General features: G+C 37.1%; 8 protein-coding genes across 29 annotated transcripts; 4 read left to right on the plus strand and 4 right to left on the minus strand.

Annotated features, from left to right (window-relative positions):
* Window positions 1-8,696: 8,696 nt before the first annotated feature.
* cmklr2 (chemerin chemokine-like receptor 2) lies at window positions 8,697-12,259 on the minus strand. 6 transcript variants are annotated; one of them, XM_027164798.2, is made up of 4 exons: window positions 12,089-12,259; window positions 11,135-11,226; window positions 10,832-10,926; window positions 8,697-10,624 (listed from the first exon to the last, which is right to left on the minus strand). In XM_027164798.2, exon 4 carries the CDS (start codon window positions 10,597-10,599, stop codon window positions 9,532-9,534), a length of 1,068 nt encoding a protein of 355 aa, XP_027020599.1. In that variant the 5' UTR covers window positions 10,600-10,624; window positions 10,832-10,926; window positions 11,135-11,226; window positions 12,089-12,259; the 3' UTR covers window positions 8,697-9,531. The 6 variants fall into 6 exon arrangements, with proteins under 6 accessions (XP_027020599.1, XP_027020597.1, XP_027020598.1 ...); XM_027164796.2 differs by having other exon boundaries at window positions 10,832-10,965; XM_027164797.2 differs by lacking the exon at window positions 11,135-11,226.
* A 5,070-nt stretch (window positions 12,260-17,329) lies between these two features.
* On the plus strand, window positions 17,330-41,132 carry LOC113654550 (disintegrin and metalloproteinase domain-containing protein 23). 5 transcript variants are annotated; one of them, XM_027164772.2, is made up of 26 exons: window positions 17,330-17,595; window positions 18,274-18,479; window positions 18,845-18,921; window positions 23,820-23,883; window positions 25,758-25,840; window positions 25,963-26,020; window positions 26,335-26,407; window positions 27,036-27,091; window positions 27,817-27,882; window positions 29,081-29,149; window positions 29,918-30,084; window positions 31,004-31,088; window positions 31,275-31,365; window positions 31,488-31,539; window positions 31,962-32,061; window positions 33,125-33,196; window positions 33,390-33,476; window positions 33,671-33,751; window positions 34,020-34,070; window positions 34,200-34,263; window positions 34,591-34,696; window positions 35,360-35,479; window positions 35,566-35,734; window positions 36,225-36,336; window positions 36,642-36,732; window positions 39,167-41,132. In XM_027164772.2, the coding sequence occupies exons 1-26, from the start codon at window positions 17,517-17,519 to the stop codon at window positions 39,210-39,212; spliced, it is 2,325 nt and encodes a 774-aa protein (XP_027020573.1). In that variant the 5' UTR covers window positions 17,330-17,516; the 3' UTR covers window positions 39,213-41,132. The 5 variants fall into 5 exon arrangements, with proteins under 5 accessions (XP_027020573.1, XP_027020572.1, XP_047671190.1 ...); XM_027164771.2 differs by lacking the exon at window positions 36,642-36,732 and adding an exon at window positions 38,030-38,120; XM_047815234.1 differs by lacking the exon at window positions 39,167-41,132 and adding an exon at window positions 38,030-38,098.
* A 340-nt stretch (window positions 41,133-41,472) lies between these two features.
* LOC113654240 (protein FAM237A-like) lies at window positions 41,473-45,186 on the plus strand. The gene is made up of 2 exons (XM_027164260.2): window positions 41,473-44,217; window positions 44,957-45,186. Exons 1-2 carry the CDS (start codon window positions 43,818-43,820, stop codon window positions 45,061-45,063), a joined length of 507 nt encoding a protein of 168 aa, XP_027020061.1. The 5' UTR covers window positions 41,473-43,817; the 3' UTR covers window positions 45,064-45,186.
* A 2,949-nt stretch (window positions 45,187-48,135) lies between these two features.
* On the plus strand, window positions 48,136-55,617 carry casp10 (caspase 10, apoptosis-related cysteine peptidase). 4 transcript variants are annotated; one of them, XM_027164236.2, is made up of 12 exons: window positions 48,136-48,320; window positions 50,076-50,356; window positions 50,540-50,645; window positions 50,975-51,110; window positions 52,165-52,247; window positions 52,376-52,403; window positions 52,483-52,544; window positions 52,639-52,666; window positions 52,795-52,904; window positions 53,004-53,115; window positions 53,601-54,114; window positions 54,659-55,617. In XM_027164236.2, the coding sequence occupies exons 2-12, from the start codon at window positions 50,097-50,099 to the stop codon at window positions 54,810-54,812; spliced, it is 1,593 nt and encodes a 530-aa protein (XP_027020037.1). In that variant the 5' UTR covers window positions 48,136-48,320; window positions 50,076-50,096; the 3' UTR covers window positions 54,813-55,617. The 4 variants fall into 4 exon arrangements, with proteins under 4 accessions (XP_027020037.1, XP_027020035.1, XP_027020034.1 ...); XM_027164234.2 differs by lacking the exon at window positions 48,136-48,320 and adding an exon at window positions 48,384-48,856 and having other exon boundaries at window positions 50,079-50,356; window positions 54,659-55,613; XM_027164233.2 differs by lacking the exon at window positions 48,136-48,320 and adding an exon at window positions 48,385-48,856 and having other exon boundaries at window positions 54,659-55,613.
* Window positions 55,618-55,658: 41 nt separating this feature from the next.
* On the minus strand, window positions 55,659-62,585 carry LOC113654223. 2 transcript variants are annotated; one of them, XM_027164241.2, is made up of 9 exons: window positions 62,090-62,585; window positions 58,209-58,302; window positions 57,597-57,658; window positions 57,344-57,441; window positions 57,010-57,062; window positions 56,831-56,909; window positions 56,530-56,633; window positions 56,242-56,331; window positions 55,659-56,106 (listed from the first exon to the last, which is right to left on the minus strand). In XM_027164241.2, the coding sequence occupies exons 1-9, from the start codon at window positions 62,095-62,097 to the stop codon at window positions 56,071-56,073; spliced, it is 624 nt and encodes a 207-aa protein (XP_027020042.2). In that variant the 5' UTR covers window positions 62,098-62,585; the 3' UTR covers window positions 55,659-56,070. The 2 variants fall into 2 exon arrangements, with proteins under 2 accessions (XP_027020042.2, XP_027020043.2); XM_027164242.2 differs by lacking the exon at window positions 62,090-62,585 and adding an exon at window positions 58,959-59,105.
* On the plus strand, window positions 59,225-73,697 carry prkra (protein kinase, interferon-inducible double stranded RNA dependent activator). Of its 4 annotated transcripts, none has more exons than XM_027164239.2 (8): window positions 59,225-59,375; window positions 60,501-60,673; window positions 61,205-61,286; window positions 62,309-62,387; window positions 63,098-63,215; window positions 65,967-66,061; window positions 66,162-66,324; window positions 73,272-73,697. In XM_027164239.2, exons 1-8 carry the CDS (start codon window positions 59,362-59,364, stop codon window positions 73,325-73,327), a joined length of 780 nt encoding a protein of 259 aa, XP_027020040.1. In that variant the 5' UTR covers window positions 59,225-59,361; the 3' UTR covers window positions 73,328-73,697. The 4 variants fall into 4 exon arrangements, with proteins under 4 accessions (XP_027020040.1, XP_027020041.1, XP_027020038.1 ...); XM_027164240.2 differs by having other exon boundaries at window positions 73,303-73,697; XM_027164237.2 differs by lacking the exon at window positions 73,272-73,697 and adding an exon at window positions 66,936-68,847.
* On the minus strand, window positions 68,845-110,621 carry osbpl6 (oxysterol binding protein-like 6). 5 transcript variants are annotated; one of them, XM_047814576.1, is made up of 23 exons: window positions 110,334-110,621; window positions 97,488-97,739; window positions 88,909-89,031; window positions 87,443-87,496; window positions 87,242-87,355; window positions 86,938-87,108; window positions 85,943-86,081; window positions 85,341-85,444; window positions 83,812-83,904; window positions 81,664-81,832; window positions 81,309-81,439; window positions 80,733-80,840; window positions 80,407-80,538; window positions 79,544-79,631; window positions 78,173-78,426; window positions 76,944-77,081; window positions 76,121-76,184; window positions 75,576-75,654; window positions 75,262-75,406; window positions 74,994-75,138; window positions 74,772-74,898; window positions 73,184-73,306; window positions 68,845-71,623 (listed from the first exon to the last, which is right to left on the minus strand). In XM_047814576.1, the coding sequence occupies exons 2-23, from the start codon at window positions 97,626-97,628 to the stop codon at window positions 71,515-71,517; spliced, it is 2,751 nt and encodes a 916-aa protein (XP_047670532.1). In that variant the 5' UTR covers window positions 97,629-97,739; window positions 110,334-110,621; the 3' UTR covers window positions 68,845-71,514. The 5 variants fall into 5 exon arrangements, with proteins under 5 accessions (XP_047670532.1, XP_047670533.1, XP_047670531.1 ...); XM_047814577.1 differs by having other exon boundaries at window positions 85,943-86,078; window positions 97,488-97,742; XM_047814575.1 differs by having other exon boundaries at window positions 97,488-97,742.
* A 1,632-nt stretch (window positions 110,622-112,253) lies between these two features.
* On the minus strand, window positions 112,254-120,181 carry rbm45 (RNA binding motif protein 45). 2 transcript variants are annotated; one of them, XM_027164699.2, is made up of 10 exons: window positions 119,672-120,180; window positions 119,345-119,467; window positions 118,535-118,661; window positions 118,298-118,417; window positions 116,243-116,419; window positions 115,381-115,510; window positions 115,156-115,252; window positions 114,452-114,615; window positions 113,356-113,570; window positions 112,254-112,554 (listed from the first exon to the last, which is right to left on the minus strand). In XM_027164699.2, exons 1-9 carry the CDS (start codon window positions 119,939-119,941, stop codon window positions 113,378-113,380), a joined length of 1,401 nt encoding a protein of 466 aa, XP_027020500.1. In that variant the 5' UTR covers window positions 119,942-120,180; the 3' UTR covers window positions 112,254-112,554; window positions 113,356-113,377. The 2 variants fall into 2 exon arrangements, 1 of the variants encoding a protein (XP_027020500.1); XR_007140899.1 differs by lacking the exon at window positions 112,254-112,554 and adding an exon at window positions 114,052-114,230 and having other exon boundaries at window positions 113,434-113,570; window positions 119,672-120,181.
* Window positions 120,182-123,063: the final 2,882 nt, after the last annotated feature.

Below are 123,063 nucleotides of genomic sequence, written 5' to 3' on the forward strand. Positions count from 1 at the left end.
CAACAACACCATAAACTTACTGACACACCACCATACTGCATTATTGTCCTTCATTGTGTCTCCCTTTTGATTCAAAATAAAATTGAGAAAAGGCTGTGCAAATGTACAGCCATACAAAACTCATAGGAGGAGATCATAAACCGATGCATTAAAAACAAATGATTTCATCAAATTATTGACTAAATATCTTAGCTAAATATTTTTAATTTATTCTATCACAGGCTGTTTTTCTGTGGTTTCACCTCTTATGAGTTTTAGAAATAAAGAAAATAGAAATAAAGGTAGGATTCTTTTTTGTAGGATTATTAATCCTAAATCAGAATTCTACATGTTGTTTGATTAACATGCTCAGATTAGGCAAGGCAAGGCAAGGCAAGGCGAGTTTATTTGTATAGCACATTTCATACACAGAGGTCATTCAAAGTGCTTTAGTGCATAGAAATTAGAAAACAGTTTATAAAAGAGAAAAAGAAATATATATGAAAAATAAGAAACACGATAAAATCATAACAAAAACAAATAACAATTAAAGAAAATAAATGTGATTTTAATAAAAACAGTTTAAAATGTGTTAAAAAGAATAAAACAGGAGTAAAAGTGATTTGGATAAAAAGTGCAGTCAGTGTGAAGCAGCACAGCGCTCATTCAGTAAATGCAGAGTTAAACAGATGTGTTTTTAATCTTGATTTAAAAGTGTCTACTGTTGAAGCACATCTGATCTCTTCTGGAAGCTGATTCCAGCTATAGGTGGCATAATAATTAAATGCTGATGCACCTTGTTTTGAGTGAACCCTTGGTATCTCTAACTGACCTGATCCTAATGATCTGAGTAGCCTGCTTGGTTTATATTCAATTAGCATATCTGTAATGTATTTCTGTCCTAAGCCATGAAGTGATTTATAAACCAGTAACAATACTTTAAAATCTATTCTAAATGTAACTGGAAGCCAGTGTAAGGACCTGAGGACTGGAGTGATGTGCTCAGATTTTTTGGTTCTGGTCAGAATTCTGGCAGCAGCGTTCTGTATGAGCTGCAGCTGTCTAATGGTCTTTTTGGGGATCTCAGTAAGGAGTCCATTGCAATAATCCACCCTGCTGGTGATGAAAGCATGAACAAGTCCTGTCTTGAGACAAAATATCTAATTCTGGCTATATTTCTGAGATGGTAGTAAGCTGATTTGCTTATCGCTTTCACATGACTACTGAAATTAATTTCAGACTCTAAAATGACACCAAGATTTCTGACTTTATTTTGTGTCTTTAGACCCCTAGAGTCAAGGTGTGTGTTAACCTTGAGAGTTTCATCTTTATTTCCGAATACAATGACTTCGGTTTTGTCTTTGTTTAACTGGAGGAAGTTTTGACGCATCCAACTGTTAATTTCATCAGTGCACTTACATAGAGAGTCAATGGGGCTGTAGTCATTAGGGGACAGGGCTAAGTATATCTGGGTGTCATCTGCATAGCTGTGGTAAGCAATTTGGTTCTTTTTCATTATTTGACCAATTGGGAGCATATACAATTTAAAGAGAAGAGGTGCAAGAATTGAGCCCTGTGGGACTCCACATGTCATGGATGTCCACTCAGATTTATGGTTACCTATGTTCACATAGTAACCTCTCCCTTTTAGGTATGATTTAAACCATTTGAGGACCATCCCAGAAAGCCCTACCCAGTTTTCCAGTCTATGTAAAAGTATGGTGTGATCTACCGTGTCAAAGGCAGCACTAAGATCTAGTAGCACCAGCACTGATATTTTACCCGAATCAGAGTTTAAACGAATATCATTTATTATCTTTATGATCACTGTCTCTGTGCTATGATGCTGGTGGAAACCAGATTGAAAATTGTCCAGGTAGCCATTTGTATTTAAGAATTTTTTCAGCTGATTGAAAACAACCTTTTCAATGATCTTGCCTATAAAAGGAAGATTTGAGATTGGTCTGTAGTTGCTAAGTATGGTTTTGTCTAGGTTACTCTTTTTTAGGAGAGGCTTAACAACTGCCGTTTTTAGGGACTCTGGAAAAGTGCCTGTGAGCAGAGAGGTATTTACTATTTTTAAGAGGTCAGTTTCTAAGCAGTTAAGTACCTTTTTGAGAAAGGATGTGGGGAGGGTGTCAAGGCTGCAAGTTGATGCTTTAAGATGTTGTACTGTTTCTTCCAGGGTTTTTATATCAATTATGTCAAATTCTGAGAAAATTACAAATTTTTGAGGTTGTTGTAGTGAGGTCTGACGGACCACATTACAATATGATGCCGTATTGATTGCCATTCTGATATTACTGATTTTCTCTGAGAAAAAGGTTGCAAACTCATTGCATTTGTTGTCAGAGAGCATTTCACTAGGAACTTGATTTGGGGGGTTTGTTAGTGTCTCTACAGTAGCAAAAAGAGTGCGAGTGTTGTTTATGTTGTTGTTTATAATGTTTGAGAAGAAGCTCTGTCTAGCTGTGCCTACATTGAAAGCACTGTCCTTATAGATGCTATAATGTACTTCAAGTTTTGTTTTCCGCCACATACGTTCAGCTTTTCTGCATGTCCTTTTCATGCTCTGTACCGCTGTTGTGTTTCCCCAAGGTGCTTTACGTCTGCCAGTGATCATCCTGACCTTTACTGGAGCTATACCATCAATAACATCTTTAACTTTTAAGTTAAAATTTTCAAGGAGAACATCAACAGAGTCTGCTTATGTGTTTGGCAACATTGATATAGCATTCATAAATACCTCACTGGTGTCTTCATTTATGAACCTTTTTTCGACATAGACAGATCTAGCATCAGTGGCAGGACAGATCAATAAATCAAAGTAAACACAGAAATGGTCAGATAGCGCTTCATCCTTGATAACAGTGGATGGAATGTTTAGACCTTGCTAATGAGCAGATCAAGAGTGTGTCCCCTATTGTGTGTAGGACCTTGCACGTGCTGGGTCAGATCAAAAGTGTTGAAAACATTTAACAGTTCAATTGCAGTATTGTTTTCTGCATTGTCTATATGAATGTTGAAATCTCCAGCAATAACAAAATAATCAAATTCAGAGGAGATTGATGATAAAAGTTCTGTGAATTCATCAACAAAAGTTGGGGTGTATTTGGGAGGCCTATAAATAATTGTAAACAGAATGCGTGGTGTACCTTTTAGAACAATAAACAGATATTCAAAAGACTGGTAATCACCAAGTAACACTTGCTTGCATTGAAAGGCATCTTTGAATAAAGCAGCTATTCCTCCACCTGTTCTAACAGCTCTACAGACACTTATAAAAGTAAAGTTGGTTGGGGCTGATTCATTGAGGACTGTAGCGCTGCAGCTGTCATCTAACCAGGTTTCATTTAGAAACACGAAGTCCAGGTTGTTAGTGGTGATAAGATCGTTAACTAAAAATGATTTGTTCTTTAATGAACGGATGTTCAAAAGTGCTAATTTAACAGTAACTGGTTTTGGCCCTGTATCCATCTCAGAATGACGTCTTAAAGGCAGTAGATTAGATAGAGTGGTCGTGCGGCTGGAGAGGGCCTTCGTCTTTCTATCACATATCAGGACAGAGATAGGGAAAGCTAAAGGGACATTCGGCTCCCGCTTGTTCTGAAAACATTTCTGATTGTTACTGCTGCCATAGCGGGGACACAACACATATCAGTTACCAGTGCTGTTTGCAGATGAGGGCTGGTGTGATCCCTGATGTTGAGGCAGAGGTCGGAGTGCCCTCTCAGATGGAGGGGGAGGGCAGGCTGGGCCCGGAGGCTTTGGTGGTTGTGGAGCCCGCCGTTTCTTATTTGGTATTTGGGGACTCGCAGCAATAGAGTGGGAAAGCTTAGTTCCTGCAGATACCAGTTTCTCCATTTTCTCTGAAAAGCACAGAAGTGGTGATGTTGAAGAGAGGGAGACAGAGTGTGATGACATCAGCTGTGATTCTGGTGTTCCTGGAGGCTCGGGTGTGTTATCTTGTTTTCCCTGGTTGTTATCCACAGAAACGTCCTTGGGTGTTGATCCACCATCCAGCTGTAGTGAGTTCTGTGGGCAGGGCTCAGCCTGAGCCGTGTCTGTGAACAGTAGTTGTTGTGGCTGCGGAGTTTTATCCTTGTCAACTGAATGTCCATCCAAGTGTTGGTGTGAAATCCTGAGTGGACTGGCACACTCAGCTGATGAATGATGAAGGAAGAAAAAAATATTGTCTTTAAGCAACCTAGCACCTAGTTTGTTTGGGTGGATACCATCTCTGTTAAAAAGTTGCCTTTGACTCCAGAAGATATCAAAATTGTCAATATAATTCAGTCCTCTCATGGTGCAGGTTTTTTGCAGCCATGAAATGAAACTTAGTAGCCGAGAAAACATATTTGTTCCTCTGGCTGGGAGAGGTCCACTGATGAATGATTGAACTTTCAGTCTTGCAAGTGTTTCAAAAAGTTCATTGAAATCCCTCTTGAGGAGCTCAGACTGCTCTTTCCAATTATCATTCTTTCCCACATGTATGACAATCCGACTGAGAGACTCATGTTTCATCAGAATGTTGTAAAGTTCCTTGTTAACATCAGAAACCATTGCCCGAAGGAAAACAGTATGTACGGGTAGCCTTGCTTCCAATGTTTCAGAAAATAGAGTCACCCACTATCAGCGTGCTTGGCTTGGCTGCTGTCTGAGTGGAGCGCCGCTGCCTGTATGATATTGAGCGTCTGTTAGCTCCGTTAGCTACTGGCTGATGTGATCTGCGTCCATTTACATTTAGGGATTCTTCGCCCAAACTCACTAGTGCTTCATATCTATTTTCACGCCTCACAGGGGGTGGTGTAATACCAATATTAGCTACTCGAGCTGGACCCATATCTGGGGTAGATGATGCTAATGCAGCACCTTTGGGTCTCGGACCCTGTTTATGCCATCGGTTTGTGTCCTCAATTACTTTAAATTTCTCTGAGCTCACTATGACCTGTTTAGAAGCATTAGCTTCACAGGACTCACCAGCTTTATTTTGAGAGGGACCACGATGAAGCTCTGCTGTATGTTCTGGCAGGGTCGGCAGCACCACAAGTAACTTTGTTTCGAGAACTGCAATCTTTTGTAGAAGTCTGTGGAAGTTTGAGCAGCAGGTGGATTGAGATCCAAAAGAAGGCATTTTCTCTTCTGTTTGAGTGTGGGCAGCTGTGTTGTCCTGATTTAGGATTGTAAACTGCCGGTAATAGCAGACTGGTAGACCGCTATGACAAATTCCCCAAGTTGTTGAATATTCCAAATGTCAATATAGTTTCAGGAATTTGTAGTTTTAGTGTGAGTGCCCAATTGTTTAGTTAGAGCACTGTGCTGAACTGCTGGTAGTTAAATCAAAAGATAAAAGCGAAAAAGCAAAAGCGCAAAGCACAGAGCGCAAGTAAAAGCGTCCGAACAATGATTAATGTAATCATCCTTGCTTTACAGCATTTCTTATATGGCATGCTGTAAAGCAAAGATGATTACATTAATCTGAGCATGTTAATCATACAACATGTATAATTCTGATTTAGGATTAATATTCCTACAAGACTTTGCTCTCTTTGAGAGTAAAATGCTGTTGCAACCAACTCCCAGATGAATGCTGTTCTCAATCCAAGGGATTGAGTAGTCTGTTAACACTGAATATTCAAATAACAAGAGGTGCACTTCTGGACCTGGACATATTCAATCAAGAAAACAAAGTGTGGAATGTTTGATACTTCATGCACTTAATGGTCCCTACTTTGTTTAAGCTATCTGCATTGCATAACATTTGCCATTGACTAGAAAACGGCTTATATTTCCTATTAGAAAAAGCACATTAGTATTCCACTTGACAAAATATTACCCTTCTAAAAGTTATACAATCGACAGTACAGTACATAGTTTGAACTAGTGGTGTTTAGTTTGGAAGCATCGGATCACTCCAAGTAATCGTGATTCAGGGAATATATTTTTCTTAAGTTTACAGAATTGTGATTACAAACTTTACTGTGTGCATCAGCATGACTGTTATTGGGTACCATGTAAAATAGACACAACAAGAGACACAACAACACACAAACTTTCTACACCATTAGCTAACAATCTAAAAGTAGAGAGAGCAAAATCTTCTCTTTGGTCACTTGTGGTTTATGTTTGATTGCTTGTTTGTTTTATTTTGGGTTTTGAGTTTCTCAATTTGTAATCTGTCTTCTTTATTCATTTTTAAAATCCAGTCTAGGTGCTAAATAACTTCACAACTGTCAATGATACAAATTCCACGAGAATGATTAATCCATTGACTACCATCTACAGTATAATTCATTACCACATCTAGCTTTGGTACAAACCTATGCCTATTAACAAAAAAGTTTTTGATAGAGGTGTGTGTCTGTTTTTTATAAATTTTGTTTCTAATTGTTTCTTATTTTCTGTGCTGAATATGTCACTTCCAATATGCTCCCATGTTAACCAGCATGGTCTTTCTTTGTCCTGTGAGAAAAGCTGCCCTACCTACGTGACAGCAGAATCTGTCCGTGCAGCATTTTTATTGTGTCCAGCAGGATCCCAGTCCCAACACTCATCTCTACTCTGACTCTCATCTGCTTCATTTATTGTCTCACACTCTTCCACACTACTGACTGCCTGTCACTGTGAAATCAGACTAATTTCTTGGCTGAAATTAGGCCATGGTGGTGTGTTTATGACCTATGAAACAAATTTATCATCAAGTCCAGGAATTGACTAAGAATCATTATGTCTGTTTAATTTTAAGTGTTTAATTTACATATTCAAAACTGTAGAGTACTTGAGTAATAATTGTAGTTTTTGTTTTAGTAAAAGTTGATACAGTTGTTTTCAGATAAACAGGATGTTTTGGACAAAGGTTCTAAACAATATAAACCATGTGTTGTTTTTTCTGCTACCCATCAGCCACAGCTAACCAGCTTGCGCTGTTAGCCTGTAGATATTTCCTGTTTTATGCACAGTTGTTTTGTTCTTGGGAAATGTCTGTCCTTGGGTTGTTTTTTAATTATTATGGGTGTTTCCTGGATCACCATCAATCCTCTTCTACCTTACAACAAAAACAATAATATTTTTACAAGTAATATGTTTAGGGATTTAACTTTAGTTATCAGTCCTGGGCAGGAAGAACACTCTGGGTGGTGGTTTTCCTGTTTAAGTACTGTACAGCATGATATCCAAGAACATTATATAACCTGTATTTTACGATTTGAGATAATTTCATTTTAGATAAATGCATTAGTCTGTTTGAATATGCAGGCTAGGATGTACCTTTGAAGAATGACAAATGATATGGCTTGTGGTAAGTGGTGTCTTAGTGGTTAAGGTGTTAGAGTCTAATGATTGGAAGGTTGTCAGTTCAAATCCAAGGACCCCCAAGTGGCCACTGTTGGGCTTTTGAGCATGGCCTTAAATCCTCAACTGCACTGTTGTACTGTATAAATGCGTTAAATACACCTTTCTCTGGATAAGGGTGTCTGCCAAATACTGTAAATGTCACATACCACTATAAAATTCTTATGCTCCCAGATGGGAAAAATGGGATTTCTGTTACTTCAATAGTGGCGTGGTTGTTGGGGACATATGGGCTATATTGAGTATTTTAGAGTATTGCTGATCTACTGAGATTGTCACACAGAAAGAGGCAGAAGTCTCTAAAATAAAACAGTGTTAAAAACATCTAAGAGGATCTGCTGGCTGAAACAGCTTGTTGATAAAAGAGATTAAAGGATAATGAGAAGACTGGTTTAAGCTGACAGGAAGTAAATCAAATAAGAACACTGTATAATTATGGTGAGCTGAAAAACATCTCAATCACAGCACACAAAACCTCAGAGTGAATTAATTTCAACAGCAGAAGACCACACCAGTTCCAGTCCTCTCAGAAAAGAACAAGAATATGTGCCTATCATACCATATCATACTGGAATGTTTAACCACCTGGTATTTTTTTCCAGTCTTGCCCAACTGTCAACACTTAATCAGCTTGTGTCCATGATTGCTGGTCTTGGCTGACAGAAGTGGAACCTGATATGCTCAAGGCTTGATGTTTTTGCATTTTGAGATGCTTTTCTGCTCAACATGGTTGTGATTAAATGAGTTACTATAAACTTTGTGGCAGCGCAAACAAATCTGGCCATTTTTCTCTGACCTTGATTAACAAACCGTTTCCACTCAGAGAACTGTTGCACAATCAGTGTTGGTTTTCGTTTGTTTTTCACATCATTCAATATAAACTCTGCAAACCAGCCCATATGGCAGCAACATGCCATGCCATAGTCACATTTCTTCCTGATTCTGAAGTAAAGTGTATATCTTTGATTGTGTATCTTTCTTATATACAAATAGAATAAACTGGATTAAGCTGACAGAATAGAGAAAGAGTCTTTGCATTGGCAGTTTAATTTCAGCTTACATGTCCTTTGAATTTGGTCTTGTAAAAACAACTGAACATTACCTTAAACCTTCTTTACAAAGACACGCTATTCTTTTTGGCTTTTGTAGCACATGGAATTTTCTGTGACTTATCTGTCTGGCAGTTGGCAACTGATTCCATAAAGGAGGAGCAAATAACAATTATCAAAAACATACATCATTCAGAAGATCAAGATAAGGCAATCTGGCGAGCAGCGCTGTTACATGTATTCCGCAGCCCCATGTGGAACACACTGATATGAGCTTTCAAATACAACAAACAAATACACATGCTTCAGTCATTTGAATATTTTTAGTAGTAAATTTATTAAGACAAAGCGAATCAGCAGCTACAAAGCAAAATTTGCTCTTTGAGTGTAAAATTATTTTATACAAAATATTTAAATTCTGTCTTTTATTCATACATTTCTTTATAAACATCTAAAATAAACAGTCCAAATGTGCTAAAATAGGCTAAAATATGCTGTAAATATTGTTTCAAATTAAATACAAAAACATGAGAATTTTTTGTTTGTTTGTCATGAGCCACATCTAACCTGACAGGCAAAAAGAACAGAAATCATGCTGGAGAGTTACCTCAGATATTTTGAAGTCAATAATTAATTAAATCTTTATTTAAAAATAACCAATGGTAAATGAAAGATTAACCATGTGGTCAATTCTGTCAAGTAAACAAATATTATTCAAATATAGAAATACATATAGTTTCGTTCCTGAATTGTGTCTTGTTTGTGTAATGAGGGTCATCACCAGGCTATAATGGAAAAAATGTTTGGTTTCTACTTTCACCAAGTCTGGGAGAGGTGGTTGGGACACAAGTTGCTCATGTTTTCCACTCTGAGAAGTTGATAGTCATTATACACGGGCAGCCAAACAAGACCAGTTCCAAAAAAAGCAAATTATAAAAACGCCCTGGTTTGCTTCTTGGATGAATAAAAGAGTTCTGTTTAAAATCCTTGTGCAATATTCTTCTGCAAACATATCACATATAAATTATGTATTAACATATTATTATTTTTCTGTATGATCAGATATATTAAGCATGTACATATGTAAAATACAACTCTTCACAAATCACATATGTAGAAGAAGTTTGTTTACTGATGTTTTAGATCTTGTCCTTCAAACAGTAGTGTAGGCAGAGGGTTCTTCAGGTGAGCAGCTGGGTGGAAGTGAAACAGTCTCAGTGGCAGATAGGTTGTTGCTTAGCTCTCTCAGTGACTTCTTAGTAATGCTTATGAAGGCACCCTTGATAATTGACCGCACATTCTTACTCAACAGACCATAGAGTATGGGGTTGATGCAGCTGTTGAAGAAAGCCAGACTGGTGGCCAGAGGGAAGCCCACATTCAGGACATGACCCAGAAAGATTGAGTGGTGCATCGTGAGCTCCATAAGGCTAAAGGTGTGGAATGGCGCCCAGCACAAGAAGAAGGCCACGACAACTGCTGAGATCATTTTAGAGAAGCTGGAGAAGCGTACATTGCCAAACTGCCTCATCTTACCAGTCAATAATATTGCAGTCACACTGATGGTGAGGAACGGCAGGAGGAAGCCAACTGTGGCACGGAGAGTCACCATAGAAATGTGTCTCACCTTACTAACATGTGCATCCTCATTATGGAAGTTGTTGAAACACACAACCTTTTCGCTATACTGTAGTGTTTCTCTAAATATTAGTGCTGGACTGCTTAGGAGGCTGGACATCACCCAGGTCAATGCACAGATAATCCAGGCCCTTCGCACGGTACGGAACCTTTGGTACCAAGTAAGGTGCACGAGAGAAATGTAACGGTCCAGACTGAGCACAGTGAGGAACAGCACACTAGCATACATGTTTACTGTGCACACAAAAGAGTTCAGCTTGCACATTGTCCAGCCAAAGATCCAATTAAAATCACGCAGCACATAATCAATGGAAAATGGTAGGAAAAGGACAAACACAAAATCTGCAATAGCAAGGTTCTGCAGCCACACACTATTAGTTGTCCGTTTGATTTTGAAAGCAGTGACCCAGATCACAATGCCATTCCCAATTATACCAATCACAAATGCTAAAATGTAGATCACCACGGAAATAATATGCAGAGTTTCCTTCTGGACATAAGGTTCTCCTTTCTCCTCAAAGTCCCCATACTCAAGATATTCATAAGAGACATTGCCATAATCAATTTCCTCCAGGTCCATCATTGTAGAAAAGATTATATGACAATTGCTGTGGAGGGAACAAAATAAAATATATTCACTGCAATGTGGCTATAATTTAAAAAAAAATATAGACAAGAACAACCGTGTAACTCTAAAATGCATTAAGGTCAGGTAATTGCTCTCATAAGTGAAAATTGATACAGCTGTTACTGTCACTAAATTGTTATTCAGTTATCCATTAAAACTTCACAGAGATCTCAGAACTGATTCTTACCGTGTGCAGTGGCTGAACAGTTCTGCACTAATGCACAGTTCTGATCCACTCCTGGGCTTTAGCAGTGCAGATTTTCCCTCTCTTCTGTGTTACCGCTTCATTCCACAAAAACAATATCATCCACAGAGTCAACACTGTGAGAGGAAAAACAGAGAGAGAGAGAGAGAGAGAGAGAGAGAGAGAGAGAGAGAGAGAGAGAGAGAGAGAGAGAGAGAGAGAGAGAGAGAGACCTACAGACAGACTTTAAGAGCAAGCATGCGGAGGATAAAATTGAGGAATTAACAGAGTTGTCCTCTCACATACCTTGTATATCACAGCAAAGTACACAAACAATGACCCATTGCTAATCATCCCCACATCCTGACATCCTGTCTCCTCCTATTGTGCCACTCCTCCTATGAGTTTCACAAATGTTTGTCAGTCAGCTAACCCTGCTCTCCACAGTCCCGAAAAATCTCAGCCACAGGTCACCCACACAGTCAATAGTGTCTCCCCTCCCAGCTCATGACTAACCCTTATTCAAACCTCATGCATCATTCAATTTAAACACTTTCATGCATGTGTGTTTTTTGTGAATGTGGTCTTACTGTAGACTCAATAGTACTAAATAGTGTTACGTGTGTAGTGTATTTGTGTTGCTGGATGGGGAAGTAGCCTTCTGACTTGCTGCATGACTTTTTGAAAGTTGGGTAACACAACAGTTTGGTAATCATGTGAATTTTATCCTATCTAATTAGAGCATAGACAAAAACACACTTAAGCAAAAACACACTTACGAGACTGTTAAGAAATACAGAAAATATTAATTAAGCTCATTTTTAGTTTTGTTTTGTTGGTTGTTTTGCCATTTTATTTATAAACCTATGCAAATGTGTAGTATATAATATTAATACAGTATAGTTATATTTATTAATATTTATTATTATTATGATTAGTAATATTTGAGTGATTATTAATGTATTATTCATATGCGCATATTCTAATTTTTGAAAGAAAATACTATAAAATCTTGCACCGATCTAATTCACACAAGAAAAAGAGAGGAAAAAGCCACGCAAACAAATCAAAAATGTATAACTTGTATATATTATGCTAGAAGTAGCAGAGATTTCATTACAACAGTATGTGAATGGTGAGGTCTGCGCACGAGCCCGTTATAAACATGGGGATTAAATGGCGCATAGAAATGAACACAGAAAAATGAAAAAACTCTCGTATTATTATACTAATATTATTATACAGACACAGAACACTTACCGTTCAACTCGTCCAGCACCACGTCATATACTGTAGGCTGCGACCAGGCTGGTGTTGGAAATCTCGCCCTTCCTCATTTTCTGTAGCCTTTGCGTTAGAACAGGATGCGCTCCAAGATCTAGCAGTGCAGAAAGACTGTGTGTGTGTGTGTGTGTGTGTGTGTGTGTGTGTGTGTGTGTGTGTGTGTGTGTGTGTGTGTGTGTGTGTGTGTGTGTGTGTGTGTGTGTGTGTGTGTGTGTGTGTGTGTGTGTGTGTGTGTGTGTGTGTGAGAGAGAGAGAGAGAGAGAGAGAGAGAGAGAGAGAGAGAGTCTCAGTGAGCATATCCTGTCCAACAACCAATGCGACACGTCACACACTGCGGCTGCAGAATGAAGACAGGAATGCAAAAACGTCTCTGCAGGAGGGAGGACATTAAAAAAAGACAAATCTCAGAAACTATAGAACAGTCTATTAAAATACATCATCAGAGCTGTTTTGGATGTTTAAGACGGATTTGCACAATATTAAGAAGGTTTTATGGCTGCTCGGTGTAGACAGCTTGGCACAGTGTGGTACAGAGCGACTGAACCTGGAATTCATTAAAATTCAAGCTTGATAGTATAACAAGCTTCAGGATTCTAAGGAGTGGATCATTCTGAGGGTTTGGAAAGCATAGTTTTTGGGAAAACAGGTCAATTTATATTTTACTTTCATCAGAGTTTCTTCTGCATAACAGTAGGAATTAAAACTGTTTATTCATTTAACTGACCAATGTGAAGAATATGTACTGTATGAACGACCAGGAGCTGCACTGCAAAGTCAAGATAAATACATCAAATATCCTGGTTTATACATTTGGTTAATCATTCCCAGTGGGCATGTAAAGAATCTTTGAGATGCATCTGGCTTGATCACAAAGTAAGCTTACTTTTCTCTTTGATGCTTCCCAAAACAGCATTTATGTTGATGCCACCTTGTGTAACACTGGCACAGCAACAACATGGTATCCTGAAGTAAATAGCCAGCCACAAAGAAACTGCTGATATATGTCTTTAACTGAGTCCTGGTCTGCAATTTATCTAAGACCTATCTGTGTGTGTGTGTGTGTGTGTGTGTGTGTGTGTGTGTGTGTGTGTGTGTGTGTGTGTGTGTGTGTGTGTGTGTGTGTGTGCGCGCGCGCGCGCGAGGGGTGGATCAGTGTTAAAAGATATTACCCCAGCCTGGATATAATCCAGTCTACACACTCATTACAGAGTCTAACTTCAGCTTATGCCTTAGTGAGAGGTAGATAAAAAAAAATAAGAATGTAATCTATTTATGTTTAAGCAAATTATGCTGTGCAAATTAATATTCTGTGACAGATTTAATTGAGTTGCAGGCTATATTATTTAGGAAAAATGTTAAACTAGAACTAGAAATGTTCAACTAAATGTTAAACTAAACTAGAACTTTAGAAGACAGACAAAATGCAAAAAAAAGTTATTTTTCATCCCACAATGCTGCATGTCCCAGCTTTGTTCATTGGCATTTAAGGAAACACCTAATTATTTAGTTGTTTTAAACACACAACACAACACAAAATCATTCACATTGTCCCCAAAGTGCCTATGCATGTATCCAAACACGTGTGTTTTTTCCATGAGAGAGAGAAAGACCTTAAGAGATCATTTTCACACAACAGAATGCATAAAGCTGATATCACAGAAAAAAATTACTTCTAGACTCTCATGGTCCTGTAACAAAATGTTTTTATACCTACATTTACTGTATCTTTTCCCTGTACTTTACATTTTCAATAGCATGGTCTTATCTTTGTGTAGTTAACTGTGCTCCTGAGGGGCATGGCAGAAATGCTTGGCATGCTATGTCATTTGAAGATTATTAGTTTGTATCCTATAAATGAGACAGCCATCTACTGTATAACATGTGTTTCCTCTGAGTGTGATGGAGCAAAAATGGTGACACAAAGTAAGCAGCAACTAAAAAAAACATAGTTGTCTTAGTTAGCTAGTGGGCAGAAACTGGCAGGAACAAATTGAGGAACAAAGGTAAAGAATGTTTAAAAATGTAAATTGGTTAAAATCATTAAACTGGTGCAAAGAAAGACATCACCTACATGATGATGAGGAAAAACTATTTTTTGTAAATTTTACTAGCTAGTGGAAGCATAAAGAGGTGAAATATTAAAAGTTAAAAACCCTTGTCGGATTTGACACTTCCTGCTTAATTAAAAACATATATACAAAGTGAAACCATCCCAACAATGGACTATTTTCTTTGATGCGGTCAGGGAAATGCTCCCGCTCCTTGAAAGCAAACACAGAGAGAATGAGGAGAAGCTTATTTCTGCAGGCCATTCGGAGTTTTAACCAGGAAACACCCAGGATCTAGTACTGGACCTCTCTCTCTATCTTCAGTTTTTTCTTTATTTCTGGACTGCCACTTTAACTTGAAAGTGGACTTGCACAGCACAGTGTCACTTTATACACACCATACTGTATGTGTATGTGACAAATAAAATTTGATTTGAATTGATTTGATTTAATTTGAAACCTAGCATTCATGACCAGTCAGTTAGGCTCTTGAACATACAGTAAGCTAGAGAAGGTGAAGTGGATGACTTAAGTGGATGAACACATACACTTAAGTCATGAGCTGGCTGAAAGTTTGTTTTAACATGCTAGTAGGTAAAATGTCATGAAAGCAGATAGCTACAGTATGTATGTGTTTCTATGATGCCATATGTGGTATTTCTAAAATAAAATGCTAAATATACCCAACTGGTGTGAACTTTCACTAATTTCTATGAATGTTGCAAGCATTTTTCAAATAAGAGGTGGAAAATCTTAAATGAAATATGAGAAGAGAAAAGGGGACCTAATTGTCACTCTCAGTCTCACCAAGTCAGGTCTCCTGACAAGCTACAATTCAGTAATTCTTCACATCACACCATAAACTGACAAAAGGCATGAGTAGTGACCATATGATACGTTACAGAGAATAAGCAGTGAGATAACACTCAGTTAAAATTGAAACAGTCCTCTTAATGCCTGTTGTGTTAAACTGTAGCTCAAACACGTAACACTGTTAAATTCCACCTGCTACAGTATATAAGTGATAAATTGTAAAGGATAATTGTAATGAATACAAACAGTAACCACAGATCTGTCTGCCACTTAAAACCACTATGCTGTTCACTATAAATGTAAATTGTAAGTACCATACTTGAATAATTTTGCAAGTACACATTGCAAGTACATATTGTACTTAAACAGACAATTGACAAGAGTCTAGCAGACACTAAAAGAAAAAAAAAACAACAGATGTTACACAGCTGCAAGCCCAAAATGTCCAAGAAATACATTAGTCACATTCTTTCTTGCCAAATCATTCCAGGAGACTAAAGCATGTAATTTACACCTCTAAAATAATTTAGATCTGAAAATAAGTAAAGCCCAGAAAACAAATAACACTGTCCTAATAGCAGTGATTGACTTGTACTCTTTTACTTGTTTACTCAAGTCTATTAGGATTACACTGTCATACAGCTGTAGCACCTGCACCAACATCATGGTTAAAACGGAAAAAATATTTTATATATATGGTGAGCCATCATTTTTTAGGGTTTTCATATTGAAAAGGCAAAAATGAAAAGCCATGGTGCAGATTTTTTGTGTAGTTTTCATATTGTTGACAAAATACCTAAAACATGTTATCAGTGTTTATGCTAAAAAGAGCAGCACTGACATAAATAACCTAGCAGGACTAAGTCGCTGTCTACATCTAAAAAGACATCAATAAACATTTCTGACATTTTTACAGTTTACATGCTGTTAAAAAGGCATATTTTTCTGCACCTGAACAGTACTTGAAATAAGGAAAAGAGAAATGTAGGGCCGTACCCCGACCAGGATAAAGCAGTTACGTAAAGTAAACGAACGGACAAATGAATGTCTGGTATTCGTTGGAAAAAATGTCAGAACGCTAGATATCATCCAGATGATATATTTAAAGCTGCAACACAGACTTTATTTAACACCATGTTCCCATGTCCACTCAAGGGATATCATGGGCCTTCCTACACTTTTTGGTATTACCTGGTACTTATTATATCCAAGAGACAGCTTACTGGTGATGTTTCTTACCTGCTGGAAAAGAATATCAGCCATTTTTTTTTTCCTAAGGAATTTTTCAAATGTTCTTCTGTTTCGCTGGCAGAGGAATCTACTTCTTTCTGCTTACATGGCTGAAAAAAAGTATTGATTATTCATTGGAAACCCCAACATTTAGAATGTGTATGCGTATGTGGACTCTCGTTTTAATGTGTGTTATCTAAATGGAACTTTTAATGGCTGGCAAATGTGGTGCTAATTCTAGGACAGAGGAGTGATAGAGAGCTGCATTTGATAAAGAAACATATTCATTTCTGCCTAATAATGAGCAATTTAAATTTGAATAGGATAAAATGTTCACTGAATTAATTTTCTCTTAACTAGGTCTTTTTTCCATCTCCTTTCATCCCTCATCCTCTCTATATGTGGTAGCCTAGTCGTTTATGTGTTGGGCTATCAATCGGGAACATTCTGAGTTCAATTCCTATGTCCACCAAGCTGCCACTGCTGGGCCCCTGAGCAAGGCCCTTCACCCTCAATTGCTCAGCTGTATAAAAATGAGATACAATGTAAGTCGCTCTGGATAAGGGAATTTGCAAAATGCTGTAAATGTATATGCCCTGCTTTCCTCTGTACTAGTCTACTGTGGGCTGAGTGGGAATTCTGATTGTGGGGATTTGATTCAAATTGTTTGAGCATATTTCTATTTGTGTTACTCTTTACACAACCCAACACAATTAAAACTGTTCACCAAAATATTATCTATGATGAATGTAGTACTAGTTTGACCGACACCATTTGTTATTGTCACTGATGACACGTTGTGTTATAATGCACTGCTCAAAGGTTTCATTGTTAAGCTTTTAATCTAATATACAGATTATACAACCATATCATACATGGTTTGTGTTACAACATTTATCCATCAAAAGTAGGGATGTGAAGGGCTGTCGCAGCACTGATTTTCAAAAATGAATCTCACTCCAGTGGACATTTTTTTAATATGTTTTCATGAAATTGTACTTCTTAAAAAAATTGTAATAATGAAAAAAAAGTTAAAAAAAAAAACAAACAAAAAAAAAAGTTACGTACTGCAGCTTTAAACCAAAATCTCTAGTCAAACGATCAGTAGACTACAAATGAGAATCTCTTTGCGCAAGTGTGGCGCAGTCAGTGCCTTCATGAGCTGACGATGCTCACAGAGCAGCAGTACTTGCGTGCAGCTGGCCACCGCCTCGGAGGGATGATGTAGACCTGGGCACAATAATGACATTATGATGTCTACTCGCCGCATGCACGCGCTAACATAACACTATTCATACCGACAACTATGAATCATGCATCTGACGCTTCTCTTCATTTTTCTCGTGCGCATCCTCGTTTCCGGGTTGCAGACGTCTGTAACAATTCCGAGAGGTAAATACCATAAACTTAACTACCTTAAGTGATTGCTGTCAATCAACTCATGATGTTACGGATGGTTAAACTGTGTGCGCGCGCTCGCGCCCGGCCGTCCGTGTGTGTGTGTGTGTGTGTGTGTGTGTGTGTGTGTGTGTGTGTGTGTGTGTGTGTGTGTGTGTGTGTGTGTGTGTGTGTAGTGTAATTAGTTTTATTTGGGTTAGAGCAAGGACGTCCTGTGTGTGGACATCGAGGACAATACAGGAGCAAAGTGTCCTAAGTACAGAAAAGAGGGAGACTTGATGCTCATCCACAATGCGTTATTCTAGTGTATGCATGCACAGGCTGTGTTCTGTAAGAATATGCATCTTCTGAATAAATAGTTCCAAAATTTTAAGGTTCAGATAATTGGCATTACATTTGTAAAACCTATAACATTAATATAATAGTTTATATCGAAAAAAATTATAGATTCTTCTTATTCTTATTATTCTTGAACCTGCTCCCATCTACCTTGTGGTCAATTAATCTATACAACAAAGTATGATGTTTATCATATGATGATTTTGCTAAATTGGTGAACTTGTGAAATTATTTTTGGTTGTTGTATTGCTGTAGACAATATTCCTGCTGTAGTACTTTAACAGCTACTGTAACCAACAGGATTAATAGTGTGATATTTGCTGTGTGTGTCAGAGGAGAATGAGTCTATTGGGGATGCTGTTTCCGTGCGGGTGGAGCAGGATGCCACTGCACCACCTCCCAAACACAATGGGAGCACTCAGGAGGCCGAAAACACCATCACATACCCTTCTCGTCTCATTTACTACATGAACGAGGAAGCTGAGAGCACTTACCATAACCTGAAAACTCAGGCTAAGATCCCAGACAAGAAGGGTCAGGTGAGAGTGTGTATTGTTGTCTCAATTAAAATAATTGATGCAAATTTAATGATAGTGCATTTTGGTTTCAGTGTAATAACCTTACAGAGGATGTCAAGGTAAGAGATATTTGGTTAGTGATATTGAACTTAGAAGACTGCAGTATTTTTCCCTCTTGGGGGATCTGCCTTTTGTTTGTCTGGCAGCAGATAATCTTCTTGGCAAGCTTCTGAATGCACAGCTCAGTTTACTGCAACACTGTAATGCTAAAAGCATATCTGCATTATGTTTATGTGACCCAAGAGTGTGTGTTTCACTACCTGTTTTAATTTTATCAGATGCTGTGATTAACTAAAACACTTACATTTTCCTTTTGTTTTCTTTAGCCTGTCCATTTGTCTCAAGCCAGTTTTCAGCTTGAGGCTTTTGGATCCAGGTTTATACTAGACCTCATATTAAACAAGTGAGTATTAGCTTGTATAGATCTATTTTCTTAACTTCACATTAAATGCTTGTTTCTAGGTACAGCGATGTTATGGTGTATTTCACAGCATAGCACATAGGTCTTGTTATATGTGTTGTTTTATTTGCTACACACATATACACATACATGATATGCTCTATAAGGTTTCACATTATCACAGCCTGGTCAATACCAGGCTGTTGAAGTGTTGTGGCTGCATGGCTAATAGACATCGTTGTAGTACAGATGTGCTACACAGTGCACAGATGTTTTGTTGTGAGCCTTAATTTCCAGACAGGTTTTCTGTGGATTGTTCACAATAAATATATTATATTATTTTTGTAATTAGAAATGTATAGTTTATTAAAAAGAGGCTGAATTTAGAAATATAACTGCAATGTTTTCTTTGGTCCACATTGTGAAGCTCTACCTACTAGGTAATATGCTTCTTGCAACAGAATCTTATGAAAAGAGATCCCCTAGACTTCATTATGTTTATACAGGCAAAAAAAATGACTGATTAACACTTTAAGTGCTAGGATGACATTCAATGCTGAGATGACAAAGTCACTGTTGCACAAAATATTGTAATATTGTAGTTTGTTAAATGTTAAATGTTGCTGTGGGTGCAGAAAAAACCCTCCAATGGCAGTTTCAGAATTGAATTGAATTCAGACTCCTTTTCCTAACTATGAATTGTATACGATTCTCCATGCCTCTATTATTGTCAGAGCAGCATTGTGCCAGAGAGAGTTGCTATCTGCTGGTGCGGGGACTGCTGGCTCATGTCCTGAGTAACTTTGATTACTGCAATTGAATAGAGAATGAATCGTGTCCCTGTCAGTGCAATGACTTAATTGATATGCTTATGCTTAAGAGATGCTCTATGTAAATGACTGAGTGCATGTTGACTCTCTGGATTTGTTTCTTATACGCATATAAAAGACGTTAATTTCTCTTTTACTGCATTTTAAGGAAAGTCGTTAAGTGAATAAATGATGCAGTGATTCAGGCATATACAGTACAGTAGCATTAATTGTAAGTATTTGGTTTAATGTTAAGTATAATATTGCAGAAAATGCACATATCAGCTATTTCCCACTTTTAGAGTCATATCCATATTTAAGTCTGTGAGTGGGTGTGTTTAGTATGTGACATCAAATAGCTTGTGAGTGGATATGTGTGTATGGTTTCTGAATACTCTGCAGCTGGAATTGTGTCTGTGCAGCAGCAATGATGTGATCTAAATATAGAAATCACTCTGCATGCAGCCAGTGACTCCGGCTCTTATAGTGCTGCTCTGGCCTCCTCCCCTCACTGCACCTGTGCTGCACAATTCTGCTTAGTCCTCCACATTGTGCCGCAGCCAAGAGCTAGTATTACTTTGCTCTCAACGGCTTCTGGCTTCTCCTCTGCGGAGGAAAAGAGGGACTAACAGTACAGATTTGTTATTCTGAGGACATGTAACTGGGTCTTTGTTGCTTCCTGTCCAGACAATGGAGAGATTAATATAGGTTTAGAGGTGTGTTTGAGTGTAGAAGTTGAAGTAGAAGAGTTCTTACTGGCAACTGATCCACATTAAATCTGTTTTTTCCACCCATGTGTTGTCATGATTTAACTTTTTAACATGTACACACACAATAATTGTCCACATACCATCCAATTTTACACAATTTAAGAAAACACAGACGAATGGCAACATCCCAGTCTGTCTTGTGTTCTTGTTCTTTTTCACTCGCATACACATGCACACACACAGCCTGCCACTTAACCAACCCCCCACACCAGCTGCCAACGTTAAAATATCATTAATCTGATCTAAGTTGTCTAACACATTTTACCTTGGGTACTCTTTATTTAAAGGTCTCTCTCTCTCTCTCTCTCTCTCTCTCTCTCTCTCTCTCTCTCTCTCTCTCTCTCTCTCACACACACACACACATACACACACACTCACAGAGAAGTACATAAACACATTTTTTGTGATGAAAGTGTTTATGTTCTGGAAACATTTACACAAGGCTGCAGAAACTGTATCTGGGCAAGAAAGCGCAAGTGAGAAGAAAGAGCTATTTTGTGTGTGCGTGTGTGTGTATGTGTGTGTATGTATGCTTGCTGAGTCAGACACAGATGCCTGAGGGGAAGTGTTAGAGGACATAAGAGCTGAAGGTGAATCCAGCACACAGCAGGCTCTGTTAATTCTCTGCTGACACTGATGATAACTTCTAATAAGTTCCAGTTTAATTTATGAGTTCCTATCAATCCTAGTCTAATCAGTGTTTAAGTGCTGTTACTGTAAACTTGCACTTCTCCAAGAGATGTTCTGAATCAATTATTTTAACATCATTTTGATGTGTGTGATATGGCGAATTTGAGAATATTAGTATGTCATCTATGTAGGCTATGATGAATTTTCCGAGCATGTTTCTTAGTACATCAATAATGAATGCCTTTAAGACAGACCTTTCATATGGCATCATCGAGTTTTCTTAGTGACCAGAGGTCATAATGAAAGCCTTTTTCCTTCCATCACCTTCTCTGATTCGATCTAGGCTCTAAGCACTTTAAAAATGGAAAAGATTTTGTCTGTTGAGGTTGAGGGATCCTGAAGCAGAGTGTATCTGTGTTTTATTCAGGTGTTACATACATACAGAGCTGCTCTATTGGAGAGATGAAGGCTCTGATGCAGCAAAGTCAGAGATATTATACCATTGGAATTTTTTCCTGAGGAAGTTAATAGGTAGACATGTAAACAGAGTGGAGTAGTAATGAGGAGGCCGAGGAGTCTGTAGTATTCAAGGGTTTGGATGATACAGCCAGATTAAAGCAAGCACATAGGTATATTTTGGGATTCTAAGCAAAGTAAAGTCAGATTTCAGTAAAATATTTTCCCAGTGAGTGGTGAGATGAGTGGACTACTTTGTTTTTGCCAAACATAATTGCTTAAAAAGCGAAGTACAATCAACAGTATGGTTAAAATCTTGGAAACATCAGTAGTTGCTGGATGAGAGGCCCATCATGGTGACTCGGGTGTTGTACAGGTGGAATTTTGCTGTTGCTGTTTGCAGAATATATGGTCTTTAAAGGGTATGATAGAATTTACTAAAGCCTGCCATGCTTTCTTCAGGCAATGTGTTCTTTTGTAATGTGGATAGACAGATGCAAGTATGTGTTCTGGTTTCATTAAAACTGTTGTTGCAGACAAACCAAGGGGCTAAAGGCTGGAAAATAGTCAGGCAAACAGCATAAACAATACAAGAATAAATCAGTAAATGAGAAGCAGTCTATGGTCAAAACCCTCATCAAGACAGGCAAGCAAATGCTGGGTCATTGAGTCAGTTTGAGCAAGGTTTGGAGTTAGCAATCAGGGACTGTGAATGATTCAGTACAATTAAACTCAAATGTATTTGTATAGTGATTTTAACAATGGACACAGACTATAGGAGTTTAACTGATTTTTATGTGATGAGGTCATGGCCTAAGGATATATGGAAATGGTCTACAACTTCAGACAGGGCATGACAAACACACCCGATGCCTGGTAATCAATGCTTTTAGTTGAACATGAATTTTACATTTAGCTGTATTAGCGGCAAAAGCTTCTGGGTGCTAGATTATCAGGACACATTTACATTTACAGCATTTGGCAGACGCCCTTATCCAGAGTGACGTACAGAAGTACGTTCACTCTGGATCACCAGGTTACATACTTAAGATACCATGAGTCTAAAACATTGTTCATGGTTTTTTTTCTTTAAACATATGCAACAAATAAGGAAGGAAGTGCTAGTTGAAGTGTTTCATGAATAAGTACAGTAGGTCTTCAACCGTCATTTGAAAATAGCCAGTGACTCAGCTGTCTGGACCCCTAGGGGAAGTTCAGTCCTTGGTGACAGAACAGAAAAGAGTCTTGTTGTATACTTGCCTCTTACCCAGAGAGATGGTGGAACCAGTCGAGCAGTGCTGGTAGATCTGAGGGTGCGGGGTGCAGTGCGAGGAGTGATGAGGGCTTTGAGGTAAGAGGGAGCTGGTCCGTTTTTGGCTTTGTAGGCAAGCATCAGTGCTTTGAATCTGATGTGTACAGCTACCAGGACACCCCTGGATACCCCTGCTGTATGCATTTCTGCACAATCAGGTGATACAGACCTCGATATAATAACCATCTGTTTTTAGTCACTTTTACAAATTCAGCAAGTAAGGTCATATTTTTGCATTAATGCATGCAGTTTTGTATCCCATTTTCTACCAATTCAACATTTAAGGTACTTACCTAATTAATAGTTATCATATTCTATTTACTGTTTTTTTTTTACTGTTGCTTTGACATCATTAGGTAGCCAAACACTCTACACCACCATGATTGGTTATTATTTTTTACATTTACAACATTTTATCAGTTCAAGGATTGTGGCAGTACAGCACAGTTTGGTACAAGCCAATATGTACAGTAGATGTATTAAATGTAGATATGTCTAAAGATTGTTGAAATGTCAAACTTACAGTAACTATAGTTTCAGTACAACTGGCTTTGGATTAAAAAGACGGCAGACATTTAGGATGTGTGGGAAATTTTGTGTTAGATAACAAATCAGTAAATCAGTACCTTTACTGTAAATGATACATTTAACCCTCTCCATAAAATATGCATGTTTAATGTTCAGCATTTGTCTATGTGTCATAGTGATACACTGTTATTGCTGCTACGTGCTGATTCTCAAAATCCCACTGATTGTATGTTTCCAAAAACTAGAAGTGATCCGTTCATGGATAAACGGGATCATGACAATGGTTTAGTAAAAAAGAAATTATTTCCTGTCTAAGATTCTACAGTGTTTCTTGCTCAGCAGAGGAAACACACAGTTGCAGGAAGTCTTAATGCTTGTTTTCTGTCTGTATTACAGTGGCCTACTATCCTCTGATTATGTGGAGATTCACTATGAGGAAGGAAAACCCATCATGTCTAAGGTAGTGATTTATTCTCACCGCCAACTGATTTCACTCCAGTGACCTTTATCTTACCAGCTTTTTTTTGGTTTGCAGCTTTTTGTGCATAAACAAACAGTTTGCTTTTTAAAGTTGTAATATATGAGCTGTTATTAAGCCTGGTTTTGAAATCAGGAGGTCTGAATGAGTGAGTGGCCGAGTGAGTGGGCAAGTGGGTGAGAGGGTGAGTGAGTGAGTGAGTGGGACAGACAGACAGACGGACGGACAGACGGACAGATAGATAGATAGATAGATAGATAGATAGATAGATAGATAGATAGATAGATAGATAGATAGATAGATAGATAGATAGATAGATAGATAGATAGATAGATAGATAGATAGATAGATAAGAAGGAAGGATGGAAATATATTAAATAGGGACTGAGGGTACAAAAATTTGCAGCCTTATATTTTAGGGACCATTAGTACAGACATTACCTGGAATAGTGGCATAATTGCAAAAATTTGTTTGTTTAGAATGATGGAAGTGCTCAGTGTTTTGCTCCTATGTCCAGTCAATTTAGACAAAACTTCTTATTCCCTTTACAAAGCCTACTAGTGTTCACAAGTGGCTTATCAAGAGAAAATTGCATGTCACTGTACAGTTGTACACTTTAGTAGAACACTTTAGTTGTAGAAATAACTGGACTACTGAACAGCTGTATTACTAATGTGACTAATGTGTTTTCTATCTTGTACACTTTTAGGAATGTTCATTTATTCTGTGATATGAGCTGATCATATCTATGATGACAAAACATTGGGCACGTGTGCTAATTTATATGTAATAAATGTTGGTTTGCATTTAGTACTCATTTGTTAAAGTCCTGGCAACACTGTTCTTGCATTGCATATGTCCTAGTCTGTGGTAATGTAAGGTAATTAAATGGTTCTCTCTGACCACAAAAATAGCAAAGTACATTTATAGAAAATGACAGAGGCTAAACAAGAGAAACTGCATTAAAAAATGAGCTGATAGTAATGAGAGTAAAAGTGCTGAATGATGTGAGAACTAAATGACTAGCCACTGATTCAGTAGTGCTGCAGCTCAGATCATGTGATTATCAGACATAAATTTGCAGGAATAATGCAGTGTGGGAAATCGGGCAGTGTGGGAGAGGAGAGAGAGTGAGACAAAGAATAGCACTGAGGATGAGAGAGAATGTGACTGTAATGTCAAATAAACTCACACAGGAAACACAACCTTTTCCTAATAATCAGTGTAAGATGACAGCATGATTCATTACCTGACTATGAGCTACAGCTCAGTATGTAATAAGCAAATCTGAGATGTATTGCTGAGGAAACACTTCACACACACTTCAATAAATTGTTTTGTGGAATATAATAGAAGGTAGTTGGAACCTGTGGCTTTTATTCACATAATCTACTCTTCTGGGACTTTATACATCCCAATATATTCTACTTATTGTGATAAAACTTATAGTTCTGGGACTTTATTACACTCAGAGTTTTATGAGTATTTTAACCATTGATATTGTTTTGACTGTGAATTTCCCATTTTATCTTCATTTCACTTGTCCTTGGTTCTACTTTGTTACTATGGCCTCTCTGCTCATAAATCTGCCTTACAGAACAATGGTCCATAGAGGAATAATGCAGTTCCTCTTTCTACTGGGTACTTTCTAATCACTGTTCTGTTTCTTGCTATTTTTACCCTGCTCTGTCTGATTCAATGAAACACTAACAGATGATCATATGAACTACAGCTTTATTAGAGCGGTTAGATGTATAGTTTATGTGTAAGACTTATGTTAAGATCTATGTTAGATCGTGATGGGAGATTTTAAAGGGCCTGCATTAAGAGGGTCTGATTGTGTGTGTGTTTTCAGGGTGGGGAGCACTGTTATTATCATGGCCAGGTGAGAGGGAATGAGGCGTCCCATGTAGCCCTGTCAACCTGTGATGGCTTGCAGTGAGTATAAAAACAACAGTTTGTTAGAGTCACACTTCAGAAAAAACACTGCTTAAACACTTCATTAAAGGTGCTTCTGCTAACTCAGTGCTATTTTCCTTCTCTCTTTCTGTGGCTGCCAGTGGCATGTTTGATGATGGGGTTTATGCATATTTTATTGAGCCTTTGAAACACTCGATTGTAAGTACTTTCTACAACCACAGACATTCCATGTAAGCATCTATTACTGCTGCTGTTTCCATTGCTGTCTTTGTTATTTAATAATCTGGCTATATGTTTAATTCCTCTTTCACCACAGCATTTTTTTTATAAATTAAAGACCAGTACTCATAAGTATCAATAAGTATATGCATTTCTTTGTTACCAGTATGAATAAGGTTTTTTAAAATCCATTTATTATTAGTCTACAGGTTATGAAAGTATTACTTCTACATGAAAGAGTTGTAGTATTTTAATGTGCATCATATATTCAAATTGCAATGTTTCTGCCATAGGATGGAGCAGCTAGACCCCATAAACTGCACAGGGCACCAAGCTTTCTAAGCTCTCAACACCTCAAGGATGCAGGTATACAATGAATCATATTTGGCCTACTTTTATACTCCTATTGTCTTTTTTTAGTTACATTGCATTGCAACCACAAGCAAAAAATAAATTTTGTAAGAAAGTCGCTGTTCATCACAGAGAAACACACGGTAGTATGCAAAATAAAGTAGTCATGTTTCAAAGATTAGATAAAATTAGACAATAACAGCATGTCTATGTTGTTGAACTACACATACAAATGTATAACATTTATCAGTAGAAAGAAAATCTTTCTTTTGGTGTTGTTAAGCATCCACAAGAGTTTACTAACAGCGTATTTAGTAATGCTGCACAGTCCTGTATGTGCTGAAATAGACTGGCCCTTTGTTCCAAAATAAGCTCTGGATCCAGCGCAGGATGAAGCTGTACAGTAACTGAAGAAAAATGAATAAATTTTATATGTGTGTACAACCTAAATTGGGTAGCATTTGTTGACTTATGTTACCTAGTTACTTACACAGCACCTCACCAATGAGTCACTGAATTTATGGAAAACAGATCAGATTAAAAAAAAAGATTAAAATTTAGATGTCAACAACAGAGCATGTAGTTAGTGTGCTTGGAGACAGTACAAAATAAAACACGTTTGTGATCATTTCTGTGTGTGTAGATGAGGAGGACCAGCTGGATGACATGGCTTGGCTGCGACGCAGGAAAAAGCGTGCTGTAAGTCTGGGTGGGGCCTCCAGCTCTAACTTTGAGCTCAGATACGCACAACAGAACTCAAATAGCATGTGTCGCATTCCCAAAAGAAGACTGACTTAAGAGCAAAACCTGTCACCTGATACTGCTCTCATGTCTCCATAAGGCTTCAGTATGGGTTGTGGATTAATGCTCAAGAACTGTTTTCAGCAGTTCTATTATCTATTTGAAATCTCAGGGCAAGTAAAAATCTCAGTCTGAAATAATATAAATTATTTCAATATACAGAAAAGTCTGAATACAAAGAGAATCACGATTGTAAAACCCTAAATCTGCAACCCTAGAAAATTATAGAATTGTTTAGAAAGCAGAGACTACAGCTGCTAGCTTTGTTTTCTCTTACTTAATTCTTACTTCTTTCTTGTTTCTACTTTTATAAGTGGGACAATCAACATCAGTCTTGCCTAATGATTAATACCTGGAAAAATACTTTATATAATATAAACACCACCCAGATGACATAGAAGATCTGGTAAAAAAAAATATCTGCAGACACTGAAATTCATCATGTATTCATATTGGATACTACATACTGTTACACAAAAGCAAAAACAGCTAAATGAGAGCAAACCCCCCTGATGACTGAAATACTTTTTAATTGCTTTAGCAGAGTTTTTGTTATTTTCCACTTTCATAGTGTTGAAATGTGGCTCCACTCTGATTATTTGAATTATATCCTGCTTTTTCAGATGCCAAGGAATGTGTTTGAGGAGATGAAGTATATCGAGCTCATGATTGTCAGCGACCACAATATGGTGTGTTTGTTTTCTTTGGCGAATGGGTGTTTCTGTGCGTTTATTTGTGTAGTCTAATAAAGTTGGATGTGTAAATAGTCACACTTTGCAATTTATTCTCTAAGAAACATGTCTCATGTCTATTACAACCACAGACTGAAATTCCTTCCGTGTGAGAGACGTTTCTAGGTTTCTAGGGCATGTGGTAGCTTAGTGGTTAAGGTGTTAGGCCACCAATCAGAAGGTTGTGAGTTTGAACCCTGGTCCACCAAGCTGCCACTGTTGGGCCCCTGAGCAAGGCCCTTAACCCTCAGTTGTATAAAAATGAGATAATGTAAGTCACTATGTATAAGGGTGTCTGCCAGATGCTGGAAATGTAATGTAAATGTAGCTATGGATCTGTGGGTTTATAGTGTAATGCACCGTGAACGCCGGCCACTGGAGGGCGCTTTACCACTTAGATATCTCTAAATTTTAGAAAAATTCAGCATTGCATCTCTTTTAAATTTACATGACAACAGAATTTTTCAGACACACTAAAGGTTCTTTGGTTTGTGTAACTGAAGGAACCTTTAAAGATTTATACATAACTGTACCAGAGTGATTTCTATTCACCAATTAAACCTAAAGAATTCTTGAGGTAATCTTTTTTCCTAAAAGTGTAAAGTTTTTATATCATGAAGTGCATTATATCCCACTGGTAGAAGTCCAAGAAATGAGCAGTGTGCTTTTCTTACAGGCAAACTCTAGTTCTAATAGAAGCCTTAAGAGTTCTTCTAGATAATGAAAACTGAATTGTCCCTCTGTAACAGCGGTGTCCAATCTTATCAGGAAAAGGCCGTTGGTTGGTTGGTTGGAATGAAAACCTGTACCCACACCAGCCCTTTGTGGATAAGATCTAGAAGGACTCTATAGAACCATACAACTCGATTTTTCCTTTTAAAAACACAGCTAAAGATAACTTAAATAGCCCTTTTCGATTTAAAGCTCTTTCTTTTTTTAAGATTATCAAATTGCCATGTTTTTACTTTTGTACTTCATAAAAAATTTTATTTCTTTTTTTATTATTCCTCTAATTGCTCTTCCCAGTTATCGTGACTTTAAACTTATTTAAAGCACTAAATTACCATGGCACTAAAGAGTTTTCTGCTGTTGTTGATATAATTGTTGGGCAGATTTCTAAACTTTTTCTCTTTTTTAACTGATTTGATTGGTGCAGCTTAAAAGACATAAGACCAAGCAGCAAACACGCAACTTTGCGAAGTCTGTGGTCAATCTGGTGGATGCTGTAAGTCACTAGTACTGTTTTTAAAATACACTGTTAAGTTTTTATTATGCAGCATGCTTAAAATAACATTATAATTAAAATAACTATTCACACACAATATATAAAATAAGATAACATGCACTTTATTAAGAACACAACCCTAATGCTACGTAGCACCTCCCTTTGGTTTCAACACACCCTCCATTCCTCCTGGCATGGATTCCACAAGAGGTTAAAAAAATTGCTTTGGGATTCTGGTTTATTCTGACATGATTGTTTACACAATTCCTGCAGAGCTTTCATTAGCATGTTGTGCTAGCTTTCCTGCTTAGCACAGTTGACCAATCTCAGTTGATCTCTCTCATCAAAAAGGCATATCTGTCTATAGAACTGCCACTCTATTTAGATGCAGATAAACTCTAGAGACAAATGTGTCAAAATCCCTGTTGATCAGCAGTTACAGAAATACGCAAACCAACATTGATACCAAGTCAAAATAACTGAAATTACATTTTTCCCCATTCTGGTGGTTGAGGTGTAGATTACCCAGAGCCCCTGTCCATATTCGCATGATTTTATGCATTGCACGGATTAGATAATTGCATGAATGAGTAGCTGTACAGGTGTTCCTAATAAACTGACTGTATATGTGTATGTACTGTGTGCACTGTGTACTCCGATCACATGATTCTTACTGTTTTGTTGCCTGCTCTGTCTTCTCACTCCCCTTCTTTATTTCTGTTCACCCTGTTTTCCTTTTCAATTACTGACTTTCTGTCTGTTCTATAGGTCTTTATTGAACAACTGAACACACGTGTGGTTCTGGTTGCGTTGGAAATGTGGACAGATAAGGACCATATGCCAATCAGTGTGTTGCCACTGGACATGCTGCGAGACTTCTCCAAATACCGACAGCATTCCATAAGACAGCATGCAGATGCAGTGCACCTGTTCTCGTGAGTCTGTCCTTTCTCTACTTTTCTACATGTCTTTATTAACAAGGACTAGTCGCACAGTATAATTTTAAAATGATTACTATTACTGTTATTTTCCAGACTAAGATGAAAACAGCACTGTGCTACCTTGATATTAAATATTGCTAAGTATGCTATTACATTCTGTCATTCAGCAAAAGAGTTTAGGAGGATGTGTGCATTCATACCTTCTTTGATCTCTGCTCAATAATGGACTCACAAGTCCAAACATCTCAGCCATGATTCTGTACTGTTCACCATCAATTCTGACCACACTAATGTTAAAGGGCTGATTTCAGAACATGAGCTTAATGAACACATGCTTACTGAACTACTACTGTTTAGAAGCCTTAAAAACAATTAATAATTTGAATTCAACCTCGTTATAATTGCTAGTACACCTTTTCTAGAACATCATTAAATGGCAAAAATTCCAAAAGGCTTCTCAGTAAGTTTACATAGCTTCTTGTACAGTAGCAGCATGTTGATGTCTGTGTGGAGGAACAGTTCCCAGTCATTCATTGTATTCTCTGTAAAAAGTATATCCAGATAAAACCACAAAACTCACCTATGACCCTTCTCACTCAGCCCACCTCAAATTTTATACTCCTACTTTCTGCCTGACGATAACGATTCTGATTTTGATCAATATAAAACACATGAGCAACTCTTAACCCAGGTTGTACATTTTGGCTCCATCATACTGGTCATATTGGAGATTTTGTATTATAAGATAAATATCATATTTGTCAGAATAATGTTGTAATGATTTGCATTGAAGGGGAGCAGTGGAACCAGTCATGCAAGGTCCCATAGTATAACAGAGCCATATATTTTCTTTCTATGTTGTCATTATCATATATTGTCATAGACTTTAATCTTTTTTTTAATATGTCTACAGAAATGTGACATTTCACTACCGTCAAAGCAGCGCTGCATTCTTCGGAGGCATGTGTTCACTCAGCCGTGGAGTTGGAGTGAATGAGGTGAGAAAATGAAACAGATTTTAAGTTATAGAATAATTCAAATCTACAGTTTTGTCCTGTTCTATATATGATTGCCAGTATAATGCAGCAATTCAGTGCAGTACACATAATTGTATATGCAGCAGGTGTGGTTATAATATATGTAATGTAATGAATTGTTGTTGTATGTTTATGTAAAATGTGTAGTATGGATCTGCATGGACTGTAGCTGTCTCACTGTCCCAGAGTCTTGCTCAGAACCTAGGCATTCAGTGGGATCCTGTAAACAGCAAGAATAGTATGTACACTCACAGAGATTTTTAAGTTATAAAACCTTAACTTTGTAGATTATTTTTTACCTTGTCATGTTTCATATTAAGGTTCTTCCACTGTGTGTATTGCATGTGTTTTCTGTCTCAGAGGAGTGTGGCTGTGTTGATTCATGGGTGGGTTGCATCATGGAGGACACAGGGTGAGAGTTTTAATCTAACTGCTACACACACACCCACAAACACACGCACTTTTTCACACCTGGGGATATAATGACAGAGTATGGTGTCAGAGGGGGTTCATAATCACCTTGTTGTTATTTGTTATTTAGATACATCGTAATTATTTAGCTATGCCACAACGTGTTTATCCCTTTTCCCCAATGCATAATTGCCTGTGGGTATTCTGTGATGACAGGGTTTGATTGTTTAACCAGGTGGTTCAGAGACCATCAGCATGTTTGGCATGATAAATCTCACTGTGCTAACAATTTTAACAGCCCTTCTAATGATCTGGTACACTCTAACTGAAATCTGTCAGACTACTGATTTCACATTTCGATAATTTTGGTTTTTATTTCCTTTTTGGTGCTGGCTTTCGATCACCCGCTCTCCTCTGCTGTAGAGTGCAGCACCCACGAAGGTTTTCTAAGTGTAGTATTTCAGACTATAAAGAGTTCCTTCTGAAAGGTGGAGGATCATGCCTCTTCAACCGGCCCAACAGGGTAAGAGTCGTTCACACAGCCAGCTGTATTCATTGGATTTTCATTCCATCTGTAAGGTTTCACGTTACATTAATATGGCAGTGAATCACATGCCTCAATGACACTAGCCCATTTTGGGAGCATGTGACTCATTTGAATGTATGTTCAGCTGTTCAGAGTTGAAATCAAAACAGAGGATCAAAAAGGCTAGCTGTATTGCATACCTGTACTTCACTGCATGTAGCTTAGATGACACCACATTTTAATCTGTGTGGGGTGTCATCATTGCCATCTCATCGCTTTAGGATTATTCCTAGTTCATTTCTGAATTCAGTTTAACCGCTGGATTTGCATGTTCTTTGTGTGGGTTTTCTATGGATTCTCCTGTTTCCTCCCAGATAGGTGGATTGATGACTTTAAAATGCACCCAAGTCTGAATAGACTGGTGATTGACTGTGATGTCATTCAGGAAGAATTCCCAGTGATCTTGGGATAGGATCCATCACAACCTTGACCAGGAAAAAAGTAGATAAAAAATGAAATCATTCACTTCTCATTTGCATCAAGTTGAGATATTTTCAACTTTTTCCTCTCTCACTGCATGCTTGCTTCCTAATTTCTCTGAGCATGACAGGAAACAATTTGGAAGCGAGACAAAGACATCACTGAGCAGCAAAACATCTGCATCATCAAATATATCTGTATTTTTAGTGATCAGGGGAAGAGGAAAACATCAGAGGAAGATGCCCAGGCTGAGTGTTCACAATTATATTTGGAAACCTTCTACATATAAAATCTAATTATGCTGCATGACTTTTGCTGATATCAAGCTGGCTTGCAAATAGCACATTTATTGTACAGTATCTTTTACTACTTCTAAAAAAGCACATGTGCTCATATCATACCATAAATAAATCACTGGACATTAAACACAGATGTGTCCCAAATCACCCCTAAACCATACCTCAAGCAGCTACAAACATATTTGAAAAGAAAAAATGTATGGATTAGAAAATGTTTTAAATAATTAAAAGATACGAGCTTGTGAAATTGTAAATGTACAAATGTGTTTTTTCCTGTGCAGCTCTTCGAGCCGACAGAATGTGGGAATGGCTATGTGGAGGTGGGAGAGGAGTGTGACTGCGGTGTGAGAGCTGTGAGTCATTGCTTTGCTATTGGGGGGATTTGCTTTATTTTTTTAGGTAAAAGTGATTGTTATATTGTTATCCAGGTGTGAAGCTGTTTATTTACCGCCTGTGTGGGAGATGCCGTGATAAAATAAAGCGCTTCTTTTTTGAACGGTCTTGATGATGGTCTTGTTCCTCTTTTCTTTTTTGTGTGTCTTGTAGGATTGCTATAAAGAATGCTGCAAGAAGTGTTCTTTGTCAAATGGAGCACACTGTAGTGATGGGCCTTGCTGCAACAGTACCTGTCTGGTGAGTGGGTTTAAAACCAGACCTGTGTAATCATATCGTTGATATTTTATTGTTTATGGAAGATTAATTGTCTGTTTCATCTGTGCCTTTGTCTGGGTGTTGAAAAGAAAATATCTGATAAGTAGGATGCTTTTAAGGTGACGATCTAATATATCTTTTTCTCTTTCTGAATTTTCTTTCCCTCCCTCTTACAGTTTTACCCAAGAGGCTTCAGCTGCCGCTATGCAGTGAATGACTGTGATATTTCAGAGACCTGCTCGGGAGACTCTGGACAGGTTAGAGACAGGATCTCACATCCACCGCTGGCTCCAGTGGTTCTAGTAGTTGCTCCAATGAACATTAACATCCACAAAATTAAATAATAAATTATTCATTTTTGTAAGCAGATGTTATAATATTAACATTTTTAATTAAGAAGTCACGAAATACACTATTCTTCCACCTCCATCAATATGGCTTGATCAAATTTCGTGCAGCTGTATTTTTTATCCTTTAAGTCAGCAAAGCACATTTACTGAGGCTGATGCGTCTTTCTGTCTGCAGTGCCCTCCTAACCTTCACAAACAGGATGGCTCATTTTGTCATCTTGACCAGGTACAGCCAGCTATAGCACATAAGCATGTAAAAATATTAGTTATTAAATGTAATTACTAAATATTTATCAATTTTTTTATGAATTAATGAAGAATATTTTTATTGGCTTTATATTAAATCCACACATAGGGACGCTGCTATAGTGGAGAGTGTAAGACCAGAGAAAACCAATGCAAATACGTATGGGGTCCAAGTGAGTGATGTGTTTAACATAATTCATAAATTTTGAAGTTTGTTTATATTTTATTGCAGTGTCTTGCATAATACAGAAAATGTGCCGCCATTGTCTTGAAACACAAGACAGAGGAAAAAATCTTTACCTACAGGAAAAATACACATAAAACAATACAATATCATTTTCCAAACGTTCTGTCTTCTTCCATATAATACTCTCTCCTTCTCCTTCTCTCTCTCTCTCTCTCTCTCTCTCTCTCTCTCTCTCTCTCTCTCTCTCGATCTCTCTCTCTCTCTACCTATCTATCTCTATCTCACTCTCTGTCTGATTTCTATATCTGGGCAGAGTCTGGAGGGTCGGAGAAGTTCTGCTATGAGAAGTTGAACACAGAAGGATCTGAAAAAGGGAACTGTGGGGAAGATGGAGAGAAATGGATCCAGTGTGGAAAGCAGTGAGTGACTTTTAAAGTTCAGCCATTTACACTTACATCATCAAATATGTCTTAATGGAAATGGATGCACAATCTGCCCAGTCTTGGGAAGCCTAATGATTAATGGTTGTATTTGTAATTTATTTTTGTATTGTACGTCATCACATTCACTGTGGGTGTTCTCTTTTAAGACATATGCAGACTTTCTGATGTGTTTTTGATTCTTAATCATGACCTCTTTATTTAATACAGCATATTTATGAGATTAATGTGTAACTAATGTGGCCTAATATAATATTTCATGTTTTTTACGTACATTTTAGTGTGACAAACATCAAACTTTCAGACAGTGGCACTAGAGTTCATTCTGCTCCTCACTCGCCAATCATGCACAAGAAGAAAAAGGCTTATACCCAGACAGAATTATGCATAACTGAGGCACACTTTGTATTTTTACACCTTGTGCAACTGTATGAGTAGGGATTAAGTGTGTTGTTATGTCTAGGGTCTGAATATCACATTGTTTCACTATGTGTGCTTTACTGTGTTTACTCATCTCTGAATATGCCCTTTTAGGACTGCAAATCTATCCTCTTATGATAGAGATGTTATGTGTAAAGGTACTGCATGTCTGTTTTTGTTTTGTCTGTATCATCTAGCCATTGTATATGACTCTGCTTACAGCGATGTGTTCTGTGGGTATCTGCTGTGTACTAATGTTGGGCCAGTGCCCCGCATTGGAAGAATAAGGGGAGAGATCACACCCACTTCCTTTAACCACCAGGGCCGATTGATTGAATGCAGGTGAGAGGATCATGCATCCAGGCTTGACCCTCAGCCTTACTGCATGAACTGGATGTTTAAATTTGCTCCATGGTTTTGCATTTCAGTGGTGGTCACGTGTTCTTGGATGACGAAACTGATCTGGGTTATGTGGAGGATGGGATGCCATGTGGGCCGTCCATGATGTGCCTTGACCGTAAGTGTCTGCCCATCCAATACTTCAATATGAGTGCCTGTCCTACCGGGCCCAACGGACACATCTGCTCAAACCATGGGGTAAGAGTCTTAGGCATCCTTTTTTTGTATAGATTGTATGCACTTAGTTAATACAATTAATACATTTTAAATTTCTAAACATTTCTTTTCCAAAAATAAGTTAAATGTTACAGAAGAACATTTGCATGTCAGTAAAGAAATCAGCATAACATATAACAGACCACTTGTCATATGCATAAAAAAAACAATAATGAAGGATTTTGCATGAATAACTGGAAGCAAGTGTGAGAAATGTGTTCAAATTGTACCCGAGACTACTGTTTTTTAAAAACATTTTTTTTCAGGTAATTATTTTTGAAGACGTCTTTGCTTTACATTTTACCTGTAAAATGTATTACATTTTATAATGTAATATATATAATGTATATACTGTACATATATATGACCTAAAATGACATGCATACTGTATATATCAAAAATATCAAGATCAGTAAATATAATTTAAACTTCATTAAAATATTACCTCTGCTTGTTGCTATATGGCTGAGAGGTTTGCAATAACGAGGCGACGTGTACGTGTGATGTGACGTGGGCGGGGACTGACTGCAGCATCCCCGACCCCCCCAAAAAGCCTGCTTCCGGTGAAGACGATGAACCACGGGGTTTGTAATTTTGTCGTTATTTCTCAGTTATTCACACGCACACACACACACACACACACACACACACACACACACACACACACACACACACACACACACACACAGTGCGTCAAACATTAAAAATCCACATTTGTTTTCTTTTATTTGTATTGTTTTATGTTTTTTTATTATTATTAAGTTTTATTTGTAAATCTAGTTGATGGCCCATAAATATAGAGCATTCTTTAAGCACTCCTCACAGATGAAGCTGTTGTGAAAGCACATCAGCATGGTTAGTAATAATGCTCCCTCTTTCTCGTGCACAGCAAATGTGGCCACTAACAGGCTGATAGGGGCTCTAGCAGGGACTGTTCTGGCCTTGGGGGTTCTGTTTGGAGGAACTGGGTGGGGACTTGAGTAAGCATTTTTTTCCCGTGGTGCTGCTGCCCTGTGTGTGACAGTGCAGTGACCCGCCTATGCTGGTGTGTGACTGTGTTCGTGTGTATTGTGTATTGCGTGTAGTGGCTGTATTATGTAGCTTGAACCATGGTGATGTGATTGAGTGTTTTGAGTTAGTCTATGTGGTACTTGTGATTGAATGTAAGAACCTCCTTCTACCTCTACTGTCCCATTTTTGTCTTTTGACTGTTACTGTAAAGTATTATACATTATTCTGCAATTGTTTGAGAGCATAGCTACTAGCAATCATATCAATTAAATTGAATCTCCATGTTTTTCTGCTTTTAACAGGCATTTTGTGTTCAGACACATGAAGAGCTACTCCATGTAGAATAGATAGTATAATCTATACATCTATAGTGTCATCATTAACCAGTAATAGGATTTGCATTACTGTACAATGTGTGTCTAAGTCTAAGTCTAAATGAAAAAAATTCAACTGTCTCACTTTTAAACCACAAGCTGCTGTACAGTAAGTCCTGCTATGGGTATAGTTTGGTTTTCTGCGTTCGCATCAGAGGTTAACTATTGAGTGGCTTGGCTCCATTCCTTCCTTCAAGAAATGGTGGGACCTGAACAAATCTTTTCATTTGTATTTTATTGACTTAATTTGAATGACAATTAAAACAAAGCATCTTGAGACAAGATCCCTGAAGCAGACAGGGTTCAGGATGCCTTTCTCAAGTGCCAAAATCCTAACAAGCTGGAATGTGCAAAGAAAAGAATTTCACTGCGATGTACAGTATATATGACAAAAGACCATTTTTCTTCTTAAATTCAACCAGCAGGAACTAGCATTATTTATGAACACATACACACATCTTTATATGCAATGTTTAAATGATGAGATATAAGTAATAAATTTTAGTGGCATGCTACTGTACATAGTAAAATAAACTTTATTTCCCTGCTTAAACTTGCTATCATGTCTGAACATGATATTAATATTACAAACAGCTAACAAATGAAGTTAATTTTGGTAATGGTTATAATCTTATTATAACCATTACCAAAATAAACCTTTTCTATATCACTGTAATTACAATTTAAATCTAATTACAACCCACTGCTGATTAGCCAGGCAGAAACAGATTTTTGTTACAAAGAAGCTAACATGCTTAAGAAAACAAGCATGATTATGTGTTGAAATTTTAAACTTTTTATACCAATGTTAATAAACTACAGTTGAAATAAATAGTTTGGGTTTTAGTCAAATTAAAAATATATATTTTCCCACGCTGCCCCTCCGCAACAGGACCTAGTGCCACCAACCTGATCATTGGCTCCATCGCTGGAGCCATCCTGGTGGCAGCCATAGTGCTGGGAGGGACAGGCTGGGGCTTTAAGTAAGGACTGGCCTGCTTGTGTTTATCTTGCAGATTAAGCATCAGTTTGTCTTACACACTCCCGAAGTTGGGCTTCTGCTATAGACAACAAAACAGTCTGAAATAAATAAAAAAAATTGTCTCAGCCATTTCCTGTTATTTATAATGATTAGGTATTAGGAGAAGTAAGCTTCAAACTGTGGCAGAATCTCAAACAAACTGGAAATGTGTGTTTAAAAGCTTGCCTTGCATGCTAAATATACATGCAAGCATCTCTCTCTGGGTACTGATGTTAAAATACAGGCTTGAAGTATATAAAACATAACTCTAGTTTGAGTTAACATTAACTTAGTGGCATCTGAAGTTTTAGTAACCCTATGATATTTCAGGCGTATTTTGTTATTATAAATGAGCTGTCCATTTATGTCCATAACATTTGCCACTGACCTCCTCCAAAGATGGGCATGAGGTTCACTGAGCATTTCATTGTGCACTTTAGCCAGAGACCTATTAATGATCTGTGCCTATAAAGTACTGCTGCAAGGACCTGGCATGGTATGGCTGAGGTCAGAAAAGCGGGCAAATTGTGTCACTTCTTATTCTTTCTCCTTATGAAGAAACAAAGGAAATGAATAACTGTGCCTTCATCTCGGGGTTGAAATCATGATATTGTTCTAGACATGATTTTGATTCATGGTCTCTTTCAGCTTGCATGTGAATGCCTTTGTCACCAAATCTTTGTCACCAAATCTCCCTTCTCAACAATTTTTTTAGGATATCATGAAAACATTTTATTCCTTTGTGTGAAAATATTTCAATGTAAGCATTGACTGGTACAAATGTAAATTTTATCACTGTGCATGCTTCAACAACTTCAAATGCATGATTTCGTCCACCTCCATAAACCAAGTGTAGAATGTACAAATTGTATGTGGTTGTCTGCTTGAATAGTGGATCATATATTGAACAGTGGTTTTGTCATGTTGAACACTATTCAGTCTATTAGAATCAATGTATATCTAACTCATGCTTTTTTGTCTGTTTTTCTCTGCCATCTCAATTGCAAGAAATGTCAAAAAGCGAAGGTACGACCCAAATGCATCAGCCATCTAGTTGAGAAAATGGACGGTGAGCCTCCAAAGCTTCTTAAGTAATCTTCAGCTGGACTACAATTTTTGCTGCTCTTTTTGGCATTAGTTATAAAGTATAAAATAAACTATGATATACAGTAGATAACAAACCACATATTAGTTATGTAGAACTGCAGCTTCTCAGCTCTGCCCTGTTTCAAATCCCAAGCTCACTAAGATGGTTTTATTCCCAGGCTTCATATTTCATACTGATCAATCCGACTCTTTACATCTCACCACATTACAGAGCACCTGCTACTCTGACACCCTAGCCAAAGGGCTGCATGGCTAGCTATGCTTACCGTTACCTTCCTCTGAAAGGGAAAGGAGAAAATGACCTTTCACACTTATAGGAGAACAATTATGACATTATTCTGCTCACTGACCTGCAGTTTCTCTGGGACAGACTGTAAATCGCCACAGACTGCGACATCCTCAGTGGTTTATTGCATCAAGTTGAACCCAGTTGAATTTAGGCCTTAACATATTACACATATCATATAGAGACATGGAGTAGACTGGACTCTACTGCTACACCGGCAGAGAATGAGTTACGGTGCTGATCTGTAAGATCATTTTATGCTGAGTGTTTCAGCATTATGTTTTTGATGCTTTTGATAGAGGATGTTATATCGTAGGCATAGTTTAAAACCGCCATAAAACAGTTTTGCTCATTATTCACGTTAATCACAAATATTGTAACTGTAGTATTAAATCTCATCAGATTAAGATATGTTGTATACAAATATCTACCAGATGAGGTATTGCTGAAGGTATCGAGCTGGACAAGCCAATATGATACCCCTTGACAGTGACCAAGCCAAAGAAATATTTGCAGGCATTTGGGTGTCTAATGGAGAACACCTTAACCCCTTGCAATATGTAGTGTTAGACAAGGAGGAGGCTTATTGGCTTAGAAGCCAATCGAAATAAAGTAAAAGAAATTACTAACAGTTTGCCATATGAGAATCTAGGGAGATTAACAGTCAATAACAGTAAGTCAAAAAGCGAATACCATACTATGTAGGCTTGAAGATGTTTCATCACTCATCCATTTCTGAACCGATTTGGTTAGTCTAAACTGCTAAATGGACAAAACTTGGAAAATGACATTGCAAGACCTGCCATTTTGATTTACTGCATCTAAACACTTTACGATTTGCTTCCCTGGAACACAGAAAATCTTCATATAAATTATACAAACATGTACATGTTTCACTTTTACCTTAGATAAAGTCTTGTATCAATTATGCAGCACTTCATTCAGCTCTCTCTGCTAAGCCTGTATAGGGTGTAATCGCTTTGCTGCATGCATTCACAATAGTTTACTAATTACTATATAAAACAGTCCCCAAACCACAAAGAAACTTATGCTACAGAAGGATGTGCGCATGTCAGCTACAGAACATCTACCTTTTATTTACTATGCAAAAAAAAATCTTGCACAAACTCAAAGAGTTATTGGATGTGATGATAAACTCAATGCCATTATATACAAAAACAAGATTGCCAGTAAGGCCATCTTTCTTTCTTTTTTTTTTCTTTCTTTTTTTTTAAATATTAGCCAGACTATTAAATGCATTGTTGTGCTTCATATAAAAGAATGTTTGACAGAAGTCATGTGGGAATTGAATACATGTATTTTAATTTAACAGGAAAGAATGTATAGTATTGTGTCGGGTTTGGAATAAATCCGGTAATTATTTCCTTGTCTGATATTTCAGGTGAGGTTTTAAGATCTCACTTTTTAAAAATGTAATGCTTTATTTTTCATTAATTACTGACTAGACTTCTGTTGTGAGCAGAGGGCAAACACACTTACCACCTTTACTCACAGTATATGTACAGAAGTTCAATACAATAAAAAATATGATCAATAAACTTCAAAAGTTTTCGATTTCAAGGCATATCTGTTCCTACTTCTTTTCTTGGCACATTATTTTCCTTCGTATTGGTAGTTTTACTTTTTACTAGTGAACATTAGTGTAAATGCAGACAGACATTAAGGTTGGTCTACAATCAAGTGCCATCTTATAAAAAAACTGCAGTGAAAATAGGATTTCAACTGACATTAATTTAAGAAGCCCTGGATGTCTTTAGCACTGGAGTTTGAGTCCATGATCTATGACCTGTCTTATAGCAACTATTAAAGATTTTTAAATGACAGAAAAAGGTTAATACAGGAGATCAACATACAATTTTAAAGATCTGGATCTTTTTCTTTCTTTTCCAGAAAGAACTGAATAAAACATCCAAATAAATATGAGTTAATAGATCATTACACAAAGAATAAGTCCTGTATTCAAATACAAAAGGTGCTTTAACGATGTTTCACGACAGTACTAGAAATCTATGAGATGAGATTTGTGAAAGAGGTCGCATTACAAAGAGGCTTGATACAAAGTGCCACCATGTAACCACCCATGTGGCTATGTCTTTGCTCCCTGTCCTATATTATAATGTATTTTCCAAGTCACACAAATAAGAAAATATTATAGTAGACAATGTACTCAATCTACTGTAGTTCCACACATTTTATGTGTGTCGTAATTTTCTTTCCAGTAATATGGGATGTGGTAGCCAATTTTTAAGATGTTAATCCTAGTGGTTAAGATGTTAAGCCTTGTGGATGTTAAGCCTAGTGGTTAAGATGTTGGACTAATGATTGGAAGGTCGTGAGTTCGAATCTCAGGTCCACCAAACTGCCACTGCTGGGCCCTTGAGCAAGGCCCTTATCGCTCAGTTGTATAAATTTAAATAAAATATAAGTCACTCTGGATAAGAGAGGCTGTAAATGTAATAACAGTGACCTTATCATTTGCTGTAAAATTGAATGAATGAAAATTCAGTGTTTTAGCCCATTCAGACATTTATGACAGGATAAAGGGGGCTGTACACGCGTGGCAATACGACTTCTAATGCACCGTTTAGAGGCTTTCTAGTCCGATGCTCGCGTCCTCGTCCTTATTCGGTAATTACGCATCCATCACTCATTCATGTGGCATTTTGCTAAAAGCATTAGTGCGACATACACGTGTGCGGTTTAAGGCAGAAGAGCGCAAAAGCCAGAGGGGGGCTTTCACTACCTTCTGCTCTTAATTGCGCACTTACTGCCTCACTCTGCGGGACACAAGCGGGGAATCTATCTCATTCACACATTCAACGTGTGAACTTTGCATCGTAAAAGAAGTAACTCCTGGTAAACAGCTACGGCAAAATTCATGCCCTTACGTATCAAAGAGAAGCTTCATTTCCTATGTTGTGTTCTATAGCTTACGTACGCGTACACGCCACACCCGCACACTACAGGACACGGGCCTGGTTCTAGGGTATATAAATAAATATATAGTGTAGTGTATATGTAGTGTACGGGTATATATACATATATTTACTGTAGTGTATATGTAGTGTACGGGTGTGTGTGTATATATATTTATCAGGGATTTTCGATTAGCTTGACATGGATGCCAGTTCGGCTTGCAGTATGGAGGAGGACACAACAACATTATATATTATTGTGTGTGTGTGTGTGTGTGTGTGTGTGTGTGTGTGTGTGTGTGTGTGTGTGTGTGTGTGTGTGTGTGTGTGTGTGTTTGTGTAGTTATAGGGCATATCATATATAACCATCGCGGGTGTGGCATGTACGAGTAAATAGAACCTATAGAACCACGCAGAAGGACAACATTTCAAATATATATAAGGAGAGAGAGAGAGACAGAGAATATCATACATCTGATTAACTTGCAGCCTGCAATAAATATTTTTTTTCGCACAGTTTAGAAACTTACAATTACTGGAATTTTACACTGTATAACTCAAAATATTCACACACTGCGGTGACTCAATAAGTAATTTCATAAATATTTTTTTCATTCTGTTAGATAATTTATTTTAAGGCTTAAATGCTAAAGCAATATCTAAAGTTGATAGCACTATGACTTTGGTGCTCGTCTCCATCAGCCTGAGCACAACATCCCTGTTAAGCACTGAGGGCTTTTAATACTGTGACCACCCCCTTAATGAAACTGAGGTTGTAACAGATGTGCACAAACAAATCCTGTCAGTATACAGTGACAACTCAAAGGTAAGCGATTCTTCTTTTTTGTCTCTATACATAATTCCAGCAGTAATTTATAGATGTAATATATTGTAAATGTGAATATTTTAATGTGAAAACCTCGATATTAACATTATTGTATATATTAACATTATTTATAAAGTGCATACATTTTTTTTACTGTGTATTTTACAGTATTCACATACGAACTAATGGAGTTTTACTTAATAGCTAAATTCTTTAATTTCGAAAACATTTTTAAGGCTCAGTTTGTATCCGGTGGCTTTTTGCGCAAACGAACCCCTTAAATAATAATAATAAAAAAAAAGCTTATAATTATAATGCTCAGAGCTCAAAGTTTCCAGAGAATATTTCTAATGCTTTGTTTGTTTGTTTGTTTTTTTAAATATATTTTTCTATATTTTTAAAATATTTTTCCCGATAATTGTTGACCAAATTTCAGGTCTAATAGTTGACACTTGGAGTTGTTAGTAAACTTTCAGGACTAATAGCTGACCCTGACACTGGCTAATGTACAAATTACTTTCTCAGATAATGGATGACGTAGTGCTGCGCGCTCGTCTGGTCCTGATGCTGCTCATGTTGGTGCACGCGCAGGATCAAAGCTTGGGTCACGTGGATCCGTTAACGCTCAGCCGCGCTGACCCGCGCTGTTGGGAAAGCGCTTCTGTGGTGCTGCTGGAGATGCGCACGCCGAGAATCGCGCACACGGTGCCTGACTTCTGGGATCTCATGGTGTTTCTGAAAGCCTCGGACAACCGGAAACACGGCGCCCTGTTTTGGGACCTGGCACAAGTCTTCTGGGACCTTTACGTGGACTGCATCAGGTCCCGAAACCATGGGCTTGGGAGGCGACACAGCATTCGGACAAAAAGGCGTCTCATGGTCGCGCGCTCTCTCTCTGCGGACAGTAAGTACTACTAGAACATCCTGAACTACACTTGAGTTATGAAACGTGACTAATTAGGCATAATTGATATATTGTGACACAGTATAGACGAACAGAGTAATGTTATATGAATCTTAAGTCAATTTTAATACAACTAACCTCTGGTTGCTTTAATGCCTGATTATAGGAAAAGTTATAGTTTGTTGTTTTTTTTTCCCACTAAGATTTGGCAGAATACCTATTCCTTTATTTTTGATTGCGAGAAACAATATTTAGTGATTAATTTTACTGTTTTAAAAAATATTTTTTGCATATTTGTTCCTTTTGCCAAATTTACATTTCCCCCTGGACCTTAGCAAACATTTTGGCTATAGTTTTTTTTTTTAAGGGCAATTGTTCCTCTATGTAAACTTTATTTTAAAAGTATTCATTATTGGGCCTCCTTTTACCAAATGGCAATTCAGATTTTGAGCTTCCAAGTGAATACACCTGATTACACCCGTCTAATATGAGTAGATGCAAATGTAAATGTAGCTAACATGAGTGCCTAAAATGGAACAACTATGTACAAAATACAAAAGAAAGAAAGATGGATAAATAAATAAACAAACAAACAAACAAACAAACAAACATAATCACAAAATTACATCCTTTGTATCATTTTCAAAAACAAGGAAAAGGCTGAGATTAATTCTGTTAAAGTTTACTAATATCTTGTTTTTTTTTTCTGACAAAAACTGGTTTTGTCTGTTCCTTCTAGAGTCCTTTGTGCAAGAGTCACAGAACCATTTTTCGAAGTTAAAGGAGTTTACTCAAGATTGGTTTCAAATACAGGTGCAGCAGGATGGATCTCACAGCTTGCAGTGATGCTTATCCCAAAACCAATGCTTCAAATGCTTCAAATTTTACAATTTTAATCATTAAGGAAAAAATGAAATTAAATATTTTTACCAATGGCAACTTTTTTCTGTTTAATAAAATAATTTGCACCACTTATTTAGCCTGAAGAAGTTTTTTTCTCCCATTTTGTTTTAATGTTGATTACGCAAGTGTTTTAATTCAGACTAATCCCATCGAACATTGGTCATTATTTGGCCAGCTGCACGCAATGTGTGCATGGGCTGTCTCATGCAAAACACAAATTGTGGGTTGTCTGCGGGAAGCCCATGCACTAGCATGCCCATGAACGTGCATGAATCCCACATAGAGTCATTGTGGATTAGCTGTCATTAGACCAAACACTTTTATTCCCCACTAGCAGCTTGTTCCCATAAATTTTGGTTTAGACCAAACACTTTTATTCCCCACTAGCAGCTTGTTCCCATAAATTTTGGTTTGGCAGGATGACATAGCCTCAAACAGTATTAGCTTGAGGGTCACTTCACTTACTCTTCACTTTGTGCTATGGGCTACTATCTAGTGATGTGCAGTTCTTCTTTTCACCAGTAGTGCAATAATAACTACAGGTACATGGAAGCAAAGCTAACTTTTGGCACATCTGTGGAACATCTGGAAAGGTGAGCAGATCAATCTAAATTTCAGCTTCTATCTTTCTATTTGAAAAGACAAACTTGGTCAAAGAGGATATTTCAACAAAATGTAAAATTTATGGACAGAATGAACTTTTTGTGAAATATACAATAAAATCAACCGCTGATTGAATGCCCTTATAGACAGGTCACCAAAGTTATCCCTTCATAACTGTTTTATTGTATTGTTATTTTGTTTTTTTTTTGTTTTTGTATTTAGTATCTTATGCCCACAAAACAAAGAAGATGCCTCATCGGATATTCTCATAGGTTTATCTGTAATACTGTTACCCACAATACTCTATTACTCTATTAAACTTTTTTTGCAGCAAATGCCCATGATTGTCAGGAGTTTTAGAACAGGTAAAACATCACTGAAAGAAGTGAAAGGTCTGACTCTATCCCTTCACTTTCAGGTTTTTTTGTTTTTTGTTTTTTTGACTGATAAGCTAAAATTGATGTTAAAAGTAGTTTAAACAGTTAATACTTGGATCATTTGTTGTATATCTAGAATGTTTATTCATATAAACTTTACTGAGATTAGAAAGTTTGCTTAATGTAGGTTCTTTACCAACAGCAACTGAACATGGAACATGGATAATAGAAATGCAACAATTACTGTGGGACATTTTTATTTTATCTTTTAACATTAATGTGCTCAACATTTACTAAGGAGATAATTTATCACCTCAAGTTACAAAACATTTTGCTTGCTCATGGATGAAGCATCCATTAATTTTATTCACATATCCTACATATTCTACATATTCTACAGATTAGAAGGGAACATAGCAAATAGCCAAAACTGAGACAATAGCCCTCTGTGACAAAGCACAGTGCATAAGAAAATGATGAAAAAGCCTGCTGTTTTAATTGCCACAAATCATTCACCAATTCTGCCCATGCTACAAGGCATTGGTCTATATGAGGCCCCATAAGATATAGTGGCAAGTCTGATGACTGCGTTATAGTCATCAGATGGAACCCTATCATGACTACCTTATACAATCTGAGCCCTTAGTTTTATAGTAGCACTTTTTAAATGAACCAGGTTTTTAAATGGGTTTAAAAAGATTTTTGCCTTAAATGTAGACAAACCAATGTTAGATTTAAGCCATAGCTTTTATGTTGGCTTTAGACAGTCGTGTGAAAATTTTTAATATTTGTTTACAAATCTGTAATCTTTTTTTTTTTAAATTTGTCTTAAAACTTTAGCATCCACTTGCACAGTAGTGAGGGTCACAGCATTATGGCAATCACCTAGCACCACCTGAGCATCCAAGTTGGACAGTATATATCAACCACCAGGAATATCCTAGAAAAGACTTGGAATTTCATAGCAACCACAATTGTCCCACACACAAATCCCAGTTTAGAGCCCAACAGAAAGTAAAAACATACGGTGAGCACAGGAATAATTACAACTAAAGTTAGCAGGATATCTACACAAGGCGGTGTATAAGAAAAGCTCAGAGGATCACTAATGACACCAGCCACCCATCCCACAGACTGCTCTCTCTGCTCCCCTCAGGAAGACGTCTCCGCAGCATCCGATCCCGCACCAGTCGACTGAGGGATAGCTTTTTCCCTCAGGCTATCAGACTAATTAACAGCCATAATTAACACAGCCTACAGCATACTTCCACAACATGGTATGCTACACACTGCACTCTGACTTCAACAGTTCAACAGTGGACTATACACACACACTGCATTTAATTTAATATAATAATCTCTATCTATCTATCTATCTATCTATCTATCTATCTATCTATCTATATATATATATATATATATATATATATATATATATATATATATAATGTGAAGTGCATTGTAAATATGTCTTGTAGTACACTGTGTGTACTGACTATGTATGAGCACATTGCATCTTTTCCACATTTGCACATTTCACCTGGTAATGAGCATTTTGTACATTTTTCACTTGTATGTAAATTATTCTTAATTTCTGTTTCTTAACTACTGTATGTAAATGGTTCTGCAATTTCTCAAGAATTTTACTCACCATGGCACATGTGCTGTGGTGATGTGACAATAAAGGTGACTTGACTTTACTTGACTTGATAAGATGATAGTAGTGATGGTGGATATGAACAGAAAATGAGATCGGATGTATAGCTATAGTTATTTCCAACATACAAATAGCATGACAAGAATAGTAAAACAAGGATGACAGGGAAACAAAGTTTCATCCGGGAGAGAGAATCTGAACGGGGCCCAGAGGAATGAAAAAAAAAAGAGGGATACAAAAGGTTGTCAAATCGTCAAACAGAATTTTAATCTTTTAATCTTGTGTGTCTGGACATTCAAAAACAACTTAAAAAAACCATTTAAAATTTTTTTTAAACAATTAAAAAAAATGGAATCGTACATCTTCTTAAATCAAGGGAACTATTATAAAATTGAACTATCACTCAACACAACTCATAAACACATTAAACACATAGCCCCGCCTCTTTTGCTCGTTTTCATGCATTCAAAATTTATCATGTGTTGTCTTTGACGCCGAAGCTTACTTTTGATTGCCACAAGGATCCACCAATAGGAGGACAGAAAGACATACCCGGAAACAAAGTAAGCACACAAAGCCTTAAACAACTACATATACACAGCTTGCTACTTGCTTATAGTGTTAAAAAAAAACAACAACTTTGAAATAAAATTTGAATAAATAAAAACAAAAATACATGTGACAGGGGTGGCTGGATAAACCTAGCAGATAAACAAAGTGCTATGGTCTTTCTTCTAATACTCAGACTAAACAAAACCAATGTGGATAAAAAATGTGAATCTTTTATAAATTACATGGACATCTATAACTAGCCTCAATAGTGCGTTAAACCGATTAGCGTGTAACAAAGTGTGACAAACCGTGTAGCACGTAAACACCGCCCTGTAGAGACACTGCCCCTCCTTTAGTGTAACACTTTCGCTTTGGCTTTAGACACAAACTACACTCATTTTTAACCGTTTTTGACCCTGCACTTTTCTGCTCCTGAATCCCACAAATCGACCCGAAGCGGTTAAAAACTTCTGTTTTCTGGCGAAAACATAAAAAAAACGTCTTCCTGGTTGATCTAACAGGCCAATAATCTTCCCTCATGGAAGAGGTAAGAGTAGGATCAATACTTACTTGAGTTTTAAGACAAGAACCAAAAGAAGTAGAAAAGGAAAAACTAATACGGGTGTCTTTCATACGCACTGATTTTCCTAGTAATATTTTTATTTTTATTATTGAGTTTTTCTTATACTACCATATTAGGACATGGGCTGATTTTCGGGCACCAATCAGTGAAATAAATCTCATTATGTTTTACGCAGTTTTATTCTGCCTTTGTAGATAAAAGTTATGAAGTGTTAGACTTTAAGTCAGTCACCCAGAACCATATTACTGGAGAAATGTGGATTCTAACTTGTTAAGGCAGTAGTTTACAGCAGTAACAACTATACCATGGTTTAGAAAGTCTAATATTGTCTAATTTTATTACCAAGTGTTTAAATGTAATATGAACAGATTAAGAATAAAAAACTTGTTAATGTGAAGTTATATCATTTAATTCGTACAACAGCAGTGTTACACAGTATTAAAACACATTAACGTTTTTCTTAAGTGACGAAAACAAAATCAATCAAGTAAATATTGTTGCATACTAAGTAAAATGCCTAGGTGAGGTTTTACATTTCCTTTTATTATGGAGTTAAAAACACAGTTACAGGTAAATAAAAGGCATCATTAATTAAGTTCCTAAACATGTCCACTGTCCTCTTACTGTATTTTAAGACTGACTGAATTTATAGGAACCATCTATCTTTGTCATAATTAAACGGTTAACTTCTTCAAATGTTTAGAAATAAATCAGTATGCTTATTTTGTACAGTAATACACAGTAATATAGCCTTACAAATAATAAAACACTCGCCAAAGTCATGCTTCTTCCATCAAGATTTTTGTCTTAGCTTTAAGACCGATACTGATCATTCCTTTAGATATCAAGTGAATCACATTGTTTCTTTCATGGAAGAACATTACAATGGTGCACTAACTTACATATCTACATTCACTTGAAATTTTGTTCAAATGGAAATAAAAGTTGAGTAATAATTTTCGTACTAATAATAATCTTATATAATATCTTCTGGGAGATGCCTTTGTCATTTCATAGAAACCACTTGCTTGTTGAATAAAAGTAACTTTAAGTCAGAATTTGCCAGGGGTATGAATAATGTACATGTAATAATGTTTACGCCTCAGTCACATTCACTTTTCTTTTTTCCAGTGAAGTGTCTTGTCATGTACTGTGTTATGTCAAGTCTTCTTGTTTTTCTTAGCAGGTGCTAGAATTCCAGAAAATGCTGGTCCGTGTTCAGGAATCCTTGAGCAAAAATGAGGTGCTGGAGCTTGTGTTCCTCTGCTCTGAAATGCTCAAGAAAGATCTCAGCAGTGTGGTCACTGCCAGAGATCTGTTTCTGCTGCTGCAGGATCATAACCTGCTATATCCTGAAGATTCATCTCTACTTGTTGAGCTGCTAAAGATAATCAAACATGAAAAACTTATCCGAGAGCTGGGATTAAATTCAAAACTCTCATGCAGCCGGGTTTCCCCATACAGGTTAGTGCAGTGGTTTGGTATTTTCTTGTCAAATAATGTCCACAATGGTTTGTATCTCTCACTGGTTAATGAATAGAAGCAACCTAATAGAGATTTTTTTTTAACTAATCATCTTTTTTTGAGGTTTCCTTCCTGAAAACAAAATGCTGATTTCTGAAATTATGATTTCTCTTAAAAATTTAGGCAGATGTTGTATAAATTGTCAGACAACATCTCAGATGATGATCTAAAGACCGTTAAATTTATGCTATACCAGAGTTTACCCCGCAAGAAACTACAGCAAGATCTGGTAAGAGTGTACCAATGTAAATTCTAATCCATACAGTGGTGTGAATCCCACTTCCTGATATTTTTTTGCATGTTTGTCACATTTTGGATTTTGTTTTCCCTTCATTTAAAAACTGCATGTTTTGTTTACTTGTGTTATCTTCGACTAATATTTAAATTTGAAACATTATGGTGTGACAAACATGCAAAAAAATACAAAATCAGGAAGGGTCAAACACTTTTTCACACCACTGTATATTTATTATACTTTAATTATAGTGTTTATTAAACAAAAATATTGTTACAGTGCTGATCTCAATACTGTGCAATGAAGTAAAAAATTATTTACAGACACTGCTGCAGTTGTTTCTGGAGATGGAGAAGAATGGCTGCCTTAGTGCTGATAACACCAACACAATAGAAAGCATTATTGGAGATTTATTTCCTTTTTTAAAGAAAATAATCAGATCGTATCAAATGGAGGATGGTGAGTAACATAATAGCATAATTACATAAACTAATTAATATCACAATAGTTTTTAGCATTGATTTTTGCATAATTCTCAGTCACCCAACAAGAGTGAAGGTTTTCGTGATCAAATTGTACAAAATCTTTAGAATAAAAGAGAAAAATAGGTTTCTTTTATAAAGAACAAAAACACAATTAGATCTACTTCTTGAATGTTCTTGTGCATAGCTGAGAAATGACACATACAGTATGCCTACATACTCGCACACAACACAAATAGGCATTTAGCATGGAATTAATAACTCGTGATAATGTAATTAAATAACTTTGCACTTGCACTTAAACTCATGTTGTAACAGTGTGCTTGTTGAGTATGGAATTAATTAATACCAATCATTTTTGAGCCATTCATAACCAATCACAAATGGGAAATCGGGAATAGCAGCAGGACTGGGTTTCAGCAAGGATACTCAATCTTACACACAGTAAATAGAATGAAAGTTAGTACCTCTTTTCTGTCACATAGAAAGTCTATGAAAAGTCCTTGTCTCAGCTTTCACAACATTTATCAATAACCACATTGTAGGTTTCAGCTCTATAATTAAACGACAGCCTCTTCTAACCTTAAGTGTATTTATCTAAGTCTGATTGGAAAATCATGCTCAAACTTCACTACTGTGCTAAGCAGAACTGCTACACAACAGTGTACACATTTCACTACCATACACTGCACTACCTAAAAACATGTGGTCTTTACATGTTATTTGTTTTGTTAAGACTTTTCAGTATATTATACTGCTTCTAGGTTGGAGCCTATTCTGATCAGGTAACTGTTTTTTTATAGGACAAGCAAATAATTATTGATTTAAAAAAAAGGATAGCTACTGTATATATTAAAGCTATATGTGAATTGAATTAGAAAACGTTTTTGCTCCAGTGGTCTTGTGTGTAGTGTGTACATGCCTGCTTGCATGTAGGCTACATGTAAATAATCTAAATAATACTGTTTTTGAATATTTTTCTTTTCATCTACCTGAAAAGTTTAACCCTTATTTTGTTGTTATTAATTTAGTAGGTTCTAGTGTTCCTGAAGAAGTGAAATGCAGGGGCAAGTCTGATTCCCAGGACACTTCAGTAAACAATAATATAGTTCAGGTATTATTTTAGCGTCATTATTTTCACATCTTTTTACATTTTGACTATATGACCCCTATTCTTGAGAAGTATCTCTTTATGTGTTCCTAATTTTATTTTGTTTTATTTACATTGTTCAATGCCGTTAGCCTGAGGACAGGGCCACATACGGTAAAGGTACAATTTCACATTAAGCTCAATGCTATCATAATAATTTTGCTGAGTTTTTCTGATATTAATGAGATTCTTGGTGTAGATTTTGTGTCTTCTGAAGATCTGTTGCCCCCCTCATATTTTAGCCAGCCACAGTCCACTGAGGTTAGTTTACACACCAGGAGAGATTCAGGAGAGAAAATTTATAATAAACCTTCTATAGATTAATAACAAGGTTCATATTTTGTTTACTTCACAGACAGGCTCAGTGCAGACTTCTGTCTCAGGTAAAGAGTGAAAGCCTAAAACACTGCAAAATGCCACACAGCATATACAGCATGCAAATTTTGTATATTTTGTATTATTTGGTAAGCACACTTGGCTATCTGTTTGTACTCTGTCATATGACCTCCAGGAGATGTTGTACAGGCACAGTTTGCTTCCTTGAATATTACTGAAACTCCAAACCTCGCCCAAGGTGGCAGGATCCTGAGCTATCCTGAACCTAACCAAAATAACCCATTGGTAACTTTCTCTCCTTTAGTAATTTTATAGTTTTGCAGTTTGTGTGATGTGTGTGTCTCGGTCTGGGATGACAGCTTGCTGTACTTTGTTCTTGATAAGGTGGAGCAATATGACATGAGTGGAGATTGCAGAGGCTTCGCCTTGATCATCAACAACCATGACTTCTCAAATTCGAGTTTAAAGAACAGAGATGGGACAGACGTAGATAAGAGTAAGCACACAATTATAATAAACTGAAGATCTAAGATTAAGATTTTCTTCCAATTAGCAGAACTCCAATTACCAAAAAATTAGTACAAGAAAATCTAAAGCTTAAAATTATTATATTATATATAATATGTCTAGAAATAGGCTTAATAATCTTAAATTTGGTGGAGTGTAAACTTTTTTAAAAGTATTCTAAAATATTCAGTAGATTTTAACTTTTTTTTTTGCAGTGCATCATTTTTCTTTATCTGATGCCATGTTTTGTTTTACATTTATTTACATTATTTGGCAGACAATCTTATCCACAGAAACTTACATTTTTAAGTAATTTTATAAGGTTAGTGCCTTAACCACTAATCTACCACATCCCCACTATCATATTCACAAAGATCTTCTTGAACTGAAAGAACAACTAAGCAGTATAATGCTTTAAAGCTTACTTCAACATGTATTCTCTGTGTGTGATTGTTTGTGTTTGTGTTTTTACAGGGATTTTAGTTTCTGTGTTAGAATGGCTGGGGTTTAAAATTGTGATAAAGCAGGACTGTAGTAAGGAGAGCATGCTGATTGCTCTGGATGACCTGAGCACCCAAGATCACACTCAGGCGGACTGTGTGGTATGCTGTGTGCTGACTCATGGCTATGAGGGTGGTCTGTATGGGGTGGATGGCGAGAGAGTCTTGATAAAGGACCTGATGAAGAGGCTGGATGGCAGTTGTTGCCCCTCCCTCTTACAAAAACCCAAGCTCTTCTTTATCCAGGCCTGTCAGGGTGATAGAGAACAGAACATAGCCTACCTTCAATCGGATGGTTCTAACAACACAACAGACACAGAGATGGGTTTCTTCTGTGATGCTGAAGTGCCCAGACCAACCATACCGGTAGGGGCTGACTACCTAGTGGCCTTGGCGACAGTGCCAGGCTACGTCTCATTCAGGGAGAGAACCAGAGGAACCTGGTTTATACAGTCACTGTGTGAGAAACTTAAACAGTTTGTGCCAAGGTAAGCATACACATTCTACATCATGTTGTACTCTGTAGTTGATCACTTTTGGGATATATGTTCTTTAACCAAAGACGTTAAAGACTGACCAAACATGAATAAAATTCTGCAAGAATGTCTAGCGCGTCATTTCACTATAGAACATTATAGAGGACGACATTTAGCAAAGGTGGTGTGACAAACCAACTGTGTTAAATATTTTTTCAATATTTTCAATAATCAATAATTAGGAAAACATTCAATCTGTAATATTGCAATTCTAGATTTGGTTTCATTAAAAAAAAACATGAAATTTGAAATATATCTTGCTCTGTCATGCAGCTTAATAAGACTATAAGAAATAATATTATGACTTGCCAGTGATACTTGTATAACTACATTATCTACCTGTGATGTCATTTTTATTACTCAACAAAATAGAATTTTTTCGTTATCTACAGATATTACACAGTCATTAGAAGATGATGAAAATAATAAAGAGCAATAACTCATACGTTACTTTGTTATATATTTATAACTGTTGATTTTTATTTTCTATATGTAGTGGTATCGATCTGCTATCCATCCTTACTGAAGTAAACAAAGAAGTGAGCAAGAAAGCTGACAAAGGTGGATTGAGGAAGCAGATGCCACAGCCAGAATTCACCCTGACTAAGAGAGTAGTGTTCCCTATACCAAAAACCCCTCCGCCCATTTAATTATCATTAAGCTGAAATTTCATCTGGATTGCCGTGTGTATATTGCTGTAAATGGTAATACATTAATTGTAATGTCATACTGAAACCTTTAGGAACTGTCTTTTTTAGAAACTATTAAAGTTATCTAGTATGTATTTTTATATATAGATATTTTAAGACAGGATGAATGAGCACACCTTTGACCTATTCTTAAAGAAATAAAAGCAGCAGACATGTGCCATACTTGAACTTTTAATTTACTTTCTTTTACATTACATTTGATATCATTACACTAAAATGTGAAAAAGTTACCAAATATTAGGGGATTAACGATATTACAAATTTGAAGAGTTGATTCTTTATTATGTTTGCTATTTCTATGGAGAACGATATAAAATATTTTACAAATATATATTTTTATATTGGATACTTACAGTATATTTCTGCCATGATCAGTAATGTCAGTAAACATCATAGTTAAAAACTGTCATACTTTTAACCTACTGTATGTGCCTATGTTAGCCAGTATCCATAGGTTTAGGCTTCTTATATTAGTTCTCATTTGAATGCAGGCAGAGCTGATAAAGTTTCATTGTAAAGAAAGATGTTGGGATACTTGTGAATATTTCAACTGCTTTAAGATACCTATTGTAAAGTATAAATGTAAATGTCTGCTTGTTTTTATAATTATTATTTTCTACTTTTTCCCCGTTCTTTTCTGTTATATTAGATTTGTTGTTTAAAAATGAATTAAACACACTCCAGTTCTAAGGCTGAGCTCAAGTTACTGTATATTGTGGAGTTTTGCATGTGCTTCCCATGTCAGGATAAAATGTTTACTGAAGATGAATGAATAAATGATAATTATGGAAAACTGTAATCTGCTATTTTTACTGTACACAGCATGGTATCTATTAAAACAGTAAAAGTGTTTCAAAATTCTCAAATAATGTGTCGCATGCATTTGAACTAAGTTTGGCATTAAGCATTGGGTTCTGGTTTTATCCATTTTCTGCTGGTGTACCAACTGGTATACCAACCTGTCATTTTCCTCCATTACTGTGTAGGATTGTTAAAGGAAAAAACTAGATTGCTTTCAGACATTTTTTAATTTTGTATTTAATTTGTTGTATTGATTTTTCTATATAAACGATGCAGTGTATCATACTGCACAAGTTTTCGAATGAAACTGTGTATAATTTTTCGGGTCACTTGATCTGTTAGTCTGCCTCTGGTCATACCGTAGATGTATCTGGGTGGTGGAGTGCTGTGGCTGCTGTTAAAAACCTTTTCCATGCTCTGAGAGACGACACATCTATTAGTAAACACAATCATCAAAGATTATAATAAAAGTTAAAAAAATAAATAATAATTAAATAATATGCTAAATAATATTAAATATAATATGCATAGGCTTTCAGGTCTAAGTTTAAAATTTTGCACGACGAACCATAATATTAAGCTCCTCCTGACTCTGATGCAGAGTTGCTCTCAGCATGTTGATAGTCACGTCTTTCTCATTTACCTGACTTTTCAAACCCTGCACAAAACATTTACAGCATTTGGCAGGCGCCCTTATCAAGAGCGATATACAAAAGTGCTTTGAGGTCTCTATCAATGAATAAAAGACTATACAGTCCCAAAAGTGTATCTTAATTTACTGGTATACAGCAGTATGTATATATTTGAAACAAATCATATTATAGCCAGTTGCACTACATCTGAATATTCTACTTACCTCAACCTCAGCTTTAAAATTGGCATGAAGTTCAGCGATCTCTGACTGAAAAGCCTTTCTTTGGATCTCTCTCTCTGCCTCACTCTGATTGAGCTGCTCCTTCACTAAAAAAGAATCACACTCTAGTGATTATAGCTCAGACCCTTCACAGACATGTGGCAACTTACTTCAGCCATTTTGATATTTCATATAAGACCAAAGTTATACTGCAAATTCAGTGCACTCACTAGCAGATTGCTAGATCATCACACTGCCATATGGTAAGGAACCAGGTTGAGTGTTCTTTTAGAAATAAACTCACACCACAAGAGTTGTTTCTTCAGGCATCTTTCCTGCTCTTCTTTACTCTTCGAACAGTTGTTATCATCAGACACACTGTCCTAGTACACATATATACACACATATATACATGAGATCACCCTCCACAATATTTCTAAAGTGGCTTTAGCTCAGAATGACCTAGAAATGTGATACTACTACCTTGTAAGGCCTGAAGGAGCATTTGAGGAAATCATAGTCTTTTTTGAGCAGAGCTATAATGAAAGAAGTAAGGAAAGGTATTTATATATAAGTGCAAAGAGATAATCAGATTACAGCCTTTAAGATTCTGGTTTAGGGCCAGAGCATAGAAAAGTTGAGATACTGTAATATGAGATAAAAAAAAAAGTGAGATATTGTAAGATACTGTAGCAGATACTTTCTCCTGTTGGTAAAGTGCCTGAGGATGAGACTGGCCTGCCATTAGTCTACTCTTATATAAAGCTCACACCATTATAAGCTGACCATACTTAAGTTTAGTCATTTGTGGCCATACCATATCTATCATCAGCACTTTTTTTTTCATTCTCTAGAGTCCTAGTGTGAGCTTCCACCAGTTTACTCGTCTCAGACCTGTGGATCTGCATCAGTTGCCTGAGAGAGAGAGAGAGAGAGAGAGAGAGAGAGAGAGAGAGAGAGAGAGAGAGAGAGAGAGAGAGAGAGAGAGACTCTTACTGTAATTTCAGATTAATACAGAAGAATCAAAATGAGTTGACAAGAAAAAAAAATTGGGTAAAAATGAATCCTACTCCATCTCGAGCTGATGACGTTTTCTGCATTTTTCATCCTTGTGCTCTGCTTCATTCAACAACTACAGAGAGACAGACAGGAATTGAACTTTTTACCCGTGTATTCATTTATTTGTTTATTATAAAAATTGGTGGGTTTTTTTTTTTTTAATTTTAAGTGCTAGTTTCAGTATTTTATGAAGTGGTAGATTTTAGGTGTTGCTTGAAGCCAGCCAGTGGTTCAGCTGTTTGGACATTTGGGGAAGGTCCACCACCTAGGTGCCAGAACAGAGAAGTGATGCATGCCATCCTTGTACCCTGAGAGACAGCGGGACCAGTCGAGCAATGCTTAAGGATCTGAGAAAGCCTGGTGCAGTGTTGGGCTTGAAAATGGGCATTGATTCAATTAACATTGTTACATTCTGTTCATTTTTTGGCTTGATGTAGTAATAATGTGACATGTAATATCCATGTCAATTAAACTCTGCTGAATAAAGTGAGAGATCTAGTATCTAGTAAAGAAAGGTAGTGTTGAGATGGTCATCAGTTAAAGAAAAAAACAAGTCTCATGAGAACAGTGGCTACATAATGGACAAAGCAGAGAGATGGTAAAGGAAAAAGAGTGCAACTGACCACATGGTAGCTTTGTAGGTGTGATCTGCGTTCATCCTGGAGAAGTGCAGTCAACTTGCCCACTTGTTCCTGCATATCATCTATCACCTCCTGCCTGTGATGCACAAACTAAGCATCACTTTGTTGTGGTAATGCACCTTGTATCAGTAATATTAACTATTGCTAATTCTTACAGAACTGTCAGTCATCACATCATCATGTGTGACACTACTGCTGCTGCATATTGTACAAAAAGCACTTCCCACACTTTATGTACATAACTGAACAGCCTTTTATTTTGTAGTCATATTTAATACTCATACTGTCTATATTGTATCACATCTGCATTGTCTTGTATAGTATAGTGTTATTTATGTATGTACTTTTGAGAGTCACAAACAGCTGGAACCAAATTCCTTGTGTGTGTAAACATTTGGTCAATAAACCTGATTTTGATTCTGATACTGATTCTGATAACATAACAGGAGTTAAGTGTGAAAACCTGAATGATTTTACTTTACTGCTCTATTGAGATCGTACAATGTCAAGGGTGATAATCTTCCTTTATGTCACAATAATAACAGAAAATATTTTGCAGTGTATTCAATAATAATATAATATAATATAATATAATATAATATAATATAATATAATATAATATAATATAATAGTATTCTTATAAGAGCTGTATTGAGTAATCAACTAATAAGAAAGTAAAATGACAGCAAATAAATGTATATATAATGATTATAGACTTGCAAAAAGACCTACTGTAAAATTACTGTAAAATGTAAAAAAGCTGTCTGAAAGTGACTATGGCCTAATTAGTAGTCATGAAAAGACAATTATATGCTGAATTTTAAAGTCCTTAAAAACTCAGAATAATTTAAAATGGTGCTCTTCTGCTACTTTTGGGTTGGTCGCTTATCCAAACTACATGTACATGATGTAACATAAACAATGCGTCATTCAAGGGCGGAACGTATACAGAAGAGTGATAGGTTTAAACGTCTGTCAATTTAAATAGTCATGTTCTGATTGGTTAAATCTTCTGGACACGCCCCCAACCTCAATGTGACGGTTTTTTTGTGGGTTCTGCGAAATGCAGGCTTGAACAATACGTTGGTAAATAATATGTCAAAATAGTTCCCTGTCTGTGATTATCGCCTTAATTATGACTGAAACTGAGTAAGTTTTACATTTTTTATGGCAATTCCTAATGACTTCTACGCATTTTAATTACTGTTAGTGCTTGTGCAGTCTTACAGATGTGTTTGCTAACTAGCTAAATATTATGCTAGGTTTTTAAACTTGCTAGCTAACTGAGGCTAACTTTAATTAGTTACTAATTTGGCCTGGATTGAGAAGAATAAATAAGCATACTATATGTAGACGTTTAATTTTGCTAGCAGGTTGAACAGAGACAGTTTCATCCGGCTGTTAGTAAAAATGATATTAGATTATAAATAAATGATAGCATCATTAACTAAAACATGTAGCAGTGAATACAGAATGTTCGACTGTTCTTGAAGTTTGTGGGGTCGGTGTGTTAGTGTAAATGGTAGTTATTTACATTTTGAAATGGATTCTTGAAGATCGCATTACAAGTTATTGTGCTGGAGCTGAGAGATCTCAGCTTGTGTGCTTGTGTCTAGTCTAACCAAGTCAGGTCAAGTCAATAAGCTTTTATGGTCATTTCAATCATATGTATCTGTTGCAGTACACAGTGAAATGAGACAACGTTTCTCCAGGATCGTGAAGCTACATAAAACACAGACAGAGATAAAGACTTAGTAAGTTAGTCCTAGATGCATAAAATGCATCTGTGCAACCTAGTGCAAATAGTGCAGGACAAGACAGAAAGACAGTGCAGACAAAAAAAATACAATAAATAGAAACAATACAGAACAGTGTAAATACTGTATGTTCAAACAATATTGCGTGTGCAGAAATACTGGAATGAACGCAGAGATATTGTAAAGGATTGTGCAAAACGGCAAACGACTGAAATGTGAGACAGCATGTTGTGCAAAGAGCAAAAAGTGTGGGAAAACAGCATGTAAACAGATTGATGGATATATATTGGAAGTGTGTGTATTTGGTGTAGGTCTGTGCAGTCCATACAGTTGTTTGTACAGTTGATGTGTGTGTTTGTGCTCAGTACAGTTCAGTTATTATGGAGTCTGATGGCTTGTGGAATGAAACTGTTGAAACCCGTGTACTGATTAACACTAATCATTGTTCTTTGTTTAATGTTCTACAGTTTGTCTTATTTGACTAACCAGGTACATTTACACGTCTTTTAAATTTCAGACTGGTTCTGGCAAGCCAACATGTCACCTGTGATAAAACACCAGTTCAGCTGCTTTATGAGTATGGCACAAAAACTGGCAGTGAGCCTTTTTACATGATGGAGAGAGCAGACGGAGAAGCTCACCAACCGCTCTTCATCTTTAGTGTTACCATTGGGGACGTCATCTGTTCAGGTTAGACCTGCACTGGACCTCACACAGCTGTGCGGGTTAGACTCATGATAAACCTCACACACCAGAACAGGCCAGACTCGAGATAAACCTTGTGTAAACAGTACGGGTCAAGATCTACCTCATATACACCAGTGTACTGGTGTAAATGAGGTATGACTAGTCTTACCTGTTCTGATACATGAGGTTTATCTAGAGTCTGACCCACGAGGTTCATCACGTCAGACCCACGTTAAAAGTCATACACTTGTACACACTAAACCTCTTTGACTTGTACAAGTCAGACTATAACGTATACAGCTGTACAGATTAGAAAATGACTCTTATGCCTGTATTGGTCAGAGGTATGCAGGACAAGATTGTTTAACTTTTTAAACAATAAAAATAACTTTAGTATTAGCTACAGTTAAACAGCTTTTAGGTTATTTAACCACTAAACAAAATTAAAAAAGGTATAACAGAAAATCCACTACACAACATTAAGCCACATTTTATTACACATTCACTCAATCGCTTTCAATTTATTCTTTGTAGGCCAGGGGCTTTCTAAAAAAGCTGCCAAACAGGAGGCTGCGATGGCGGCTATGAAAACACTGGAGTTAGACGTTGAAAATAGGTGAGTACATAGCAGATTCTAGTTATGATCTTTGACAGTATTTTTTGTATTCTGAGTTTTATTTGTACTTGTATTGGTGAGATGTTGTCAAACCCAGTCTGGCCTAATATGACTATTAAAAAGAACACATTCAGTCCAAGTTTTAATATGCTTTTTAAATTATGATTTATTACAGAACAGGCACAGGTGATGACAGTTTGCATATTAGGTTGATTATGAGATTTAACATTGTGTCTGTGATATCCAAAATGAAATGGGTGTAATGCAGTTAGTAAGCTGTTAACAAACATCATCTCAAAATACACTATGTGTTATTGATCATTTTATTCTCTGGTCAACAGCCACTCTGCATTAATCTTCAGTTTAGATTTATGTTTGCTACACAACACAACACTACACTACAATAAGCTACACAACGCTACGCCAAAATACACTACAATACACTAAGCTACACTACACAACACTACACTAAGCTACACTACACTACACTAAGCTACACTACACAACACAGATATGTAACCTAGTAACAATGACCATTGTGAGAGAATGAATGTTACTAATATTACACTGCAACATGAATAAAACAAATAAAGAATTGCTAAAAAAAAAACAAAAAAAAACAACAGGAAATAAAGAATATACAATTGATTTTCTGTTAATAAAAATCATAAAACATGTAATATAAACAGTTAATCAAACATATAAAGATATAAAATGGCAGCGTTATGAACTAAATGGTGTCTGTGATTTTTTCATTGTTAAATTCAGATTCACAAACTAGAAATAAACAAATGATTACTTACATTGTCATATAGTCACAGCTGGTGATAGAATAAACAAAGTTTTTTTTATTTTACTTGCTGTAATTGAAGGTGTTTACTGTTTATTGTCTTGACTACCAGCTCTGGCAACCGTCTCTGTGGAGTCGGCAACACGGTGCAAAAAAGCAGGGAGATTTGAAAAAATGTGGCATAGTGAAACACAACCATGGTTTCATCAGATATTTCTCTTTTCTTCCAAAGCCCTAAAGGTCAAAGGATTGAAAATAATGACTGTGGTGCTGAAGCAAACGACCAGCCTAATCCAGTAGGAATACTGCAGGTAATCACTAACCAGGCTTTACACCACCACTGTTTCTTTTAGTGAAACACTCAATGCTTCTAATAACTGCAGAAAATTTATTATTTTATTATTTCCTTGTTTTTTTTAATGAGCAATTTTGATTAACTTTTTCTATGCCTTTTGTTTTATTTGGGTTATTGTATCAATCAGTCAATCAAAATTTATTTGTATAGCACTTTAAACATCATAATGGACCAAAGTGCTTTACATGGTAAAAATCATTATATAAGATACATAATAAGTATAATCATAAAACATCAAATTAACAATAAAATCAAGGTACAAAAATAACCATACCCAGTATCACGGGAAAACATACCAATCATACAGCAAAAGACTTCGAAAAAAGGAAAGTCTTTAATTGTTCTTCAAAACTACCAAAAGCGGGAGCCAATTTCAAAGACAGTGGTACCCCGTTCCATAACACAGGAGCTGCCACTCCTCCTCAACTGTGTTCGCGGAACAGTCAACATTTACTCATCAGATCTCAAAGAGCGAGAAGTTTTGTATGGGCTCAACATAGCTTTGATGTAGTCAGGAGCCTGTCGATGTAAGGCCTTATACACAGTGATCAGGACCTTATATTCTATCCTATATAACACCAGAAGCCGATGTAAAGAAATTAACACAGGTGTTATGTGATTGTAAGTTATGCATTCATTCTCATACAGATTGTGTCTGTTATGCAGGAGCTGGCGATGCAGAGGTCATGGCGTCTGCCAGAATACATTGTATGTTCAGAAGCAGGTCCAGATCATAAAAAAGAGTTTACAGTTATTTGCCGTTTGGAGACGCTCTCAGAAAAAGGTTTGTTGTTTTCATTGTGAACTTAAATCTTCTCTGTCCAGTGTCTGTCCAGTTTGAATGGATTGTGCAGTGAAAATTGCAGCAATTAGCTAATGACTGTGCCAACATGGTTATACAATTTTAAATACAATTGAAGTATTAAAATTACAGTGTGGGTATGTTATTGCATATAAGTGTAACATGAACTAGAATGTACATTTCCTGAAGAAAATGTGAATGTTGCTTGCACGTGGCAAATCTCGGCACTCATGGAGACAAGCATGTGATGTCATCTGAATACTCTTGAAGAAGTTCCCCTCATTGGACTGAGTGTTTTGATATGCCACATGTCCATGTAGTGCAAATTCATGATTTTCACGTGACATCACGTGACATGACCAAAATACACGTGAGGCAGTTCCCCTCATTGTGCTGAGTGTTTTGATATGTCACATGTCCATGTTGTGCAATTTTTGATTTTCACGTGACATCACGTAACTTCACATGACGTGACCAGAATACACGTGAGGCAGTTCCCCTCATTGTCTCATTGTGCTGAGTGTTTTAATATATGACATGTCCATGTCCAACTTTTTGACTTAGCTTATTTTGGGGGCGGGGCTACACGTGATGTCACGTGGTGTCTGGTGCCATCACCAGAATACCCGGTGGGGTGCCAATACCTTTGGAGAAAACTGGCTACTGAGGGTTTGGATATTTCATGTCAATACTGCTGTCATTATGGGATTCTACTTATTATTATACTGCATAGAACAGTGCATGCAATTCTTACTGTTGAATGAACAATAGATAGATGGATTGATGGATGGATGGATGGATGGATGGATGGATGGATGGATGGATGGATAGGATAGGATAGGATAGGATAGAATGGAATAGAATAGAAGAATAATAAGTAGGGCTGGGCGATATGGCCGAAAACTGTATCACGATATCAGTGTTTCATATTGGTCGATATAGATAATTATTGATATTTTTCATGACCCCTTTAAAATAAGGACCAGGAGAAAAATATATTACATTTAAACATTTTTATTTTAAACTTAACCTTCCTTTGATCATAATCCCCACAACCATGGAAAACTCAAATAATTAAAATGTATACATAAGTCTAAAGTCACAATGAACTCTTAACAATTATCTCAACATTTAAGGTGCAAAATGAAAGAAAATGTAAGAAATGCTTAATAAAGTGTAATAAAATAGTGCAAAGTGTTAAATATAAACATAGAGAAACCTGTTCACTAGCTGTTCACCTTCTGGTGAATAAAGTGTTTTAAAATATGTGCAGTGTTTTGTAAACATAAATAAAATTGAGGTAGACTGAGATTAGGGCCGTAGCTATCGAATATTTTAGTAATCGAGTATTCTACCGAAAATTTCATCACTTAATCGAGTAATCAGATAAAATGTATTTTTGCTTAATTAAAGAGCAATATTAAATATACAAGAGAAAATAAGATTGGTCTCATAAAATGAACAACTAATTGGTTTCCTTTTTTAGGAAAATGAACTTGCAATGCATACAACCATATTTGATATCACAAATAAACATTTAGATATTACCCATTGTTTCTCTGTCTGTATTTGTACTGTGAACAATGACAAATTTGACTGAGAAGAATTAAGTACATTTAACTGAACCCTTTCCTGAGATGCAAAAACAAAAAAAATAATTATTTTTTAAAGTATCAAAACTAAGGCATACATTAATAATAATAATAATAATAATAATAATAATATAAAAAAAGTAATAATAATACAAAAATACTGCCTTTAAGTCATGCAACTTAACTTCAGAACTAAAAGATTCTAAATCTACAGCTCAGGCATAACATAAGCCTTTACTGTCTTCTTGGAATGATTTGTGGTATTTAAGAGGCAAAAACATGGACAGGAACTTGGACCTAGAGACCATAAGTAAGACCTTTGAGGTAAGCGTGTTGTCACACACACAGACAGATACACACACACGCGCACACACAATAATTGCACAAGAACGTGACATGAGCTTTAAATTGAATTAAAAGAGGCTTCAAAGCAGAGGAATTTGCCTCAAAATTTTTGTAATCGAGTTACTCGAGGAATCGTTTCCGCCCTAACTGACACACATCTGTAATAAAAAAACAAACCTGAAACACTACAGTCACATTATTTGAAATATAAAACCTGCAGAAATATGAAAAAGTAGCTGACTTTTCCTCTTTTATTTACAATTTCCTCGCTCGCTCTGGCACTCAATTTTTGCTTATCAGTCGCCGGATACTGAAGAGGAATCCAGCAGACCAGCACGAGACAAAAATATGGCGTAACCAAACCTGATACTGTTACATGATTGGCTGTTAGCGTGTTGCTCCCTACGTTGCTAGGTTACCAGAGAGTGATTGCCTTTGTTAATGCAACCAAACTTGCTTCGCAATTTCTGTTTTCACCCAACGAAGAATAAAAAATATCAACCGTTTTATCGAGCACATTTTTTATCGCTATCGTTCATGTGTCTATCGTGATACATATCGTTATCGTTTTATGGCCCAGCCCTAATAATAAGTATGCAAGATAACAAAAATGTTGCTCTGCCAGAGGCAAGCACCATTAATAATAATATGCAAGTGTCAAAAAAATGTCCAAATATATCCTGTTTTATAGCTATGAACATTAACAACACTTTAAAGCTGATAATGGGGGAAAAATATGCTATAATTTCCAAGCACATTCCTCTGACTGTACTGATCTTCTAAACTGTCCAACCAGGTACAGGCAGCTCTAAAAAGAATGCCAAAAGAGTAGCAGCAGAAAAGATGTTGGAAAAACTACAAAGTCGCTCAGGGTCTACTGAGATTACATGGGTAAAATTTAGTATTCAATTTTTAATGAATTTATATTTTTTAACTCAGTACATTACTGAACTATGAAGATCTGTCTCCTGTTGTGTCAAATCTTTTGCAGAATCCAAAGCCACATGTATATTTGGAGAGTTTGAGGAACTCAGATCTAGAGAAGATTTCGTTACTGAAGAGAAATCCGCTCAGTATTCCTAACACGGATTATGTACAAATGATGCTGGAGTTATCTCAGGAGCAGGGCTTTGAGGTCACATATTTTGACATAGGTAAGATTAGTTTTTTTACATACTTTCCTTCTCTATGACCCCCATCCCCCTAACAATCTGGGATATGCAAAGGAAAGAAATTGACTGTGCTGTAATGTATATGTGACAAATAAAAGCTTCTTATATTAATGACTGTAATTAGAGAATCACAGATTTGTAGATAGTCACTGATAAAAATTCGTCATAGAGACAAATTTTGCAGAAAATAAGAGCTGATTTGACAAATTGGAGGTAAATCCTAAATGTTAACTAGAACTTCAACACAGTTTATCAGAATTTTCATATGGATTAATTCACTGGCACTTGCATGGCAAAATGCTCACATAATGTTGAAGGAGTGTAAAGTCATTAAAAAAAGAACAACACGTAGTTATTGCTGTGTGGTGAAGCTGTACAAAAACATTTATTTAACATTTATAGAAGAAGCCTGAAGTATTAATCTTCAGTTCATGTGCAGCTATTACCACTGAAATGTAACTTGTAAATTACTTATTAGAATTTAAAAATGGAAAAAAGTGTCTGGTCAGGGAACAAAGATAAAAAGATAGGAACAAGATGTGTAGATATATATTTGTTGAGTTCTGATTTACACGCGTGTGTGTGTTTTGCAGGTGAACTTACAGTAAATGGGCAGTACCAGTGTTTGGCCGAGCTGTCCACTGTGCCAGTTACTGTATGTCATGGTACAGGAATCTCCTGCAGTAATGCACACAATGATGCAGCTCATAATGCCCTGCAGTACATTAAGATTATGGCCAGCAGCAAATAATCACCAGCTAAGCTTTAAGCGAAGCATCGTTTTGCAACAAATTTGATTCAAGTCTATATGTATGCTCTGACCTACTGTGAGAAATCAATTAATTAATTAATTTATATATTTATTTTCTTTCTGAATGGCGTGTGATGTCTAGGCATCATGGAATGCTGTCCAGGAGTGGAGTGTGTGTTTGTGAAGGAGCGAGAGAGAGTTCTGAGTGTTGTATGTAATTTTCCCTCACCAAAGCCTAAAGCCTGACATTTTCTTGAACACTTGCTCACATTTTAGAACCATAACACTACATGAACATCAGCTGGTTTCTTTACAGGCTTTCACAGTCTATAGAACGTAAACCAGGCTTTATCTGATATAACGAGCTCGGGGGCAAACATCAGGAAATGTGGATAAAGAAAAGAACTATTTTATAAAGTGCGCTGATCCTGAAGGGTTTATATTTTTACGTGAAAATAAAACATGTAGAATATTGTACAAGAATATATATATATTTAAATCTTTGTTTTATTTGTATTTACTTGTAAATCCTTCGCTCATTTTTATTACACAATTCAGAATTAAACCTATTTATACTTCTTGTTGGCTGTCACACATCAAATAAACCAGTTCCCCTTAATATTGAAATGTAATGATATTTATGTTGACACATTTAATATAAAGCACTCTAGGAGTTGTGTGAAAGTTTGAACTGAAAGCTCCCTGCTGAACTACTGTCTTCACTGACGGTGTAAGGGTGTGTTACAATTTATGTGTTTAATTTAATTTTGCATTAAATAAAAAGCAAGTTACATTTAAATTCTAGTCTAAACAGGTGTGTGGCGGTTGGAATACAGCTTGTAAAAAGAAAGAGGAGTCTTGGAGAAGTGGGTAATTTAATGAATGAAAGTAAATATATGCTTTTAAAAGAAATACTGTCTCTCTCAGTAAAGGTTATTCTTCTTCTTCTTATGTTTATTTATTTGTTTGTTTTTGTTAAGCTGAAAGAGCCAGTGGTACAGAGCAGAAAGACTTCAATTGACCAGGTCTTGCTGCTCTTGTGTGTGTGTGAAATATTTATTTACACTGTGAAGACAGATCCATGCTTTCTTTCAAACTTGCCTTCCGAGTCCTCATTCTCGTCATAACAGGCAGGGTGTTAAAATGTTCCTATTTAAAAACAAAGAGAAATGACACAATTCTTAATTTTAAGATATCTATTTCTAAAGTAATACCAGTAGAATAGTACAAAGCATAGACAATGATAAACCACTCGGATTTTGTTTGTTGTGAAACTGAAAACTGGAAATACTAGAGATTTTTTTTTGTTAATATTTTGTTTCGCTTGATTGGCTGAGCAATTGTTCAACTAAGTGTCATATCACACCGCGTATATAGTTTATCTTGTCAATACTGGATACAATGTGTAGTTGGTTGGTTCACACTGGTTTCACAGCCCATCAGCTGTATCTTACTGACTCAGCAGAGTCTATAGATAGGGATGAACGGTCTAGAAATTTTTTGCTTAGTACGCAAATTAAGCAAACATTCCCTGAGGGCTTTTTTGAGTGTATGACAGTAAGATGGGCCTAAATATAAAATGCTGTTCTATAGTACCCTCTATACTGTTCCTTTCTGCCTAGCTTAATTGCTTCTAGGCATTGCAGTTTGACATCAGGAAAAGACAACATTATTCGAATGTTTTTCATACAATGTACATGATAATATTGTGTGTTTGTGTGTGTGTTATAAAGAATAAAACTGAGCCACAGTGATTTCCAGCAGTTTGGTATATTGGAACAAGCACTAGGTAGCAGCGGTGTACAGTGATCATGGAAAGAGAAATATGCATTTATACAATTGCACTTTGTCAGATGAGACCCGTTGTAAAATGAATTTATTCAGCTAGAACACGCCACTTACAGCAGTGTGTAGTCTGCCAGACTGGATATAATGAAAATCAATAAATAAATCTGTAAAACAAACTGCTACTGAAATAAAACAGCTTCATAAGGCATCAGCGACATCCATTGGCAGGCTATGTCATGTATACATGCAGGTAGAAAACAATGATAAAGGGTGAATGAGAGAGTCTCTTTCTGTGCTGTTGCTGTATTTTATTTTTCATGTTTATGTACATTTGACTAGAATATCAAACTGAAATCTTTGTACCTGGGATTATTTGTTACTAGAATTGATGTTTTAGTTATTTAAAAAAATGATCAGACTTCTGGTTGAATATCCAGTCCCTCATGCTGGTGACTGTGAATAGGAAAAAATAACGTTGAACTGCACTGTATGCTACAGTGAATATGTCCCTCAGGTTGCCTGACAGATTCAGTAAAACCACTATGCACTGATTGCATATATATTGCACTTAAGAATGTGTGGTGTTTGCCGTTGCTTTGACACAGCGCACTGTTAAAGGACTGATGCCTGTTTTTTTTCTCAGGTTTAGGAATTTGAGATTATGCAGAAATAAAATGTTGAATGCTGATACAGACAGCAGCGTTGGATCAGGGCCAAGGTGCATTGGTATATGGTATACAGTGTGTGTTCAGTACTTAACACGCATAATAATTAAAGTGTAGTACTGTGTTAGTTTTATATAGACGCAATAAGGCACAGCAAGTGGGTCTGATGCACTGATATTGTTAGTGAGAGAGCTTCTGTTTAGAGATATGTAACTCTACATTTTGCACACATTGTTTCTATGCTATCGTGACAGTTTTGGTAATCCAGTGAAATTACCAAATATTCTAAAGAGGATTTTATTCTGCCTATAATCTATATAACCTTGTTAAAATGAACACCTGTCTTTATCTCCTGTGGCTCTTGTTTAACAGAAAGAACTGCATGTAAATCCAGTGCAGCCAACACACTGGGCACAGGCAAACACCCGATGAGCCGGCAATGAAAAACACAATAACAATTTCTTAAAGGAAATACATTTTGTGATCAGTGTGTTGAAATTGGTACATTGTAAAATATTAAATAAAGCAATGCTAAAAATCAATGGATATTTGCTAAGACCTACAATATGCTTTGGTGGGAACAGGATTTCACAGAAACAGTCACACAACAAAATAAACACTGGGAAATTTGCACAGAATTAAAAAATAAAAACTCGTCTTTGGTTGGAAGCAGAGATGGATTCGAAACACTGCCCACAACGTGAAATCAGCAATAAGCCATCTGCTTAAGCAGACTTCTTAAAACAAGGGTTTGAGGTGGTTTTTAGAGTTAGAATAAATTTTCAGTAACATCTTTACTACTTTATGACCAATGATTAAGACAATTAAAAGCTTAAAAGCTTAAATCTATATTCTTATTAGTTTTAAAGTCTCGTCATGTCAGGGGTGGCACTGGACAGCCACTAGGTGTCACTGATGTAGTAACAGCTGTTACTGTGAGCAACCTGAAGCTGGTACACACACCCAGCAATATGGAAGAACAATTTACATTCACATTCCACATATATATATATATTTTTACAATCCTTCAAATGTGAAACATTTAAAACCTTTAGACCACTTTTTTTTTTTTAAAGGATTTGCTGAGAACATGTGCCTAGGGAGTGATGGGCATCTGACCTTAGGTGTTTGAAGTATACAACCTGCTAAATGTCTTCTGTCTGGGTCTAATGAAAGAGATGCTATAAACAGGGACGCTGACAGGTTTACTGCACAGTGCCTGCATGTCTCTTGGGTCTTTTATACATTTAGGCTGCAGATTCTCAGTAGGATCAGGATGCTCTATTTTTTTCTAAACCAGTGTCACTTAAGAAATTCTACATTAGAGTAGCTATAGAGCTGAAATATAGCAGATTGTGCTGAATGAAAAGAAAAGAACTGGCTGGTCTATATGTGCCCTGCTTTTGGGACAAATGTATAGTCCCTGCGCTGGCAATGAGGTTCTCAGCTCTGACAGCTTACAAAAATACCATTACATTTCAAAACTACAAATGATATGTCAACAAAGTTGGTATAGCATATGCCAATGAAAGCTGCCATCTAAACATGCAGGATATTCTGTAGATACTGTCTATGTAACCAAGAGATAAAATTCACACTGCCGGTCTAAATTTGAAGAAATCAAAGAGATTTCACTAAAAGCATAAAATTTGATTATTATGAAGCGGCTTGTTAAGGCAAGGGCGTAACGGGAACCCTGACAGGTTTCAACAGGACAGATCTACAACTCCCAAACCGTTGTTATGACAACAACCCTGTCTCTGTATGTCACTACAGTAAGAGAAACTGTGGATAGGTAGAATCGGGGCAGCGTGTGCAGAATCTGTCCTTATCCATCCCTCGGGAGCTGCGTGGTTGCCGTCAGTAAAGTCCCGCGCCGCTGCGCTTCAATGTAAGCCGTACTGTGCATAGGTAAAGCTTCTGAAGTCTGTAGCAATGGTGATATGTTTTATACAAGCTTTTTAGATGCTACCACAGTTGAAGGTTTTCCAGCTTACTGAAGCCAGGATCCTTACGTAGCTCCCAGTATGTGTTATTGGACACCCATCTCTCTCTCTGGTTTGAGTCTACTATTTTTCTGTGAATAAATCAGATTTAAAATTGATGAATCATTAAGCAGCTATGGTACAAATATGTTCAAAGCTCAGACATTGTCTATTCTGTAGGAACAATACCAACATGCTAATAACAATAGTCATTAGTGTCACTGAAGACCTTTCTTATGACCCTATGACCTCATGTGTTACCCAACCACCACCTCCTCAAACGTAACCATTCAATTTGTACAACATCCCATAATATTTATCTAAATATGTCTTCTGGAATTTGTAGCAGAATCTAAAATATCTTTCTCTTTTTTACTGAATTCATGCTAACCAAAAAAATTCAAGGCCAGCAACAATCTGACGAGTGGCTTGCAATTTAAAAACAACCTGAAGCCTATAGTGATAATCTGATTTTGCCCTCTGTATTGAATAAGATACACTATATAGCCAGACATTTGTGGACATCTGACCATCATACTGCTACTTGAACATCCCCTTCCAGATTTAATCTCCCCTTCATTGCTATAATAACCTCAACTCTTCTGGGAAGGATTTTGGAGCATGGCTGTGGGGATTTGTGCTCATTCAGCCACAAGAACATTAGTGAGGTCAGGCACTGACGTCAGGCGAGGAGGCCATTGACATTGCGGTTCCACAGAGAAATTGTGGAACTGTGTCTGACAACAGACAAGGGCACAGGCAAAAAATGAAAATTGTAAAAACCCCAAAATCCTATATACACTTACACATAATATATACATATGCATTATGCACAATATCCATATATGCCAAATAGATTTTTTTTAAAATAAGAGGGATAATAAAATTGCATTTAATTTATTTTTATTGAGATCTGCCCTAAGTAAGCTATGTCACATAACCAATGCTTATATATAGTCCACAAGACACAATAATAACTGAACTTACACAAATGATGTGTAATGTGGTTTTGTTACCCAGATGATCAGTGACTGTTTTTATAATTTGTGATAGTGAGTCTCTTCTTTGTCCGGATCAGTTAAAGGGGGCGGTGGTGGCTCAACTGGTTAAGGCTCTGGGTTGTTGATTGGAGGATCGGGGTTCAAGGCCCAGCACAGCCAAGCTGCCACTGCTGGGCCCTTGAGCAAGGCCCTCGACCCTCCCTGCTCCAGGGGCGCTGTCCAGGGCACATACCCCTTAGTTGGGGTATGTGAAGAAAAGAATTCCACTGTGCTGTAATGTATATGTGGTGATGGCTTCTATGCCCCCATTCTATTCTATTCTAAACTGCCCACTCTTCTGCAAAATATCCTGCACATTTTTTGCTTTTCAGCATCCTCTGCATATCTGCACATCTTCTGACCCCTTTCCAACAGTGGCCGTATGTTGTGGCCTTTCTACACTTTCCCAACAGAGGGACTTGTACACAACTATTCAATACTAACTCCAGCACTAACTCTGGCATACACTATATACTTGTGTTTTTATGAAAGATTACATCCGATTACACAGTGACTGAAGATTATCCATTGTATTTTCCCCTTTTAATTTAATTTATTTTATACCTTTATTGTAATGTGCGTTTAAAACATGAGATATGATACTACACTCACTTAAAAAAGCGTGGCTGATGTTTGGTGTTGTTTTCTTCGTGCCACTTCCTCCTCGCCCGCTGAAGCTCCTCAATCCTCTGTTTCTCAGCTGCAGCTAACTCCAGCTTCCCCTCCTCCAGATACCTGTACAAGAGGATAAGGTGATGTGCTACAGCTCAGCCAGTGACAGCATACTCACAGTAATGAGGCCCTGTGGTCTTTCCAGCGAGGTGTGAAATTACTGTAATAAACTGCCTCTGACAAGTCCTGAGAAAGGCCAGAAAGCCAGAAGCCCCATCATATCGTTAACAACATAATCTTCCAGAAGGCAAATATTTAGGAAGCCAATCTGATAAAAACAGACATTTGTAATATGATGCTTGATTCCTCCAGAAGATGGCAGTAGCATTTTGACAATGACATTGCATCTTTGACTGCAGAGTAATGAGTCATGAGAATGGAGACCCTGTGTATGAGTCTGTGTGTAACAGGGTTGATTTGTATATCCACAGAGATTAAAAATTGTGTCTGTGTATGTTGTGGTCAGATCCAAATTGTGTGTGTGTGTGTGTGTGTGTGTGTGTGTGTGTGTGTGTGTGTGTGTGTGTGTGTGTGTGTGTGTGTGTGTGCACACATGTACGTATGTATATATAGGCCAAACAAATTACAACCACTTGTTGACAGTGTCACAGGTAGTGTATTAACCAGTCAAAAGATGATCTTCCTACAGGCTTGCTACAGAATACACAGTGAAATCCAAATGTAAGAACACAAATATCGGACTGATTTTTATTTGAAATTGGAAATATAAACATAAGCGGGTGTGTGATATTGATCACGTTAACTGCTTTTTACAGAAGGTCATCTTTTCCTAATCTCTTCTGTATGAAATGAAAATGGAACATAAGATTTTACACAAACTCGAGCATACACGGCCATTAAAGCTAAAGCGGAACCTACTAAATAGTAAGAAACTTAGCCAGAAATTTTTTCAAATTTTTTTTTTTTTCCAAATTCAATTTATTTGCATAGCACTTTTAACAATTCCCATTGTCTCAAAGCAGCTTTACAGAAGTATGGAAAAAAAAGAGGAGGGGGAAAAAATAAATACATAATAATAAAACTAGAATATCTACAATTCAATTTTATTTTAAAATATTTATTTAAAATACTATAAATCTATCCCTATGAGGCTGGAGGAGAATATAAGAAGAAGAAATCTTGAAAGGAACCAGGCTATCAGCTTTGGATTGCTAATAGTCCTGTAGCTTACTAGCTCACACTGAAAAGGAATGATCTCCACCGCAACTTTGTAACTTTGTGTTGCAGCTGTGGTAAGCTCAGGATTAAATGTGGAGTATTGTCTTTAAAATATAAATATTACAACACTAAATATTATTTGAACAAGGCCCAGTGTGTGTGTCTTTGTGTGTGTGTGTGTGTGTGTGTGTGTGTGTGTGTGTGTGTGTGTGTGTGTGTGTGTGTGTGTGTGTGTGTGTGTGTTTGTGTGTGTGTGTGTGTGTGTGTGTGTGTGAGTGAGTGTGTGAGTGAGTGTGAGTGTGAGTGAGTCTGAGTGCGTGTGTGAGTGTGTGTGTGTGTGCATGTGTACCTCTGGTCTGGTCGGAAACGAGCATCTGTAGGTGGCAGCAGCTCCCTCATCTCCAGACAAAGCTCATTCAGCTCAATAGCAAACCTGGTAAAGCCATAGTAGAGCTCGTAGTCTGTAGGCATCGAGCCTGGAAATGCACATTTAACATTCCAGTTATCTGCACTGCACAAACATCAAATCATGCAATACGCTGATGTATAAAGTAAATTGGATTCAAAATACCTGGTCTCCAGATACACTTAGCGGAGGGTGGAACACCACAGTAAAGACCTTCATGCCATTTCCCAAAGAGCCTGTGGACCACCTTCCCCTCCTGGTCCATCACAAAACCCTGCACCTCATTCACATTGGAGCTCCAGTAGTTACCCTATGTGCACAAACAGACATGTACAGTATAGGGAAGAAAGAAAAAAATAGACAAGACGGGGAAAGCAAGAGATAGACAGAAGGGAGACAGAAGTGAGAAGGTATGTATGAGGTGGCTGAATACCTTGATGAAGGTGAGTTTACAGATGCAGGCACCTCTCTTGGTGTTTCGGATTGTGATCTCTCCATAGTGCTCGATCCACCTTCTACCACTTAGAATGTTGTGCACACATGTGGTCACTTTATTCCACTCATAATGGTCACCACAGCTGCACAAAGCATACCAATTAATCTAAGGCTCAGTACAACAAATATCAATGCCTTTAAGGACAATTAACCTCAAAGCATTTATTCTTCTTAAAACAGAAAATAATTGCTGCAAGTAAATGACTTCATTATCACTGTTTATCTTTAATACACATGTAACGTTTTTTGTACCTGGGAAGCATGACGTTGACAGTGCCAATAGGGAGGATTTCCATAGACTTCCCCCAGAACTTATTCTTCCATCTGACATCTAATGCATTATTAGAAACACACATTTGCCTTATTATCCTTAATACAGTAATTAATATTATACCTACACCTAAACATAACTCTAACCTAATATCAGTATCTGTGCTGGAAAAGTGCTTAAAATGTTTGTTTTTTTTAAATAAAAGCGATTCTTGTTAATCACCAAACAAATAAACAAAATAAAACAATGGGGGCCTTTTGGGGACTTGCTAAGTTTCTCAACAAGGTCAAAAGTGTACGACATTCCTATCCTTGTGGGGACATTTGATTTCCTACAAGAAAAACATGTCCACACAGAACAGAAACCCATTTGCATTTGAGGCAAACTGTACGACTTTACTGTGAGCACAGACAATTATTCAATGTCCAGTTTAGATACAATCAAAGAAAAGCAAAAATGAATAAACAAGAGAAAACTATCTAACCAATGAACAGCCTAAGAAGGCAAATGAATAATTTAGTCTTACCTTGCCAGAAGGTGAAGTTTTTAGACTCACAGTGGCAGGCAGAGACTGGGGGGTGGTGGCTCACCTGAACACAGAACAATTACACAAATCAGAGAAATTAACTTAGATGTTCTGCTTAAAGCCTTTTATAACATATTATCTCTAACAGATATAACATTGTTATATCTGTTAGACAGAACTAAACCTATCTAACAAATTCTGGTCTTTAACAATAAAATAAAAGTCTTTATGTATTTACAATTAATAAATAAATCTGTTCCAACTTTGTGTGAGAAGACAAAATAAATATACCGGTGAATTTGATTTACGTGGCATACTTTTGCTATTGTAGAAAAGACTTTTATTCAGTACTTTCTATATCACTCCTGGCTGCCCAAACCCCATCATGTGTCATCTGTGTTTTCTGTGTTGTGTTACTGCCACATAATTGGCTGGTTATCACAATGACAGCACAAATGTGCAATAACATGGATGGCGAGTTTACATACACACTCACACACAGAGTCAGAGGGCTGAAGTCTGGTGACACAGGTCCTCTACAATTATGCAGAGGAGATTCTCTACCAGAGGACAGGAGCTTTTTATGGAACCACAAAACCACACAGCTACACTAAGAGACGTTACATAATAACGGTAGAGCCGTTACAACAACGTTTCTCTCAGTGAATTTGACACTGGTTCTAAACATCCTACTTTATTTATATCACCGTGATTTGCTGCTTGCATGTTTGTCAGCTGTGTTAATGTGGACTGTACAGTATAACTGTGTAAACTGAGAAAGGAGTAAAAAGAAAAACACACACAAGCTGAAGATTGTACTTACCTGTTCAGAAAAGAAGCAGAAACCCTTGTCTTCTCGAATACATTCGTATGTCTCCCCCAGGATGGGGTTAAAGGGTTTGCTGCCTGCACGATAGTATGTGGAGGAGTACGCTGAGACAGCAAACGCAGCTACCAGCGCCTACACACACATTAGCAGGATATACACACCAGACACAGCTAAGCAAATCATTAAAGGAAATTAGTGCTGACAAGCATGCTTGACTGAATGACTATAGAAAGCTTCAAGGAAAGAAAAACCCTTAAGAAATCAAATGAACTCCAGATCATAGTGAGATCTCTGAGGAGGATCCTGAAGCTGGTGGAATTCTGACATGAATCTAAAGCCTTAACTGAAATGTCACCTTAAAGGACACAGCATGTAAAGTGATTAAGTGAGTGTGTGTATGAGGGCCACAGAGGCTGAAATGAGGATAAAATGCAGCTGAGAAACCATAATGATTAGGCCCTGAACACACACACACACACACACACACACACACACACACACACACACACACACACACACACACACACACACACACACACACACACACACACACACACACATACACACATACACACACACACGATCTGACGACTAGCTGTGGGCAATATTCATTCCTCCATAGGTGACATTGCTCTGTTGTGTGTATGTGCGTATGTGGGAGAGATTGAGTCTCCACTCAGTCTCTTCACACTTCTACAGCTTCCTAGTGCTGTAGAAAATGCACAGCTTTTCCTTGGCCTTATTTTATGCTAGGTTGAAAGATTCTATACAATTTGTATTTGTGAGATGTCCAATTGACCAATTCTGTTGTAAATGACCAATTCTATAAAATTGTCCAACTTTAGGGTCTAAGTACTAAGTATAGTCAAGCAAGTGTAATGAGGAGTCAGTAATGAAACTGCACATGTGCTTACGCTCTATTCAAACAGTTACACACACAGGGCACAGTCTGCAGAAAACAGAGCCAAGTATCAGTTACATACAATTCTGAAGGTTTTTCTGAATTTAAAACCATTCCAGAGAAGCAGTACTAAGTCGAGAGCCCTGTCTGATATGTTACATGATAAAGTATGACGCCACCTAGGCCTACTAAAAACGAGCTTTAAACAGATGACTGCTTCTTCACTGCATGAGCCTGGTTCCTTTAAAGAAATCAAGTGAAGCACAATTCATTTATTCTAAAACTCCAAAGATCATAATGAATGTATTTAAATAAATCTCACCATGCGTTCGTAGGGGTCTTCAGTCTCAGCTGCTTTGTCTAGCAGCTCGGTGTACTCCAGCTCCTCACACATGTGCTGCAGAGCATTAAGAGGCTCATTCAGCTCCACAGGCATGGCCACCTTAGACAGGTCTTTGCCAATGTTGTTCCTCAGGATATTCCACAAATTAATATTGGAGGTGTCGGGAGACGGAGCAGGCAGACATGAACGCCTCCCGTTTTGAAACACGCCCCCAGCCACATCTCCGTTCGGCACTGTGGGGATGACGTATAGAGAGTCATGGATATAACAGTAATGGCTAATTTATACCTAAGCACGGTTTTTATTTGACTAAACAAGATAAACTACAGGTACAGACACTTAAGGATTATCTTGTAATCAGAATGTAACCAGATCCCTCACAGCACAACCTGCCCACTATGTACAGTATGACAGAATCAAGCTATTCCGTCCACCAAACATTGTAAATGACTCTGAAACACAACCCTTTCCATGGCAAATAACAAGCAATTAAAATAAAATAAGTCTAACTGGTGACTGTCAGGCAGAAAAAAAAGGATAGTATAAACACCAGATCTTTTTTAAATCACTGATATCCAGATATAGATCTTTGTAATATGATAATGGTTTGTACAATCTAATGAATATATTGTAAATATCACATATAACAAATATAAATCTACAGAATAAGAGGACACTATATAAATATAGCTTATAATTTCATTCTGCTCAGCTAGAAGGCTGGTACAGTAGATTGGCTTCCTAACAGAATGATTATTGGAGGTAATAAATAAGTAGAAGATATGGCGTTACATCTCAAAGCCAATGGTTTTGGACTCTTCCCCTTCTTCAGGCTCTGATCTTTCTCAAGCAAATGGGCACTGCAGCCTGAGATTGGATTCACAACCGAGGCATACACCATTGATTATGATATCAGTTTTTCCATAATTTTCCCATCACAGGTGAAGAAAATTCCCGCAAAACATCTTTTAGTAAAAATTAATAGAGTGAAGGGCCCCTTCTTATGTTGCTTTACTGGACAGTCTCTAGATGGCACAGGTCGTATAACAGATACATAATAAGATTAGAATGAAATGATAAATGATTAATCAGTGTTTCTAGACTGGATTGACTTTCTAACATAGTAACACTGCTCACAGTCAACATCACAGCATTCACCTCATCAGAACCAAGCTAGAACAAAACAGCTTCTTGAATTAAATATACATGGAGATCTGGGTGTGTGTTAGAAGGCAGTACAAATGAGTGCCCTTAGATCGTATTAACCACTTTCTCTAATGGACATGAGTGCTTTGGGTCAAGGATAAGAGAGGGGAAAAGGGGGGAGACCAGGCAGGGGGTAGAGCTTACTTTGTCGGGAAATGTTATCTGTAACGCTGGCATTGTCCTCTGAAATGTTATCACTCACATCACTGACGTAAGACTCATCATCAGAGCCCTGTGGGAAAGGGAAAGAGAGCAAGAAACGAGGGAGGCACTGGTTTAAGTTATTCAGTTATCACTGCATACTGACTCATTCTCTATATAGTGCTGACTAATTGAGCTTTTTCTGTCTGTGTGTGTGTGTGTGTGTGTGTGTGTGTGTGTGTGTGTGTGTGTGTGTGTACCAAGTCTGCTGTACTGGCACTCTGCAGTACTGAGTAACTCAATGCAGCATTTTTAAACTCCTGATAGTGACCTAATCAATAAATCCAGAGCACTTAAAGAGCACTGTGCACCTCACTTCTGCATCTCTCTCACGTTTTCTCTCTTCTCAAAGAGACATAGGTTGGATTTACTATCTTTGTGAGGACCTTCCAGCAAACATTGCTGTAGTTAACATGTAATGTACATGTTAACTATGTCTATCATCTACATGTACTGTAGCTAATTGATGCTTATGTACAGTATATACCTTATCCGTAATATTATACTCAGTAACCAAAAGAAATTCTCTGTCTATTTTAGCTTTCAACAACAACAAAAAAAGTTCAAACCCATCCTCGTATACCACCCATCCGCTTTACCTCATCCCATCCATACTCTTGCCTAATCTTATCCATCCTCTTACCTCATCCCATCCATACTCATCTATACCCTTCTCAAACCAAGCCTTTGTATTATCTAAACCATTCTCTACCCTCAACAAATTTGTCCTTTCCTTTTCAACCAATCCTCTCACTATCACCTCCTCCAGCCTATCAATTCACATACTCTACCCCATCCCCTCTTACCTCGTTCTCAGATGAGCTGGCTGAAAGCAGCACTTCCTGAGCATCAAAGAACTCAGAGACAGATTCAGACATGGAGAGCCTGCTCTCATTGGAGGCCTGCTGAGTGAGAGGTATCCCAACATGTTCACTTGCCTGTTAGACACAAATTCACATGAAATACACATATATTCACAGAGGCCTAAAATTATTGCCAAGTAAAAAGCCAACAAATTATACAAAGTGTAACAGAGTTAACAGATGATTTAATCTGAAGTTCAATTAAGGCTCGGGTTAATGTTCAGTGAACTGAAGTTTATGGTGATGAGTTGAGAGAAGAGTGTTTGTACCTCATCAGGACTGCTGATGATGTTAACACTGACCACCTGCTCTGACAGCACAGACTCTGAGTGGATACGATTCAGCCGAGTCTTTAGCTCTGCGTTCTGGGACAGTGCCTAAACAATACCACAGTGTAAATCAACCACAAATACAATTCCTTATGTGAAAGATGATCCACAGGCTTAAACAAAGTACATCTGGAAGGATATACAGTTTCAATGTTTTGATATTTCCGTGGCCTTTTTCTCTATCTCTTTAAAAAAAACAAAACTTCTGCTAAAATCCCTATGAGGTCAGCATCCAACCATTTGCCTCTGGAACCAATATACAAAGATCTTTAAACAGACTGCAATATAAACTGCATTAGCTTTTAGTTGTCTGAAGTAAATCTTAAATATCATATAATTATAAACAAACAAACAAACAAACAAAAATAAATAAATAAATGAATCCCTGCTATGTTTATTTAATTTTATATAATTAGACTGTAAAATGTCAATTCCAGGCTTATTAACTTATTTTGTTATGCATGGCTACATTAAAGATAATATCCATATAAGTATGATGAGGAAATGAGGACTGGCCTGTGATAGAGAGTGTCTTAGTGTCATGATCTGAGATGATTGGCTCGAGAGCTCCTGCTCTGACAGCACCTGCTTGATCTTCTCCTTCTCGATGGCAACCGTGTTAAAGGCAGACTTCAGCAGTGAGTGCACTATAACACAGAAACAGTCGTTCCTTTACAAAAGCAATATCCTTTTTCGTAATTTACAGGTGCATCTCAATAAATTACACACAGAATGAAGTATAGTATGTCAAGTTTTTAAAGTGATTTGTCACTTTCCCAAAAGATATATCCTAATAGTGAATCAACCGTAACCTGAAATAAGAAGCCCACAATTGGGAGCTACTAGTCTTTTGGAATTTAAGTGACTTTACCTTTCTGAGCTATGATGCAGAAGTCCTCTTGTAGTTTGATGTAATCACTGGCACACTCAATGCTATCAGTCAGACGGGTGACTGGGGTTTGGAACTCAACCAGCTCTGCGCACAGATTTGGGTTTGAGGCATGAAGACGCATTGGTGACATACTTGTGCTCAATGGTACCTGGAAAACACAGAAACACACACATTAGGAGAAAGTAAGTCATGTATTCTTTTCCAAATATAAGAAGAAGAAAAAAATCGCAGAATCATGCATGACAAAAGCTTCAATCTGAACCAGGGGTAGAAACCTCCAATCTATGAGTATGTGATGTACTTAAACTGTATTAAACACTTAAACCAGGTATAGATTAAGAGTTTTACACACCCTGAGACAAACCCCTCACTCCAATACCAATACATAGGGATTTCACACAGGCCTGCATTAGGTATCATACATTATAGTCCAAAAAAGGCACAGATTTCTCTGGTAAAGCCTTGAGTACAGTGTAAAATTGAAGTTAATGATGATACTCAGTTGAAGTAGGATCTTATATTTTCTTTTTTTCAAAAAAAAAAACAGGGGTCACCTTGTAGGCTGGTGTCAAGATCATGGCCCAGAAAAATTATTCAATACAATAAAATGTGTGGAGAATACTATAGCATAACCAAGCAATGTGGAAATAAATACATAAACATTTAAACAACTTTATTTTTGTAAATATGAACTATTGAGGCATCTGAAGCAGGTCCTATGCTAAGCAGATCCTTAGCTTTATCTAATCACATGCATCTGAAGTAAATTAGTTAGCTGATGGCAGCTCATCAATCCAGACACAGGCTACCGAGCTAAAGACAATAGCCCAGGAAAGTGTTTTCAATGTTTTTTCTTTTCTTATCTTCTCTTTTTTTCCTGTCAACATGGCATGCTTAACAAAGAAAAATTTGACAAGGACAAAGGTGACTAGACAAAGAAATAGACATTAATATGGCCCATGAAGCCCCGTTATTAAATAAAATTATCTCAAAAAATCCTATTTAAAGTATTAATACTTAATGGTCAAACATTCAAAGTATCTATGTTTGGCATTCAGTAATGACAGTGTTTTATTCATCACTCTGTAAACAAATGATTCATTTCACAAGGTATAGCTAATTAGGAACTGCTTCCCCTTTAGTTCTGTTCGGCTAACCACTTAGTCCAAATGGGAAGAAGCAAAAGACCAGAACTCCGCAGAAAAGGATCTCAAGAGGTCAGTTTTGGTATACGTGAATGCAAACAGCTCAGATAAATATGGATAAATATTGTCCTCATTAGCATTTAAATAGAATATAATATGAACCTCATGCTGTATAAAGTAAGCAAACAGTCATGAACTTAAAGTTCACCTGATTGGTGCCTTCAGATTTCATCAGGTTTGGAGAGCTGCAAGTATCACCATCCTGCCTACATACACGATCAAACTGAACACCAAACTATGTCTTTTAAAGTATTGTTATTTTTCACCGGCACTTTTAAGACATTACAATCACAGCCCCAGGGTCGAACCTGAGCTTGGGTTAGAGTTTCCATGTATCCCTGACCAGGATAAAGCGCTGACTGAAGATGAATGAATGAATGAATTTTTAAGATCACTCAACTTATAACATATTGACATATTCTGTACAAACTAGACCAACAGTAAACTCTCAGATTGTGCTGCTCTGGCAGCAGTGATGTGTGGGACTCCACTTTGTTAAAACAACATGATCGTGATAGTCATCATGTCACATACATGAGTCATGAGTCCACGGCTGCAGTCCAGCAGTGAACCTGCTTTTTTCATCTCAGTGTGGAGTGAAAACAGATCAGAGGCTTTTAGGCAGATGCATTGACTGAGAATGCAAAACCTTTTAAATATTACTCCATGTTGGTCCTCTGCTTGAGTGTGGGTGAGAGAAGGGAATGTTCTAGCACAAGGTGAATAAAATGTCTTTCTTTAGCACACCAGTAAACAGCAGTATTGGAGGTTATCACTTAATGAAGCCATGATTAAAATGATGCCAACTGTAAGTGACTTGTGTTGAAAAGCAGCAGAATAGGTTTAATAGAAAATAACTGAATAGAAAATAAACAGTAAACCAGGTAATTCATAGGGAATTAGAGCAATTAGAGCAATGTACCTGCAGTTGCACTTTTGTATCTTTGCTGACACTTTTTGTTCTCCATCTTCTGCTGACTCGCTTGTCTTTCTTTGATAAATCTACACAATTACTCTAAGTTACACACAGGAATCCAAAAACGCACACACATACACACACACACAAACACACAGATGGGAGTGAGTTAATAGCACATAAATGTAGCATCTTAAGAACTGAAAAGCAAATGAGATTTTTATTAGGCACAACAGCTGTTAGCTGATATAATGGCATGCAAATGAAAAATTAAAATGCATATTTCACATACAAGTCTAGATTGAGGTTTTCAGTGTAATGGAACCATTTGGGTCAGGCAGAAAAATGATACCGTAATGTTTCACATCTGAAAGTTATGAACTGATATCAAAAAAATATATGAACAAAAACGACCTATTTGTATGCAGCACTGATTGTGTATTTTTTGCTGAGCTGCATTGTACAGTAAGTAAAACAGAAGGAAAACAAGAACCCTGCATCCACATTAGCAAGCGACAAGGCAACAGAAGAGTTTAAGGTATGGAGCTACAATTTCAGAATTAGTGACAAGCAAGCTGGCGACCAGTGATGTTATAGAAATACGCAGTTATGTAGTAAAGCAGTAAATCCAAATGCTTGGTTGACATAAATTCCGCAGACTAAACCTACAGTTTTATTTTCTGCTCCACGTCTCTTCTGTCACAATGTCCAGTCTGTAGTGAATTGTGTGTGACATGCAATCATGAAAAAATAACCATGTATCTGTTGCTTGGTATTTCTACAATATTACAACACATTTTACACAAAAGTAACCCAGTGATACTGTATGCAAATTTTTTTTACATACAGTAAAGTAGTCTGTTTATGATTTGGCTACTACCATTGATCATGCACAAACACTGCTAAATAATAATAATAATCATAATAATCATAATAATAAAAATAGCCCTACACCCTTGGTCACTTGCTATAGTGAATGTTGGGGAAAGGAAAAGTACCTGTAGTATCTTATAATAATGATTTCAAAATCAAAATCTTCATTGTCACCAAACATAGTGCAAGGTCAAGTACAGTATCATTTTAAAATGCAGTTATAACCCATTTTCTTTTTTAATATAAGCAGTAAGTTATGAATAAATAATAATAAGGTAGCCAATGAGACCAGAGGTGTGTTTATGATGAAGCATGGAGAGCCACTGAATGTATATAAACCGATGACTGATCCATATGATGGGGCATGGAGGGAATAAAATGAGGGCCTAAGCATGATTATGCTTTGTGTGTTCTTAATTAAAATGCGTTTTAATGAACTGTAATGAAAGCATTAAGTTACAATATATTTTCTAAGTTTAAAAATGGAGACATTAGGCTAAGTGGTGTTTTTAAAAAAAAAACTCACACTCTCTCACACACTTACATTCAAATGCTCACATTGACCCGTACTTTCACCTGGAAATATCTGTTTGCATCGACTGCTAATCCTGCAACACTTTAGATGTGCGTTTGTGTGTGGTTTGTTTATGTATATGAATTACCTGCATATCTGTGAAGCTCGGAGCAGACTGTGTTCTCTGTAAGATCTCCAAACTTTGCAGTAACCGACTCAGCTCCATCAAACTGGATTGACAATGGGCAAGTTCTTAAACACACACCAACATACTGTTGTTACTTACTCAGGTCATAACTATCACCTCAGTCACCTCAGGTTTGCTCATTGGGGATAAATACAAACACTTTCATTTTTGTATTAGATTAATCTTCCTATAATATTACATTTTCTTGTATTATGTTTCTTATTCTCTGTAAAGCTTCTTTGAGACGATGTCCATTGTTATAAGTGCTATACAAATAAATTCGAATTGAATTGACTTGAATCGAATAACTAAGGCGTTAGAAAAAGAAAGAAAAAATTACACAGATAAAAAGTGTACACTCAAATGAACAAGAAACCGTTTAAATTAGTCATCACAGAAGCTAGAATTAACCTGTGTTGGTAAAAATTAGTTTACTGTATGCTCAACTGGAGCAAGAGTCTTAGATTCACACCCATTTTAGATATTAGATTTGCATTCCTTTAAGCAAAACAAACCTTCTGCTCACTAGGTACAGAGTGTGTGTGTGGTGGGGGGTGTTTTACCCTCAGAACATTTATCCATCTCCTCTGACTCCTGTAGCCATGCTGCCACTTTGCTTTGGCCATTGCTGTAGGACGGAGGGAGGCTGGTGGTGCAGGGCACAGATGGCTGCCAAGGCAGAGAGTTGGGCTTTGCCTGCTGCTGAGAACATGCACGCACACACACACACACACACACACACACACACACACACACACACACACACACACACACACACACACACACACACACACACACACACACACACACACACACATACACATTTAGCCCATGTTCTAATTTTTAATTCATTTGCAAAAGGATCAAGAGGAGTTGCCAAAAAAGCATGCAGAGAGCCATGGTTCTCCAAATCTAGTGCATTTAACTAACTCAATTTAATAACATGTGCTTGCAGCATGACACAAAACCCACTTCTACTGCTGATTTCAAATAAATAATTTGCAGTATGGTCAAATATTTTCCATTAATCACTGAGACTTTCTTGAAATTTCCCTATTGGACATATTGCAGATTCATGTTTATAAATCATTTCAATTTTTAGTTTTTCATAATTTTTATAATGTTTAGTGACTTTTATCACGTTTACAATCTTTAGCAGTTTCCTAGGCTGAAAATGTATTGAAAAATTCATTATTAATTAGATTATATTGTTAGAAAAAGCAAGTATGGAAGAAAATAGTACAGAACTGTTATGTCACCTCACAATAGTTTCAATAATAATTCACACCTAATCACAGTGGGGCTCAAGAATATGAGAAAAACAACAAAAAAAACCCCCAATACGTTACATTACAGAACTCATCTACAGTATGGTACAATATCTGCCTGTTCTAGGTTTATCTCCTCAGTGAAAGTACAGGCAGTACAGGAGAAATGTAAGGCTGGTGTGATGAGTCATTACTGAATTACAGAGTGTGACACAAAGACCACCGCTAGAGGACAGTTTATGTGACTAAATACAGATACACAAATTTAGAGGATGTTTGAGAGATTTCACCTTCGGTTCATGAGCAGAAGCAGGGTTTGTCTGGGGTGAGTCTATGCTGGCAGGAGGAGGGAAGGTGCGCAAGCTGGCATCACGAGGCGAACGCACGATCTCATTCTGTCTGTACAGACGATGGTGACGCAGCTTACACACCCAGGCATCAAACACATCCGGAGACTTCACCTATACACACACAGAGGACAGTGACGAGACAGACAGCACATGTCTTCAGCATCTGCCTGTCTGGATTGCTGCTAATTTGGGTTACTGCAAACGGACAATATAATGGCATTATTTTCTCCTCTCAGTCTCTCACCTTGAGATGGTAAATATGCTCCTCTGTATCCAGGTCTATGCGTCGGGCTCTTTTCTTTATGGACATGACAGACAGGCCGACATCTATACTGCCATGCAGCTTTCCTTTCTGAATCTGTCAAAGACATGCAGAAAAACACTTAAAAAAAAAGCAGAACAAATACAATGTGCACTTTTACACTCCGTTTGGCATTGTACTTACATCTATGGGAGACTTGGAGTACTTCAAGATCCCATTATCCAGAACAAAGAATCTCTGTATTTAAAAACAGCAAAGGAAACAAGCTTGACGTGACAGATTATAGAAGACTGCAAAAAGAGCAGGACTACAACAATAAAAAAACCAAATGTGCCATACTCGGTACTTTCTGCTCCACACACAAGAGAAACTGTACTTAATTTGAATACAGCACACAATCTCTCTATAAAACACTGTTCTAATGAAATGTGAGACCTTGCATGCATTTTGGAGTTGATTAGTCAGACATTTAACTGCAAGAACCAAAATGCATTGATAAATGTTTGGTGGCCTGGGAAAAAGATTTCACATGACAAAACTTTCCTAAATATTTCCAAAAGGTTTTTATTTTTATTATTTCCAAATATATTATCTTTTATAAATATTTCCAAAATCATGACTTTATTTTGCATATATATTTTAAAGTTGCATCTAAAGATTTTTTCGTGACTCTACTTTTAAAATATGATATTCCTTTAATAGATAATATAAGACTAATGCATTCTAAACAGGGCCAGTAAAAATATCTATATCTTTATTCATAATAAACAGATCAACAGTCTGTTCAGTAGTCTCACTTATCCAGCAGTCATTCCATGTTGAATAATATTAAACATTTATTCTTGTAATTTTGCTCTATTCTATTTGAAAAAAAAAAAAAACTTATTTCAAATGACATTATGAACTATTGAGTCCTCAATGACAATACTGGCAGTTGGAATAAAAACACACCTCTCCTACTAATTGTGAGCTAATTCGATTATGGAAAAACATGAAAAATAAAAAATGTGACATTTATGTTTATAGTAATGATTAAGAACTGAACTGATTAGACATAATGTCTGTTTTGCTATTATACATTAATTACACTTAGCTGGAAACCATTTTCATGATGCTCCTAACTCGAGCTTTGTGAAGCTTAGAGAGGGGTGAAGTACATAGCGGGTGCGGTTGGGATTTGTAGCAAGTTTACACAACTTTTATTTACTTCATCATGTCATTGTTATGCATTTAATAATGCTATCAATTTGCATTTGAGCTATGTGAGTTTATTGGTCGTTCTGTGAGTGCTAGTATTAACTTCTCCCCAATGTGAGCTCATATAAACTCTGAATGCAGCTCACAATGATTTCTGAGAGTTAATAAGGCTTTTGCAGCACTCTGTGTAATCTTATATTGTGATGAGTACGCAAAGAGCCCTCTGTGAACTGGGATGAAGCTCTTCTTGAACTTAGCATATTTTAACTGATTCTGTTGTGAGCCGAAATGACAACATGTTAATACCGCTAACAAGTGACTGACAAATAAAACACAAAAGCATCACTTACTGATCTTTTATATAGCTCATATGTTTCTTTATTGATTGACACATACAAATTTGTTAAATGAGTGAGTTGATATAATGTAGTGTGAGCGAAGACGTCTCTGACCTTGTGCCAGCCTTTTAATGGCCATTTCCTCTTCTTTAGCATAAAACCCTCGTGTTTATCAGGTCTTTGAACATTCGTCTGACCAATCTTCAACCCCTCGATGATCTCCCAACTGTCTGCCTCCTAAACAAATAAAAGAATACATATTAAGTAAATACAAATATATAATCCGTATGAAAGTTATAGTCCATAAATACAATATATAAAAAAAATCCTAGGTGCCAAGACAGTGAGAGAAAGAGAATTCGTAAGTGTGAATAAATTAAACACTGGTCATTTATTCTGTTTCAGAAGCTTCAGATCTGTCGGCAATACATTTTCTACGTCATTAGCTCTTGATGCTTTGCACTTCCAGACAGAAGAGGGAATTGGGAATAATTGAATTTTGTTAATTATTTAACCTAAGTATAACTTACGTAAGGCCAAACAACTTTTTCTAGCTATTCCCAACTCACACACTGTAAAAAACGATTCGTTGGCTGAACGACCATTACTTATAAAAATAAGTAAACTAAACACAAATAAAGTAATTTTAACTTTCCAACCTCTACTTAGCATATATAGTGTCTGTAACATAAATATATAAGTTACAAGGTGAACCTAAGTGTATGCATAAATATAATGAAAAAACATGTCACTTCAACTAGTATTAAAATTGCATCAAAACAGCAATTATAACATAATATTTCAAGTATATGACTGTGAGCCACGTGATATGCAAATCTGGAAAAAAAAAACTGGAGCCATTTTGTGACGCACATGTGAAGACGGTGTAAAGAGGTAAGATTAACTTTCTATAAACTAAGCAAAATATTTGATTTTGAGGTTTTGACATTAATAAACACTTGTTTGTAGTGTTAAGTGAAGATATTTTCTGAAACGCAAAGAGACGAAGACAGTGAAAAGAGGTAAGATTTGTACATTCGTTTATTTGTGTTAATTCGTTTGTGATCAAGAAAGAAACTTTTTTAAATTGAATTTCTGAATTGCTACCAATTTAGCTTCAACAATTAGAAACGTGTTACTTGAATACTTATGAAAGTCCAGTTTGTACAAGTAAGTTATTGTATGAAAGGAGGAACGAGTGTGCAAGCGATTGTTGGCCTAAAAGCAGTGTGCCTCCATTGAATGAATGTTCTAGTGGTTAATTTATTTATATTTATACTAAATATAAAACAGTTTTTTTCTCCTTCTAGTTCAGAACAAGAAAGTGTTGCAAAGGGGGCAGCATCAAGGAAGTGTCCTGTTGGAAGTGAACTTTCATTTGTTAATGTGACACATTTGTTGTACATTCATGATGTGTGCTTTTAGGCTTCACCATTGCATTGCAGCCTGTTTCAAAAAATAAAGTGAAATGCTTTATTTTATGTGATTTGCATGTGTAATTTATTTTAGTGAAGTGACATAGTGACCCATACTAGGAATTTGTGCTCTATGTTTAACCCATTCAAGCAGCAGTGCAGTATGCAGACCAATAGCTGATGATCTAAAATAAGTTAAAATTTTACATTGGTTAGACTCAATTAATTATCTTTTTTTTTTTTTAACATAAATGAGCTTAAATTTTAAGTTAACTTAACTTGCAATTACTTAGTAGATTTTATCATGTTACATGTATTTTTAAGTAAACAATGTTGAGTGTACCCAAAAATTTAAGTCTATATAACAGTTTTCTTGTTAATTTTAAGTAATTTTTTTGCAAAAATGGTGCATTCATATTTTAAGTAAATCCAACACATCATTTTTACCAGTGCACACAGTAAAACCACACAGCATTCTTCTTTTATAATAATTTTTATGCTTGTACTGCAGCTTCCATCAGTTGTTTGTTTTGGGAAGTTTCTCTTTTCTGTCTCTAATTACATCAGATGCATTTCTCTGTAAATTGGCAGACAAAATGTTTCTGACTTTCTGCTAAAATCATGAGACACATCATCAGTTAAGAACAGTGAGCCTGTTCATGCAAGCCCAAGTGATGATACTTCCCTCACCATGCTAATGTTTTAGATCTTGAGCAGATTGTTTTCTTTCTTCACACTTTGGCCTTTCCATTACATTGGAAGAGGTTAAACTTGGTTACAGAACCTGGAGTCTTATCTTTGTATTTCTTTCTGAGTTCCAATTTAGTTGTTTGCATCTTGCATCTTTGTACTGATGGCATAGTCTGTACCTGTCCCCTGCTTCGTTGTTGTTTTATGTTTTATGTCTGTATGTATGTTGCACCATTGACCTGTAAGACACGACATCTTGCTCCACTGCATGTCTTAACATGTAAGCGGAATGACAGTAAAGCAAACTTGAACTTGAACTTGGTATGGCCTGAATATTTCTCCTGTTCTTGACTTGGAGTGCTGAACAGTTATACACTCAATATAGCTGGTATTGAATTATAATCAATGACAATGTTGATATAGATGATATGTTAGTGGTATGCTGTTATTATATTGAAGTGGATTCAGCATGCCCTGAAGTGTTTATTCCTCTTATGGTCAGCATTTTCCATTTATCATCACTAACAATACTTACATTATTGCTTTTCTAAACAGTTATTCCCTTAGTAGTGTTTGAAAACCTAAAATTAAAGCTTTACCTGTTTTAAATTTACAAAAAAAGGACTGACATTGAAAATCCTTCCAAATGCTCTCAGTACTAGTCCAAAATCCTGATGAAAAGAAACATTTGCATCTTTACTAATTAAAACTGGAACAAGAGGGCAGAATGTACAGTAAAGCTTTATAACTTGTTTACTGTAATGGGATCTGGCCTGCTATAATGTAACACATACTACATCTAAATTACAAGCTATTAGCATTAGTATCAGTAGCCAAAACCGATCAGATCACATTTCTGAGATCAGCGTCCTCCCGGCCAAGAGACCAAAGTGTCACAAAACAGTCAACCAGAGCGAATTACCAGCATATTGACAGAGAAAGATGCAGGAGAAGATGCAGACCTGCACACAAGTAATATGAATCCAGCTGAAATATAGAATTTCTTATTATATTATTCAGAGTTTAAAGCACTGATGTTTGTTCCTTCATCTAAGACAATCAGCTTTGATTTTGGTATTTTGTTATTGAGAACCTCTGTGTTACAGAAGGTTTCGAAAGGATAGCGGTTCTCGAATGAGTATTCACAGTGCTGTGCAAATGTTCTATTTGGGAATACTTTGTTGACTTGAAATGAGGAAGTGCTTCTGACTGAGATCTGGGAATGACATCACATAATCAGGAACATTCTAGACCTGTTTGCCATGCTGTTTCAGCAATAGGCAACAAGGAACATACAGATCATTTGGGATTCATTACTGGCACATGCGCACGCACACACACACACACACACACACACACGCACAAACACAAGCACAAACACATGCACACACATACACCATTGCAGGTGCATGTACAAACTAAGGACAATTGCTCCTAGGGGACTCCTCAAGAGAAAATAGAGTTCATTAATACATGTCCAGAATGTATACACCTATAACACCTACTGGAATATGATCTGAATTTTCCCTGAACTAAACCCAGTTCAACCCCATGAACTGACCCACATTATGCATGTGGCTATGTGAGTTTATTTTACTTGATAAATGGGTAAATATATTCCATCATTAAATGCCATATTAACAGCCTTTGTCAGCCTAAAATTAGTTATTAATTGGCAGCATGTGACTGTCTAACAGTAAATTATGATTGGCTGTGTGGGATTGCCTAAACACTAACTTATTTGTGGCAGTTATGTCAGTTATGAGTGAAGCATTGAACTGTGAATCACTATGTTATGAGTGACTACTGCTGTCATTTATGCAACCAGAGAATGGCAGGTTGCAGAATAAAAAATTCATCATACAACGGATGCTAGGAATCGTCTTACAGCATTTCACCATACTGAGTTGGGTCATTCTGGAGGCTTATCACTCGGTCGCTATCTCTTTCATATAAACACCCACACCCACACACACACACCCTGTAAGTCCAGAACATTTGACTGCTGTGGTTCTTTTGTTATGCACTTTAATTGTCTTGGCTGCATCCTAATGTACAATGAAACACACTAACATTTAACCTTCTAATTTGCACACTACATCTCCCCTGCCATGTTTTTCATCTGCTGTACAATCTGTTGTGATGAACCATGTAATTGTAACACAACTCTCATGTTAAGGTAATACAGTGTGTACAGGGTAACTAAACAAATAACTGTTTTTATTCTGTATTGTTTTTTGCATAAGTAGTCCTAATGAGCTGGTTGTGTAGATGTGCACAAATCCTCAGTGATCAGTGAGCCACCAGTAGTGTTGTGAATGGATATGAAGAGCTCTGTTGAATTGTTTAAATTGGCAGTATTTGGCAGTGGAAATTACAATTCAGGAATTCATTGACTTACAGTACCTCCACACAAGTCAGTGTAAACATGTTTCACCAGAAGTGTGCATAAGGAAAATCCATTTGCATTCCATTCCCTAGTTTCTTTAAATATACTGTGCACAAATATATACTGACAGTTCCTTTAATTTGCTTGCTTGTCACCATATAAAGATAATTAACTTAATGACATTTTAATTTCCACATTCTGCAGCAGTTTACACATACTCAGGGTTGTGGGGAACCTGAAGCTTCTTACATTTTATTTTTCCTTTCTTTTTAATACAACTGAGCAACTGAGGGTTAAGGGACTTTTATAACTTGGTGGACATTAAGCTCACACCCCACCGATTCATAGCTTGGCAGTCTAACACATTAACCACTAGTCTATCACATCTAACACACAAATATGTGTACTACCTCCGCCATACAGTTTAATTATTGATATTCGGTTAAAAATGTTTTTCCTTTTCAATCTTTCACCTAATGGAATCACACACTTCAGAGACAGCAATATGACAGCAATCAGGAAATCAGTGACCTTCAGAGTGCTTTTTTATCAATTTGAACACTGTAAATATGTTTCACTACACAGAATGGAGGCACACAAGTGTTTCCAGAAATTTAAACTGCCACCATTTTCCTGTTTTTAATGAACAAGCTCAGTGCATTCTTTTTTCTCAAAGTTAAAGCTTGTGTGAAGGATTTCCTCTCTGACTGTGAGGCAGCAGCTGTGTGATGCCATTTCAAAGACAGAATGAAATAATAAGGGCTTCCCTTCTACCAGGGAGTCAGGGAACTCACTGTGTTACAGTGCTAGTGCTCTGATATAATGAGGAGTTCTCAGCACACATTATACACACACACACACACGGTACACTTAGAATGTAGACTTATTAATTGAAACGAATTGGTTGGGTGACAAAGGGAGAAATCAAGATAAAGCATCTTACCAATGAGCTGATTGAGGTTTTAATGAGAACGCTATCTTTTACTGTTTATTGATCCAGAATCTCTCATAGGTGTTATAATTTAATCATCCTAAAGAAAATCACTTCCACTGGGAGAGAAATGTTACATCCTATGATAGTATTAGTATTTATCTGCATAATCTGTTTCAAGTTGCTTAAAGCTCTTACATTGGAAAATATTCTTTCTGTCTGGGCTGCAAAGAGTTAAACTCTCCATCAGAAGCTCTCTCAAGCCCATCAAAGTGTTCCTCCACTATACAAATGAGGCTGAGGACTCCACAGACAAAAGCAAGGACATGAGCAGGACAGAGACACATCCCATACTAACACTTTTAGCCTCGCTCTTTTTCTCATGCATTTTTCACATGTTCACATCAGGAAGCAATGAGGTCAGACATTCCACAACCATCTCTAGTTGCCTTTAAGTGGAGTGAGTTTGGCATGAAAGACACAGAGTACACAGACAGAGCAAGTGACCACAGGAGCCTTAAATGATTTAGTGTCCATGTGAAAACAAGAAGATTTCAGATGCCGTCACGACTCTCCACAAACACACCGGATGCTAATCTAAAAAAAAAACAAAAACGGGTGAATCCCAGTAATATGTGGTGGCCTGAGAAAACCTGTATGATGTAGCTGCAGATTTATCTGCTTAACAACATATTTTAAAGACTTTCTAATTTAAGAAAACCTCAGACACGTTGAGCTTTTCTGCAAATAGTACATTGGTCTGCCTGAAAATAGTTTGATGAGTGATCTCTCATGCAGTGGTTGTCATATTTGGGGATGTGGTAGCCTAGTGGTTAAGGTGTTGGGCTACCAATCGGAAGGTTATGAGTGAGCAAGGCCCTCAACCCTCAATTGCGCAGATGTGTAAAAGCAAGATAAAATGTAAGTCACTCTGGATAAGGGCGTCTGCTACAGTAAATGCTGTAAATGTATATATTTTTATCAAGTTGAAACATCCCATAGTGAAATGGATGTAAACCTAATAAATTCAGTGTATATGGTTTAAGTACCAGCTGTCATTTTATGGTGGCTAGATAGAAGCTTCCAAAATTTCAAAAGAAATGTGTGGTGCAGAATAGCACATACCCACAGTGCAGGATGGTGATGGCAGAATCGTGCTTTAGGGCTGCTTTTCTTTAGCCAGAACTGGGCCTTTTTTCAAGGTGGAAAGAATCAGGGATAACTACAAATACCAGTCACTTTAGTGCAAAACCTTCAAGAGTCTGCTAGCAAGCTAAAGATGAAAAGGAATTTCATCTTTCAGCACAACAATGAGTAAAAGACTACATCCAAATCAGCAACGGAATGACTTAACCTAAGAAGATCAAAGTTTTTGAATGTGCTAGCCAAAGCACAAACCTGAATCCAACTAAAAATCTGTAATGTGACCTGAAGTGGGTTGTGCCAAGGAGATGAGATGCTCTTACAATTTAAACCCAGAATGTTTTTGCAAGTAAAAGAAGTAAAATATTGTCAAGTCAATATGTGCCATGCTGCTAGATTCTTTACAGAAACACACACGCACAATTACGTAAATCTTAATGTAAGGTCCCTCACCCCCTTTTTCCCCCTTAAACAAGTTAATACTTTATAAATTACTTGGTTTTACTTTTCGTCACAAAAAAACTGCCATTTTAACAGGGGTGTGCAGAATTTTATACCCATTGTACTTCCATCCATCCATCCATCCATCCATCAAAATAAACAGCAGCTTGCAGTGGCTCTGTGTGTAGGTGTGTTTTAGTGGTGTGTTTTTCACTTTTGATGTTTAAAATGCTAAATTGTTATGTGTGATTGAAATATATGCAAATTGTAAACAAATTTCAGTTCAGGGAAGCACCAGGCTTTTCCCAGGATGCCACACATATGTAAAACACCATGTTGGCAGGTAAACATCACCAAGGAGAGTATTGGAGAGCATTTGTATGAGTTTAGATATCTGTATCTTTAGATATCTATATGTGTGCTATAGGTGATTGGTGGGAAGTCTATGTTAGCTTTGCTTCACATTACAGTGTGCGTAGCTATTTTGCTAATGACAGAGAGTCTGATTGATGAAGGATCTGAGAAATATCTTAAAGCAGCTCTTCATTATACAGAACTCACTGCATACTGTATATGTAGGAAATATATGAGGCGATGCTATTCATTACTCTCACGCTTAAACAGACCAACCCAAAGCTCATTTTCTTTAGTTAGGTCATAATAAATCTGTGTAATTTACAGTCATTCTGAAAACATAAAATGATAGTGTTGACATGCTGACAATAAAATATAGGACACATTCTAATATCTACAATTGCCCATGACTCTAGACTCAAATACTAAGATAATATTTCTTTTAATAATAATAATCGATAATAATTCGATTTTTTACTAGAGGAACGAAATTACATTTGTACCAAATGTAGTTGATCACCTCTGACATGCTTCATTACAATCTTTGGTCTGACATCTGCTTCTTTAGTTTTTACACTAAAGCTATGAGGCTGATCTAAAAATAAGGTAAGATTATAGGAATGTCAGTATTATATCTCAATCACTGAATATCAATTATTTCCATTAATTAGAATTGTAAAGTATGTTTTGTCTCAAAATTGATAGTTTTAAAAAGTCTCAACTTTTGCTTCATACCACATCAAATTTCAACTGTTATTAGATATTCTAATGTTAAATTTCATCTCCAAACTTTGGGTAGCAGATGTACTGTGGGCGTTTTGTTAAAGTAAACGTTACCATTGAGTCTGATGCTTACAGAGGGTGAAACAAAGTGATTATAGCTGTGTTTAGCACTTGTCCATTTCTATAATGAATAGTGTGTTGTGCAGAAGCCACATAATAAAGTACATTAAAATGACTTACCAACTCAGCACAGTTATGATCTATATTAGCTTTGTAGCTTCAGTACAGGAGCAAATTCCAGACACCACACAAGCCCCATCTGATTGATTAAATTTATAACTACAGTAAAAACAGTTGTTAAGATATAAATGCTACTTGTTTTAAGACTCTCATTTTTTAAGGGTTTGTGTTTCAGCATTTCTCCCCAATCTCCTGAAATTACTGGGTATTTATTTACGAAATATCTAAATGCAGGTTCAATCATCAAAAAAAGTATATGTAGGCACAGCCTGCTATCATGATCTAAGTATAATGTAATAAAGGCATTGTCTAACAGTTGGTTGTCAGATCTCAGGATATTTGTTTCTGTGATCCAGCTCCGCCTCACCTGTCTGCTGTCTCTCTGTGAGGAGGAGGAAGAGGAGGCACTCTTGTGTGTAGGGGTGGAGCTCTTATGGACAGGCGTGGCAATCCTCTCCTCCATACTTGCAGCACGACCCTGGTGACCTCGCGAATGGTGGTGTGACATGATGACAAAAGCAGCCCTCGTTCTCTCTCTGTCTTTCCTCACGTTCTGCTCTCACCACTGGCAAACAACATGACCAGAGAAAGCTGTCTCAAAAGGTGACTCACAGCCTCTCTGCTGAAAGATTAAAAAAAAAAAAAAAGATACATGCAAAAGTTAGTCTTCAATAAAAAGATAGAATTTTCTGGATGTATGCACAATGTCTGGATGTAAACACAACTAAGTGGTTAGTCAAACAGAATCCTCATTTGCCTATCACTACTAAAATAACAAATACATAAAACCACAGTATGAAGTAAGATAAAAAATATCAAGTGTATATAATCAGCTGCATAAATCAAATCTGACTCGAACATTTAATAAACTTTCTTCAAGCCTGCCAGTGTTTGGACTTTGCATCTCAGAGAAAGCAGAAGTGAAGTCACAATCAAATACCTTTATGCAAATTCTACAATTCCTCAAATGAGTCACTTTGCAAAGCACCTGTGTGCTCTGTGTCCTCAAAACAACTTCACTTCAAATTTCACACAGATATATGATCAATTTAACTGTTTAATCAACATGACACTTGCATAAAAAAATACAAATCAACCGTCTTATTTGCAAAATTTACTGTAAGGTCGTCTTAGTTTATTAATTAATCATAAATAATTTATCTTGAGTAACTGCTTTATCCTGGTCAGGGGTACAGTAAATCTAAACACTGTCCTAAAAACAATAGGCATGACGCAGGAATAGATGACAAGAAGAAAAAAGCTGGAGAACCTAGAGAAAAACCCATGAGCACAGGGTAGGGAAACTGCACAGACAGTAACCTGAGCTTACGATCAAACCCTGCAGCTCTGAGACAGCATTCAATCTGCTGTATCACTGTACCATTTCAAAAGTCCATACAATTACCTATTTCTTCATACTACTGATGATATTCTTCTTATCTTAAGCTGACCCAAACACAGGCCTTCAAGTGTTTCATTAGGTGAAGAGGAGTAACTGAAAGCAAACGACAACCACAATTACAGAAAATCCTCCTAATGACATGTCTGTGGGTTATTTATGCTCTTTAGTGCTCTATTGTTTCTAATTAATATGAACTTCTGTAGAATTTCCTTAATGCAGAAGCAACAGGGGATAAAATCACCAGCCAATTCTTTGCATGAATCATCATAACACACCTGCATTTCCAAATTTTCTCTCTAGCACTCCTTCATCAAGTTACTGACCTGTAATGAGGGAGATTCTCACCCCTTCCCAGGCAACCACACACACACACAAGCTACTTTTCACCAATGTAGGATCCAGTAACCATAGTGATTTCCCGAGAAATCTCTCGTTCTTATTATTGTAATGCAAGAGATGAAGGCACCATAATCAAATCACTGGAGCTCAAGTAGCCTCTATGAAAATGTAACACATGGCAACAGTGCTTTACAATCATGCTGGTAGTAGTTTCCAGAGGTTATAATCAGTGTAACGGAAGAAGCAATTGAACAGCCAGGGCTATAAATGAGAACCTATTGTAAAATAACTGACAGACAGAAGTGCGTAACAGTGCAGTAAGAGAGTGTGTGAATGAAAGAGACATTATTTCGTAGTGCTGCTGTGTCTGTATTGATTAGACGTTCAGCAAGAAGCAAAATCCTGTCCAGAATTAATTACTCCCGGAGGAGATTCCACACAGCTTACACATTTCCTACAAGCTCATTAAAAAACTCCATCCAAAACTATTTCAGGGGTTTTTATCTTAGGGGATTTTTTCTCGCTGTAAAGATTCATAACAAACCACCACTAGATTATTTCCCCTGTCATTAAATGGTTCCCTAAACCTCTGCTCTCTTCTCTTTATGGTGTTATTGTGGAGGCTTAGTAAGAATAAAGCTACTGATCGTCATTGATAAATGTTACTGTTCATTTTGTGGGTTTCGGTTACTGTCACTATTGAAGATGTTACTGTACTATTACATTTCAATACTCTATACAGTATTCTCAAGCCCATTGGAATTATGCTAGTTTGGCTTGTTCATTTTGAATATGCAGCCAATACAATTAAAATATCCGACGATAATCCTGAATGAATGAAGGGGCATTAACTACATTCTTCTGCACTACACACTGGTTTTAAAATACCTACAGTACATAATTAATATTTGGTCAAATAATAGCACTGAGCCTCATCCAGTAAAGGAGCTCTTTATGTTTTTATATTTATTTATGTATCCTTTTCTTTTCAGTTAAGATCACAGGTTTTCAATCATTTTCAATCCTGAACACTATTCCTGCATACCGTTTATGTGTTAATATTCCAGATTGGACATTTCAGGAAAAGGCAACTTTAAATCTTGAAATCTTGACAGTAACATTATTAAAATGTTGACATTAACATTGCACTTTATCTGCCATGTGTCTTGCGCTGCTTTATTTAATTTCGATTTGTTAGTATTATCTGTATGCACCTTGGGACTGAGAATTCTCTGTATGTACTGTACATGTGGAAGATTTATCAATAAAGCAAAACTTGAACTTGATTTGCATTTTGGTTTCTCTCGTTATCACAGGTAACATGATGTAATGACCCCTGACATTATCCATAATGCCATTCAACTACCCACTGAGAGCAGGGCTAGTGGGACTAAAGCAAACGTATTCACCTCGCCTGTATGCTCTATTCAAATAGATCAGGGTTTAGGTCTGACGTCATGTAAACTGCTGCAAGATGTCAAATTAGTTGCTAACTATGTCCTTAAATTGGCAAAACTGTGTTGTAGAGCTGCACTGCATTTTGAGCGACTAAAGCACTGCTTGTTGACCTGTTTTAAAGAACAAAAAGGTTTGAGATTTTCTCTTCAGACACCATTAGTACCACATTGTCAATGTCCCAAAAAATAGAAACATTTTAAATTCAAATCTGGACTTTTCATTTAACTAGCATGTACAGGCAACAAGGCATAAGTCTAAAAATATACACGTAATTAGCAGAGAAATCTTCACAGATGCTTCAAAACCATGAACTACAGAACAGCCCAGAAGCATCAGAGATTTAACAAGAAGAATCAGTGACTCCCACCAGAAGAGTCAGTGACTCCCACCAGAAGTCAGTGATTCCTACTTGAAGAGTCAGTGACTCCCACCAGAAATGAGAGATTCCCACTAGAAGAGTCAGAGACTCCCCCAGAAGTCAGTGATTCCTACTAGAAGAGCCAGTGACTTCCACCAGAAGAGTCAGTGTTTTCCATCAGAAGAGTCAATGACTCCCACCAAAAGAGTCAGCTCTTCCCTCCATCAAGTATCAGTGATTCCTGCCTTGTTTTCAGCCCCCTTTTTCACCAAAAGTATCAATCATGTATTAAGCCCAGACTACTACTACTAATATACTATTCATATATTTAGATATTTTAACTGAATTTTACCTGAATTTTTGTTGATTTTCCCAGTGGTGATGGATTACAGATTTATCACTGTCCCTGGCTTGTCCTTGCCTTTTTTGAATTGGCTCTGTTGTTATTAGCACAGCTTTAGATGTGGTTGATTTTTCTCATGTAAGGTAAAGCATGTAAGATCATTCTTTACAGGTTTCTGAGGTTTGAACTCGAGTTTCAGTTTTGCCTGTATATTTATTTCTTTATTATTCTCACAACATTCCCTGATGACTTCCCATGTTTGTACTTGGGTGTGTAGGTGTTTGGGAGCTACTGTATCAGTAGTGAGAATAACAACTGGCTCACAGCTCATTAGTGATGTCCAGACAGGGGCAGTCCTGCCTGTCACATCCCATTCACACACTAATTAATATGTGATCAATCAAACCAGACAGACTTTTCATTCTTACAAATACATTTTACTTAATGTTATAAAAGAAGCACATGTTCTACAGAGGACTCAATACCCCAACATAGACAGCATTTAATTTCTTCCATGTTCTTTCTGTAGAGAAGATGCCACTGGTACTCCAGTGTGTTCTCCTCTGACTGCGTGTTGGCTCAGTGCTGTGAGACATTGTGAGTTGCCTATACATAATATATGTGTATGTTGTGTTAGTGATGAGCTGGCCTCAGCATTTGTTTGCCTAAGCATGCTTAGAGAGCAGGTTTCCTCTGGGTAAACCCAGCACAGATGTATCCTGTTGTCAGATCTCAAATGTGTGTCAGCCTGAATCAGCAGGTTTTTACATGGCTGCAAACTGATCCTAAATGAGTATTTACAGAATCTGGGGTTTAATCCTGGAGCAATTCACTAATCAATGCTCCTATATTTGACGGATTCAGTGGCACAAATGCTCTGATCAGCACACCGATGTCAAAAGTGTTTTACCTCCTCTAAGATAAATGACTGACAAAGGGTTTAATAAAAACTGGGCAGTCTGTCTGGTAACCAAGAATGGAAGGATTCCTGAGTGGTACATACTGTTCCACTGTAACTGAGTCCAAAATCATGAAATCAATACTACTATTCTTTTCCAAGAACATCCCCACACACACACACACACACACACACACACACACACACACACACACACACACACACACACACACACACAAATACAGTTCCTATAAATGATCATATCTCTGTATCATTTCATGTTTAAACAGGCTTCCACTTATTACAGTTAAATGTTGTTATAAGTCTCACATTTTCACAGTTGCTGATGATGTCACAGGAGAATCTCTGTGAATTTTTTTAAAATGTGAATGTATTATTTAATTCATTTGTTTTTTTTGATAAACAGTGCAGCACACTGTTGTGTTAGTTTGATTTTTTTTTGTCTGTGTGCGCCACCTTTCCTTGCAGGCTTGTGCTCTTTCAGCTTATAACAACAGTGTAATAAAAGGCTGGCAATTAAGGCTGTAATGACACAGAGTAGCGTATCGTCTGATATAAGGTTCTATCAGATTCAATACATCTGCCTATAAAACATTACATTCAACAGACCGCATAATCTACTAGGTTTTCCACGAGGCAGGACATGCACACACACACACACACACACACACACACACACACACACACACACACACACACACACACACACACACACACAGACACACACATACACACATACACATACACACACACACAAGGCTAATTCAGTGGGTTAAAGAAATCACTGTGGTGACAGGGAAGTTCATTTTCAGTATTAGAACACAAGTCTCAAACCATGCTACAGCTACAGCTATAGAGTGCTGTGTGACGTTCGCTCACTAACAGCAGTATGTGAAATACAGTGCCCTGTGCTTTAGACATTTCCCTCTTGAGACTGACACCAGCAGGGCTGTCAAGGTTGGGTTAGTCTTGAAACAACATATGATAAACCTGTGTGCACCAAAATGAACTTGTCTCCAGTGCAAAGAAAACTGAACTCCCTTAGAGTGTTTCATAGATTTTTCTTTATACTTTTGCACACCCACTGGCACTGTTTGTAGTTTTGTATGCGTGTGTCATGTGACTATGTGTCCTTTACACACAGTGCATTCTAACCTTCACGGTAACAGCTGCTTCAACTGTGTGTGTAGAATAACTGCGGGTGTTGCATAATGACCTCAGTTAGGCCCTTTTTTGTTAGTCTTTACTCTTAAATAAGTGTCCAAAATTTTCTGCCATTTTAGCATAAATATTGAAAGTCGCCATCGTCTTCAGTTTGCACAATGAGCAACGGGGATCTCTTTCACTGGAACTAATGACAGAAACAATAAACCTTTCCCATGACTCAGCAGAATCCACACTACCTACATCAAGGCTTGCTCTGGAGTAACAGGAAAAGCCTCTCCCAGCCTGCCTGAAGCTCCTGTTCACAGGAAGCCTGATCCCACCTCTTCACATAAAAGGTCAGCACTTCCACCTACACAGCCCTAAACTGTAAATGCACAAATCCACTGAAAAGCATCTTTCAGCACGAGTTCACATCTGGTCTGAGCAGCTTGTTTATTTTCTCTCTTCAGCTATAAGATGTAATGTTCTGAAGGACAGTTATTGAATCATAAAATAGATTCACCATTCACTTTAATAGGAACATGTAAACATCTCATTTATGCAGTTATCCAATCCTTCAATCGTGTGAGAGCTGGAAAGAAAAAAAATAATAATTATGCAGATACATCACAAAAGCTTCAGTTAATGTTCCCATCAAACATGAGAATGAAGTAACCATAGCATGCTCACCACAGGTGTAAAGAGTGTTGTTTGAGTTACTATAGACTTCTTGTCAAATCAAAGCAGTCTGGTCATTCTCCTCTGATCTCTCTCATCATCAAGGTGTTTCCGCCCGCAGACCCTCTGCTTACAGGATGTTTTTTATTTTTCAAACCATTCTGTGTAAACTACAGTATAGAAACTGTGTGTGAAAAACCCAGGAGATCAGAGATTTCTGAAATACTCAAAACCAGCATTTTTTTCATCTGATACCTACAACCATTTTTCTTCCTTCTGTCATTTGATGTGAATGTTACCCATAGCTCTTTATCTGTATTTCTGATGCATCTTTTGCATTGTGCATCTGCCGCTGCTACACGATTGGCTGATAGATAAGCTAACTGCATGATTGTGCAGGCAATGTGATACATTGAACAGACAGAATCAAGAAATGTCATCAGGTAAAAGCATAGCACATAACTTTAACCATTCAGGCTAATAGGAACCTCTCATAGAATTATTATCTGAATTTATCATACTATCATTCAAATAATGTCTAAATATTTTGTTTTTAAACATGCATAAAAAAGCCGCTGGTGCTTACACTGCAGCAGCTCTATATTTAGTCATTGTGTTAGATTAACAAAAAGAATTTCATTTATCCATTTATTTCCTTTAAAGTAACAGTGGTCAGGGAAGACGAGGCAGAGGTACAACATGGAAAGCAGACACTCACCACCACAAACAACAATATAGCTAATGGTATGTAATGTCTTATAAATATAGACCTCTACAGACAGCAAAACTGTCATGGCTGTCATAGAATGAGTACATACTCATCCTTCAGAATTCTGAAAAGTGCCTTTTTATATCGAAGGGTTTTTCACAATGCACAAATTTCTAATAACCATAAAAGATTTATTTTATGGTTATTAGAAATTTGTGCTTTTATTGATTCAAGTTAGTGCACCTGCTTTAGCCACTTCAGCAATACAACACAATCAGGTCACATGATCCTGCTAGAAAGGAAGCTTTTGTACACATGTTTGTTAAGGGATTTTAACAAAAATTAAAACGGTTTAAATCTCCAGTCACATATCCATCCTACATGTTTAAAAAAAAAACACTGTGCTGTGTGTTAGAAACTCAGTCTACATGGCTGTCCTCCCACAACAGGGACAATGCTGGAGTCTATTATACCTATACAAATGCAGGACAAACCGTGGTTAAGACAAGTAAACTAGTGACTATGGCCATAATCATTTACATGTGTGTTTGCCTACAAGACTTTAAAAACTCAGACCTGTTCTCTGTCCGCTGCTGCAGTTGGTTTCATTCGTTTTACAGCTCTTTTTTTATATAAACATGACCAGATTTTGAGGATATATACCATAGGGACAGTTTGTCTACACAGTCATGCTTGTGCTTTTTTTTAGCTAATTTAGCAGCCATGTTTGTTTTTCAAGCTTTTTTAACTGTATCTTTCTTAATCGGGTGTCAAGAGGCTTCACTCTTCCGGCAAACTAGGTTAGTTAGAAAAATGACAATAACACTGAATTTTATGCTGTGTTTAAGAGGTAATTAATAGAGTAGAAGTTATTAAACATTTGTCAATAATCCTACAGTCAGAGCCATTCTGTCTAGTAACATGCCATTTAGCTGCTAGACTGCAAACATGCATGCTAAGACCTCAAAAGCAGATGTGGGTGTATTTAACAAACATAAAACTGGGTACATGGCTCTGCCCTTGACTTTGGATAACAGCTCTTTCAACTAAAATATTTTCAGCATAGACATTTTGAAATTCAATGGAATTCTCGAAATAAAAACCCAAGCAGTTTTCCACAAGCTTTTACATCTTCAAGTGTTACATTTTCTTTGACTTTAAGCTTTTTATCTGCTGCAGTGTTCAGTTAGTGTTCACACTGACACTAGAATGATTCCAGTGACTGTGACACAGATGCTCATGCCTGGTTTGTGCCTGGTTTCAGGATATTTTACACAGAGAGGTGGAGGAAGAGGAGGAGGAGGAGGAAGAGGAGGATTAGAAGGGCAGGTGGTCAGAGTAAAATGATCACAAACCTACAGTAACTCTTTACAACCACAATGAGCAGAAAAGCATCACTTGGTCTTAAAGTGGACTTTAAGTGTCCAGTAAGTCTGTGTCTACTGTTGCCTCAGATTCCTGGTCTTGGCTAAAGGGAACATAGTTGAACCCCATTTTTCAGCTCAACCTGGTTGTAAAGAATGTTGTGAAGAACAAACTACATTTAGTTAGTTATGATATAGGTATTCCAAATATCACGAATGCTTGATAAACCTTTAGTACATTTAATAAGCAAATGTAGACAATTGCTGATATGGGGAAACCAAAGCTACAAAAAAATCCATGTTTGTATTTAGTTTGGCAGAACTGGACAATATGAAACAAATTAAAACATAAACTACAGTTTCACTGCTACAGTATACTGAGAATGGTGTATGATAAGTTCCTGGTAAATGTGTTCAAGGAATATGATAAAAATATATATATATATAATCAGTTGCACCAGATTTAGATTTATAGCATTTGCAGACATCTGCATCAAGAACGACTTACAGAAATGAAAGTTACATTTTGCATTTAACTCTTTTATACAACTGAGCAGTTGATGGTTAAAGACCTTGCTGAAGAGCCCAATAATGATATCTTGGCAATGATGGAATCTGAATGCACTACCATCCGATCAGTACTCAAAAACCTGGATTTTTACACGTGACCCGATATACATAGACCATCATTATCAGGTGGGTTCAAATATGTGTTGCAAAGACAACTTAGCTGAAACTGCAATGAATTACATTGCTTTCTATTAAGTCAAAGAAGTTACTGTTGATAGTCTTAGTAGTATTTACCTATTTGTTCATGTAATTTAACATGCTGCTGAGATTTGATAGAAAATATAGCATCATTAGTTTAAACTGACAGGATGTTTTTCAGCCTGGAGTTAATCCCAGGGGACACGGGGTGAACAGAGTGCCAAACAATCGCAGGGCACAAATGCACACAGACGCCACAGACAATTTTGAGATGCGACATACAACATACAGTACAACGCATGTTTTTGGACTGAAGGAGGAAACCAGAGAACCCCAGAGTACAATGATAAATATTAAATAGACTGCAGTAATTCGAGGATTCCATTTAATGAAGCAAAACTTAAGAAAACAAGCCCTTTATGTCAATCGAATGTGTCAGTTATTACCTTTCTGATCAATAAGATGATAGAACAATAGTACGCTTAAAGTAAGACAGGATTTGCTAACATGTCATATGTCACCTTACACTGCATGAATAACAGACTTATGCTGTACCACAGCTGAATTTTATCTTAAATTGTAACTTACAGATGTGAGTAAGTGTGAGAGTCTGTGTGCATTTTGACCTGCAAAGGAAACAGTGGACCTCATTTATCAAGCTGCATGTGAATGGATTTGTTTGTAAACCGTTTGCCATTAAGACAAAAAAATAATAATTTTATTCCTAAAAAGGCCAAAATTTCAGAAACATGTTTGGTTCCTACTTACTGTCTTAAGTGTGAGAAGGTTTCAGCATAACAAGAATAACTAATGTACTAAAACTAAACCTTGATTGACTGACAAACATAATCTGCATAGGCTACTATACTTTTACATATGGATTATAATGTTAAGTTCAGGGACTAAGAATAGCATTGAGACAATTTAATTAAAATGAAAGAATAAAAAAAATAAAGAAAGCTAGGCAAATACAAACAATAAATTAAGACAAACAATACTTCATTAAATTATGACGAATGCCTTTGTATAAACAGAGGACAGGCTGGTTTATCTGCATGTAGTCATAAGCCGTGAACAAATACCTCAGCTGACAAAAGATTTAGCACACGTCAGACGGAAAGATGGCTTATAAATCAGTTCCGTTTGCCACATCATCTATTTTAAAGGCTGGGCAACACTCTGGATTCTGCACTACTAAGACAATTAAAATTTACATTTAAAAATAGTTTCTCTATGTGATGTACTTGGTTTATTGTTAATGTCGCTCCACTCACTTAATTCTTTATGTTTAGTAGTCATTTCTTGCTCCCAGATGTCCGTGCGCTTGACCTTTTATAGAGTTGTGTGGATGTCACTAAGTGCAAATGATATGTGTCGCCGTGTCAGGAAATATATTTGAACATATTTGGCCGTTTAACATAAACACACAATAACAAAGAATTACATTTTTTCCAACTTTTGTGTGCCGCAAATTCTGGTGTTTGGTTTGGGTTACGCAAACATTTACACAGAACATTACTGAAAGCAATACAGGGCTGAACCGAGGCAACACTAACTGGACAAAAAAACAAACTATATATGAAGTGACAATTTAAAGACACTAAGGAGGAAAAATGTCAAATGGATGCATTTTGTAGCATTATAATTCTTAAAAAAACTCCAAAAAGCAGCCCCACATTATTAGATTCAAACACTCATGCCACATGATGACATACTAAATAGGGTTCATTTATCTCAACAGCACACTTTTTTGGTTTGACCAAGTGACTGGCAGGAATCAGTATATTCATTATTTTGCTTACACCCTTCATTATCAATCAAGTGCCCCATGTCTGTAGGTTTTAGTGGCAACAGATATATTTTAAATAAAGACTCTGAATATTGGTCTATATAAAATGAGGGCAAAGGTCTAAGATCTTGTGGAGTGTGAGACAAATTATTAGCAGTTTGTATTACAAGAATTTCAGTTTGCTAATGGTGAGAGGAGTCATGAACAGCTACATTTATTGCTTGATATGGAAATTTCTGATTTAAAGTGAATGGTAATGTCACAGTGGTGGAAGCAACGGTCTGATTGGCTGGAAAAAAAAATAGTACAGTAGTGACTAAGAGCAATAAGCAGCTTATACACCCAGCCGAATGAGTCAAGGCTTTCACAATAACACTGAACTACCACAGCCTAATGCTTTCCAAAGCATTTTGGCAACAGAAGCATAGTTCTTCTATACAAATCTATACATAACAAAAGGTGCTATTTAAACATAAACAAACCAATCCCACTGGACACACAGAGCTCCAAGATATACTATAGGTCTTCTAGAAACAGAACAAAATACATGTACACGTGTACAACACACAGAAGCAGTACACATGGAGAATTTACACAAACCTCTTTGTTGAGTAAAGCATTAGGGGTGCTGCTGACTTTGTCCACCTGCAATGTGATTGGACAGGTAAAGTGTGTCCATGGTGACAGCACTAGTGTCCTAACTACTGCATAATTAAAAGAGACTCTGACCGTCACTCTCAGTGGTCTGGTTGAGTTTACAATAAAGTGAGTGCAACTCTAGAACAAGGTATCATTCCTGTACCTGGTGTCATGTGGAGGCCACTATGCTTTTTAATAAGAAACACCTTTCATAGGAGTAATGAGCTTAGCTTTAAATACACTTGATAAGTTTAAAAAACTACCCAATGCAAAAGCAGGAACTACAAGGTGTCTGAAAGGTCAGGAAGGTCACAAATGGCAGTACAACTACAACATAGTATGACTATTCATCATATGCTCTATACGTGTACCCTTATAGTCTACGTACTTTCTCAGCCACCGCATCTATTAATTTAAGACATATTCTCATTGTTAAATCTTACTTTACAGCATAGATTTTTTCCCCCGCAAGTATCCTAAGTTAGGAAGAGCACACTGGTATGAGACGATTCTTAAAATAGGTCAAATAAGGACATGTCTTTAAGTGTAAAGGACTGTCACTAACAAAAATCATACACAGTTCTGTCTCAGCACACAAGCAGACATAAAATGCTCTCCATGTTATTATTATTATTATCAGTAATAAAATAAAACAGTTTTGCTTTTCCTATGACCTGACAACACATTTAAGAGGAGTTATGCTTCCCTGTTATTTTTTCCCCTTACCTGACAACTTTCTTAAGATCCTAAAGCTCAAAGCCTGCACTTCTCAGTCCAGTGTATTTGAAGTGTTGTGTTAAAGGAAGCATGGAGTCAATATCAGATACAATGTCTGCAATGTCACAGCTTGACCTTGCTGCCTAAATATCTAAGATGTCCAGTTCTCCAGTTCTTAAGACAAAGATGTGCAGCTGTAATGAATCAGGACACGTTGTGTAAACTTTCTGAGTGTCTGAATCAAAATGAAAAGGTCAATATATAAAGCTATAAACATGTCACAACACAGGAGTCTTCATGTATTAGACAGGGATTAGATGAGAACCAGATGGACAGGTATCAGGATGCAGGTCACTATTATTGTCCTCATCATATGTTACCAGGTGCAGGACATGAGCATCACAAAGCACTGCAAATTCCTGATCAGAAAAGCAAACCGATTGCATTGATTTATTAACAGTTTATAAGAACCACAGTGTGTTTTTTCGTGATGTCACTGTAAACAATGTGATGATGATCAATATAAACAATACACTGGATAGAGAGTCATACACAATGTCACAGACTGCAGCTGCTTTACAAAAGAAAGCAGATGTAAGTAGGAGGAAGAGGAAGAAGACATGGTAAAGGAGCTGCATACTAACCGTTAGCTTTATTGACCATCTTCTTGGCGCATAAACCTGATGGTTCCGGATGCTGTAATCACGGAGACTGATGGTTTATTCTTCCATCAGCAGCTATCAGTGTCTCCTTGCTTATCTCCTCTGAGGTGCATTGTTAATCGGCTAAAATTATAAACGTTTTTAGCCATAAATAACCTGGTTAAAGTGAGCAAAGTGCTGTGTGTAGTTGAATTTGAACGCACTAGAGATAGATGCTATTTCACGCTCCTCCCTGCAGTAAAGAAGATGACTTCAGAGCCCGAGCTTAAACTAAGAGCAGGACTGGATCTGTTCCGTATACTGACAAATCCCGCCCCCTGAGCTGGGATTGGCTTAATTTTTTTAATTTCGGGCTACCCCTTAATACGTTCATTCATTTACTAGCCAATTGTAGAGAAGTAGCATTGCACTGACCAATCCTGGCACAGGAGGTGGGATTTGGAAGACCAGGAGCTGGATTACACAGCTGGCTCTGCGCAAAAGCCGGAGCGGCTCGTTATTGCGCATGAAGTCTGAGCAACACATTTAATAAACAGCCTACTGAAACAAACAAAAACATGGTTCTGCATTAAAAACCGGGCTTGCACTGAAAACCTATTCATACTCTGGGAGATCTGTATTCCTGCTGTATTCCTGCTGTATTCTTCCTCTTAACGTTTTTTGTCTAGAAATTAAATTTTATTTTATTTCTATAGCACTTTTTAGAATCGACATTGTCTCAAAGCAGCTTTACAGAACATAAACATAGAACAAAATGTTAATATAAAGATTAATATAATACAAAAAATCAAGATGAATATTAGATATTTAAATGTGTTTGTATTTATCCCAAATGAGCAATTCTAAGATGACTGAGGTGACTGTGGGGAGGGAAAACTCCCTTAGATGGAAAAGGAAGAAACCTTGAGAGGAACCAGACTAAAAGGGGAGCCTCATCCTCATGTGGGTGACACTGGAGGATGTGATTATAAATATACAGTCTTACAAATGTTGTATTGATGAGGAGATTGTTGTCACATGGAGTTGGCGTCTCCTCTTTAGTATAGCAGAGTCTAACTGGAGCTGGTAAAATCTCTAGATGCCTCAGGATCCTCACAGAGTTGGCCTCATGTCAGTGGAGGTCCAAAATCTTCAAGATATGTATTCTTAAATTCAGCAAATCAGAGCAAATAATTTTCAGGTCCCCCCCCCCCCCGTCTTTCTCAGGATTAAATTAAATAAATTAAAGCATTATCCCCTATTCACATTTACTATGCTAATTACGGTGATTAACCTCAAACTCTTCTACAAAAAATCTCAGCTAAATGATGATCATTAAAATATCGTATTACGTTAGATGAATGAAAACTCATCATGGATAATTTGGTAGGTGTCGGTTGGCATACTGTCCCTCATTACAGCTGCACAAACATCACATCATCTGTCAAACATCACATGGCAGCTTTAATTATGCTTAGCGTAAAGTATCTGCCACCTGGTGGAGTGCAACAGGTCCAACTGTATATTTACAATCGAGCAGAACATTTACTTGAGCTGTGATCCTATTCATCACATGAGATCTTAATACAGGTCGCTCTGGAGTACTAACATAATAAATTAGATACCATTAATGTACAGATTGAAAACAAGGTTCGTCATCATGACCGCCATATCTGTTACAGACTCAGTTCAGACTAGTTGGCAAATATCCCAAATAAAACAATATTAACCTTAAACAAATTTTATGTTGCACTTTTCCAGCTATTTTGCAGTTTTCTTGTTAGTTTAGAAAATAATGAATAAACAAATTAATAACAAATGTAAAGGAATGGATATGTATCACTTGCTACTACAATGTAACACTAAAGAACCCAATTCCTAATGTTAACAGTTTAAAAAAAAAAAAAAAACACCACAAAGCAATTTATCTGGATTATTTTTTTAATTATTGGTAGTAAGATCATTTACATGAAAACGCAAACAGCAATGTCTGGTGTCTGTTCTGTCTTTGTCTTCACAGTCTTTAAATTTACACCGCTTATGTGTTTTTCACAATTACATATACGAAAAAAAGTACACAGTATTAAAAGGAGACATAGCAATCATCCGCATAGCAAAACATCAAACAGCATATGTACAGTAGTCACTGTCCGTAGCTATGAGGTCGTGTCATCGTAAAAATCCGTCCAGTCATGTCGAAGTCATGCGTCATGTCACTTAAACTCTGTAGGAACAAAGACAGCAAACCAGTTATACAAGAACACCCTGCTGTGAGACCTGCTTCCTGTGTGTGAATGGATATAGACATGCACATGTGTTTGTCAGGCTTCATCCACTGAGCAGAATCATGCCTTAAGGGCTTAAAAAGGTTAGTGAATGTCACTAGTCCTTTTGTTGTAAATTGTATCTATGGAATTTGAAGAAAAAGACTCCAGAAAAACGAAAGAACAGATTGGTCATTAAAAAGGGAAAATCTCAAACAAATAAGCAAATACATCAGATTAAGGAATCACCCACATGATAATCATTGTTCTTTTTAAGCATGATATTTTAATCTAATTTCATCTTTCATTCAGTAATTGGTAATAAATGAGGAAATAATCATTAGCACAGTACTGAAGTAGACTGTTTATCTGACCTGCAAAAGATAAATAGGTTTTCTTTATGCCTGGTCTCAGGCAGAGACAAGACATCAGTGAAAGAGAATGTTAATTGATTACAAGCACGCAGAAATTTAAAAGAGAATGTACAAGTGTTAAAATTTAGAGTCAAAAAAGTCTAATTAAAAAAAAATAATTCTAAGGAAGGATTAAAATTGTCCATACATTTTTTTACCTTGTAAATAGCTTTAATGAAACATAACATCATTGTGTTGGTTTGTGTGTTTCTGATTTAGTGTCTCATCTCAAGTGACTTTGTCTCATCTCAATGTAACTTAATATTAACAAACACCTGCATGAGATATCTGTTAGCCAGACAACGAGATGGAACTAAAGATGATGCCTTACCAGAAGTTGTGACCTACCTTAACCAATGTGGAAGCTGCATCAGTAAGTTCTCTGCCTCTTGTGAGACTCCTCTTTAGGTGGATCAGCAAGCATGACCTTCATTTTCACACCATTTACCACTTTGCCATGAAGTGCTGCCATGGCATCGTTCGCATTCTTTCGGTCCGCATACTTAATGTAGCCAACATTCCGGCCTGGTACCAGGTACACCTCCACTAAAGAGCCAAAACGACTGCAAGAAAATATAAACCTAGATGTTCATACACGGTTACTGGAAAACAAAAGGACCTCTATTAAAAGGACTGTGCAATCTAATAAGACTCATCTGTGATTAAACGCGGCTTTCGAGTCACAAATCAGCAGCATCTACGTCTCAGGGCAGCGCAGCCATGCAACATGAAAGACACTTGGATTCACTAATCAGGATCAAAATGGCCATAGAAGAAAATCTTCTCTAATTAAAGTATGATCTAATTAATGAAATGTGAGGAGACTTGAGCTGTCTAGTATATATGCAGATATTCACTGCTGACTGCACAAGAATACACACAGTGCATAATGCAATAGATTCAGAGCCATGACTACAAGTACACATTTTAGGAAAAAGTGGGGTTTTTGGGCCTCTTTTATACACAAAATGGCATTTTGGGTAAATTAACACAAAGCTCCACAAAGGAGAAACTGTAAATTGTATAAACATCACAGCTGCTTACCGGGTTGTTACTCTGTGAGCTGTAATTTCTTATTTGATAACCTGTTTGCAATTGAATTTCACACTGTCTTATTACACCCTTGTGCCAAGGCTCCAGAACATGATACGCTCTGTGCTGCTCTTGAATCAACTGTCCTAGAAGCACATTGCAAACTGCCAATGGATGATGCTGAATAAGACCTGAAAGTGAATCATTTTGCATTTAAGTAAACCTTTTCTGCATTGCACTTCTCTATCGCTCAATGCACTTGCAATAAACCACTATTACAGAGGCATTAAACACTAATAGTATACATATCACTGGGCTGGAGTGCTCATGGATCATGTTCAAATCATCTCTGTATTTCAGTATGGATGGACATCATTTCAGAAATGCTGTGTGTGTGATGCGTGGCACTCACCAAAACACATCTTCAAGTACGTCCACTGGCAATGGGGAGGGGTTGAAGATGACAAAAAGCCTCTCTTTGACCACACTGTCAGGAGCAGCCAGTTTCTTATGAGAGGGGAGGACAACATCTGTCTGTACACGAGGTTTCTGGGGCAACGATGAAGCTGCATAACCCTGCAGACAAATTGTATTATTCAGCTAGTTAAAGGAGGTCAGCACAAAATGCTGCTATTAAGACTAAACCAGTTATTCAGCCCTAATTTAAACGTGATAACATTGTGCCTCAGCCGACCCAGTACTACAACATCCTTTATGTAGTTTTTTATTTCATTGGGGAAAGTACTATTAGGTGAAAACCATCCCCCACACTCATCATTCCCAGGCAGGGAACAAACCCATCCACTGGGGAGTTAACACTCTGTGCTGGTCCAAAGCCTGGATAAAACGGAAGGGTTGCATCAGGAAGGGCATCCGGCATAAGAACCATGCCAAATCAGATACGCAGCTCAGATGATCCGCTGCAGCAACCCCAAACAGGGAGCAGCCAAAGGCAAACAACAACAACTATTAAGTGAAAACCATTAAGTGAACCCTAAGTGGGATTCCTTAATTGAACTTAGGTTTGATTACAGAGACATTTCCATTATACTCTCATACTGTTTGGTTCATCATGCTAAACATCTCCCACTGTGGTGCTTAAAGAGTGCTGCTTACTGCAGTGGTCTTCATTAGTTGAGCTCCAGAGGGGCCGTTCCACACCATAGACATCATCTGAGCTGCAACCAACTGCATGGCCATCTTTCCTACTGGGCTATCAAGAAAAGAAAACCCATTATATTGGTTCTTAATGCTGTGAAGATTTGTCTTAAACAAAAAGGTATACAAAAACTATACTAAAGACTGTATTACGAATAATAACAGCCCAGAGCTGGCCTCTACCTGGTCCTGTCCTCTCCATCATCAATGAAAGCCACAGAAAGTCGGTTCCCAGGAGGATACTCAAAGCCATTCAGTTTTTCTTTAGCATACACTGCAGATCCCAAATTACTGTAGCGAATCATAGCCTGGCCTGTAAACAACAAATATCATTAAGACACCCTAAAACAATGTGTCAAAATAAAGAAGAGACAGATCCAGAATTACTGACTCAATGCCAACAGATATTTTATCGTTCTCAAAAAGAAAAGAAAATCCCTTCTCATCTAACAACAGATGCTCACACACAGAGCTCACGAGATGCTACTGTGACTTTAAAATCGGGGACTGGAGTCAGAAGGGACAAAAAATTTTGCTAAAGTTTTTGTCCCATCTGACTTCAGAACCTGGTTCCAAAGTCATGGTGTGTGTATCTGTTAGATCAGAGGGGCTATTTTGGGCATAATGAACTGTTTTGTTGGCATGGAGCTCAGAATTACTGGCACCACTAGAAACACGAGTAAAACATGTTTTTTTAATTTAAAAAATGTAATCTAATTAGTTTAATTTAGGTATTTATTCGGGTATTTATAGGTAGGTATTTATTAATCATATTTCACCATGATGTTCAACTAATTAAACACAAAAACCTACTTATTTTTCCAATAGTGCCAATAATCCTAGGGCTGTCTGTAAATAAATAAGTCCTAAAAAATATATACTTCACTCCAAGGCAGAGCTGTTACATTTCATATTACACAGCAATTACAAGTACAGACACACAGATGAAGAAATATTTGAACTGATATTTCAATATGAACTGCACAGAGATCCAGATAAGTCTGATGGTGAATTCAAGTGTTCTAAATAAGGTGGTCTATACTACCTTTACTGAAACCATATTGGTCTCTTTGCATCTCACAGTATTCCATTCCTGGGATCAGATCAAACAGGCTATAAATCTGCTCCTGTGCGACAGGCACTCGCGACGACACCATCAGACACCTTGTTATCATGTCCGAGTTCCAGCCATCTCCAGCAGCGTAACTACTAGATTCTGCACCTGCAGCACACCATGCACACTTTAGTACTAACTTTATACAATTTATACAATACTAACAGTTACAGTGAAAGAAACCTAGTTTTGTTATACGAAATATCAGCGTTCAAAGTTGTTCCTATTCCATATTAACTAACCAAATTAGTGGACTGGAAGTAACGGTTGTAGGACACAGATTATACAGTGCTCAGCATGAATGAGTACACCCCCTTTAAAAAGTAACATTTTAAACAATCTCAATGAACACAAAACAATTGTCCAAAATGCTGACAAGACTGTTTAATATAACATCTGTTTAACTTATAACATGAAAGTAAATTTAATAATTTAATTTAAAACACATTTTTCAGTTGAACTCAAATTAGGGTGATGCAAAAATGAGTACACCCCACAGCAAGAAGGCTACATCTAGTACTTTGTATGGCCTCCATGATTGTTAATGACAGCACCAAGTATTCTAGGCATGGAATGGACAAGCTGACGACATTTTGCAACATCCAACTTTTTCCATTCTTCAAGAATGACCTCTTTTAGAGATTGGATGCTGGATGGAAAGTGATGCTCAACTTTTCTCTTCAGAATTCCCCATAGGTGTTCAATTGGGTTCAGATTAGGAGACATACTTGGCCACATGATCACTTTTACCCTGTTCTTCTTCAGAAATCCAACAGGGGCCTTAGATGCGTGTTTAGGATTATTGTCATATTGGAAAAGTGCACAACGACCAAGGGCCCGGAGAGCAGTACATCTGTGAATTCATGATACCATCAATGAAATGCAGCTCCACGACACCAGCAGCCACCACCATGTTTCACTGTAGGCACCATGCATTTTTCTTTGTATTCCTCACCTTTGCGACACCATATTGTTTTGAAGCCATCAGTTCCAAAAACATTTATCTTGGTCTCATCACTCCAGAGTATAGAGTCCCAGTAGTCTTCATCTTTGTCAGGATGGGCCTTGGCAAACTTTAGGTGTGCTATTTTGTGCCTGGTCTTTAGGTTTCTTTAATGGACGGTACCTGTGCAGTGTATGCAGTATTGTGTCACCGAAAATGGTCTTCCCAGTTTGGCTTTCTACTTCTTTAGATAACTGCAGTGAACTTGCATGCCGATTTTCTTCAACCCTTCTCTTCTGGAGGTGTTCTCTTCCGTGGACGGTCTGGACGTGTCTGTGAGATGGTTGCCGTTCCATCTTTTTAAATTTTTCGTACCACTTTTGCTACAGTATTCTGACTGATTAGTAAAGCTCTGCCAATCTTCTTGTAGCCTTCCTTTCTGGTGTAGTGAAAATATTCTTTCTCAGGGTTTGTGACATTTCTCTTCCATGTGGTGCCATTGCTGACAGCATGAAATGGGATGTAGCCTAACACCCTTTCATAGTCCACTGTCTGCTGGACACCTGTGTAATGAATAATTAGACACCTGTGGTTGAATTCTTGTTAAATTAGACATTTGTAGTCTACAATTTTGCTTTGCTCTAGACACTTTCAGTGGGGTGTACTCATTTTTGCATCACCCCAATTTGAGTTAAACTGAAAAATGTGTATTTTAAAATAAATTATTAACTTCACTTTCATGTTATAAGTTAAACAGATGTTATATTAAACTTAGTCTCGTCAACATTTTGGACAATTGTTTTGTGTTCATTGAGATATTGTTTAAAATTTTACTTTTTAAAAGGGAGTGTACTCATTTATGCTGAGCACTGTACCACAGCACTGTTGAACTGCAATACTGACTAGTCAGGAGTTTCTATAATCACACAAAAAGGCAGCAACTTTTTACAGGGAGAGACTACAAGCAAAATAGATCATTTTTTGGATCTGTTAGTGTTATCCATAAATACTAAAACTGGAATACTTTACTGTATAATACACACCAAATGGGTAGGCACTTAAGCCTGGCTCATTTCCTACATGATCGGATCTTTGATTGCTGAAATAGTCGTTGTCAGCTGAGGAGTTTTTTGTCCTTGGTTCAGCAAGAATAGCTCTGAAAGCTGTTCAGACAAACAGAGGGTATAAAAGATAGAAATGCCCAACACATGTTCAAATTTCTCACTACGGTTTGAAATTAACACTAACATACACAGAAATAGCACAGTCATGCCACTTACTTTTGTCACAGTTCTCTATAGCCTTGGCAGCCTGAGAGGGTTTGTGAAATCGGACATAGCCCAAACCCTTACTCTCACCTGTAGATTTATTTTTTATGACAATGGCATACTCTATCTCTCCATAGGTCTGTTATTAGTGAAAGTATGAGAGGACAAGTGGAAGAATGAAAGACAAAGTTAGTTACAAAATCAAGCAAAATTACTAATTATCTATGGTGTATGAACAATTTACTTCACAATTTATGTAATTTTGTCTAGCCTTGATATACTGTCAATGAGTGTGAAATCGCCACCTTTCTAAACCAGGAAACAACAGTTACAGTACATTTACGTGAATGTTGTATAGAAGTGCATCACTGACCCAGATAATGTAGTAATGAATAAATTAATGTCAATTAAGATATACGTCATTCATTGAGTGGTTGTAACAGAGAGCAGTATAAATAAGTATAAATGTGACATTTATTATGTGAAATTTCTATGACTTAGCAACACAGACAATGGTCTTTCACCTGCACCAATAACGACATTTTCTCATCCTTTGCCTTTCTAACAATTATACAGCACAAACTTAACTTAGTTTTATTCTTGTACAATCAAAACAGGTTTATTTTAAGACACGGGTGCACTCTAAAATAAACGCTTTAATATCTATCTATATCTATCTATCTATCTATCTATTCTGATAAATTATTATATTCGATGTGTTTTGAGTGCAAAGTTAAGCTGTCAAACTGTGTTCGATCTAGAATAAGAAATCTCTCTTAAAGATAGTGTCATCTTGACATCACAATGACGTTAGTGGGACACCTTGAATGTCTCCTTCAGGTCTTCTTCAGTAAATGTTTTGGGAATCATGACAAAGATTCTGGTCAGTTCCTCATCCTCGACGTCTCTGTGACTCCCAGAAGATCTGGACTGGGCGATAAACACCTGTACAAGGCAAAAGAGCATAATAAAAAATAAGTGTGTGTGTGTGTGTGTGTGTGTGTGTGTGTGTGTGAGAGAGAGAGAGTGTGAGTACAAGGAAATACACTTCCTTTAGAGGTCTTTAAAAGGTCTGCAAAGTCGTCTAATGAAGCAAAAAAATAAATAATGCAACATGAGATTTAAACAATCAGTGTAATGAGCAAACACCTTAATGGGTTTGGTTCCTTCCACCAGACACTTGCCGTGCATTTCCTCCATGGCGTTACACGCCTGTGAGGATTTAGCGAATTTCACAAAAGAAACTCCTTTAGACTCTTTTGTCTGTTTGTCTTTTACAACCCAAATGTCTTGGACTTCACCGAAAGGGGCAAAACGCTCCCGAATAGTGTCTTCAGTGATCGATTTGCTGGTGACCAGAAACAGTCGACTGTTCGGGGGATCATCGAGATAAGACGAAGGCCTGTTGTAGTCCTCCATTTTCAGCGCACTTGTAGCAAACCTTGCTAACTAACGCGCTTTTAAAGTAGCTAGCGACTTACTTTAACTGGACGAAATGTAAATAAAACACCTAAAAACGCAAAGCAACAAAAATAAAACCGTTTCACCGAAATATTCGACTTCTGATCCACTTGAAAAGGTCAAACGAAGAGAAAGCCTAACGCACTAGCTTCAGTCCAAACACTGTTTTTATCGTCAAATCGCAGACTTCAAAATAAGAGCCGTGCTGCTTAAGGGTCTAAATAGTAATAAAAACTATTTGAAACTTCATAAAGACGTTATTAGTAGGAAATTAAATTTCTTAAAGCTATTTTCCCATGAAATATAAAAATTTAATTACTAGTATTAACATAATTCATTGATTTGTTTAAAGGATATAACCAGCTATTATATGTGTGACTTGTAAAATGTTTTAAAGTGTAAAAATCAGTCGGATTTTTTTTTTACACGTTGGACCCCCTTCCTGATTTTTTATTTTTTTGCATCTTTGTCACACTTTAATGTTTCAGCTCATCAAACAAATGTAAATATTAGTCAAAGATAACACAAGTAAACGCAACATGCAGTTTTTAAATGAAGGTTTTTTATTATTAAGGGAAAACAAAATCCAAACCCACATGGCCCTGTGTGAAAAAGTTTTTGCCCCCCTGTTAAAACATAGCTGTGGTTTATCACACCTGAGTTCAATTTCTCTAGCCACACCCAGGCCTGCTTACTGACTGCACCTGTTCGCAATCAATTAATCACTTAAATAAGTCCTGACTGACAAAGTGAATTAAACCAAAGGATCATAAAAAGTTACACATAATGCTGAGATGGGGGCACGGTGGCTTTGTGGTTAGCACGTTCGCCTCACACCTCCAAGGTCGGGGTTCGATTCCTGCCTCTGCCTTGTGTATGCAGAGTTTGCATGTTCTCTTTCCTCTGGGTACTCCGGTTTCCTCCCCCAGTCCAAAGACATGCATGGTAGGTTGATTGGAAAATCTCTGGAAAATTGTCCCTAATGTGTGATTGCATGAAAGAATGAGAGTGTGCGTGTGCCCTGCGATGGGTTGGCACTCCGTCCAGGGTGTATCCTGCCTCGATGCCCGATGACGCCTGAGATAGGCACAGGCTCCCCGTGACCCGAGGTAGTTCGGATAAGCGGTAGAAAATGAGTGAGAGTGAGTAATGCTGAGATCCAAAGAAATTAAGGAACAGGTTATAAGGTTATAACTCCAGCGAACCACAGTGAAAGCCATTATCCACAAATGGCAAAAACATGGAACAGTGGTGAACCTTCCCAGGAGTGGCCGGACGACCAAAACTACCCCAAGAGCGCAGCGACAACTCATCCAAAATGCCACAAAAGACCCCACAACAACATTCAAAGAACTGCAGGTCTCACTTGTCTCAGTTAAGGTCAGTGTTCATGACTCCACCATAAGAAAGCGACTGGGCAAAATGGCCTGCATGGTAGAGTTCCAAGCCAAAAACCACTGCTGAGCAAAAAGAACATAGATTTGTCTCAGATTTGCCAGAAAACATCTTGATAATCCCCAAGACTTTTTCGAAAATAGTTAGTGGACTGACGAGACAAAAGTTAAACTTTTTGAAAGGGGCTGTTTTGCTGCTTCAGGACCTGAAAGACTGTGATAAATGGAACCACGAATTCTGCTGTCTACCAAAAAATCCTGAAGGACAATGTGCAGCCATCTGTTTGTGACCTCAAGCTGAAGCGAACTTGGGTTTTGCAGCAGGACAATGATCCAAAACACACCAGCAAGTCCACCTCTGAATTGGCTGAAGAAAAACAAAATGAAGACTGGAGTGGCCTAGTCAAAGTCCTGACCTGAATCCTATTGAGATGCTGTGGCATGACTTAAAAAGGCAGTTCATGCTCAAACCCTCCAATGTGGCTGAATTACAACAATTCTGCAAAGATGAGTGGACTAAAATTCCTCCACAGTGCTGTAAAAGACTCAAGTTATTGCAAATACTTGATTGCAGTTCTTGCTGCTAAGTGTGGCCCAACCAGTTATTAGGTTTAGGGGCAGGAACTTTTTCACACAGGGCCATGTAGGTTTGGATTTTGTTTTCCCTTAATAATAAAAACCTTCATTTGAATAATAAAAACTGAATGCTGAAACTTTGACTAATTTCAATTTGTATAATCTGAAACAAGTGTGACAAACATGCAAAAAAATCAGGAAGGGGCAAATACCTTTCATGCTACTGTATCTTCAATTTTATATTGTCTAGTTTGGGTGAGCCTGTGCCCATGATGGCATCAAATTCCTTTTCTTGGCTGACAGAAGTGGAACCTGATGTGGTGTGGAACCTGGGGTCATTTGCGTTTTTGTTTTGTAGTTTTTTGGTAAAATACTATTCTGGTACCACAATCCATGTCTGGTATCAACAACCTTGCTACAGAGATTGTTTGTTTTTTGTTTCTATTTTGCTTGACACTGCTCTGCTGCCACATAATTACCTGGCAAGAGAACTCAATAAATGCACCAATGTTCAAGTGTTCCTAGTATATTGGACAGTAAGAGGATAAATTTCTAACTCCACTACATTTAAATTTGATTCTATATACCTCACATTTTACAAGTTAACAAAGATTCTGGTGGCCACCAAGCATCATGCTTTGGGATTATTTGGACAGCTGTCACATAATATAAGCTCAGACTTCATGGAGAGTTACATATATAAGATACCATGGACGCATAAAAAAACATTTTCGATTACTTTCTTTTTAAGTGGATTTCTGTGTGCTGTAATTCCAAGTTTCTACATGGAACAATACATGTCTATTTTATGTGTAATGTGCTAACTGTATCAGCATGAATTTAGTCTTCCAAACCCATATAACTACACTTCATATCCTACTTATAGTATAAAAAGTATTTGGTTTGTTCCATTATTGTTAATGATCTCACGACCCAAGATCCAGGGCACAGTGAAGGTAGTGTTCAGGGCTTAGGCTTGTATGGCTGCTTCTGGAGGAATCTCAGTAATCTTTATCAGTGATGTAACTCATTAAGGCAGCAGAATGAATTCAGAAGTCTACAGAAACATTGTCTACCGAGAAATGCATCCAATCTAATTGGGAAGAGCTT

This window comes from Tachysurus fulvidraco, chromosome 6 (assembly GCF_022655615.1).
Source record: "Tachysurus fulvidraco isolate hzauxx_2018 chromosome 6, HZAU_PFXX_2.0, whole genome shotgun sequence".
NCBI classification, from domain to species: domain Eukaryota; kingdom Metazoa; phylum Chordata; class Actinopteri; order Siluriformes; family Bagridae; genus Tachysurus; species Tachysurus fulvidraco.

Excerpts from the sequence above, each read along its gene's own strand:
- cmklr2 (XM_027164797.2), bottom strand. The coding sequence starts at position 10,599 with ATGATGGACCTGGAGGAAATTGATTATGGCAATGTCTCTTATGAATAT.
- LOC113654550 (XM_027164772.2), top strand. The coding sequence starts at position 17,517 with ATGCATCTGACGCTTCTCTTCATTTTTCTCGTGCGCATCCTCGTTTCC. Across the intron at positions 27,883-29,080 it reads TTGTCAGCGACCACAATATG|CTTAAAAGACATAAGACCAA; the intron begins GTGTGTTTGTTT and ends TGATTGGTGCAG. Across the intron at positions 34,697-35,359 it reads TGGATCCAGTGTGGAAAGCA|CGATGTGTTCTGTGGGTATC; the intron begins GTGAGTGACTTT and ends CTCTGCTTACAG.
- LOC113654240 (XM_027164260.2), top strand. The coding sequence starts at position 43,818 with ATGTACAAATTACTTTCTCAGATAATGGATGACGTAGTGCTGCGCGCT. Across the intron at positions 44,218-44,956 it reads GCGCTCTCTCTCTGCGGACA|AGTCCTTTGTGCAAGAGTCA; the intron begins GTAAGTACTACT and ends TGTTCCTTCTAG.
- casp10 (XM_027164233.2), top strand. Across the intron at positions 52,248-52,375 it reads TAAACAATAATATAGTTCAG|CCTGAGGACAGGGCCACATA; the intron begins GTATTATTTTAG and ends CAATGCCGTTAG. Across the intron at positions 54,115-54,658 it reads CTTAAACAGTTTGTGCCAAG|TGGTATCGATCTGCTATCCA; the intron begins GTAAGCATACAC and ends TTCTATATGTAG.
- prkra (XM_027164237.2), top strand. Across the intron at positions 62,388-63,097 it reads ATCCAGTAGGAATACTGCAG|GAGCTGGCGATGCAGAGGTC; the intron begins GTAATCACTAAC and ends TCTGTTATGCAG. Across the intron at positions 63,216-65,966 it reads GGAGACGCTCTCAGAAAAAG|GTACAGGCAGCTCTAAAAAG; the intron begins GTTTGTTGTTTT and ends CTGTCCAACCAG.
- LOC113654223 (XM_027164241.2), bottom strand. Across the intron at positions 56,910-57,009 it reads GCTCCTTCAGGCCTTACAAG|GACAGTGTGTCTGATGATAA; the intron begins GTAGTAGTATCA and ends TATGTGTACTAG. Across the intron at positions 56,634-56,830 it reads GAAGAAACAACTCTTGTGGT|TGAAGGAGCAGCTCAATCAG; the intron begins GTGAGTTTATTT and ends ATTCTTTTTTAG.
- osbpl6 (XM_047814576.1), bottom strand. The coding sequence starts at position 97,628 with ATGTCACACCACCATTCGCGAGGTCACCAGGGTCGTGCTGCAAGTATG. Across the intron at positions 81,440-81,663 it reads CTGCATCATAGCTCAGAAAG|TGCACTCACTGCTGAAGTCT; the intron begins GTAAAGTCACTT and ends TCTGTGTTATAG. Across the intron at positions 80,539-80,732 it reads TCATCAGCAGTCCTGATGAG|GCAAGTGAACATGTTGGGAT; the intron begins GTACAAACACTC and ends TGTGTCTAACAG.
- rbm45 (XM_027164699.2), bottom strand. The coding sequence starts at position 119,941 with ATGGAGGACTACAACAGGCCTTCGTCTTATCTCGATGATCCCCCGAAC. Across the intron at positions 115,511-116,242 it reads CCAATATGGTTTCAGTAAAG|GCCAGGCTATGATTCGCTAC; the intron begins GTAGTATAGACC and ends TGTTGTTTACAG. Across the intron at positions 115,253-115,380 it reads GATGGAGAGGACAGGACCAG|CCCAGTAGGAAAGATGGCCA; the intron begins GTAGAGGCCAGC and ends TTTTCTTGATAG.